The sequence below is a fragment of the Spea bombifrons genome, chromosome 1, assembly GCF_027358695.1.
Source record: "Spea bombifrons isolate aSpeBom1 chromosome 1, aSpeBom1.2.pri, whole genome shotgun sequence".
Lineage (NCBI taxonomy): Eukaryota > Metazoa > Chordata > Amphibia > Anura > Pelobatidae > Spea > Spea bombifrons.
Window position 1 is genome coordinate 159214038 of NC_071087.1, and position 144179 is coordinate 159358216.

Consider the following 144179-nt stretch of genomic DNA (forward strand, 5'->3'; position numbering starts at 1 on the left):
GACTTTGCTCACCTACCTTGATTCCTGTGCGCTGACTCCTTGGACTCTGCTCACTTACCTTGATTCCTGTGCGTCGACTCCTTGGACTCTGCTCACCTACCTTGATTCCTGTGCGCTGACTCTTTGGACTCTGCTCACTTACCTTGATTCCTGTGCGTCGACTCCTTAGACTCTGCTCACTTACCTTCATTCCTGTGCGTCGGCTCCTTAGACTCTGCTCACTTACCTTCATTCCTGTGCGTCGGCTCCTTAGACTCTGCTCACTTACCTTGATTCCTGTGCGTCGACTCCTTGGACTCTGCTCACCTACCTTGATTCCTGTGCGCTGACTCTTTGGACTCTGCTCACTTACCATGATTCCTGTGCGTCGACTCCTTAGACTCTGCTCACTTACCTTAATTCCTGTGCGTCGACTCATTAGACTCTGCTCACCTACCTTGATTCCTGTGCGCTGACTCCTTGGACTCTGCTCACTTACCTTGATTCCTGTGCGTCAACTGCTTGGGGTCTGTTCACCAGAGCCGCCGACTCCTTGGACTCTGCTAACCTACCTTGATTCCTGTGCGCTGACTCCTGCTCACCTACCTTGATTCCTGTGCGCTGACTCCTTGGACTCTACTCACTTACCTTGATTCCTGTGCGTCGACTCTTTGGACTCTGCTCACCTACCTTGATTCCTATGCGCTGACTCCTTGGACTCTGCTCACTTACCTTGATTCCTGTGCGTCGACTGCTTGGGGTCTGTGCACCAGACCCGCCCACTCCTTGGACTCTGCTCACCTACCTTGATTCATGTGCGCAGAATCCTTGGACTCTGCTCACTTACCTTGATTTCTGTGCGCTGACTCCTTGGACTCTGCTCACTTACCTTGATTCCTGTGCGTCGACTGCTTAGGGTCTGTGGACCAGACCCGCCGACTCCTTGGACTCTGCTCACCTACCTTGATTCCTGTGCGCTGACTCCTTGGACTCTGCTCACTTACCTTGATTCCTGTGCGTCGACTGCTTGGGGTCTGTGCACCAGACCAGCCGACTCCTTGCACCCTGCTCACCTACCTTGATTCATGTGCGCTGAATCCTTGGACTCTGTTCACTTACCTTGACTCCTGTGCGTCGACTCCTTGGACTCTGCTCACTTACCTTGATTCCTGTGCGTCGACTCATTGGACTCTGCTTACCTACCTTGATTCCTGTGCGCTGAATCCTTGTACTCTGCTCACTTACCTTGATTCCTGTGCGCTGAATCCTTGGACTTTGCTCACTTACCTTGATTCCTGTGCGTCGACTCCTTGGACTCTGGTCACCTACCTTGATTCCTGTGCGCTGACTCCTTGGACTCTGGTCACTTACCTTGATTCCTGTGCGTCGACTCCTTAGACTCTGCTCATTTACCTTGATTCCTGTGCGTCGACTCCTTGGACTCTGCTCACCTACCTTGATTCCTGTGCGCTGACTCTTTGGACTCTGCTCACTTACCTTGATTCCTGTGCGTCGACTCCTTAGACTCTGTTCACTTACCTTAATTCCTATGTGTCGACTCCTTAGACTCTGCTCACTTACCTTCATTCCTGTGCGTCGACTGCTTGGGGTCTGTGCACCAGACCCGCCCACTCCTTGGACTCTGCTCACCTACCTTGATTCATGTGCGCAGAATCCTTGGACTCTGCTCACTTACCTTGATTCCTGTGCGCTGACTCCTTGGACTCTGCTCACTTACCTTGATTCCTGTGCGTCGACTCCTTTGAGTCAGCTCACTTACCTTAATTCCTGTGCGTCGACTCCTTACACTCTGCTCACTTACCTTGATTCCTGTGCGTCGACTCCTTTGAGTCTGCTCACTTACCTTAATTCCTGTGCGTCGACTCCTTAGACTCTGCTCACTTACCTTGATTCCTGTGCGTCGACTCCTTGGATTCTGCTCACCTACCTTGATTTCTGTGCGCTGACTCCTTGGACTCTGCTCACTTACCTTGATTCCTGTGCGTCGACTGCTTGGGGTCTGTTCACCAGACCCGCCGACTCCTTGGACTCTGCTAACCTACCTTGATTCCTGTGCGCTGACTCCTTGGACTCCGCTCACTTACCTTGATTCCTGTGCGTCGACTCCTTGGACTCTGCTCACCTACCTTGATTCGTGTGCGCTGACTCCTTGGACTCTGCTCACTTACCTTGATTCCTGTGCGTCGACTGCTTGGGGTCTGTGCACCAGACCTGCCAACTCCTTGGACTCTGCTCACCTACCTTGATTTCTGTGCGCTGACTCCTTGGACTCTGCTCACTTACCTTGATTCCTGTGCGTCGACTGTTTGGGGTCTGTGCACCAGACCCGCCGACTCCTTGGACTCTGCTCACCTACCTTGATTCATGTGCGCTGAATGCTTGGACTCTGCTCACTTACGTTGATTCCTGTGTGCTGACTCCTTGGACTCTGCTCACTTACCTTGATTCCTGTGAGTCGACTCCTTGGACTCTGCTCACCTACCTTGATTCCTGTGCGCTGACTCCTTGGACTCTGCTCACTTACCTTGATTCTTGTGTGCTGACTGCTTAGACTCTGCTCACTTACCTTGATTCCTGTGCGTCGACTCCTTAGACTCTGCTCACTTACCTTGATTCCTGTGCGTCAACTGCTTGGGGTCTGTGCACCAGACCCGCCGACTCCTTGGACTCTGCTCACCTACCGTGATTCATGTGCGCTGAATCCTTGGACTCTGCTCACTTACCTTGATTCCTGTGCGTCGACTCCTTGTACTCTGCTCACTTACCTTGATTCCTGTGCGTCGACTCCTTGGACTCTGCTCACTTACCTTGATTCCTGTGCGCTGAATCCTTGTACTCTGCTCACTTACCTTGATTCCTGTGCGCTGAATCCTTGGACTCTGCTCACTTACCTTGATTCCTGTGCGTCAACTCCTTGGACACTGCTCACCTACCTTGATTCCTGTGCGCTTACTCCTTGGTCTCTACTCACTTACCTTGATTCCTGAGCGTCGACTCCTTGGACTCTGCTCACCTACCTTGATTCCTATGCGCCAGACCCATCGACTATTTGGACTCTGCTCACTTACCTTGATTCCTGTGCGCTGACTCCTTGGACTCTGCTCACTTACCTTGATTCCTGTGCGTCGACTCCTTTGAGTCTGCTCACTTACCTTAATTCCTGTGCGTCGACTCCTTAGACTCTGCTCACTTACCTTGATTCCTGTGCGTCGACTCCTTTGAGTCTGCTCACTTACCTTGATTCCTGTGCGTCGACTGCTTGGGGTCTGTGCACCAGACCCGCCGACTCCTTGGACCCTGCTCACCTACCTTGATTCATGTGCGCTGAATCCTTGGACTCTGCTCACTTACCTTGATTCCTGTGCGTCGACTCCTTGGACTCTGCTCACTTACCTTGATTCCTGTGCGCTGACTCATTGGACTCTGCTCACCTACCTTGATTCCTGTGCGCTGAATCCTTGTACTCTGCTCACTTACCTTGATTCCTGTGCGCTGAATCCTTGGACTCTGCTCACTTACCTTGATTCCTGTGCGTCGACTCCTTGGACTCTGCTCACCTACCTTGATTCCTGTGCGCTGACTCCTTGGACTCTGCTCACTTACCTTGATTCTTGTGTGCTGACTGCTTAGACTCTGCTCACTTACCTTGATTCCTGTGCGTCGACTCCTTAGACTCTGCTCACTTACCTTGATTCCTGTGCGTCAACTGCTTGGGGTCTGTGCACCAGACCCGCCGACTCCTTGGACTCTGCTCACCTACCGTGATTCATGTGCGCTGAATCCTTGGACTCTGCTCACTTACCTTGATTCCTGTGCGTCGACTCCTTGTACTCTGCTCACTTACCTTGATTCCTGTGCGTCGACTCCTTGGACTCTGCTCACTTACCTTGATTGCTGTGCGCTGAATCCTTGTACTCTGCTCACTTACCTTGATTCCTGTGCGCTGAATCCTTGGACTCTGCTCACTTACCTTGATTCCTGTGTGCTGAATCCTTGGACTCTGCTCACTTACCTTGATTCCTGTGCGTCACCTCCATGGACACTACTCACCTACCTTGATTCCTGTGCGCTGACTCCTTGGTCTCTACTCACTTACCTTGATTCCTGTGCGTCGACTCCTTGGACTCTGCTCACCTACCTTGATTCCTATGCGCCAGACCCATCGACTATTTGGACTCTGCTCACCTACCTTGATTCCTGTGCGCTGAATCCTTGGACTCTGCTCACCTACCTTCATTCCTGTGCGCTGACTCCTTGGACTCTGCTCACTTACCTTGATTCCTGTGTGCTGACTCCTTGGACTCTGCTCACTTACCTTGATTCCTGTGCGTCGACTCCTTTGAGTCTACTCACTTACCTTATTTCTTGTGCGTCGACTCCTTAGACTCTGCTCACTTACCTTGATTCCTGTGCGTCGACTCCTTGGACTCTGCTCACCTACCTTGATTCCTGTGCGCTGACTCCTTGGACTCTGCTCACTTACCTTGATTCCTGTGCGTCGACTGCTTGGAGTCTGTTCACCAGACCCGCCGACTCCTTGGACTCTGCTAACCTACCTTGATTCCTGTGCGCTGACTCCTTGGACTCCGCTCACTTACCTTGATTCCTGTGCGTCGACTCCTTGGAATCTGCTCACCTACCTTGATTCCTGTGCGCTGACTCCTTGGAGTCTGCTCACTTACCTTGATTCCTGTGCGTCGACTGCTTGGGGTCTGTGCGCCAGACCCGCCGACTCCTTGGACCCTGCTCACCTACCTTGATTCATGTGCGCTGAATCCTTGGACTCTGCTCACTTACCTTGATTCCTGTGCGTCGACTCCTTGGACTCTGCTCACTTACCTTGATTCCTGTGCGTCGACTCATTGGACTCTGCTCACCTACCTTGATTCCTGTGCGCTGAATCCTTGTACTCTGCTCACTTACCTTGATTCCTGTGCGCTGAATCCTTGGACTCTGCTCATTTACCTTGATTCTGTGCGTCGACTCCTTGGACTCTGCTCACCTACCTTGATTCCTGTGCGCTGACTCCTTGGACTCTGCTCACTTACCTTGATTCTTGTGTGCTGACTCCTTAGACTCTGCTCACTTACCTTGATTCCTGTGCGTCGACTCCTTGGACTCTGCTCACCTACCTTGATTCCTGTGCGCTGACTCTTTGGACTCTGCTCACTTACCTTGATTCCTGTGCGTCGACTCCTTAGACTCTATTCACTTACCTTAATTCCTGTGTGTCGACTCCTTAGACTCTGCTCATTTACCTTGATTCCTGTGCGTCGACTCCTTGGACTCTGCTCACCTACCTTGATTCCTGTGCGCTGACTCCTTGGACTCTGCTCACTTACCTTGATTCCTGTGCGTCGACTCCTTAGACTCTGCTCTCTTACCTTGATTCCTGTGCGTCGACTGCTTGGGGTCTGTGCACCAGACCCGCCGACTCCTTCGACTCTGCTCACCTAACGTGATTCATGTGCGCTGAATCCTTGGACTCTGCTCACTTACCTTGATTCCTGTGCGTCGACTCCTTGTACTCTGCTCACGTACCTTGATTCCTGTGCGCTGAATCCTTGGACTCTGCTCACTTACCTTGATTCCTGTGCATCAACTCCTTGGACTCTGCTCACCTACCTTGATTCCTGTGCGTCGACTCCTTGGACTCTGCTCACCTACCTTGATTCCTATGCGCCAGACCCACAGACTATTTGGACTCTGCTCACCTACCTTGATTCCTATGTGCTGAATCCTTGGACTCTGCTCACTTACCTTGATTCCTGTGCGTCGACTCCTTGGATTCTGCTCACCTACCTTGATTCCTGTACGCTGAATCCTTGTACGCTGCTCACTAACTTTGATTCCTGTGCGTCGACTCCTTGGACTCTGCTCACCTACCTTGATTCCTGTGCACCGACTCCTTGGACTCTGCTCACCTACCTTGATTCCTATGAGCTGAATCCTTGTTCTCTGCTCACTTGCCTTGATTCCTGTGCGCTGACTCCTTGGACTTTGCTCACTTACCTTGATTCCTGTGCGTCAACTCCTTAGACTCTGCTCACTTACGTTAATTCCTGTGCGTAGACTCTGCTCACTTACCTTGATTCCTGTGCGTCGACTCCTTGGACTCTGCTCACCTACCTTGATTCCTGTACGCTGACTCTTTGGACTCTACTCACTGACCTTAATTCCTGTGCGTCGACTGCTTAGGGTGTGTGCACCAGACCCGCCGACTCCTTGGACTCTGCTCACCTACCTTGATTCATGTGCGCTGAATCCTTGGACTCTGCTCACTTACCTTGATTCCTGTGCGCTGACTCCTTGGACTTTGCTCACTTACCTTGATTCCTGTGCGTCGACTCCTTAGACTCTGCTCACTTACCTTAATTCCTGTGCGTCGACTCCTTAGACTCTGCTCACTTACCTTGATTCCTGTGCGTTGACTGCTTGGGGTCTGTGCACCAGTCCCGCCGACTCCTTGGACTCTGCTCACCTACCTTGATTTCTGTGAGCTGACTCTTTGGACTCTACTCACTTACCTTGATTCCTGTGCTTCGACTGCTTAGGGTCTGTGCACCAGACCCGCCGACTCCTTGGACTCTGCTCACCTACCTTGATTCATGTGCGCTGAATCCTTGGACTCTGCTCACTTACCTTGATTCCTGTGCGCTGACTCCTTGGACTCTTCTCACTTGCCTTGATTCCTGTGCGTCGACTTCTTGGGGTCTGTGCACCAGACCCGCCGACTCCTTGGACTCTGCTCACCTACCGTGATTCATGTGCGCTGAATCCTTAGACTCTGCTCACTTACCTTGATTCCTGTGCGTCGACTCCTTGTACTCTGCTCACTTACCTTGATTCCTGTGCGCTGACTCCTTGGACTCTGCTCACTTACCTTGATTCCTGTGCTTCGACTCCTTAGACTCTGCTCTCCTACCTTGATTCCTGTACATCGACTGCTTTGGGTCTGTGGACCAGACCCGCCGACTCCTTGGACTCTGCTCACCTACCTTGATTCCTGTGCGCTGAATGCTTGGACTCTGCTCACTTACCTTGATTCCTGTGCGTCGACTCCTTGGACTCTGCTCACCTACCTTGACTCCTGTGCGCTGACTCCTTGGACTCTGCTCACTTACCTTGATTCCTGTGCGCCGACTCCTTGGACTCTGCTCACTTACCTTGATTCCTGTGCACCGACTCCTTGGACTCTGCTCACCTATCTTGATTCCTGTGCGCTGACTCCTTGGACTCTGCTAACTTACATTGATTCCTGTGCGCCGACTCATTGGACTCTGCTCACCTACCTTGATTCCTGTGCACCATACCCGCGACTCCTTGGACTCTCCTCACCTACCTTGATTCCTGTGCGCTGTCTCCTTGGACTCTGCTCGCCTATCTTGATTCCTGTGCGCTGACTCCTTAGACTCTGCTCACTTACCTTGATTCCTGTGCGCCGATTCCTTGGACTCTGCTCACTTACCTTGATTCTTGTGCGCCGACTCCTTGGACTCTACTCACTTACCTTGATTCCTGTACGCCGACTCCTTGGACTCTGCTCACTTACATTAATTCCTGTGCGTCGATTCCTTGGACTCTGCTCACTTACCTTGATTCCTGTGCACCGACTCCTTGGACTCTACTCACTTACCTTGATTCGTGTACGCCGACTCCTTGGACTCTGCTCACTTACATTAATTCCTGTGCGTCGATTCCTTGGACTCTGCTTACCTACCTTGATTCCTGTGAGCCAGACCCGCCAACTCTTTGGACTCTGCTTACCTACTTTCATTCCTGTGTGCCAGACCCGCCGACTCTTATTTATATAGCGCCATAATATTCCACAGCACTGTGCAATGTGTTTTATCATTATTTTTATAGCGCCAACATACTCCACAGTGCTGTACAATGTGTGTTGTTATTATTGATTTATATAGCACCATCATATACCGCCAAACTGTACAATGTGTTATTATTATTGTTGATTTTTATAGCGCCATCATATTCTGCAGCGCTGTACATTGTGTCTTATTATATAATGGATTTTAGGAACAACAGTTTCATATTTCATAATCAGTTTTTTATGAGATTTAGGATTGTTTTTTCTCCATATTGTCAGTTTTCTTCTTTTGTGATTAATTAGTCTGAATTAATAACAGTTTTAATAAACAAGGGATTTCAGCTGTTACCAAACCTAAGCAGTGTTTGTGCTTCTAGTGAAATACAGAAAATAATAAATGAAAACTAATAATACATTGAAATCTGCCCATGAAACGGAATTCATAGTCATTCATGGTCACTGTTGGCAAACCAGAAACCAGAATTGTGACATCATCGGTGTCTGTGACATCATAGGTCTCTGCGACATCATTGGTGTCTGTGACATCATCGGTCTCTGTGACATCATCGGAATGTGCCTATAAAGCTGCAAGCCGCTCCTCTTTCCCTTTAGTGCAGTTGGGCGCTCGACACTTCAAGGTGCTATTCCATAGCGAACTTAAAGTGTTGCTACCAACGATTTCAAACGGTTATGGAGAAGAAAAGCAAATCTAGCCCTGTGCAGGATTGCTGCCTTCTTTCTGGACTTCGGTGGAGTTTAAAGAGATGCTGCCCCAGAAAACTGAGAACATTCTGCAAAAGAGTAAGATCAGCTTTCACAAACGCTGTAAGGCGGACGAGGAGGAGAGATGAAAGCACGCAGCACTTGGCCAGTAGAGTCATACTCAAAAGAAAGAGAGAGAGTAGCAGTTCAGAGGAAGAAAGATCCAGAGAAAGGAAGAGGAGGAGAGTAACTGCTGATGACAGAGATGATGGCATCAAAGATCTGGGGCAGCAGGGGGGACAAAAAGGACGCGAACACCTGAAGCAACGCATGCTGGTGAAGGGAAAGTTTCCCATCAAAAGATGCAGGAGTCAGGAGGAGAGTATTGTTCCTGCTAAAAGATTTAGGAACCTTCTCCCCATGACAGTCTCCGGCTTCACCTTCCATTCCATGCTGGGACAAGGAGCCTTTGGAAAGGTTGTTTTAGCTTCTGTCCCTACCAGGGACTCCCCGGTAGCGGTTAAGGTCATCAAAAAGAAGGCCATGAAGACTGAATACATAATAAGAGAGAGGAGGATTCTGGAGGTGGCTCGGAACAGCCCATTCCTGTGCCATGGATACGCAGCCTTCCAAACACAGAGATGCGCAGTCCTTCTCATGGAGTATATGGCTGGAGGGAGCCTCGAGTCATATCTGCGGAGGTTGGGCTCCTTCACCGAGACCGCCTCTGCCTTTTATGCAGCAGAAATGGTGTGCGGCATCCAGTTCCTCCACTCCCGGGGAATAATACATCGCGACTTGAAGCCAAGTAACGTCTTGCTTGATGGAGAGGCCCATGTAAAGCTCTGCGATTTTGGGTGTGTTGCAGAAAATATTTTCGGGACCGCACAGACCACAGGAATTTGCGGCACATTTGCCTACATGGCCCCAGAAGTACATCTCAAGCAAGCATATGGCGTTGCGGTGGACTGGTGGTCCTTCGGGGTGATGCTCTTCCGCATGCTGAACGGAGATTACCCTTTCTTTGCCGGCGATTGCAGGAGGACACATTTCCTTCATATCGTGCATGGCAACCCCCGCTATACCAAAAAGCTGAGCAAGAAAGGTCTGGACATCTTAAAGCATCTCCTGAAGAAGGACCCTCAGCGTCGCCTCGGGGTGAAAGGAGACATCAGACGGCATTCGTTCTTTCAAAGCATCAAGTGGGACGACATAGAGAGCCGACGTGCAACTCCCCCGTACCGGCTGGAAGTAAGATCAGATTTCCACCAGAAGAACCTCCGCAATATTCCGTCAATTCTGCGGACCCCGGAGGACATTTCCTCTTCATCCAGTAAAAAGAACCTGTCTGGCTTTACCTTTGTAACCCCAGACTGGATGAATTGAAGGATGGACAGTGCCCCGGCCAAGTGACTCCCAAACTCTTGTTTCCAAAGACAATCCCAATAAATGAAGGAAACAAAACACACTTTTGGTTTTTGTATCTTCAATTCTCGCTCTGGATGGCTGTAAGTGGGTGTGACCTCACAATACAGTCTCTGCCTTTGTGACATCATACACCGTGACACCTTTCATATACTCTGAAACACGGAGTATAACAAATAAAACTAAATTTCAAACATGTACTTTTGGCACCTCGCAATTAACACAATCCGGCCGATACTTCGGCCAGCTGACCAGCTCCGACACTCCAGAAAAAAAGGCCCCCAAAAAGGCCCCCAAAAAAGGCCAATACAAAATCTGCCCCAAAACAACCAATTCCGAGGCCAGAATAAATATTAGTACCCCCCATGTCCGAGTCAGAAAATACCCCACAAATAAATAAATGCCCACAGTAACCCTTTCATTTCCAGCAACACAGCCACATCCTATGAGCTGGATTATCAATTATTAGATGGAGAAGACAAGTGACCTCTAGAGACCTGTCGCTATAATTACCATTTATTTACACATTATTACTACTTATATAGAGCCACCATATTCCGCCGTGCTGTACAATGTCTGTTAATATTATCATTTATATAGCGCCACCATATTCCGCAGCGTTTTACAATGTGTGTTATTATTATTATTGATTTATATAGTGCCACAATATTCCGTAGCGTTGTGCAGTGTGTTATTATTTATATATATCGCCATCATATTCCGCAGCGCTGTACAATGTGTGTTATTATTATTGATTTATATAGCGCTATCATACTCCGCTGTAAAATGTATTTTATTATTATTTATACATCGCCACCATACTCCATAGCGCTGTACAATGTAAATAACACCTGATCCTCTAGATCTCTATATATTACTGTATAGATTAAATAAACAAAACAAAGCAAACCTAACTGCGGACTTATCTAACAGAAAAATCTGGCAATGCTCATTTAATACACAGAGTTAACAAAACTGACATTTTCTAAAAGCAAGTGTTGCTATAAAGGGAATAAGGTCAATAAATTAATCAGAAATAAAATTAAAAAAAGAAAACAGCAAATAGGTTAATCACTAAAATTATAGATACTGATAAAAAAAAGTTATGAACCCTGATAAAATCGGCCTACGTTTTAATTTTTTTTAGCAAACTCTGTACAATCTCCTATCAATACTTCACCGAGGAATATTTTAAAGATAAAAGATCAAAAGTAACTAATGAACAGATACTAAATATCAAGATTTATACAGCAGTATTAGCAGATGGAATGAAAATTATAATTCAGTCGTTGATTCATTCAGACCAAGTAGGTTTCAGTGAATAATAGAAGAAGAGTAATAGACACATTAGACTTTAGCCTTTGACAGAATCAGATGGGATCTCCTCTTAAAATCTCTGGAAACCTTTGGATTTAATGCTAGAATGATAGACGCTATCAAGGCTTTATATACTATCCCTACTGCTAGAGTAACGGGATCAGGTTTCTCCTCATCACCGCTCTTATATTTTCTCTCATTGGGACCCTTGGCCATCTCGAATAGAGAAAACCCTAGCATCAAATGCTTCACTACTGCACACGGGGAGCCTTTATGCCGATGATATACTAATCGCCAAGGGAAATCTGGAGAACCCGGTATAAGAAATAGTGAAAGCTATAGACGAATACGCCATATATTCAGAATACAAGCTCCATTTAGAAAAACATCCCAAACCACGTGAAATGCAACTTGATAAACAAACTTTTCACCCGGGCTAAAGATGACATTAAACACCTAGGAATACATATCTTAAATAAGTGCTGGAAGATAACTTCCTACCACAACTCCAACAAACAAATAAAAATCTAAAAGAGTGGAAAACGCTGGAGATTAACTGGTGAGGAAGAATAAATTCTATTAAAGACAATATTCTCTCAAAATTGACATATCTTATTCAGATGATCCCACGTTCCTAAACCCTGATTAAAACTATTACAAACAGCATTCTCTAAATGTATTTTATTGGGTAGAAAAGCGTGATATAAAATATTAGAATGCTAGCAGGTTGGTCCATGTTCTCATTACCCAAAAATACAAACTAGAGACGTGACAGATGGCCCCATAAATAGCTGGATATCGCTAGTATTAAAAATGTACTCACTTTGTATGGCGGCCTGATAAAACGAATGCCTCTTTGATGCTGTTTTCAGTTGTTTAGGGTTTTCGGCATCCGCTACGCTCTTCCTCTGTATGTCTCCGTGTTTGAGGCGGTGCGTGTTATTGGTGTGATTGTTAATATTTCTGTTTTGCCTAAAGATCAGTAATACATGTATTAGAGAGCTACATATATGTTTTCTCTGGAAGATGAATAGTGTATGTGTGTTACAGAGAGCTGTGGATATGTTGGGCTCTCGCCGTGTCTGTGTGCAGGAGCGTCTGTGTGTCAGAACTATGACATCACAAGACATCGCTGTTCCATCTCTCATTTCCAGGGGGAAGATCATGCTGCTGCCGGATATAACCGGTTTCTTTTTTAACTGTACTTTGAATTTGTGTTAAACACACGAGTCAGAACCCAAATTTTAAGGACAATATAGAGATGAGGAAAAGTTAATACTATAGATTGTCTGCAATTCCTGTACATATACCAGGGAGCCGGTCCGTGTATATAATACAAAGCAGAGAGGGGCACAGGGACGGGTTCTGGCCTAGGCACAGGCCTCCACAGTTTCCTTGCATCCTTTAACCCCTTCAGGACCGGCATTGGCAAACTGCGTCTTCCCTTGAAGACAACAGTTTTTTTGAAAATATTTAAATTCCGTGCTCGTGAGCTAAGCGATCACTTGCACGGAATTGAGGGGGAGTGGCTGCTACGGATCGCTGGGGACACTCAGCTGGGCTGGGGGGTCATCGATGACGTACCTGGTACGTCCCGGTCTGCCGGTGACCTTTGATCCGGAAGTACCAGGTACGTCCCGGTCTTGAAGGGGTTAAAAGGCCTGCAGGAGTACTGGATCTTCCAAAACTCACGTGCTCTGTGCAAAAAAATTGCAATCGTGCAAAAAAAAAAAGCTATATATAAAAGTGCTCCCCAAGGAAGCCCCAGCCCTTAGGCTAGTGCGCTTAACCGCACACACCACCATCGTGCGCAGTGCTGCGTCTAGGACCAAAGAATGGGGACAAATTGCAACCTTGGGGCTTCATGCTAAACCAGCCCTCTAAGGCCAGACGAACCAGCTTTGCCTCTCATACGTACTCACTTAATCTTAGGGGCCGTTATGGTTAATGGGGTCTTTAGCGTTAATTTTAGGGGCCGTTGTTGTTAATTGGGAGTTTAGGGTTAATTTAGGGGCAGTTATGGTTAATGGGGTCTTTATGGTTAATTTAGGGCCGTTATGGTTGATGGGGTATCAAGGGTTAATTTAGGGGCAGTTACGGTTGATGGGGTGTTTAGGGTTAAATTAGGGGCAGTTATGTTTAATGGGGTCTTTAAGGTTAATTTAGGGGCAGTTATGGTTGATGGGGTGAAGGGTTAATTCAGGGACAGTTATGGTTAATGCGGTCTTTAGTGTTAATTTAGGGGTAACTATGGTTAACGGGGTCTTTAGGGTTAATTTAAACCTGAGGACTGAGGGTTAATTTAATTAATTTAATAAAGTTAACTTAAGGTGCAGTTAGAGATAAAGGGGGGCAAACTAAGAGGAATCTAAATCCTGGGGGGCAGTGAAGATTATTAATCTCTAAATCTACGAGTCATCGTTCCTCTGTGAATCAATGAGCTGTAACCTGATCCCAGAGTCTGTGTCTGAGTGCTGTGCTGATGACTCACTCTAGGATCCGCTTACAACTGCATGATTCACTGAACTGTTACAAATGAATCGTTCAGTCTACTGAACCGATTCATCCGGATTACTGAAAAGAATCGGATCACAAGAACGATTTGTTCATGATCCGGACATCACTATGCGGAGGCACAGGGCTAGCGGAGTCACGTGATCTCGGTGACGCAGCGGTCTGCAGCGACGTGGAGTGATGGCGGCGTAGTGGATGTGACAGGAGATTCCCCAACACTGGTGAGTGGAGGAAACGGGAGGAAACGGCACAGAAAGCATATGATGCAAGTGACCGGAGGGGACAAGTAGAGAGACCGTTCAGGTGGCAGGGAGAACGCGGGCAGTGAGGGTGTTGGCGTGACGGGGAGAGCGCGGGCAGTGTGAGTGTTGGGGTGACAGAGAGAGGAGGCGGGCAGTGAGAGTGTTGGGGCGACAGAGAGAGGAGGCGGGCAGTGAGAGTGTTGGGGTGACAGAGAGAGGGGGCGGGCAGTGAGAGTGTTGGGGGTGACAGGGAGGGCAGTGAAAGGGTGGGGGGACAGGGAGGGCAGTGAGAGTGTTGGGGTGACAGAGAGAGGGCGGGCAGTGAGAGTGTTGGGGTGACAGAGAGAGGGGTCGGGCAGTGAGAGTGTTGGGGTGACAGGGAGAGGGCGGGCAGTGAGAGTGTTGGGGAGACAGGTAGGGGGCGGGCAGTGAGAGTGGTGGGGTGACAGAGAGAGGGGGCGGGCAGTGAGAGTGGTGGGGTGACAGAGAGAGGGGGCGGGCAGTGAGAGTGGTGGGGTGACAGGTAGGGGGCGGGCAGTGAGAGTGGTGGGGTGACAGGTAGGGGGCGGGCAGTGAGAGTGTTGGGGAGACAGGGAGAGGGCGGGCAGTGAGAGTGTTGGGGCGACAGGTGAGACATGCAGGTTCTGCAGAGACTCCCTGTAATGCCGTCACCTCCGGTCAGATCTGTCTCTTGCGGAGACCTCGCTGTGACTCTCCTGTGAGATGCAGCCAGACTTGGAGTTTATTTTGGGGGTCATATGACGCCAGCAGGGGAAATGTGTGGGTTCAGCCGGCAGCGGGTGGGTTTATGGGGGCTCAATGACTGTGTGCACTGCGTGTATGGTGGGCGTTAATCACACTTTATGGAAGTAGATTTTAATTATTTTCTTTAAGTTTTGCGGGTTTAAAATCTGCGCGTCAGCCGTGGCCCTAAACAACACTTTTATGTACAGATTGGAGCCTCGGCTAACTGATTGTTTACAATATGACTCTCGAAAGGTGGTTTTATTATCATTACTACTAATGAAATGATCCATTCAACAGGAATGTTTCATCGGTTGCTATGGTGATAGGAGGACTTTTTAAGCTTTGCACCCAAAGACCCCAGGAACGTGATGGTCTTGGCTAACATTTTGTATCGGCAGGCTACCTTTTATATGCTTCTTTTTTAATATCAGTGGGTGAATCTGTTTTTGGGGTGGGGGGGGGACACATACAAGATCTGCCCGGGTGCCCCCCTGCTTATCACTAAATCTTTTTTCGGGTGCTTTAGATGCATTATCTGCGCTAATCATTCAATGAGAGGTTCGCAGAAAACCAATAATGATGTAGATTTGTGTTCTTGATCCTTCCCATTAAAGGCGACTCATGAGTTTTTGGGAAGGCTGCTTTGTGAGAATATCGTATCTCGAATATATTAACGTTTGCATTTGTTTACCTGCCAGTCTGCGGACCCTCATTTCAAATCTAACCTGGATCTGAGTGTTTAGTGTTTTTATTTTATGAGGAATGTTACTGATGGTGATCGGTGAGATAATCCCGCGTTGAGAATTGTCCTGTCTCTCATTTGCCGGACTTTGAATTTACTTATTGATTTATTTCCTTTATTCAAAGCCGAATGTATTATAGAGACACGCAGATCTTGTGTTCTTAAATATTGGGCATGCTGACCCTTTCACCCCTCTGGAGGCAGCGTTTGGGAGATAAGCTATCACCGGCCCTACCGGTCCGCACTCTTCTAAACTCACCTCCACATACTGACAGTACGGTCAGCCTCGTTTACCTGACCTGAGCTGGGGCTGGATAATTATGTCTCTTTGCGATGGCTAGGCGTCCGTGTTCAAGGCAGCGAAGTGGATATATTGGATGTGGTCGGGGTGGCGGGTAGAGGCACCACGTCCACTCGAGACGAGGCCCGAAGCAGATTAGCTGGGACAGGCGGGAGATGGTTGTGTTTCTGTCACGATGTAACTGTAGAAACCTTAATAAGAAAGTGCAGGTTTAGAAATATTGTTCCTAGTGCTTCTGAATGCCCAAACTCTTCCCAGAAAAAAAAAAAGCCAAAGTTTGCCTCTCTCATAATTTTTCAGGGAACATTTAATTATCATGTGACAACTGTCATGTGCCACAAAACAGGCGCTGATATATTGTTGCTATAATAACAACTTGAAAGGTTTCCTATGTGCTTAGTGACCCTAGGACGTTCTATTACATCCTATAAAACCGGCCCTAGATGACCAAGGGTGTAATAGTACGCGCTGATGTTCTCCCTGCAGGTACACCGGAGTCATTCGACAGCCCGGGGTCTCCTCTGTCAGCAGCGGCACGCGGTGTAACTGCTCGGCACTCAGTTGTTGTGATCTCTGGTTTTTAAGAATGTTTTTATTTGGTGGCGTATTTGGGAAATATAAAATAGGCATGTGGCTCAGCTTTCTCTAATGCTCCCCATATTTAGATCACCAATGTAAAGGAACACTTATTGTGATTTTGTGTTTGATAAATAGGGTGGATCTCTTCTTATCTGAAATTCCTGTTTTATTTGCTCACTGGTATAGAAACACCTTTACGTTAAGTCTGATCCTAGTGATGTAACATGATGTAAGCACGTTCATTGTGTCATTCTGCGGTGTCTTCACTGTAATGTAAAGTATTAGATCCATTCCCATATACAGTTCTGCTCGTCAAAATAAATATTGACCTATAAGATGATGAATATTAATAACAATAATTTGTATCCTTCAATAACATTTTTATCATAGAGTTTTGTTCAAACCCTTTTAAGGGGTCATTTTAATGGCCTTGATACCCCCCACTATAGAATAATACATATATTAATCCTCTGCGAGTACCTTAATGTGCATTCTTCCAAAACAGGGAAAACCTGACACAGTAACTGCAGCTCTGTTGCTGCAGCTGCCCTCCTCCTTGGTCTAATGATTCTTACCACTCATCGGCTACTTGAAGCAACCAAATAATTGCAGGAAACACGTGGCCTCTCCTCCTACATCTATAACCTGCCACAAAGTTTGCATTTCCGATTCTTCCACGATCGTCCCTTTAAGTGTTTGACCGTCGCTCGCCTGCTCAGTATATAATCTCTCGGTTATCGGTTACTCCCGCAGAGCTGACAGGTAGGTGCCTGCAGCTTGTAGGAGAGTGAGGAGCGCTTCGGTAAGAGATTTATAACATGTAAGCCCGTAGGCTTACGCCCTGTGGCGGGTGTTTGGCCCCCGGGCCCATGTTCAGTACAGTGTAGATTGTTACACTTGATTTTTGCTGCAGTAATGCAAGCCAGTCCCGAACCCTTTGAATTAATGATGATTCAGTCCCAGCGTCTCAGGTGGTTGTTTCCGTTGGTTTTTAGTAGCAACCCAAATCTTCCATTTTCCGTCTTTATAAATGTTGCCCTTTTTTAGTTCTTTGCCCGCGAGGCTTTACTTTCCTTGTTCCTTTCAATGCATGTTCTGGGGTTGATGTCAGCGTGACCCAGTCCTGCTAGCAAGGAGGTGCGTCTGCAGGGGCCGGTGGCTCGCTGCGTGCCGAGTTTGGACAGGCTGTTTGCGTTGTCACTTGAGTGTGAAGTCAGTGACACCAACATGAGGTCATAGCTACAGAATAACTTAACTATAGGAGCTCCGTGTCTCAGAAGGGCAGGGTAAGAGTTGCTGGGTGTCGTTTTTAGAGATCCCCCCCCCAGCTGTTTTTTATGGACCCATCACAGGTTTATCCAGAGAGCGCCAGAGTCCAGACTTATGGGTTTATTCACTAAAGGGAGAGCTTGCAGGAGAGTTGTGGTTGTGGTTTCAGGTCCTACTTCATTCTAAGCTAACCCAAGTGACCACCTTGCCAATTGAACTATTCATTGTACATGGCTGAGCTGTCCCTTTACAATTGAGAAACCTGTCCGTGTGAGCCTTTTTATAGTAAATAGTGAGATAAGTGGGTTAAAACCAAAACTTTTTTGCTAAAAAAATAAAAAAAAAACAGTGAGTGTTAATAATGTCGTAAAAATGGGACAGATTCTGGCTTTTGTAGGGACTGCCGGGGAGCTAAAGAAATCCTCCCATTGATTTTTATTTGGGTATGGACTGCGTATTACCGAGTGTTTTATACATTCATCATTGATGATGCTCTTTGGCACTGTAGCAATTTATTAAATGTAAATCCCAGGCTATAGAATCGTCTGACTTTTAGACTCGAGATGTCGGTGACTCCGTAGGTGCAGAAGTACGTTTACGCGAAGGGTGACCATCAAAGCGTTTACATCCTGGAATCTTTCTTTATTGCATCTTAACACGTCACCCAACAAATACCGCGCATGTTTATTGAGGCGTGGAGGACTGCAGCCCATTCTCCGTGCATTCAATTCATTATTAATAGGAAGCAGAGGTAGGATTGTTTTATCAGTCTGTGGGCCAAAAAAGGAACAATACGTGGATGGTGTATTTTATTTGATGAATATCACCCCATGCAGCCCCACCAGCAAAGAATGCGTATGAAATGACTTCGTAAGTAATTTAAAATCTGTTCTGTAGCGGGAAGTACATTTAAAAAATGGGCTCGGCTTTAGGAGAAGCTGCAGCCCCCTCAGTTGTGCGAGTTTTGGCTGCTTGGAGCAGTCAGTCCGACGGCTGAAATGAATGTGAGTGCGTTCCACGTGTGGTCATGGATATAGACTCCAGGATCTCTTGCGTAAGCCATGAACGGAGCTGGTTGGCGGCGACTATATTGCGCATGAGCCACGGGAATCAGGAGATGTGTACGGCCGGCCAGTGAGCTGTGGGACAGGGAAAGAGGGCAAATGCTTTGGGTGCGTGTGGGGGGTGCTGATAATCCCTCCAGGGGCTTCCATGTCTGCATGATATCCATGGCACTGCCAGGCGGCATTATCAGTGGATCGTATTATCTGGTATTGAAGCTTCTCTGTTCCTTGTCTGTTATCAGGTTTTATCTTCAGGGAGTCGCTCCGTGTAAATACATTTAACGCTAAAAGCAAAAGGCATCGTTCTTTTAAAAACCGTTCCTGCTAATATTTGACTGACTTCAGAGCCGCCACCAACTGGCATTTATAGTCGGCGCTACTATATACATGGCAGTTGTTTAACCCTTTGAGTACTGCTGGGGTAATGCTCTGCTCGGTCCTCTGGTACTCATTGAGTTAAATGCTACCTTACAGGCATCCTCGTGTTGGTGTCATGAAGCAAAGGCCTCAGGCTGGTATTATTCTTGTCTTTTATTTATAAAGCGCCAACAACGGTATTCACAGTGCTTTGAACCGGCGGCTATTGTTTTGTGAACGGATTTTCTATTTTCCATTTATTTTTAATCTAATCGATTCACTTAAAGGAGAAACAAACCCGGGCGCTGCGTGCAGTCATAGCCCCTCCCCCTGGGCGCTGCGTGCAGTCATAGCCCCTCCCCCTGGGCGCTGCGTGCAGTCATAGCCCCTCCCCCGGGTGCTGCGTGCAGTCATAGCCCCTCCCCTGGGCGCTGCGTGCAGTCATAGCCCCTCCCCCGGGCGCTGCGTGCAGTCACAGCCCCTCCCCCCGGGCGCTGCGTGCAGTCACAGCCCCTCCCCCCCGGGCGCTGCGTGCAGTCACAGCCCCTCCCCCCGGGCGCTGCGTGCAGTCACAGCCCCTCCCCCCCGGGCGCTGCGTGCAGTCACAGCCCCTCCCCCCCGGGCGCTGCGTGCAGTCACAGCCCCTCCCCCCGGGCGCTGCGTGCAGTCACAGCCCCTCCCCCCAGGCGCTGCGTGCAGTTATAGCCCCTCCCCCTGGGCACTGCATAGCCCCTGCATAGCATTACATGCTTAAACACCACAGTAAGCTGATGCTTTATGGCAATGCTAATGAAATTTGTTCCTTTAATTTTTTCTTTACAGTGTCTGGCGGGGTGATTAAGACTGAGACATTCTTTTGTTTACCACAGGCTTGTAGGATGAGGAGTCGGGGTGTTTAGTAGATTGGGGCTCAGATAACAGATTGAGATACAAATGGCTGAAATGAAGCTGTCTGAAAACATATTATGCAAAGAAACGAACTGTAACATTTTTTTTAGCTGATTGTTGCTTCTTTTCTTTTCTCTTCTCCCTGGTCTCCCGCGTTCTCTGGGCTTTTCGCTGGCAGAGTCCCATTCAGCGAGAAATAGACTTTCAAACCCCTCGGATCATGGGTGCAAACAGCAGTACGATCGGCGAGCTCTCCGACAACGAGTACTTACAGAAGCTGTGTGGACCCGAGGCTATTTCTGAGAATGACCCCTTCTGGAACCAGCTTCTCTCTTTCACGCTTTGCACCCCAACAAGCAGGTAAGAAAAATCTTTTTTTTCTCTGTATATTACGTATATTAAGTCATTATATGTTTGTGTCAGATGTTTTATTTTTTTTAAACTTTTTGCAATAACAGTTTGACAGGTTTTTTTTTTTTTTTGCAAGCTTTGCTTCTATTTAAAGCTTTTATTCTGTCAGCTAAATACAGCAATCATGGTCTAATCTTGCTGCATTTGGCAAATAATTCAATACCCTGTGGTGTGGTATTATAACCCATTTAGCCATGTTTATTGTATATAATCAAATGCAGATGCTGATTATAAATGTACACTTATTCATTTTTAAATACAATTCATATGCTTATTAAAAAAGAGAACAGCTACATTTACTGAGAGGGCTGTGTATAAGTGGAACAGACCCCCAGCAGAAGTGGTAGAGGGTAATATAGAGAGGGGATTTAAACATGCATGGGATGGGTATATGGATCCTGAATCTAAGATGAGACCAATAACTGGTTTGAGTCTTCATGGCAGGAAAATGGGTAGAGTAGGCCGACCAAAAGGATCTTGTTGTTTCTTCTCTGTTATCCGGATGCACACTATCTACAATTTGCTTATAAAGTAAAAAATAAAGCTGAAATACAGTAATGTGCTGCTGTAACCAATGTTTAATCTACAGGAGATGTTCCCTATTAAGTATACATTAAACTCTGCGGAGTGATACGGGGGCTAAAACGCACCCTAACGGCCGTTATTGGAGAATGTTTATGGGTTATGCTTCGCACTTGGAAGTGTCTCTATTAGCGAACTGAATTATTTAAGCATTTGGACAGCATTCACTCGGTGCCTCACGCCCTCTGCATTTCATTGTTAAAACCAATTTCTTTAGAGGGTAAAGGATAAAATACCCGTCAGTTGCTTATATATTCATTCCAGTAACAGGGGTACACAGCTTCCGGCCTCGAGGAGCGCAACCAGGCCAGGAATTTAATGTATCTTCGCCTGAAAATAAGTGGTTTAAATGGAGACTTCTGCCATCATATGCTCTTTAATACACATAAAATCTGAGTGGTCCCTTTAAACCAGGCCTCTACAAACCCCGGGCAGCAGCTCCCATGGTGACGAGAAACCACTTCCTGGATCCCGGGGCTTTTGCAGGGCTGCCGTCGTGAATCCGTTGTAGCCACTCCAGCAGGAAAGCATGGTGTGTTGGATATGCGATGGCAGTAGATAGGCAGATGAGGGGCGGGGTAGTGTACGTGAGAGTGTGTGTACTGTAGTGTCAGGGCCATTGGAACACAGGAGTGATGGGAGTGATAAAGGGCCATTGGAAGACAGGAGTGATGGGAGTGATAAAGGGCCATTGGAACACAGGAGTAATGGGAGTGATAAAGGGCCATTGGAACACAGGAGTGATGGGAGTGATAAAGGGCCGTTGGAACACAGGAGTGATGGGAGTGATAAAGGGCCATTGGAAGACAGGAGTGATGGGAGTGATAAAGGGCCATTAGAACACAGGAGTAATGGGAGTGATAAAGGGCCGTTGGAACACAGGAGTGATGGAAGTGATAAAGGGCCGTTGGAACACAGAGGTGATGGGAGTGATTAACCCCGTCTGTGCTGGATTTCTGATCCATTTCATGTTATTTTAATGAAAAAAAACTGCTTTGTTTCAAAAACAAGGAACCACCTAAGTGACCCTAAACTTTTGAACACTCTCTCTCTCTCTCACTCTCTCTCTCACACACTATATCATATGTGTCAGCCGGTGCTTACTTATCGGGACTTTAATGCATAAATCCCTAACATTCCTCTGCATTATAAAGGGCCAGCGTACATGATGATCTTTGTCTCTCAGTGTTTGAGCTTTGAGTGTTTGTCTCTCAGTGTTTGAGCTCCTGCTCCACGTCTGGATGTGACCCGTGCATTTGCTTGTATGATACACTAGGTGGCGCTCCTATACAGTAAATAAGCCTCGGAGGCAGCGGCGCTCTGCTTTCCGCTCAGTTAAACGCTCCTTTCAGTCATTGACCTGTTCTGTTCAGATAAGAGGAAGGTTCACCGTCATGCAGCGTTTATTGCCTGGGTTTGTAACATTGTAACTGTGTGTCTGCAATCAGAAAGAAAAAAAAAAAAAAAAGCTTTATTTCCAGCGCAGTATCATGAGACGGGGCACTTGGCTTCCGCACACCCTGTGTCATTGACCTGATAACTGGGATTATGAGAATGCTCATTGCTGTCCCATCCTCTTCAGACATAAAACTATGTAATGGTATTTCCATCCCGTAAAAACAGCGTGGCTTCCTGTGCAACTCCCATAACTCTTAGCCTACCTGTGGATCGATATATTAGCCCAGCTTGTTCTATGTTATTGGATGTCATGGATTTCTCCCAGGGAACATTTGATGTAAAAATATACTGTCGCAGGGTGATTAAATTCTGATTCTTCATTCACTTTGTACATCAGAGGAAAAGCAGCGCCTTATACAGAACGTATTCCATGAATTGGATCACCGTGGTCATGGAATTTCTATGTTTTGTTTCTCCTAATCTTTGGAGAAAATCACCATTTACGGTGATTCACGAGGTCTATAAAGTTTTTCCGGTTATTTTCTAATTTCCGTGGCTCATCACAACAATCTGCCTTAAAGTCGCCTCCCAAGATCCTAGAAAATCCAAAGATAAAGATTTTTTTTTTCTGGATTCTATAATATTGTCCGTGGGAAGAAGTACTGAGCCGGCTACACAGGAACACGTCGGATACCTGACAGAATGCACCTTTTATTCATTCATAAAAAGAAGTTGTTGCATGTTTAGTTTCCAGCTAAATAATTACTCTTATACCTGGGAACTTTCTAAATGAGCGCACCCTTAGGCTATTTTAGGGTTAATATTTTATGTAAAGTCTCGTCCTGTGGGTTACTCAAATGGCTCTAATATCGGCCCTCAGGGAAACCTTGACTTGTCGTCATTTAAAAGATGCGCTTAATTCAAGCAGAGATCTCAACCACAACATACTGGGGGCAAAAGCCCCAACTGGGAGTCTTATATATGATCACAGAGAATAGGAATGCGTCGACCGTGTGACCCCGGAGAATCTGCCCTCTTCACCCTGAGACTGGGGCAACAAGCCTGAGACGCCGTGTCAAACCTCGAGTTCTCGGGTACGATGACGCTGATCACCCTTTCTCCAACTAGTGTCTGCACCGCCAATGGCCCGCCCAAAGGCATATGTACCCGACACTAACCCAGCGTGATCGGTGTTACCATAAAGGTCAGCAACTTGCCGGGAAGCGATTCTGTAACCTGAACCCATGCCTTGTAACTGTGTTCTGTGGCAGATGCTTAATCCTCTCACTGCCGGAGTTGACCGTGCGTGTAACACGCGTGTTACAGGTCAGCCGTATATCTCCCGTAACATTTCCTATTGTGGAGAGCAGTTGTGTTCCGATGAAGTGAACTCTGTGTCAAGAGCGGGGTGTTTAGGGGATAAACCAACACATTCTTGAACCGTGGCCTACGAGCGATCAGCTAAAAGGACTTTTCTTCCTGAAAGCGTTCCGGTGTTTGCCTTCCCGCCGGCGTGTTTATGAACAGTGTGAAGCCTTTCTGGAGCGCCTCTGCGGTTAGATGCTGGGATTCGCATAATCGCATTTAATATTCGCTTCCCATCTTTACCTTCATTCACTCTTTTACTTCCTTCCTCCATTAATGAAGCGGCTTTTCCTGCCGGCTTTGCGGTCGAAGCTAAACCAATACGTGGAGCCGGCCCTCTTGGTCAGGTGCCACTCCATGAATCTTGACGGATGGCGCTTGGGACCTTCGCCGGCCTCGTGGTTAATGGGGTCTTCATAACAGGCTAATTGTGCGGGCGAGTTCACTTCTGCTCGCACGGCGATTCAGCCAGCATTTCCCGGGGAGCCGTGGCTTCCGTGTAAAGATCGCTTGTCTTTTTCTGTAACACTTGGAGACGCGCATTAATTGGGCAATTTCTGCCAATTCTACCGGGAACTGTCATAATGCACCAAAACACGAGGCTGGGGGCCGACTCCGGAAACATTCACAACGTGAGACCCCGTGATCGTCACGCCAAACCACATACACTGAGTACATTCAGTATCCGGCTACAGTTACATTACGGTTGCTGATTAGCAGGCTGAAGTTTACTAAGCAATAAATATTTATTTTTTATTTTTTGAGGGGCAGAGGACACAATTTTACCCTACCGTTCAAAAGTTTGGGGTTTTTGAAAGTAAAGCAAATTTTGTCCATTAAAATAACATGAAATGGATGAGAAATCCAGCACAGACAGGGTTAATGTTGTAAATGACTATTGTAGCTGGACACGGCTGATTTTTAACAGAATCTCTTCATAGGCGTACAGAGGCCTTTATCACTCCCATCACTCCTGTGTCCCAATGGCCCTTTATCACTCCCATCACTCCTGTGTTCCAATGGCCCTTTATCACTCCCATCACTCCTGTGTTCCAATGGCCCTTTATCACTCCCATCACTCCTGTGTCCCAATGGCCCTTTATCACTCCCATCACTCCTGTGTTCCAGTGGCCCTTTATCACTCCCATCACTCCTGTGTTCCAGTGGCCCTTTATCACTCCCATGTGAGATTTTTCAGTATCTTTCTTAGATAATGCAGAATGCCCCCCCTATTTTTTACCCCTTTGCGAGCCACCCAGCTATTTTCTGTGCTGGGATTGTAGTCTCGGCGACCGCCGCGGGTAGGGGGGTCTTATTGTGGACATGCGCAAAAAGTGATCTCGTTGATTTCAGCTACTCCCTAAGCCAAGTACATTTTTCATTATTTTATTTTAAATAGGGGGGCCTCCTGGGACAGCAAAGCGCCCCTTTAAAGACTTTTACACATAAGAACAAAACCGCCTGAGCTGTGATTTTTTTTTAAAATATATTTATTATATTATAATTATTGTACAGCTTTGCGGAATATAATGGCACTATATAATTCAAGAAAAAAGACAATTAACTCCCGTTATGCTCAGCCGGCTTTCAAGTCTCCAGTTTTTCTTCCAAAACTCTTATCACCTTTAGCCACTTCGAGCTCCAATATTCTCCCTCAGCGATTCTTCTCCTTATTTTGGCTTCTATGCTGCCTGTAACTGAGATTTTTGAGATTAAGGACTGGTTCTCCCCATTTAAAGTTTATTATTTTTTTTTCTGGACATCCGTTCCCTGATTTCTGTTTAATTTCCATAGAGAATTCGCTGTAGAGAGCTAATTGGCCACGGACTCCAAAGTGTGACATCTCAGGGTTCCGGATATCTCTGTGTTTTGTTACATTTCTGGACATTTGCTTTTAATTATAGATTTATGCACAGCCAGGATTCGAAGACCACCTTGGAGATAAAAATTGAGATTTCCAAGAAACATCCCGGAGAGCAAGTTTTAGACAACTGGAAGTGAAGAGACTGAAATAAAAAGAATCTGTTGAAGTGACCAAAAAGGATTATGGCTTTTAGGGGGTTCAGAAAAACCGGTCAGATAGAATAATGGATTGCAGAGCTGGCAATCGCTTCTCATCCACTGCTTCCTCCCTCGCATCTCTAGGCCTTCCCAATTCCACCCTGCTGTCAAGGTGCCTAAAAAACGCTTCCCGTCTCGGCCCCTGACCTCCACACACGCGCGCACACACACTCACTCAGCCCCTGACCTCCACACTCACTCGGCCCCTGACCTCCACACACAGCCACACTCACTCGGCCCCTGACCTCCACACACAGCCACACTCACTCGGCCCCTGACCTCCACACACAGCCACACTCACTCGGCCCCTGACCTCCACACACAGCCACACTCACTCGGCCCCTGACCTCCACAAACACACACACTCACTCGGCCCCTGACCTCCACAAACACACACTCACTCGGCCCCTGACCTCCACACACACACACACAGCCACACTCGGCCCCTGACCGCCACACACACGGCCTCTGACCTACACACACACACTGGGCCCCTGACACACACACATGGCCTCTGACCTACACACACACACACACACACACACTGGGCCCCTGACCTCCACACACACACACACTTGGCCCCTGACCTCCACACACACGCTATCTCTTCCTTCCGGACATGCTTTTGGCTTTATCTCCAAAGTTGTTGGCCGAGTTTCCAACCTTCTATTCTTTTTTTTTTTATTTATGATTTTATGACATCCCAGCTACTCAGACTTTTCACTTTTTTCGTGTTGTGGTTAGAAAGCGGAACGTGCGGGAAACTCGTCTGTGAAAGGTTAGGGCAGTATTTACAATCGGAGACTTTTTACAGAAGATCGGTGGATTAGCCGTCGATCCTAAACTGAATGTATTCTGAAGGACGGGCAGTAAAAACATACCCCCTATTAATAAGCCTCTTCCCGGCACCCCCTCAACAACTTCTTACTCCCCAAGATGAGTGGACACTCAATACTCTGTCCTGCCGCCGGGTGACTCACGATGAGGGTCCTAGATCTGAAGACTGGGGGTTACTCCTCGGGATGTTTGCGTTCAGTGAATCTAGTGGACGGTGGACGTCACTATTACCTGCTTGTGGAATGGGTCTAAGAACTGCCAAACAGGGAGTTGTTACAATCTGTAGAACTAATGTACCCTTTTCTTATTCCGGGGGCTTGCCCGGTACCCCAGACTGTTACGCGGTGAATCGCTTACCGTCCGGCTCTTCTCTTTTTTTCAGTGCCGATTCGAAAGCCCTGGAGGAGGCCACCATTTCCATCTGCAAAACCCTACGTAAGTCCTTTGTTTTTATCTGATTGAAAGCTACCCAAGGTATAGTGATTAAAGGGACAGTCCCGTCGTGTAACCCTTTGTGTACCAGGCGTTGTGAGACATTTCCCCCCTAGGAGGCTCGAATTCACCAGCGGCCTCTGCTTAGCTGCCAAAAAGTTTGGATACGATAGATTAGCACTGGCTCCTTCTTGTGTTGTTTTAGATTGCTAGCTCCTGTCCTAGTTTCTTTTTTTTATTTATGGACTATGGTGATATCCAAAAGGGTCACGATGGTGAATAAAAAGTTTCTTTCTCTTTTCTTCCCTTGTTATGCAGTTCAGAATAATCCACGGACGGGTAACCTGGGAGCGTTAATCAGAGTCTTCCTCTGCCGAACCAAAGAGCTGAAGATCTCCGCCGAATGCCAGAAGTAAGCAGACTCTTCATTCGTGCGTTTAACGTCCCTGCCATGTCTGTGTATAAAACACATGATGGCCGTCTCGTCTGGATCCAGACGCCTGTTACTCATTACCCAGCATGCCTCGCAGCGGGCAGAAATTGCTTGGAATCGGGAAATAGCGATGGAATTGCTTGCCGTAAATCCAACGTGGCGTTCTTGGCACGTGACACGGCTCTCTATTAAATCAGCAAGAATCGTATATTTCTGGGTTCGTCTTCATTACTGGTGGGCTTTACCCCATCGTTGTGTAGTTTAGTATCTTTATCTCAGACATGCGTTTTATCAGAGCGTGGGGTGTCAGACCTGACGCGGTTTAGAATTTCTCAGACTTCTAAAGAAGCAATTGTTGTATGTTAATGAATTCGGGTTTCGGTATTCATTCACGCACGCAGGGACTCCCGCTTCATTCAGGTGCCGTATGCCTATCCCATGCATGTTTAATACCCTCACTGTATTACCCTCTACCACGTCTGCTGGGAGGCTGTTCCACTTATCGACCACCCTCTCAGCAATTTCAAGTAATTTTAAGCTTAGCTCCACGTAGCAAGTAGGCCTAGTTCTTGCTCGCAGCGAGGGATGTCTGCTTAACGATCATACAATTGGGGGTTATTTTGAATACTAACACATATTTGCCTCTCTCTCTTCCTTGCAGTCAGATCTTCATCTGGCAGGCTCACAATGCGCTGTTTATAATCTGCTGCCTGCTCAAAGTATTCATCGGCCACATGCCTGAGCAGGAGCTGCTACTCCACTTCTCGTATCGGGAGAGAGAGCCGGGATCATACGGTGAGCGGAGAACGGCGTCTGCATGCGCAGCTCGAACACTTACAGGTCTCCCGTAATCCGCTGTGTCGGTGTCCAGGAGTGTGAGTCTGGCTTCCCTGAGTGGGGATGGGAAGGAATCCGTCTTCTGGATATTGTCTGTTTGTCCCGCGTGGTGCCTTCGCTTTCTGTGCGTGTCTCGTACCATCGGTGCAGCGTGGGGTCGCTATGCATGTCCTTGTGAGGGACGTTATTTACAAAAAAATTTATAGCGCCCTCGTATTCCGTAGCTCTGTACAATGGGTCATGAAATAGTTGCGTTTTTTTTTTGTTTTTTGTTTTTTTAGCCCTTGGGTGAAAAATACTACTTTTCATCACTTTTCAGATACGGATAAACTCAGCGGTTGTAAACGTGTAATTTTATAGCTTGTCAAAGGATTAAAATTAAAGGGATAGTTTTGTCTCCCATAAAGCCCCGCGCACAGGAACACGTCAATATGCCTACATTAAACCTGCAGGGGACAATAAACCCCACTTACCTTTAGGAGAAGCTGCAGCCCAGCAGCCTAATTATTTTTGCCCCAACCCTGACAGCTTGACACAGCTAATCACGGGGGGGGGGGCATTCTCTGCACATTTGTGCCGGGGTCACATTAGACTTCGGAAGTCCATGCAAGCCAGTGCTGGAACTGGCTAGCAGTGAGTATACTGTGCATGCGCAAACAGCTCAAGCCTCTCCTGCAAGCCTGAATGCTGGGGGCAGACTGGGAGATTCTGTTATATTCCTCCAACTGTCTGCCGAGTTCAGCCGACAAGTCAGTGGAGCTTCTTTCAGTTCATTAAATACCACAAGTTCTCTGCTTCCATAACTTACCCCGGGTTGTGTCATGTCCTTTCTAGTTTGTTAGCGATGCCCGTGACCCGAGATATTTATTTTTTTGGAGGTATAATACAAGATTAAATAGTTTGCATATCACACCTGATTGAAAAAAATGTACGTTAAACATGCAGTTCAAGAGAAAAGACAAAAAAAGTCGGTAACAAAAATCACCAACAAAATAACCCCGTGCCCTGAGTCTGAGTGGTGAGTGGCGTTCTTTCAGAGCGAGTAACTCGGGATGTGCTTTCTTTTATTGTAAATAATAGGAATACGTTGGCAAAGATCGTTTGTAAAATCGAGCAAAGATTGGAAACAAAAACCCAGCTTTATACATCAGGTTTGGGCGCGATGCACGCCTTTTACTTCAAAGCTGAAATCGAACGATCACATTCAGAGTAGTGTGTGTGTGTATATACCGTGTATATATATATGTATGTATGTATACACACACACACGCTTGCAGGGTCATGTGATGTTGGATACCGTGACCCCGTGTAGCCCCCCCCCCGCTCGGAGGAAAGCCACCCCTATATAGGTTGGTTTGTGTGTCCAGCAGGAGAGCCCTCGGCCGGTGATTCTCTGTCGAGTTCTCAAGCCCCATAACCAGGGGAGAATTTATTAAACACGGCGTTCCGTTTCAATACGGAGATTCACCAAACCAGCAGCGTTACACGCCGGGCCTCTACCTGACGAATGGCTTCAGCGTGCCGGTTCTAGTTCTATCAGACTCTGTGAATGTAGGGACTGTAAGGAGCGCTGTGGAAGTTGTCAGCTCTATATAAATAATTGATGATAATCGTGCCCACTCGCCTTGAATGCTTTAGAACCCCCCCCCCAATCATGGCACAAACCGGCTCCTCCGTATCCTCGGCTCGTTTTCTGCACAGCGCTGTTATAAAGAACGCCGGCCGAGTGGGGTCTTTTTTTCCTCTTTTCATTGAAGAATTCCAAGCTTTGGAAAGCCCTTCGGATTCATCCTGATGTTTTCCTTGCCTCCCGGCCGCTCTCTTAATTGCTCTCCGGTTTTGACAGCAGAAAAATGCGGATCCGGCTACAGAGGAAGCTTCTAAAATCTCAGCGAAGAATCCCCCGGCTCCCAGCCGCAAAAATATTCTGCAGAATAAATAGAGAGATGGCACTCGAGGCGAAGCTCGCATACAAGAGATCAACAACTAACCGGAAAAAGAAAAAATAATAAAACATATATATATATATACTGCGGGAGTGACATATATAATATATCTCTCTCTCTCTCTCTCTCTCTCTCTCTCTCTCTATATATATATATATATATATATATATATATATATATATATATATATATATATATCTTGCATAGGAAAACATACAGGATTGGCTTATATTGCATGGTGTTTGAATAGTCTGTTGGTTTCAGTGAAATTGTTGTCGGTCTCCCATGGTAATACCTGCCGCTAAATGCAAAAATTCACATATAAACACAGAATCTGCCGGCAGATCGGCCCCATTCGGCCCCCCGTGTAGTCGCCGTTTTTTCTGCTGTAAAGACTCAAACCTTAATCAGTCGTTGGTCTTGTCTTAGATTCAGGAGCCGTATGTCTATCCCATGCATGTTTACATCCCTCGCTGTAATACCCTCTACCGCTTCTGCTGGGAGGCTGTTCGTTTGATCTACCACTCAAAAAAAAAAAGAAGTTTGTCGGGGCCTGAGCTGGCCCCGTGTAATGCATAGTTAAAGAGGCCGTTTGATAAATGCCCGCGCATGTACAGACTCATAAACTAATAACCCGGCGTTACTCAGTACTTCGGCTTCACTAACGCGTTGCTTTGTTACAGATTCGGACACAGAAGACCTGTTTGAAGAATTCCTTTTTGGTCTCATCCACCTGATCGTCGAAGTGCCCCTTCTGTAAGTACCCCCAAACCTAACTCATAAACGAATGTTCCAAGCTTGTGATCGGCTGCCATGGAATACGGTTGGAGTTTCCCTTTCTTAACGGAATCGCCGTAAACCGTGGTGGCGATTTAATCGCAGGATGGCAGGGATCACGGCTGTCCAGCTGGGTGCCGGGAAAGACCGCTCGATGTTAGATATATCGCTACGTGAAATAGGAAAGATGCCCTTTTTATTCCGATTTATCATTGAGATGGGCTTGGAGGTAACCTGGGATCTTTTAATGGGATTGTAACGTGAATTCCATAAGGTGGGAGAGCGTGTGCGAGCCGTGAAGGTAGCCCCGGCAGGCCGCGGAGGGGTTAATGAGTAAACCTTTGTATTTACGCGGCTCCTCTCCGGTGCTTACGCTGGGGCTTTTCTATATGTTATTGACGGATGGCCCATCGCTTGCTTTCTAAATTCCACGTTAAGTTCCACGGGATCCTTTTTAGCCGGAATCCCACCGCTTTGGTGATTCAGTTTCTGCGTTCTCATTAGAAAGTTCCGTTAGTGGAACGATGCATGTTAGTTAATTAGTTAATTATTTACTCGTTGCTGTCACCATAGTACTCAGTGCTTTAAACTTTCTGCCTGACCCCACATGGAGACATAGCGCTAAATTATGTTACAACGTAATAAAGCAAATAAAAGGTGAACAAAATCAGATACCTGACTGAGCCTTCTTACAAGAATGGATAAAGAAAACATGATTGTTACACAGAATGCCATTGGAAACATAGAATCTGCCGGCAGATCGGCCCCATGGTCTCGTCTTTCAGGAGCCGTATGCCGATACCATGCATGTTTATTACCCTCTACCACTTCTGCTGGGAAGCTTGTTCACTTATCTACCACCCTCTTAAAGCTGCATTTCGTCTTATTGAGCTGGATGACTCAGGATGGCGAATCTGCAGAACAAGTGATCTGTATAATAGAGCCCCGGCCTCCCTGCCCCCCACGTGCTCCCTGCCACGTATCTATCTATTACTTTCGTCTGGAGGTCCAACGTGTTGGTGAATAGGAAACTTTAAAGATTATTGGCTTTGCCGCACGTTCTACGAACACAAGACCTGATGTGCAAGGGAACCGCTTCATCGGAGAACCGATAATCCTAATAACAGCAGAACTGTTCTGATGATACAATTTATAGATTATGGAATTCCGGTCCCCATCATCCTCAGCCGTAGGCACGCATTATGCGTGTTGTAGGTCCATGGGAAGGCCGCCCGTTGCCTGATCTGCTGGGATGTTAAAGAACAGCAGCCGTTAACTGAATGTAGGGACAGTGCAATCTGTAACATCATGTTTGATGCCATTGAACATGCGCAATCTCCCCCCCCCCCGCTGCTGTATAAGATATAGGTAACTGGCGGGGGCTTTTACGCCGCACGGTTTAGTTTACGGTCACATTAAAGAAGCTGTCACTCAAACATTACATAAGCAGAAAGAACATTATAATCTCTTCCTAACGTGACATCACCACGGAGACGGGAGTTCTGCCTATTCATTATCGCTCATGCGCTTATGGTGATTAGAACGGGAGGGCCCGCTCTGTAAATACCGCGTAGGTGACACTGTAATAACTTTGTGCATAACTGTGCAGTGATGTGTGTGCTTTGGGTAGAAACCCGAGAGATTTCTCCCCGAATGCCTGCGCGATAAGCATTAGTCAGATTTACTGCTTGCCTTGCGATGAATCCATAAAAGCATTAATTATCTCTAGAAGAGCAGTAAACATATCGGCGGCGGCGGCATTCCCCGGCTGCCTCCGTGCTCCGGATAGTCTGACGTCTCTGTGCTCGGAGCGCTGGGAGAACGAGACAGACTGTCGGGCTCTGCCGAGAACCTCCCGACGGCCAACAGATAAGAGAGAACCAGCCCAAAGCATGTATTACATTACTGCGAGTCCCTCCGAGACCGCGGCTACGAGTGCTCACGTACACGGTGTCCTCCTATTCCGCACACGAGACCTCTCTCTCGCCCTCTCTGGGGCTGCTGTCCGGGGCCGCATCGCGCATGTCTTCTGCGGGCTTCCCGTTAGTCTGTCTCATTGTGTTCCCGCAAACCTCAGATCTCAACAGGTGGCTTCCTCGCTGTGTTAGCACTCCAACTCTCATGATGCTAAGCTAATACTCACAGCATTTCATAAATGCCAACTGTCCCGAGCTACAGAGCGTGAAGGGTGACTTGCCTCCCTTTGAAAGTCGATGGAGGATTCCACTCGGTGAAAGGAGAGCTGGTAACTCAGTCCTTACCTGGAACCCAGGCCAAAGGGTGCCATGATTTGGGTTATGAACCCGGTCTGTGCCAAAAATGTTTCTTTTGATACCGGAAATATCTCCTGAATTATCGGCTTTAGTGAATATTTCCTATTCGGGAGAACCTGATCCCCCGGCGGGTCTCATAACTGTTCACCAACCACCCGGAGCCTCATGCTCGGCTCTGTGCGACTCGGGGGGCTGCGGTTTAAGTTACCCGCGCCGGTTTCATTGTAAAAACAGCATTTTTGGGGGGTTTCTTTCCCGCACGGATTTGGCCGGAACGCCTTTGGATGGATTCCAGCCCAGATATTTTTGCCGCCAACATTTTTTGTTTTCCTTTTAATCTATCAACCGATGTGACAGAAAAGTACAACTTTCCAAGGAGTTCCAAACCCGAGCCGGGAATGGAAGTGCGAAAAGCTTGACAGTCCTGATTTATAGCGTGATGGGACGGCACCCCCCAGCCCCAAAATACCCCCCCCCCAGAACCCGCATGCCTCTCGCCTGAGACATCTTGGAGCGAGTCCAGCTCTGTTATTCCCTTATTCTCTATCTAACCGTTTTTATACTAAAATGACGGTTGTTCCGAATAACCCGACACCTTTCAGTTTTTATGCATTGATCGCGGCGGGAAAAGCATTAATTGACCGCTGCTTCGTGCCCCCCCTCCTCCCCCCGATCATTGATACTTTTTAAACCCGTTCTTGTGATCATTAATCCCATGGGATAAAAAAACTGTTATTTTATCTATTTTCTGCCTTCTGGTTTAAAAAAAAAGAAAAAAGTTGGCAAAATGTTTCATTTCCTGGAATGTTGACGTTTATTGGAATTTTCGTTTATGGCGGATCTTTGATGAACGCTTTGAACCGCTTATTATGGGAAGGTGAAGAGGAGCGGCTCGCGGGAGCAGTTTATTTAATTTTTTATATACGAAGACTATTTTTTTGGTTCTAAAGAACAAAATCGGAAGAGAGCAGCCAATAAACCGAAGTATTAACCCCTTCCAGAGCTGTGGCTGTTTTTTTCTACTCTTTTTGCCCTCGTTTCCCTCCTTTGTGGTCTTTCTGTTGATCGTACCGTCGGATTCATTATTCTTTGCGCTCTACCTTGGCTTCTCTGTCCAAGGATATTTCACGCCCGCCGGGGCCGTTAGACGTCTGTCCTGAAGGATCGCTTATAGATCTCGGACGGATATTGGACATAAGTACGACCTCCCCAGCCCGGTAATTGGCGGACATTGCAGGGGCTTATTAGAGATGATGCTACCTGTAGCTGAAGATATGAGCGTAGCGGAAACACCGGCCCCCGAGCACCCGGCTCGCTTGGCCCGCAAACGTATTCGTGGCAGATGGCTGTAGTTACATGGAACGTGCACCCAGTGCTGTGTGTAGTAGACGGTTCTTGCGGATGCATTGAGTGTTAGTAAATCGTTGTCTCTCTTGGGGATGAGTGCTTTGTATTCTCTCGGCGGGTTGCTGCTGTCGCTGGTGATATTGACCCGTTCATCCCATTGTGTCGGCGACGTCGGGTCAAAGTACTAGGAAGTGGTTGGTGGTTTATATCCTGCATCCGACTGCCGCCTATTGTGTATCCGACAACGCATGCGGTTTCCAGGCAGCAGCTGACTTGTTGACACGTCGCCAATAAAACCGCGATCTTTCTGCCTTCAGCCGTGAACTTCCTTCCCCTTCGCGCGCCGGGCGCTTGCTTCACATAATCTTACAGAATAGGGTTTTTCACGCTTTCTAGTTTAGTTTGTTTTAATTCTCGGTAAATCCATCATGTTCTCTCTAAAACTGGAGGGTCAGCGTGGTAGTTTTACTTTACTGAGAGGGTGGTGGATAAGTGGAACAGCCTCCCAGTAGAGATGGTAGAGATTAATACAGTGAGGGGGATTTAAACCTCTCTCTCTCATCTATGTATCATCTGTTTCTATCTATCTATATTGTGCTATTTGTGTGTGTGTGTAATATATATATTATATACTGTGTTTAATGTGTATATATATATATATCTGCACACATATACAGTTTTGATCGGATCAGCGTTTAACCCTTCCACGTCACAGAAAAACATCCCGTTAATGACAATTGACAGGCCAGGCACGTCATGCGGTCAAAAGAGACCAAGGATATCGAGGCGTTCAGCAGCACCTAAAAGATATTTTGGGTCGCTGCGTGAACGCTTAATTAATGTTACAGAACACATATTACGGTGTCTCCGAGTAACCCTTTAAATTCTCAGTAAATTTATATCCTGTGTGCGAAAAATCACCCCAAAAATGTTATATACCCTGGGTTGCCTTCTTTTTAAAAATACTTACATGTGATCAGGGATTCATGACGGGTACCGGTGTTACAATTTTTTGAAGAAGAACATGGTTTTAAAATAGCAAAATAGCAACACGCTGGATATTTCTAAACCTAAGACGCACAGAAAAGAGCCAGTTTCTTCGTCAATTTTTCACCATATTTTATTTTTTTTTTTATAGTAAATTATACGATACGATCAAAATTCTTGTCCTGAAAAAACCCCTCATAATGTGTGTGGATACAGTAAACGCGAGAGGAGAAAATTACAGCTAAGCAGAAACGTTAAGACGTTAAGTCATGAAGGGGTTAAAAAGGGAAATCCGTAAAAAAGCTGCCCATAAGGGCCGTCCGTCTCCTTAGATCCCGTATTCCATAGATTATTTATTTATTTATTATGCGTTTGAATGTTTTAGCAATCGGTTACCGCATTAGAAACACGAAAGGGCAGCGAATGCCGCGGACAACGCCGGGACCCCCGCGTGGAATGGGCGGGCGCTTTGGGGTAGAATCAGGCTTTCTGCTTTCCAATGTGTGCAGCGCGATCACTTTAAATTCAAAGTGCCACGGCAGCTTCACTCATTAACCTATGGAATGCCAGACAGTTGGGTGAAACCATTTTTGTTGTAAAATCCAATGCATAGATGCAGGAATTAAATTTGCATACCTCCCAACGGTCCTGGTTATCGTGGGGCAGTCCTGCTGTGCAGCTACCACACCGCCATTTATTAAAAAGATTTTAATGCGTAAACGCGCGTTCCTGATCATTCCAAAAGCCTGTATTAGAGAGTTAAATCCCAAAGCTGCAGCGGGTGCGCCCCGTGTCGGTATACAGCGGAGTGATCGGCGCGGGGGGATAGAACGTTTACTTGGGATGATTTGAGGGCGATGTGTTTTTTGGAGAGAGCGTGCCGGAGATCACAGCCGCTCGGTCGCTGCGCTGCGATCACCGGATGCTTCGACCCGCTTTGCACGTTATTCTCCATGCCGGCTGCGGCTCTGTTATGTAGTACGCACACTCCCCCGAGTGCCAGGGTACTAAAGACGGGCAGTAATCCCTAAATATATTTCTTGGTGTTCAGGAGGGTGAGAGGCTTGGATGTAATGTTTTTGTTATTTAACTGGCAGGGTGGTAGATAAGTGGAACCGCCTCCCATCAGGAAGCTTCCTGTGCCCTCCTTGCCTCGTTTATGTAAATTAAATTAAGTGATGGTGCTATATAAAACAATAAATAATAATAGAGAGTAATACATGGGAGTGGACAGATATATATGATATAATATAGTGTGTATACTGTATGTAATATGATGGCTAGAGATTTGCACAGATGGAGACGCTTTATTTCCTGTGACGTACAGGAAGTGCCGGGCAGCGTCTTGTATCTTCATTGTCTGTTTTCTTTTCAGCGATATCACGTACAGCATCCTGCTAGAAGCCGTGACCATGCTGCTCGTGTTCCTGTCCCATCAGCTCTTCCGCAAGGACATCATCCACGAGAGCGCCATCCACAAGCTCCTCATGCACGGCCGCTGGTACGTCGCCCGATCCGCGCGTTCCCCGGAGGATCCCACGGCTCGGTCACCGCTGTGACTTTATCATTGTTCTTCTCTGAGATTCTGTTTAGTTCTCGGTGATGGGATAGAGGAGTAGCGTCTATCTCCCCTTTGGCTCTCCCCTTTGCCAAATCACTCTCCGTTTTATTTTTATATATTTATATTTCATATAATTTGTAATAAAAAAAAAAAAAAATTATGCCCTAAAAATGTTTTTTTTATATTGTAATTCTTCCAAAATGTATTTGGTTAATAACTATTCCCCTTAATGTTTTACTTCCTAGTAATTATCGCACCGGTTTATTGTATATTGAGATGGTTTATTCTACACGTGGCTCCGATTAGTATATGTAATTGCTGGACGTGGATGTTGCGCATGCATGGACCACACGTACATTTACTTTCCTGAGTCCGTGATCTTAAAAGCTAATTTCTTTTATTATTTTGTCTTCTGGGCAGCGTTCCTTACACGAGCAGACTGGTGAAGACCTTGCTGTATAATTTCATTAGACAGGAGAAGAGTCCGCCGCCGGGGTCTCATGTCTTCCAGCAGCAGTCTGATGGAGGGGGTCTGCTTTACGGCTTCGCCTCTGGTGTGGCAAGTAAGTACCCCCGTACGGCATACGCAGTCCTGATCAGGCATCGCAGCCCGCGAGAGCAACACCACGGCTGCAACGGAGTATAATTCAATTCATTAAAGACACAGCCTGCTAAATATAACAATTTTATACTTAAATACAGCATTAGAGACATAATTCCTACAACTTCTGAGTATCCAGACCATCCTCAGAAGTAAACCATGGAAATTGTTGGTTCATACATTTTTTTTTCTGGGAATGCTTAATTGCCATGTGACACAAGAGAGTGTGCTGGTAGGGTGCTACCATGGAAACGGAAAATGGCTTCTTAAAAGCTTGTTTTATGTGAATAAACCTTCAGAAGGGAAGAATCAGATAAAGAGATAGAAATTATCTCCAATTACCCCCAAATAATCCACCCTTTCGACAGAGAGGATCCCCGACAGACTCGCTGCGATCAGTTATATATTTTCAAATTAGCAGAGATGAAACGGACCCGAGGCAGAGTCCCCAGATAAATGCATCATCGGGGTCACCCTTATGTCGCGTGATTCCTGTGGATATATTATCTGAATTCCAGCCCGAGTTTGTAACCCTAATTCACAGGTTCTCCCATATCCCAGCTACAACCGTATCCGATTATCAGGAGTCATTATTACCCTTCCGTGCAAAAGTTTGGGGTCCTTGTTTTTGAAAGTAAAGCAAATTTTGTCCATTAAAATAACATGAAATGGATGAGAAATCTAGCGTAGACGGGGTTAATGTTGTGAATGACTATTGTAGCTGGAAATTATGATTTTTAATGGAATCTCTTCATAGGCCCACAGAGGCTCTTTATCACTCCCATCAGTCCTGTGTTCCAATGGCCCTTTATCACTCCCATCACTCCTGTGTTCCAATGGCCCTTTATCACTCCCATCACTCCTGTGTTCCAATGGCCCTTTATCACTCCCATCACTCCTGTGTTCCAACGGCCCTTTATCACTCCCATCACTCCTGTGTTCCAATGGCCCTTTATCACTCCCATCACTCCTGTGTTCCGATGGCCCTTTATCACTCCCATCACTCCTGGGTTCCAGTGGCCCTTTATCACTCCCATCACTCCTGTGTCCCAATGGCCCTTTATCACTCCCATCACTCCTGTGTTCCGATGGCCCTTTATCACTCCCATCACTCCTGTGTTCCGATGGCCCTTTATCACTCCCATCACTTCTGGGTTCCAGTGGCACGTTGAGTTTGCTGATTTAAGTTTAAAAGGCTAATTGATGGTTAGGAACCCTTTTGGAATTATGTCCGCCTGTCTCTGTTTTAAGGAATATGAGTAATGTGAATAACTCTTGCGTCCGCAGGCGCGGTATTACTAGTTTAGGTGCGATTGCCGTTGTTACTTTGGTTCTGCGCCAATTAACACACCAGCGCAGCTTATCACTTTATCGTATCTCCTTCCTCTTGGAGCTCGTCCCGACCACAATCGTGTTCTTTGATAAAATGTGAGACTAACAGAGATTGCCAAGATAAAAAAAAAGAAATATTATTTTTATTGACTTGTATATTCCGTAGCGCCGTACAAGGGGTTAACGGGACGTAAAAATCTGGATTTACAGAAACAAAAGTTGAGGAGAGCCCTGCTCAAAAGAGCTTACAATCTAGAAGGCAATAGAATGCACATGCTTAGTCCAGCCATGTGTATTTCTGTGCTATTTTGTTGCTTATATTACCTAGGAGCGGTTAAAGCACCAAATGCGAGTATTTTTTTTATGCGGTCCTGAGATTTACGTTGAAGTTTTAATTGTTTCGGCCCTTCACCAAGCGCTGGGAATACGTGGCGGCCGGCGGCTGTCCTCACGGAGGCAGCAGAGGACCAGGATTAATCCAGAGCTTCATAGACTTCCCCGAAGCCAGCGTCTCAGCCTACTTTGTTTTTTATTTGCGAGCCTCGCTCGTTAATCATATATAATAAGTAAGGGTTAATCAGCAAAGCCATCTTTTAAAATAACAAATGAGCCAGGCTTTTGGTTTATGCAGCGATCGCGACGGACCGTTTTCGCAATAGCGTTTGCGGGAAAGCCCCGTGCTGTTTCGATTGGGGATTCTTTATAGCACAGGAGACGTGATCTGTGGGCGAGCTCGCCCCGTTAGTCACGGCCCTGATACAGACCGCGGGAGACGGCTCGGCAAAGCGCGCGAGTTCTGCCGGAAAAACATCAGCAGATCAGCAGATACTGCGCCCATGACGTCTCAAATCTTTTGCTCTCCGTTCTCTTTGCAGGAGACGGCGCCTCGGGGACTCTGAACCGAGTCTCGGCAAATGCTCTTCTGTTCCCTCGTAGTGCACATCAACTGTAAGCTCTTGTGGCGAGAACGCCCCAGTCTTCAGTGCAAAATTGACGCACCGGTGTCTGAGTTTGCACCTTCTGAAGTTTTGTTGCAATACATGATGACTATAGCAGCGTCGTGTAATGCGGCAGAGCTATGGATATGGTCCCGGGGGCAGAAGTTGTAGTTGCGGACATAGGGAATTGTGTATGGCCCTTGCAATCGCCTGGCCGAGGATGATGAGAGCCAGAGCTCAACAAAAGCTTATGAGAGGTTTTAGAGGCTATACAGAGCTTTGTGAACGCGAACACAAAACGTGGCCCAACAATATTTTCACAGCGCTTTCCTCCTGTAATTATACTAAAGCTTTTACAACACATGCCCTTATGCTGTATTGATGATTAAAGTATAGAGGCTTAAAGGGTTAAAATTGCGCTTTAAAGGTGCTGTCCCATCTACTCTGCTGAATCTAACCTTTGTAATCATCGTTCCTAAAGGAATCCCCTTCCCTTTCTCGAATAATCACATTTTCCTTATTTTATATTTTTTTCTGCCAGGACCATTTGTCACGTGACACAAGGCTCTGATACGTTGTTACTATAGAAATTGGGGGGGGGGGTAATCTTAAAGGTTTCTGGTTTTTGACTGATTAAACCTTAAGCGAAATAAAATGTCAGATCTGCCGAGGGCTTGGTAAACTGGGGACAGGCAATTTGTTTTTTTTCTTCTAAGTGGAACAGCACCTTTAGAACGCGGTGACGCTTTAAGGCACGACTTTCTTTAGAAGCCTCAAAGTCCTCACACTTACATCAGGCTTGACTGAAGACGAGGAGACTTGGTGCGGTTTTACTTTGTCGTCCAAAGCCCGGACAGGAAGGCACGAACGATGTATCTCTGAATCCGCCACGATGCAACTCGAGAACGGGTTTGAAACTTTCATAAACGGGACTTTTAGTTTCATGGTTGGGCAGAAGGAACAGATTGCCCACCGAGCGCATCTTGATTTCATCGTCACATGTCTGGTGGAAGCGATGCTTTGATCATAACGCTGATTTATGTTTTCTGTCTACCAAAAGATCTCCGAGAAACCATTAGCCGTCCTCTTAATGCGGCGAGCTTTTTTTTTTTTTTTTCTTCCTCCATGAGGAATTTATTTCAGAACACGGATGAAAAAGTCAGGAACGCATTGTTTGGTAGCGTTTTGAGGGCCGCTCACCCAATTACTTGTGATCTTTGCCGTTTTTATTGTTTCGTGTGTCGGCTGTTTCGAATTGTGGCCGGCGTTCCTCCCATTCATCTCCTCCGGTGTCCTTTAACTCGTCTCCTGCCCCGAGGACGTCCTAGCCCCGTGTGTCTAGCTCAGACGCCGTAATGGGTTAATGGCTGCGGGCTGGTTTCTAGACTGGGGTGACTGGGAATGGCGTGTCAACCTGTTAATAGGGGATGCTAAAGCACCAGACCAGTTCAAAAGGCAGCAGACTTCATATTGATTTATATTGGGCTTTCGCTGGGCTTTCGTTGGGTAAGGAAGTTATTTAATTACCATATTTTTGATCGTTGGAATCCTTGGGTTTAGAACTTCCGGCAGCTCTTGTTCCCCGACGAATGCTAAGCGTCCTCTGAATGAGACCCCCGAGGGCTCGCTTTCAGAAATATTTGTACGGTTACTTTGCCCTCGGAGTTAAATAAAATGTCATAAGTTGACTCAATGGGGCAAAAACATTTGTCTGTGTGAAGATGGAATCTTATTTTAGAGTGAGAGTAACTTCTTTTTTCTTTGTGTTGATCCGCGCGTGCATTAGACTGTAAGCTCTTCAGATCACTTCCTTTCCTGATGTATTCATACCGCTCCTACCCCTCACGATAACGTCCGGCTGCTGTCTTCATTATGCGACGGCACCTCGTAATAAACTGCAGAGTTTGCTCCGTTGGCAGTAAATAAATACAAATATACATAACCCTGGGCCGCTAACGCTCGGATCCTCACGGCCTTTGTGCCCTTTATTTTGGCAGCGGCTCCTCGCCGCAGATCACCGGTGCCTCGGCCCCCCTATCTAGTTCATCCGTATGAACATCCGGCACCCGTGAACCAGCCAACAAAAAAAGAGGCTTATACGCGGCCGTAGATTGATGCCCCTGACCTGCGGGCTTTGGGGCTATTGAACCCCCCCGGCTGCCGGCCGGGCAGCAGTTATTTAGACGTTGGACACGAAGGAATAAGCAGATTAATAACTTTAGAATGTGAAGCTAAAAGAGCTCGGTTGTGCATTTATCCGCCAGGTCAATGCCTTTCAGACCCGGCGGTGTTTTATATGCAGTGTTGTGCTAATAGGGGGCAGTTATAAAATATACAATAATTTATGGTTCCCAACAGGCAGTGTGTGTATTTTTCACCAGAAAATGCAATTACTTATAAAGAGCTGTCTATTCTAGAAAGCAGTCAGTGAATCCTTTCATAAGCAGAGGCCGAGCGATCTCTTACTCCTCCGGGCGCTCTGAGATACGTAGAACGGACATCGACATCCAGCTGAATTCTGCCGCTCTGTTACCCGTTGCTATGCGGTTGCTATATAGTTTTATTGTGCTGAAGGTGGAAAGAATGTATCCTTATGATCTGGATGGGGATAATGGTAGTTTTTGTACCTTTTTTTTTTTTTTACCTTTTTATAGCTTAATTACATTAAGTGATTTGGGGAAAAATGATTAACTGGCATAGTATGAAAAAGAGTACTTCGGGGGGAAAAAGGACGGTTATTTTTCAGTGAGGTTAAGGAAGAAAAGGTAATGCTGCGTGTTCTTGTTGTGTAGACTCTAGTGCATTGCGTAACGTTAATCTAGATGTTCTAGACTGGTCTGGACTTGGATACAAGGCGAATCGTGAACAAAATGTCACCCACAAGCTCCTCTGTTGTTCCGACGGCCACCGGTTGGAAAAAAATTCTAATTTCTAAAAGTCACGCAGAATGCAATGGAATCTCAGATTCTGTATTTATCGGCCGTATGGGTTATTAATTTGCTGTGTATCCTTCCAAAAGATTCTCTAACTTGAGATCAGCAGGAAGGTTTAAAGGGACACTTCAGCCATCATATGCATTTTAAATGTATGTGGTGTCCCCCTTGTAAATACACACCTTGCGAATCTTCCCCATACACATTTACCCCTTTACTGGATCCCCAGCTATGTGCAGTGCAATAGATGTGTTCGGCGAGGATGTTTAAGTACTCATAACGTGCTTTAATATGGTGAGGCTGCCGGGGAAAGTGAACTGTCCCTTTAATGAATTCAAGCGATTAATACATGGTTACCGACATAGCAACGCTCATAAAACCCAGATTACTCGCCTCGTGTAATAATTCTTGCCCTTTAACAATTACATAATATACCCTGAGAATGAAAGCGGGGGGCAGTAACAGCCGTCAGCGTCTCCAATGTCGTCATAACTCTGATTTCAGATCTATTGTTGGAATTGTATTTTTTTAAATTTTATTAAAAGGGTTTAACTCTCTCCCCTCTGAACTTCCGATGGTTAAATCGGCCCAGGCAGCAGCAGAACGCTGTGGTCCGCTCCGGGTTTTCCCATCGTAATGCAGATCTCTGCCGGTAACCCACGGCTCAACACACATCGCAATCTGGAACGGATCAGGCCGCCCTGTCCGATCCCCCTCGTAATACAACCATTTCTGGATCCTTTTCAAATCCGGAGTGGGAGCGTTCCCGATTTGGATTATAGATTGCGCAGGGACGCGGTGCGTGGCGTTTTTGAATAATGTTGTGCCATCGGGGGAAAAAAAATGGGCAGTATCTTAAATAAACATCGCCAAAGCGTTCCTCATTTCAGCTTGACGGGACTTAAACAGACCCAGATGCAGGGACTATAAGCACAGCTATCAAAGGAGCTCCGATCCCGCGCATGATAAATAGGTGGAGGGTTACAGCTGGCAGTAAGGACTTGGATTCAGTGCAGACATAGAGGTCAGAAGCTCAGATGCAATGTAAGGAAGTTTAACTTTACTGGGAGGGTAGTAGATAAAGGAAGCAACCTCCCAGCAGAAGTAAATAGAGCAAGGTGATTTAAACATGCATGGGACAGGGATAGGGCTCCCGAGTCAAAGACGAGACCAACGACTGATTAAGGTTCGGGTCTCTACAGCAGGAAAAACGAGCAGACTAGATGGGGGCCGAAAGGGGCCGACTGGAGGATTAATGGTTTGATCGTTTTAGAGACCTAATAACTAAAAGCGCACAAAGTCTCCTGTGATCTGTAACTCGTCCGGCCGACATTTGCCCCCTCAGTCCTACAGTCAGTCCGGGTCTTGGTCCTGCGGCTAGCCCTCTATTTATTTACAGAAGACGGTCAGTATATCCCTGCATCGGGAAGCAAAGGGTTAATCTTATGGACATTCAAAAATAATACGTCTCTATTCCTCCAGCTCTTAAAATAAGAATAAAAAAAAAAAAAAGACTAAGCTTTTCATAAATTAATCTCCTTTTATATCTCCAGAGCAGAGTGTTTATGTTGGAGGAGCTCGCTCATTATACGTCTCGACTCATCTATGGGGAGGAAAAAAAAAAAGCGGTTACAGGAGGTAAAAGCGACAATCGGAGCGAATGAAGGGAGACGGGAGATTTGGGAATGTTTCCAATGAGTCAGGAAGCCGCTATCCCGAGACTCGGAGACTGGAGACTCGGTCTAGTCACTCTGGTGCCACCGATGCCCAGAGGTCGGTCACAAGACTCGCTCTGTCATTTCCCTACAGAGCAGCTACACACGGCTCCTCGCGCAGGCACGCCGGACCAGAAAGCCCATTCTTTTCCGGCTCATGAGGCTCAGCATTGCCTCGTTCCTCCCGCGGACAGTAAACACACTCATCATTGATAAACTGGAAATCTAACGTGAGAATACGGCTCTTGTTTCGGCCTCTCATAGATCAACAAGCGTGCATGGCATCCCCGCACGTCCAGAGTAAATATAAACGCTTAGTTACAATATTCCCAGCAGATATAGCACATTTCTAACGAGTAGAATCGGCGCTATTCAATGAGCCCCGGCACTAACGGCGCTTTATTTTATTGATGATCTGTTATGCGTCCTCATGCAATTATTATATATATATATATATAATATATATAATTTTATTTTTTTCTTGCTGTTTATTGAGCTACCATCCCAGTAACAAAGACTTTGTGATGAAACTGAAGCATTCTCTGACCATTATCTGAAACAAAAGTGCCAAAGTTGACTAAAGGAACATCACTAATGATACCGTTAGAGTGCAGAAGACTTATTGCAACATAATAATAATACTCATTAATAAAAATACAAAGGCGCGCGTTTAAGTGATTTCTGGTAGATAATCGCTAATCCTTCTGTCTGCAGAAGCGTTGGAATCTCTCATCTTCCTAGTTGGAAGACCCCAGCAAGCTTCTCCTGCACGGTGGCCGAGCTGGCCCTGCTCAATGCATAGTTAAATTGCTAGATTAAATCACAAATATACTTTATACCCCCATGCTAAATAGACTTTTATATCTCTGAGTTCAGGAACCAGTAAAACCAACACTCAAATCGCAATTGGCCGGGAGGGCAATTAGGTGGGCCTGATGAGTTATAACATATCCCTACAGAGGTTGCAGCTCCTTAAATTACCTCCCAGTGACTGAGGTCCTCGTTGTGCTTCTGGGAACCAGTGGCAGGGGCAAGGGTACTTGGAAATGGTGTCAAGCAGTGAAGACCCGGTATAAACCATTCATTGTATACTGATAAATTGATTAAAACTCATCAAAAGTGAAAATATTCCACCCGATCGCCGTGATGTAATAATGCATTATATTCCGATGACCGATGTCATCATGGTTTTCTTTCATTTAAAGAAGCTGTTAGTGGCGGAGCGGCCCCACTACACAGCCTAAAGGGGATCCGGGGTGAGTGCTGTCGGTGGCAGGTGAGGCTCTGGTGAACGTCGGCACAAAGTCCACTCAACACCCGCCGAGGTCTTCAACGCGGCACCTTCCTGTCGTCTGTAACGGGTCTGTTTCAAATACCTACTCATCCCAGGGGCATCAAGCAGCCCGTAAAACAATCCCATATCTCCCCCGGCCGACGTTGCCGTGAATTAGATTACAGGAGCTCCTCTTGAACCGTCGCCGGATGTTCCAGCTCACCAGCCATAGATGGTTTTCGGTGCTGGATTCAGTTATGGCCTCGCCTGGGGTGTGACGGTTTCCCTTTCAATGTGATATCACTGGGGCTCTTGGCAATTTCTATACATATATTTAGTATTTAGAGAAGTTTTGTTTAGGTCAGCACAGACGGTGCATGCACCGTGTTTATTGCTTCCCAGTAAGACCAGTCAAATCTTCATCCTTGAAGAGTATACCAGGATGTCCTAACGAGGGATATACTGGGGCAGGTAACGTGTTCAGAACATGCGCGTTTAAACTCGAAGGAACTATAGAATATAAAGTGAGTGGAGAAGAAGAGGGCTTGAGAACCGTCCGTGTGAGAAGCGATCTGTGGTGCAGGGTGGGCTTGAGTGGAGTCCAAAGCCTGTCCTAAAGCTGGGGCCTGGCATGGATCGGAGTTCGAGTGTCGGCTGAGCCTTTATATCGTTCTACTTTGTGGTCTTCATCACTATGTGCCACTTGGATTAATGTCCTCGTTGTAACGGATACAGCACGAGATCCTTGATTGTGGCAGTCCTGAGGATATTAGGAATTGTAGTCAACAAATGCAGGAAAGGCTGTGGTTACCTTTCCCTGTAGAATATCGTGTGTTCCCCGAACCGGTGTGATCATCCCACTTCACACGCATGTTTTCCTGCGCTCTAGAGGAGATGTGCTTTTCCCACGCTGAGAAAACACGGAAAGCGAGTGGATTGCAAATCACCATGAGAAATCAAGAGGGGCTTAAGCTTTTTCCTACCACAGGCGAATAAACACTTCCGTGATACTTCGCTTTACTTTGGCTTCTTGTTCTGTGGAAATCTTAACGTTTTTACCTCTGTACTTTAACACAGAAAGTGCATTCATTATATAAAAAAAATATATATATAAAAAAATAAAGCATTTGCTCCCTTTTTCTCCTTCGTTGCCGGGTTGTTGCGTTTCCGGTGCGTTTATCGGTATCAGAGAAGCCAGTATTTGGATCTGTAAAGAAGCAGCAGACGTAATTACCCCCAAATTACCATCTACTATCATATACTACGCCGGACCCCCACGCTCCAAATAGCCGGAATAAATATCTTCTTCTTAAATCTACTCGATTCCTCCACGTTGCCATAAACCGATTGATCCGTACATAGCCTGTGTACCACATTGTGCGCTTTTAGTACATCGCGGCTTTTCCGTGGTATCATTTATTATACGTTTCTAGCTTTATCTCTTACCTGTGCTGTATTATTTCTACTCCCATATATCGCCTTATTGAGAAATGCAGCGGTTGCGTATGTTATTTATAGCATTTTTATCAATTCTTTTTCCAGAGTAAACTTTAGAAATGTAGAAAAAGCGGTAACCCCGATGTACAGAACACAGACGAGAAGAGGCAACGAGGGAGCCCCTCAATTAAAAGAGAAAAGACCCCTCCTCCCACCACAAGGCCTTAAGGAGGATCCCGCTATTGCCGCCACCTGGCTCTTGTGCCTCGCGGTCTCTCTTTGTTATTGTAGCGGCCGTCCCCGTAGTCGCCGGTTGGGCACCTTTTACCCGTCAATGGGTTAGCCGCTGGAGAGGGGGGCAGAGAAGTACGCCGGCGCCATTCTTACTCCCCTTACACAGAACGCGGGTCCCGTCTTGGGACTCTTCCGCGCCACGTTTATCTCTTCCACGTCGTTGGATGTTTCTTTGTTATTCTCTCATGTCGAAACTCCCTGTTAACTGCCAGAGACAAGTAAATATTGTTCTGTTTTTTTAGCCGTCCGAAGCACTGGCAGCTCCCGGGCCGTTTGGACGCAGATCAGGTTTAGAAATATCCTTTTTTTTTTTTTTTTTTTTGGAAACATAAAAAGATCTTAGTTTAATTCACGTAAACAAGTTCTCGTGTTTCGCTGTGAACTGGCGGGCTTCGCCGAGCGTCAATTAGGTTCTTGGGATTTTAGGATTCATTAAACGACACCCCAGATTTCTTCGCAAAGCCCGTCGGATGTTTTCATTTGGCAGAAGATACTTTTCGGAATAAGTATTTTATTGAGAATTCGTGAGATAATTAAAAGCTGCCCGTGGTAAATCGCTTTGCTTGTGTTGGGTTGAGGTTGAAGAATGTTAAACTCTGCTTGGGGGGATATTCCGATATCGCGTTTCCCAACCGCTAAATGTTTAAAACCCTGCTGCGATCGATACATCTGTACCCTTAGGGAGAAGCTGCTGCTGCTACAGAGCTGCAGCTTCCCACCTCGGCCGTATTCTGATGATTCTCCTCACTGACTGGCTGGTTGAAGCAGAAAAGTGCGCCCATTTAAATCTAAGGGAGCTCTTAACACAAACGCCCGGCTCGTTTCTTGGCCGCCTTGTGATAAAACAATTACGATTTGGAAACGAAATCAAAGATCTCGGTGAATGCAGTGAGGAAAAAGAAAAGAAACGTTATAACTGGGAATAAAGGCTTTCCGTGGCGTCGCGGAACACACGGGCCGGTAAGCTCAGCTCTTCGTGACCTCACCGGCTTCGTTCTACAGCTGATTTTGGGTGGAATTGGCTTCGGTTTGGGGGCAGGATTTTTTAACGTGAGTTTTTAGCAATTCTTTTAAGTATATTTGAATATGAACGTTGAGTACCCTTTTTTGTGCCATATTTTTACTGGACTCATCATTTGTTCCTTATCTACTCTTCCCCCACAGCAGCCACGCTTGTATAAATATTACATATGCTATAGTATATAGGGACTAGGAAAGGTGAGCTAAAAGAAGATGGGCGTTAGGGGGTTAACGCGTAGGTTTGTAGGCATCCCTAAAGAAGTGGGTCTTGAGGGGGGGGACCGGGGGGCCGTTCCAGAGGATGGGGCAGCCCTGGAGAAGTCTTACAAGCGTGCACGAGAGGTAGCAATCCGAGGAGAGGATAGACGGAGGTGAGCGGAGAGACCGGCTAGGAGTGAGTGAGGAGATGTGATGGGAGTATTTTAGTTCCCTGACTTCACTGTGCCTTGTAACGGGCTGACTGCATTAACCATACATTATACAGGGCTGGCTGGCCGTGCTTCCTGAAGGAGAAGCCCAATAGCCTTGGCTCATCATAACGCAGAATGCGGTCAGGGCTTAAAACATCAATCTCTCTCTTCAAACCGCCTTCAGCATAGTTTATTGAATCGGCGTCTCGCCGTGTTACCCGGAGGGGCATCTCTGCGCAGATACACTGAATATTTGGGCCCTTTTCCTAAACGGTGATCTCTTTGGGAAACCTCCTGTAGAAGCCGTAAAGCGGGGCTTAAGCCGAAACATAGACAGATTACATAGATGGGTGTCAAGAAACCAGAAAAAAAGCGAATTTACTATGCCAGAATAACGCCATCACGGCCCCTTTCCTCGCGCGTGGAAATGAAACTTGAATTCAGTCTACCTCCTCCCCTGGTTATAGGATCAGCCGCGTTCATCTGTTCCTCACATTTGCCGCTGAAGGATTTTTATCACCGTTAATATTAAAGTTTGCCATTTGTTTGCAGCAATAATTCCCCCAACTGCGCGGCTTTACACTTTATAAATAATCTCTCTAGCAGACGCGTATCCAAACCCTCCCGGAGTTAGTTCATGCCTGAAAGTTTGGCGCGCCCAGCCTCATCTCGCAAACCTTTCAGAAGTGCGAAAACGGGGCCGTTTTGGCAAGATTAGAAAGCGAAAAAAAACAAAAGAGGCGTCTCGTCCAACGAGAAATAGCGAGGATCTCCGTGATCTCACGCGGGTCACAGCTTCGGGGAGAAAGGAAAATGGAATTTGTTTCGTGGAGCTCGCGGCACACGATGTGGCAGACGCAGCAAAACTCCACCCTGGAAACTTCATTTCGCTTCCAAACTTCAGACAGCTCTGCTGTGGCCCAGCGGGGGGGACAGTGCTGGGGGGGTCACCGCAAGAGGCACAGATAGAAAATCCAATTTTATATTATTTAAATAAAAAAAATGTTTATTTTGTCCGAGACGAGATTGGCTGTCCGGCCTCCAGTGCGACGTTGGTGTTAGATTCTGCACGTCCTAGACCGTGGAAGCAATTTCCAACGGAGCCTCCGATGTCCTTTATAATCATAGGTGCCCATGCGCATACCCCTTATCATACTATCATACCAAGTCACACAGGGAACAGTAAGACTGGGGGGCTTATAAGGGGAGAAATAAGTCCGCGTTCATACATGAAACGTGATTGTTGCCTGTAAATGATGATGACGGAAGCCGCCATTGTTACCGGAGCCCCCCACGAGCTGCAGAGACCTGCCATGCTCTGTTATAATAGTTACGATGTATCTGTTCGAATAGCTGTGGAAAAGATATTCAGCAAACCTAAAAATAGCCCTCGCTAGACATCTCGCGCTGTAAACGCGACCCCCCGCTACAGAATACAAAAAAAAATGGCGATTGACGTCGAGGAAAATGAGGAGGGGAGGGCCGAGACGCGTACCGTCTTCCAAAAATAAATACTTTTAGTTTAACGTCTAAATCTCTGCCGTCGTTTTTATTTAAAGGGAAATGATTAAGTCTTTAAGTGTATAGTAGAAAGCAGATGTCTCTACGTCTTTTCTTTTGTTAGCCCAATTAAAGCCACCTACAGCTAATAGACCCCTATGTTTGCTTAATCCTTGTGCCCGGTGCAGTTCCCGTGTATTCTTCATGTACACACGTATGTTCTGATTGCACACTTGTTTGCCGCTTTCGAAAGTATTAACGTTCACTGTCTCGTCTCCAGGTGGTCTGTGGACTGTTCTGACGTTAGGAGGAGTGGGCAGTAAACAAGCCCCCCAACAGGAGCAGTCCTCGCTGCTCGCCAACCAGAGCCTGCTGCTGCTGCTGGCCCTCGCCAATATGACGGATGCCCCCGACTGGCCCAATCCCTTCCGGCAAGCAATCACATCCTTCAAGAACACGCAAGGTATGTGCGCGCGAGAAGCTGGGTCTATCGCAGGTACCGGCGGGGGATGACATTTGGCTCCGTAGCTGGTTTAGGACAATGTGACACTTCTCTTCTAACCCGATCGGCGCCGTGCCTTATCGCCGCGGGTCACCTGTCTGTCCGCAGCGTCTCATCCAGTTACATCTCCCTCCGGCAGCACGTAGCGACAACCTGTTTTTTGTCTCTCAGACAGCTCTGTTATGCCCACTCCAAGCCCGCACTCGTTCCAGATCAACTTCAACAGCCTGTATACGGCTCTGTGCGAGCAGCAGACGTCGGATCAGGCCACCCTGCTCCTCTACACGTTACTGCATCAGAACGGCAACATGCGGACGTACGTCTTGGCTCGCACCGACATAGAAAACCTTGTAAGTGTCCGAGACCGTGGGTGTTGGGATTCTATTTAAGTTTAACAAGCATGTTGCCGGTTCGTCCGAGAGAAACCGAAATGTCCCTAGGAATTCTGGCGTAGGTCAAGGTCGCTTCAGGGTCACCCTGAAGATCTAGTTGAATGCGTTTTATTATTCCATGAGCTTATGCTGAAATCTAGAACCAAGGATATGATGAGAACCTTGAAGAAAAATGTAATATTAAAAAAATATATATTTAAAGGTGACCCTTTTATATATATGTTTAGTGTGCATGTGATGTCAGGGTGTAGCACCTTCGTCCTCGGCCCTTTTGAGCTCTCGTTTGCGTCATAAGCATCATCGACGTTAACATCACGTGACAACTTATGACATCATTCTGCTCGCGACCAATCAGGAAGCGTCACGTGCAGTTTTGCTAAAGTATGAGGTTTCCATCGTAAAAATTAGAAAACCAATCTCAAGTGTATAAATTTTAGGTCTTGTAAGAACGTCAATGTATTTAAACCTAGAGAATAGACCCCAGCAGGTCTGTCATTTTATGCTTTCCTCCGAAGGGTTAATAAAAGCAATATAGTTGTACCAGGACTTTTGAATAAAACCTTTATTGGCTTCATTTATTAGATTAGATTGCAGGCATTCAGGGCAGGAAGATGAGAGCGATGTAGCCTCCAAAGCTTGCAATCTAATGCAGTTTAGTCGGCCGTCTGCAGCAGATTTGCTTATAAAACTAGCATTTGAGATGTTGATTAGTTTCCTCTGTGTCATGTGACGATTTGGTGATGTAATCGCTTGTACGAGGTGACTTTAATTCATTAGATTATAATATATATAAATATATAATATATATTGCCCGTGGCGCATGCACTAACCAATACCGCGCGGTTCGCAGGTGTTGCCGATACTGGAGATTCTGTATCGCGTCGAGGAGCGGAATTCCCACCACGTTTACATGGCCCTCATCATCCTCCTCATCCTCACGGAAGACGACGGCTTTAATCGCTCCATTCATGAAGTGGTGAGAACATTTTCTCTGCTTTGGGGTGAAATAATAATGTAGACCGTGACAATCTTTACTTAATTCATTGCAAAAGCGACCGTGGTCTGGGCTTTGCTGAATGAAAGCCAGATAGAAAAGAACATAAGAAAACAAAAATTTTTAAAATCTAATACTTTTCAATCATTTTCTTCCCAAAGAGCATTTTAAAAAGAATTAACAATTCCTGGTCAGGGCTTTGAGTGTAAAATACCATTTCTGAATCGTAGGGTGTCAGCGAGGTCACCTGACCCGGGAAAGGTGTATTGGGGTCTCCGGGGTCCCTAAACGCGGCATTTAAAGAGTAGCAAAGCTTAATTCATTTCGAGGACTGCGTTCTGGAGCTCAGACAAAGGGGTAACGCAGCTGAGTGCACCGGGGGGGGGGCTGGGATTAAATCTTGGTGAAACTTTGGCGACTCGGAGACCGATCGGATAGATCTGCTTAAAAGGGAACCGTGACGGAGCGCAGCGCTGATTATCATCCATCGCTTGGGTTATTATTTGGGGTTAATGCACGGTTTCTGAGGTTATCCAGGGTTATATTTTCCAGCTCTGATTTCCACCAATGGTAAAGCCGGGGGGGGTATTTTATGCAAATATCTGTTCACTTCCCACGATCCCCTGCTGCAGATCGCGTTGGAATCCTATTCCTAGCCCAAGGAGGAGAAATGTTAGAGGCCATAATCTAAAACTAGAGGGTTGGAGGCTTAGATGAAATGTAAGGAAGTTTTACTTTACTTAGAGGGGGTAGACAAGTGGAACGGCCTCCCAGCAGAAGTGGTAGAGGGTATTAATACAGTGAGGGTATTAAACATGCATGGGATAGACATACGGCTCCTGAATCTAAGACGAGACCAACGACTGATTGAGGTCTGAGTCTTTACAGCAGGAGAAGCCGGCAAACTAGATGGGGCGTCAAATTCTATGTTTCTGTAGATTTTTCATTGTTATTGGGCACAGCCAGTCAGGGGTAATCTAACTTTGTCAATAGTAACTTTGTTAATAACTATTTACCAAAACTCGGGCATTTCTGGGTTTTTCATGATAAATGACTCGTCTCGACCTCTGTTGTTCAGTTAGTCGGCAAGTCGCCGAGCTTCTTTCTTCATTTCTGTAAGTAAGTAATGGGTTAAAGTGGAGAACGCAAAAATTGTTTAAATGATCTGCTACAAACCAAACCATTTTTTTCCAAATATACAAAGACAAAAAGTAGCAAAATGCAGACATCCCTGTAATATTCTGCTCATTGTTTGGCCGACCCGAGGTGACCCCTTCCCCGCGTGCAGCTATACAGAGAGCTTTGAGTAATGGAAGCGGGGCTGGGAGAAATTAAACAAAAGCCCATAAAGATGGCATTTCTGTTTATCCAAAAAGTGCCAGGGTGAGATTTCTGTAGAATTCGCAGCTTCCATTACCACCTAAACGGTGTGCAGCAGCCTCCGCGTTCCCTCCGCACGGCCCCTACCTAGAATGTTACTTTTATATATATATATATTATTATTATTTTTATATACATATATATATATATATATATATATATATATATATCGGTATAAATTCTCACCTGGCATCTCCCGACCTCTGCTCGCCTATCCGCTCGGTGTGTGAAGGTTTTAATGCCCAAGATAATGGCCGGCTAAGCGAATTCACCCCACTCTGTGCAAGTTATGATATAGCGCCATCATATTCTGCTGCGCTGTACAATGGGGAAAGGAGGGCCCCGCTCAAAGAGCTTACAATCCAGGAGCAATGTCTTCTTGGTAGCATCCTTCACGGAAAGGACAATAATGCACGTCGGGTGACATCCGTGATCTTAAACACGAAATTCTGTATAAATAAAACATTGAGCATTCGGAGCGCATGTTTAATAAGTGATCAGAACAAAAAGGAAACACAAGCAAAAACAAGCTTATGACCCCCCCAGAGCAAACCTGGCTTTATGAAAGGGTTCATTATTTAGTTAATAGCCACCTACCGGTAGCGTGTTGTATGCGGAGACAGTTGGCCCTTCAGGTGTAGAGCGCGTCCTAATGAGATATGAAGAGAAATGGAAAAAACCCTAAATAACCCCGGTTTCTATTGTTTTTTTTCCACAGATACTGAAGAATATCACTTGGTACTCGGAACGGGTGCTGACCGAGATCTCTCTGGGAAGTCTGCTGATATTAGTGGTGATCAGAACCATCCAGTACAACATGACGCGGACGCGGGTACGGACGCGGCGATCTAATAGCAGAGCAATAAAAAGGCTGGATGTTTAGAGACATATATATATATATATATATATATACACACATATATACATGTGTGTGTGTATACACTCAACTTTCTGTGCAATTATTTGGATACATAATACATTTCAAAAGTCACTTAGATATTTCCTTGTTTTTAAAAGAAAAAAAAGTTTTGTCCATTAAAATAACAGAAATCCAGGGCAGACAGGGTTAATGTTGTAAATGGCTATTGTAGCTGGAAACGCCTGATTTTTTAATGGAATAACTCTATGGGCGGACAGAGGCGCTTTATCACTCCCATCACTCCTGTGTTCCAATGGCCCTTTGTCACTCCCATCACTCCTGTGTTCCAATGGCCCTTTATCACTCCCATCACTCCTGTGTTTCAAGGCCCTTTATCACTCCCATCACTCCTGTGTTTCAAGGCCCTTTATCACTCCCATCACTCCTGTGTTTCAAGGCATGTAGGAGTGATGGTGATGATCGTTCGAAAACCCTTTTGCGGTTATGTTACGAGAAATGTCCTTGTTTTCGGTGGTATATAAACACGCCGGAGGCCTTCACGTCTATATTTCTGTTGCATCATTGAACTGTTTATATCAGGGAGGCTTCAGGAGTAACGAAGACGAGACCTTCTAATTCTGATTGGAATTTCTGCCAAATAAACTAAATCATTCCTTTAAAAAAAAAAAAATTAAAAAAAAGTCACGCCTGAGCCTTTAAGGATTATTTACAGCAGGATTTTGTGAATTGTTCTCTTCCTGAAGAACATTTTTGGGGTTTTATGGCCCTTATTATCTGTTTTTTTCCATACCATACGGCCCCCGCTATTTACCGAGCGGCACGCGGCTGCCGAGTTGACACGGAACTCCCAGAAAAATGCTTTTCGTTGACGTGCTGAATATTCCGGAATGACTGGCGTGTTTTGGAACCTCGGGTTTCTGATCCCCCATGAAGCCAGCGCTCGGGGCCAGTAAACGGCTGGAATCCATGCTCGGTGACATCAGCTTTCTTCGCGTATTTAATTAAATCTGAAATCCTCTGTACCCATTTCCAGATTTCAGATCGAATGCCGCAAATGAAAATTAATTGTAATAACTCATGTTACAGAACGAACCACATTACCTAATGCGGCGGCTAAGCCAGCGCGGGATCAACTACTCTCTGCGGGGTCATTTCAAGATCGCAGTACAAACCCAGCCCGGGGGCCGCTCTAAATAACCTCTCTATTACACCGTACAGCATAGGAACGTGCGGCCCGGTACAAATAACCCTAATTGTTTGCAGCCAGAAGAATCGTTACTTGTCAGGGTTTTGGTTAAAATGGAATTGTTTATATATATATACACACAAAACATTGGAAAAAACATTACGTAGCCACGTCGGCTTGTTATAAAATGCATTCCAAATGGCAGTAGTCTTTTTTTTATTTATTTATTTATTTATTTTTTTAACAGTGTATATATATAAAAAAAAAGTTACGTTTCAGTGCCGCAAGTTATGTTCAATGATGCAGTGTAGGTGGCGCAGCCTCCCGGCAGAAGTGGTAGCGATATTACTTTGAGGAAATGTAAACATGCCTGGGGTAGGCGTATGGCTTCTCAGTCATGTGATCACGCTGATGTTTAAAGCACGATGGGCGTTAGAAGCAATAATGCTGCGATTCTTTAAAAGAGAACAGCTCATCGGGAACATTCCATTGGTTACCTTGGCGACTGCACTCGTTTTACCACTTTGCACCAAAACTGATCTTTACACGTAACCCCCAGTACCTAAAGCTTGATCTCCCCGATTGGCTGCTCATAAAAATAGTCGGAAATATTTTTTTTAGTGGATTATTGAATAAATATTAGAATAAAATGTCTCGTTTCTTCCTTTACGCAGGACAAGTACCTTCACACAAACTGCTTGGCCGCTCTGGCGAACATGTCTGCGCAGTTTCGCTCGCTTCATCAGTACGCCGCCCAGAGGATTATCAGGTAAACGGCGCGTGCGAGTATACCGTCAGCTTCCATCATACGTGCCGCGCAATATAACCCCATCTATAACCCGCGTGCCTTTCCGCTGCCGTCTCTGCATCCATCTCACGTGTTTTCCCTGGTAGTGTATTATTACAGATGGCTTTCTCTCAATAGGAGGACCTGTCCCTGGGGGCCTTTCATGGTCTTACAGTTCCTGACTTTTGCCTTATAACACTCAGTGATAGTACTGTATGTGGGGGGGGGGCACATTTAATTTAATATTACATTAATCTACCCAGAGAGAAAGCAGAGAGAGAGTAGATTTGCCCCTAAAGGCTGCAGCAGGGATCCCTTCTGGGAGACCCGGCAGTCCGCGCAGGACCTACGTACATGGCGGCAAATAAACCCACTTACCGTGACTACACATAGACTTTCTCCCCGAGGCTCTTTAAATCAAGGCGCGTTTTACTGTGTTTATTCGACCTTTCCGTGAACGTCTCCTAAAAAATGCAGGAGAAAACCGCGTATGAATGAAATTTACGGTGTTTAGGCGACAGTGCAATGTTTTGGCCTGGCTGTGATTTCCGAAGGGGCCGTGTGAAAACGAGCCAAGCGAACATCCAATTCTCATATCTGTAGAACATTCTTGGAATTTTGGGGGGTTTGACTTTCCTGTAATGAATCCGCCTGAACATTAAAGTATTCTTAAAGGGACACCCCAGCCATCATGTGCCACCTTAAAGCTTATGATAACTGCATGGTGCCTTTCAATGTATGTGCCGTTACTTCTTAATTTGACCCTAAAGATGTAGTTGTCGCAGAGTCTTCCCCTCTAGCTCGACTTCCCCGTCCGTCTGTTTGCGGCCACTCGCCCCGCGTCGGTAACAGACGGCGTTATGGAGGCGTGGAAGGGGCCGTTATGAATGACTCTGTCTGACTGCTCGAGCGGGAGGGAGATGAACGGCGGCGTGTGCACAATGGAAAAAAACGGATCGGAGCTCTGAGAAAATCCACGCCGGCTGCGGGCGATACAAACAGATCATAAGCGTCATTGCATTCTTTCCTACACGCTTTACTCTAGCGCGTATTTACTCTAGCGCAGGGGCGTCCAACCTGCGGCCCTCCTGCTGCTGCAGGACTACATCTCCCAGACTCCTCAGCCAGTCCCTTAGCTGAAAGAGCATTATGAGAGATGTGGTCCTGCAGCAGCTGGAGGGTCACAAGTTGGACCCCCCTACTCTAGCGCGTATTTACTCTAGCGTGTAGTTAACCATTACTTGTACCGGTCACCGGAGAGCAGAAAATATTTCACCCACGCGATTCCGGCACGGCGACCCCTCACCATAAACGCTTCCTCTGGCACCTCTAATATATAATGTGCTAGTACCTGCCTGTGTACCTGTTACATACCTTTGTTAGTTTTCACAATATGTATGTTTGCGTTATTATCACACGTATGACGTTAGTGTGTGTAAGTACGTATGTGATAAGGGAGGCGTAGCAGTAGTTATTTTCCACGTCGCTGGCAGGAGCTGGGATTGTGTCTAGAAATTGTATAGATCGGCAGCGTTGGAGCAGAGATGCGTTACCTGACGTGTCGGCCATCGAATGGTACCCTGTACTGTGTGTTTAGATCATGCGCTCGCTCTCTTGTGCGCTCTCTGTCTCTCTCTTGTGCGCTCGCTCTCTGTCTCTCTCTTGTGCGCTCGCTCTCTGTCTCTCTCTTGCGCGCTCCTCTGTTGGGGCGACATATATGGGGGGTCTTCTATTGAACATCCACTTGACGTGTTGTGGCTCTCAGTTCTTGTGCTCCGGAATCTTCTTACACCTCGGGAAGAGAACCGCGTCTTGTTTTGTCTACAGAATCATCATGTTTTCTGAGTCAGATACTCGAGCCGGGAGTCTTCAGAAGGAATCGTTTACTGCGTCGCAGCATAAATATTGTGTGTTTTCGCTTGTTTTCTTCGAATGAAGTCTCCTATTCAGTTTGCGACGTTCTCACCCAAACTCACCTCTATCTATTATTATGGATTTAAGTTTAAGGAACACTTCGGGAACGAGTGTTCTGCTCAGAGCCTGGTAGATTTAGAATCGTTGCTGAGAACAAGAATGAACTTGGCAAATCCAAACACTTCCCTGTAGATCCCTCAACATTAAAACACAGAGACAGAGGATCGGCCCCATTCGGCCCCTGTCTAGTCCAGCTGTTTCTCCCACTGTAAAGACTCGTCTTAGAGTCAGGAGCCATATGCGTATCCCATTCACTGTATTAATCTCTGCCACTTCTGCTGGGAGGCTGTTCCGTTTATTTACCACTCTCTCAGTAAAGTAAATTTCTTTGCATTCTATCCAAGCCAGTACCCCAATCCAATCAAATAGTGAGAGGAGGACCCCGTAGTTCGTTTTAAGCCCCTCCAAATCCTCTGTGCAATCGGCAGCTTTAGCTGAGCAGTGGAGCCAGCAGTGAAAGCGTTAACGCTGACCCTCAGCACATTACTTCCCACGAGACGCTGTCTGTCTGTCTGTCTGATGAATGAAGCCGTATCTGTACATGCGGGTCGTCTGCATATTTGGCATGTTTTCTATGAAATACAGATAATGGCGACATGATAAGATTTTTGTTACGCAGAGAAGAAACAAACCCCATGAGAAACCATTCGGGGGCCAAAGCCCAGGGCGCGTTTACCCGCAGTCCACCCGGCGTGGGACCGCAACTCTTATCATCCTAAACCAGTAATGGTACATGATGATCTGCATCATAACATCGGGACGGGAACCCAGGAATGATCTACTCTGAGGTTCATATATATAAAGCGTAGATTTTAATCCATGCTAAACATGAACTTAATAGTCACTAAATACAATGAACAGGGGCATTACCTACCCAGAAAACTGCCCGCAGGCACCCCTGTGAGATCCCCCTGCCCGGGGCAGGATCCGTATTTATATACATATTTTGTTTTTTTCACTTAGTTCAGTTTGTTTGCTGTGATCCACCTCTTCTTATTGTATCTGTTGGTGTCTTTCGGGGGGGGGGGGGCGCTGTGTTCTTCCTAAAATATCATGGTCTCGGAGATGACCCCTCCGGGCAGTCACTTCCCCCTTTGGCTCAGTCTCCTGTGGTCGGAGACGTCACGCTGTAGCCGCACATTGCTACCAGCAGAGGGAGACACTGATTGTCTCAAGTACCTTCTGAAGACAATGAAGGGATATTCCCGGTCCCTCCGCGGCGTCCGTCCCCGGGGGCCAGTCTGGGCCTGACAGTCTCTTCCATGGAAACGCTTTGGATGGATTAGTGCCTGTAATTACCTGGCCTGCGTGCCTGCTCACTTATCTCATCTCTTCTGAAGGGTCTTCCTTTGAAATCAGGGTATTTAAATCTCTGTTAAATGCCAGCAGATTAATACTTGTCTCTCTCCCCTTCTCTCCTCTCTCCCCCGATCTCCCTCTAGCTCCCCCTCTCTCTCTACACTCGCGCTCCCCCTCTCTCTCTACACTCGCGCTCCCCCTTTCTCTCTACACTCGCGCTCCCCCTTTCTCTCTACACTCGCGCTCCCCCTCTCTCTCTCTACACTCGCGCTCCCCCTCTCTCTCTACACTCGCGCTCCCCCTCTCTCTCTCTACACTCGCGCTCCCCCTCTCTCTCTACACTCGCGCTCCCCCTCTCTCTCTACACTCGCGCTCCCCCTCTCTCTCTACACTCGCGCTCTCCCTCTCTCTACACTCGCGCTCCCCCTCTCTCTCTACACTCGCGCTCCCCCTCTCTCTCTCTACACTCGCGCTCCCCCTCTCTCTCTACACTCGCGCTCCCTCTCTCTCTACACTTGCCCTCCCTCTCCCTCTCTCTCTACACTCGCCCTCCCTCTCTCCCTCTCTCTACACTCGTGCTCCCTCTCTCTACACTCGTGCTCCCTCTCCCTCTCTCTACACTCGCGCTCCCTCTCCCTCTCTCTACACTCGCGCTCCCTCTCCCTCTCTCTACACTCGCGCTCCCTCTCTCTACACTCGCGCTCCCTCTCTCTCTACACTCGCGCTCCCTCTCTCTCTACACTCGCGCTCCCCCTCTCTCTCTACACTCGCGCTCCCCCTCTCTCTCTACACTCGCGCTCCCCCTCTCTCTCTACACTCGCGCTCCCCCTCTCTCTCTACACTCGCGCTCCCCCTCTCTCTCTACACTTGCCCTCCCTCTCTCTCTCTCTACACTCGCCCTCCCTCTCTCTACACTCGCGCTCCCTCTCTCTACACTCGCGCTCCCTCTCTCTACACTCGCGCTCCCTCTCTCTACACTCGCGCTCCCTCTCTCTACACTCGCGCTCCCTCTCTCTACACTCGCGCTCCCTCTCTCTACACTCGCGCTCCCTCTCCCTCTCTCTACACTCGCGCTCCCTCTCTCTCTCTCTACATTTGCGCTCCCTCCCTCTCTCTCTCTCTACACTTGCACTCCCTCCCTTTTTTCCTGCTGAAATTATTAATGTAAAGATCCAATCAGTAGGATTGCCATGGGGAGAGTCTTGACCTTGAAAGAGTTAAAGCCGTTGCGACCACGTTTTATGCGGAGGCCACTGTAGACAAAAAAGAAACCTTTATTATACGGCAGGGGGCACGGCGCCGGTCCTCGAGGGCCACGAACAGGCCAGGAATCGTGTATCGCTGCCTGGAAACTAGTATTTTAATGAATTTTTAATGAAGATGTCTGTGTTTAGAGCTGGGATATCCAGAAACGGTGGCCTGGCTGTGGCCCCAAGAAACCTTTAAATACTTAAAGGGATTCAACAAAGAGGGAAATTCATTTCAGAGCAGAAGAAATGTAAGAACAAGAGACCAAAAACTAAAACTATATAGAGGTTTAAATGGAATGTAAGGAACTTTACTGAGAGGTGGCAGACGGGGGGGCATTAATTCTTTAAAAGGAAGTCCCCTTGCATTCCGCCTTAACTTCTCAGCGGCCTTTTCTGGAGGGCCCGGGGCTCTGTGTGCCGCTGCTCACGGCCTCTCGCTCCTGAAAGCAGTCGGCATTGTGCTCGGGATAAAAGCTTCTCCGCTCCTCTGCCGCCGTATCGATGATCATGGCATTATTTTTGCCGCCTTGCCTCGGAATGTTATTGTTTTGGTGATTTTACTCCGGAAGAGCGAGTGGCGCTCATTGAATCTGTGAACACGCCATGCGGACATGCTTGGAAATATTTCTAAGGGTCGTGTTCCTTCTTGCTGCCAGTTCTATGTAATATGTACTTTTTCATTTATTTACTTTGTTTTGAAAATAAGGAACTCGTTCTCCCCCCAAAATAAAAGACCCAACATAATCTTCCAGAAAAGTAAATTGGACAGTCGCAGAGCTTCTTCCGGATAGTTGCAGAGAATCCGCGCAGGGGCCGGTGTGTGGTACGGACGGCCGCGTTTTCCCTTATTTCTGGCCAGTGTTACTCGGAGTCTTTTGTTGCATTCCAGCCCGGATCCATATTAATCTCTTTAACTCCGCGTATCCCCGCAGGCCCATCGGCAGTGACGGGGATTACAGACCTCGGATAGGTTCTGCGGAGTGAGATTGATAAACCCTCAACGCTTTCCCTGCAGTCTGTTACTATGTTACAGCAACACAATTATCATTCTTAAAGGGGCCGTACAGCAGGAAATATTTCCCTTTGGGCCTTTTAGATCCCATGAACAAAAATTCTCATTAAATATAAACCCCCAGAGCTGTATACAGCAATAACCCCACCAGCGCTGTATACAGCAATAACCCCCCCTTCAGTGCTGTATGCAGCGATAACCCCCCCAGCGCTGTATACAGCAATAACCCCCCCTCAGTGCTGTATACAGCAATAACCCCCCCAGTGCTGTATACAGCAATAACCCCCCCTCAGTGCTGTATGCAGCAATAACCCCCCCCTCAGTGCTGTATACCGTAATATAACCCCCCCAGCATTGTATACAGTAATATAACCCCCTCCAGCGTTGTATACAGTAATATAACCCCCCCCAGCGTTGTATACAGTAATATAACCCCCCCAGTGTTGTATACAGTAATATAACCCCCCCAGCGTTGTATACAGTAATATAAACCCCCCCCCAGCGTTGTATACAGTAATATAGGTCGGAGTTGACAAATAACTAGTTGCGTTCCAGAATACTCCCTTTATCCGCTGCCCTGGAGGCCGCCGTTGTTGTCAGTCAGTTGTTGATATTTTGAGTGACTCCTCGCACAGCACCACAGGGTTAATTCTTTATGGCGATGCTAACCAAGTCCTATAATGGTGCTGAAAAGTCATCCAGATCCTGAGAACAGGAAGTTAAGATGACCGCTCCCGGGGTATACACATAAATTATGTTTTAATATATATTACCTATTAAATATATATATTAAATGTAGCTGCATTTCACTGGTTTATTTGTTGTACCGAAATGCACCGGGTAGGATTTAGAGGCACGTTAAAGCCTTTCCTCATCGAACCTCACCTGGAAGAACCGATCCGTTCTCTGATCGCTGTAAGACAATGCGAGGAGGGCCTAATCTGTCTCGTAGATCGGGGTCGAGTAACAGATCTGGAACCCGTGAGCAAAGCAGCCTTTACTTTATTTGTTTTAACAAAAATTAAGATTAACATTATTTTGAAACAGAAGCTATACAGCACCATTAAAGGCTTTTTATAATGTGATAGCGAGAAGTAGAATCTTCCGCTAATCTCGCTAGTGTAAACGCTCGGCATGTTTGTATTAAGTGGAGTTTAAATATTTGGAATATAAGGTTTCCGTCTGCTTTAAACAGATCCCTGCAGCGCTCCTCGCATTCCTGATCGTTCCCCGGTTACAGGCCAGGACACCAAGGTGCGAAGCGGCCTGACGTTTACTGCCCCCAACGGCCCCGCTAAAGAAAATAAGTCAATAAAAGCACTCATGTGAAATAGAGGCTGCAGCTCTGGAGCTGCAACTGCCTTCCTCCTGCTCTATGGTCACAGGAAAGTGTTCCCAATGAAATCAATGACCCCCGCTCAGTGTTCACCAAGCCAGCGCGAGGAGATAAAGTTGGCTGAAAACTTCTCCTGTGCGGAAAATAGCTGGGGGTAGCTGGGGGGGGGGCAGAGAAAGGGGCAAATGCATATGGAGGGCAGAATTCCCCAACGCAGTTGCAAGGAAATTTAAAGGGCCCTCCCTGCTGTTATATCCATTCAATTTGATGGCAGGAGTGTCTCTTTAATATTGAGGAACTCGGTGCATGCACGATAATTACAAAGTGTTGCAAGATCAATGAAAATCTTTATAAATAAATGGTGTGTGGGGGGGTTAAAGTGGGGGCATTTTACAGCCTCCCAGTTATGGATTTCCGTGAGGTTTTCAGTTTGGGCAGAAGGAACGGTTCACTCCGTTTTCTCTGGAAAGCCGGTGAATGTTGGCAGCGAAGGAGATTTATAGAAACCAGTGAAATTCCATTTTATTTTTACAGCTCCTCTTTAGTTTATCAGACGAGCCGCCCCCCCCCCCTTTTTTTTTCTTCAGCTCCTTAGATTTTATTTTTCATGAAGTAGGCATCAAATTCTGCGAAATACATATCAAGTAGTTTGAGAATTTTCCATTTATTTTGTTTTATATATATAAAAATATTAATATTGTGTTTGTAAATATCTTATCTGGTTGTATTGTGGCTTTGTAGCCATCTAGTTAGTAGCCACCGACGCATGGGACAGACATACGGCTCTTCTAAGACGAGACCAACGACTGATTAAGGGGGCCGATCTGCCGGCAGCTTCTATATTTCTAGTTCCTCTGTTGGTTAAAGGGTTAAAGCAGAGATTTTATGTCTTGAATTTTTTCCTTCTTCATAAACACGAAGTAAGCGGTCCTCGGCAGCGCCCGCTGGTCTTGTGGATAGAGACGCGGCGGCCGGCTGTCTTATCTCCTGTCTATTTAAAACTGGATGATATTAAATGAAAGCTAAGGGACCGGCATACAGCACGCGGCGCTCGCTGCCATGATCTCCTCCTCCTTTAAGAATGGATTAAAACAAAGCACTCGGAGGCCTGATACACGTAAGAATGAAAAGGCAGACGTCTGTTGGCAGCATTAGTGTAAGCGTCAGACGCCCGCTGCCCCAGCTGTGCCCTCTGAAATCCCATAAGCTGATCCGGCGGCTCTCTATCGTAAGATGGCACTGTCTGCCGCGGGTCACGTGCCAGGCAAGAGGGTGATCCTGGGTGACGGCGAGCGAACGCCGTGCACTCCTCGGCTGAACAGTGTTTAGAGGATACAAGACGTCAGGGCAGCGTTCCATGGAAACTTTGAGTTCGTTCGCATTCATTCATTTGCCTTTGAAGTTAGAATGAAACGTTCCGGTCTTTTCTTTTGTCACTCAGGTGGCTTAAAGGGACACATAGGATAGCTGAGAGCTCACTTTGAATGTACGTGGTCTCCCCCTAAATGCATTGATCCCTTTTGCAGAATTCCCTCATGCATTTGCCCCTTTGCCTTTGGAATCGCGAATCAGTGCAATGTTTCTCAAAAGCCTTTAGGTGTGGTTGAAGATGCAGCGCGTGATTCGTGAACTGGCTGATTAGAGAATATAATGTGCAAAAATAATTGATTGGAAACAAAAACTTGGCTGCTGAGCCGGCTTGCGATGTTTAAAGTTACAGTCGAGCCGTTTAGTACCTCTAATGTTATTAATAATAATAATAAAAGCAAGCTGCAAACAGGGGCTTTGAGTGTTTACTTTACTTAAAGGAACAGCCCCCCCCCTTTTTCTTTTATGAATGCTATCTGTCATTAGGAGCACAGAAACCGGACCTAGCGCATGCACAACATGAAAAGCTGCCTGTGACTACCCCTTTTTAGAGTTCATTAATGAGTCAGGAACTCGGAACCCATCTTTTGCTTGTCTGCCCGAGATCTGGGAAGTCATTGACTCGACTTCTTGGTGGACGTAGAGTTCAGAGTAGAATAGCAGAAGTCCGTATGAATCGGGGTGCGGGGCTGCGCGGGATCCTCTTTGCGATAGACGGTAATTCGGTGGTGAGACGCGTTTCACAAAACATTTCCCCATTCTGTCACATGCTGTCTGCGGCCGTCTCTCTGTCTGCTTTCTGTTTGGTGTCTCTTGGCTCTTCGCCAGCGTCTTACAGCTATGATTGTTGCCGAGATTCATGTCCGTTACAGAATTCTTCATTAGACCTGTCGCCGGAAAAAGTGTTACTCACTAGAGTCCTGTTGCGTTAACAGATTTCTTGTGTTCTTCAGAATTAGAGAAACTTTTTCATGATTCATTTCATCTTAACTCAGAAGTCCTAGTTATCATAGTTAGACCCAACACACCACATACGGCATCCACTATATATATATATATATATATATATATATATATATATGTGTGTATCTATAATAGCTGCGTGAGCATGTATATAGTCGGTGAAATAATTTAAAATCAAACACAATAACAACCACAAATAAAAGGAGAAGATAGCCCTGCTCTTACAAGGTGAGAAGATGTAATAGAAAAATTACGGTGAGAGGCTTTGATATGGAACAGCCTTCTGGCAGAGGTATATAACCCCCTCCAGCGCTTTATATAGTAATATAACCCCCCTCCAGCGCTTTATATAGTAATATAACCCCCCTCCAGCGCTGTATACAGTAATATAGCCCCCCTCCAGCGCTGTATATAGTAATATAATCCCCCTCCAGCGCTGTATATAGTAATATAATCCCCCCAGTGCTGTATACAGTAATATAACCCCTAGCGCTGTATACAGTAATATAACCCCCAGCGCTGTATATAGTAATATAACCCCCAGCGCTGTATATACCGTGTTTCCCCGATAGTAAGACACCCCCGATAGTAAGACGTATCGGGGGTTTCAGAGGGGTCGGCTAATATAAGCCGTACCCCGAAAGTAAGACATATGTCTTACTTTCGGGGAAACACGGGGGATTTGCCGGGTCCGCCACTCTAAGGGGCCGGGAAGTCCCCACCAGGGCCGGCCTTAGGGGTCTGCGGCCGCACAGGATTTAAATTAAAACATCGGGGTTTTTTTTTAACTTTATTTAACATCCTCCATGTTAAATAAAGTTTTTTTAACTTTATTTAACATGGAGGATGTTAAATAAAGTTGAAAAAAACCCCCGATGTTTTTATTTAAACCCTGTGCGGCCGCAGACCCCTAAGGCCGGCCCTGGTGGGGGCTTCCCGGCCTCTTAGAGCAGGGCGCCACACTCCAGGGGGCGCGGCGGGGGGGCGGTCCGCACCGGGTGCCGCTCATCAGGGGCTGCCAACTTGCGGCACCCGGCACTCCTCCAGAGACGGACAGTAATGTCCGCCGCTGGAGGAGCAGGCTCGCAAGGGAGCGGTATCGGAGGTCTTTAACAGACCTCCGGCTCCCTTGAGTGATTTTAAGCCGGGTTCAACCCGGCTTAAAATCACTCAAGGGAGCCGGAGGTCTGTTAATGACCTCCGATACCGCTCCCTTGTGATCTGCGCGGCAACAGCTGTTGTGCGCCGGGGTTTCTTGTCAGATCCCGGCGCACAACACTGAAGCCGCGCCCACCGCTGTCCGTGCCCTCTGAACCAGGAAGAAGACAGAACTGAAGAAGAGGAGCGAAGAGGAGGAAAAGAAGCTGAAAGAAGAAAGGAAAGGTAGGAAAGCATTAAGTGAGAGTGGATTGGTGTATATGTGTGTGTGGATTGGTGTATGTGTGTGTGGATTGGTGTATATGTGTGTGGATTGGTGTATATGTGTGTGGATTGGTATATGTGTGTGGATTAGTGTATATGTGTGTGGATTTGTGTATACGTGTGTGGATTTGTGTATATGTGTGTGGATTTGTGTATACGTGTGGATTGGTGTATATGTGTGTGGATTGGTATACGTGTGGATTGGTAGGTGTGTTGATTGGTAAGTGTGTGAGAGTGATGGGTGTTATGCTGTACCATTTCCAATGTCTTTTTCATGATCTAATTATGCTCTAAAAGTACATCATAACTCCCATCACTCTCAATTTTTTCCCAATATAAGACATACCCCGAAAGTAAGACATAGTGGGGCTTTTAGGGATAAAAAGAAAGTAAGACACTGTCTTACTTTCGGGGAAACACGGTAGTAATATAACCCCCAGCGCTGTATATAGTAATATAACCCCCCTCCAGCGCTGTATATAGTAATATAACCCCCCTCCAGCGCTGTATATAGTAATATAACCCCCCTCCAGAGCTGTATATAGTAATATAACCCCCCTCCAGCACTGTATATAGTAATATAACCCTCCTCCAGCGCTGTATATAGTAATATAACCCCCCTCCAGCGCTGTATATAGTAGTATAACCCCCTTCCAGCGCTGTATATAGTAATATAACCCCCAGTGCTGTATACAGTAATATAACCCCCAGCGCTGTATATAGTAATATAACCCCCCTCCAGCGCTGTATATAGTAATATAACCCCCCTCTAGCGCTGTATACAGTAATATAACCCCCCCTCCAGCGCTGTATATAGTAATATAACCCCCCTCTAGCGCTGTATACAGTAATATAACCCCCCTCCAGCGCTGTATGCAGTAATATAACCCAACATCCCAGCTCTGTAATAACCCCCCCCCCACAGCGCTGTATACAGAAACCTGGTTTTATCTCATTTTGCTCCAATAAACTCCCTTTATCTGCAGACCTGGAGGTGCCGTTGCTGTCAGTCATGTGATATTTTCGGTGACTTTCCCGGCTCAAAAACCACACTGAGCTGATACTTTATGGCGATGCTAATGGAGTCCGTTCCTCCATAGACTTTCATTAGTCAGAGTGCCTAGCTCTGTGATTAAGACTGAGGCATTCTATTGTTCCCCACAGGCAGTATGATAAGGAATTGGGGGGTTTAGTAGATTGGAGATCAGATAACAGAGCGAGAATCATACAAATGGCTGCAACTGCCTAAAAATATTATGGGGCAAAAACTAGGACTGTTTGAAAAAAAGAAAATGACAAAATATGTTAACCTTTTTTTGTTGTTATACTAAGAATGAAACACTTGGTGGAAGTTCCCATGAGGAGAGCCGGTTCACCAACACGGAAACTTTTCAACATTCACAAAGTGCCGTCAGGTGAACGGGTTGGAAGTGACGAGTTTAGCAAACTCATTAAGCATAGTAATTAAAACCGAAGAGGCACGCAGAGCAAATCTCAGGGACCTCAGAGCCAAAACTCATAATATTTACCCCAGGACTTAAGCTCCTGTGGCATATAACGCCGGGCGATACGCAGCCGTGCCAGACGGCATCTCTTCTTGACTTTGAATAATCATTCCTTGTTCACAGATGGCCGCCATTTTTTTTTTGCTGACCAGGTCATTCCCTGCGTGGAGCGGCGCCCGTCACCTACCGCTTCACACCATGGACAGAATCATTTCACGTTACATTTCACTAAATCTGTTTCTGATGTTTTCTTCTTCTGCGATTTAGTCAGAATGCCAGCTTTTATTCAAAACTTGGAATGTAGAGTGCTCGTCTTTCTCAAAGATGGCTGAACCATTCCAATTAGCTGGGCATGTTATTCTAGAACATTCTGTTGGGAAGCCACACTTTCTGCCTCTCAGCAGCGCTTTTATTTCATGCGAGTGCTGGACGCTCTGTCCGTAGAATGCTTTGGTTGGGTGAATTGAACGCCTTGCCTAAATTTCAAGTAGGGACACCTTGGGGATTATACATAAGACGCGACCATCTGTAAAATGGCTTTATCACCATAGCAACACCACCTCAAGCCCTTCTCGCTATAGAACCTGCAAATAGTTGAGATGTGCATGTCTGATCGTTGCGGTATAGCCTGTAAGGTACCGGATCCCAAGTGTGGAATACCTTTTAGAATCGGTCCATCCATGGGGGCCAGCCAACTGCTCACACCCACGTACATGTATGTTGCAATCCCATATATAAAGGGACATTGAATAATAAAAGACCCCTCATATGTGCGGTGATGCTTTTGACATCTGTTTCTGGTAATGTCCCTCCGCGTTCCACCTCAGCGGGGAGACAACACCCAGAACCGGTGGAAATTCAGACAGAACCACGGAAATCCAAATGGTTCCCCCAGGAGCCTTGTAGGAGGTACGCTGAGCTGGAGGAGCCTCTCTTATGTGGGGTATCTGCTCTGTGATTGGTCACACGCCCCGTTAGTCATCCAATCACCTGCCTTCAGTCTACTTTTTAAGCGATGATGTCTAATATTCCGTGTCTTCACCGGACTATAAGAAGTAGATATTTAGGGGTGAAAAAAGAACAGTCCGGCTTCATGGGTTTGGAGTCGTTTTATGAGTCTCTTTTCCACAATAATCCTGTGTCCCAGAGAGCCCGGTGTGTATCGCTTTACAACCCACACAGTGTTTTTAAATGTAACTCTTCGTTCCCAAAAGAAATCTTAACTAAACAAACCCATAAATATGACATGTTTGGGGTAATGTCCTGGGCATTGCGCATGTTTCACGATTAGCTGTGCAGAAAGAAACTGGAAAAACACATCAGCTCGAGGCTCACAAAGTCTGATTTATTGTCCCGGAATCACCGAAGGCCGCTCTTCTCGAGACGGGGTTTTCAGATTAGTTAAGCCGTGCGAGGTTACCGGGTTCCTGGTAGGTTTCATGTGAATTGTGACTCATTTCATGCACAGTTGTTTGGGGTGGAAATAGTCCAAACCGCACTCATCCTCTGATTTCAGCTCCTGCCAGAATAGACAAGAGCTTCATCCGCCGCTACTAACCAGCAGGCTTTATGCCGATGCGCGTTTCCATTATCTGCTCAAAAAACCCAACAACTCACAATCCGGATCTCAAAATCTCTGAGGTTTTGTACAAAGATCGCCGTCTAACGTTGTTTTGTTTAAGTCTACTTTGTCCTTTTTTTTTATATCCATTAATCTGTGCGGTTTGTGCGGACGGGTCGCTGTAGAGTTCTGTATTAAACCACCCCTTGAGGAAAAACACGGAACCGCAGGAAAGTAACATCTCGGGAGACATCCCTAGCTAACCGGCCCAAAATATATTGCCTTGATATAATATATAGTAGAGGAACATATAAGGGATCCAGTTATTTTGTAAATGCTTCGATCATATAGGCAGCCCGGTGGTTATATGTGGAATTCCAAGAAAATAAAATCTTTTGGTGCCCAATTGTCTTCAATCCCGATTATCCCAGAGGGTTAATTCCGGTGTGGAGGAGAATACATTAGGTCATTTTTAAGTAAAATTCTTATTCACCATCATCAGCAAACCTTATACTTTATTTACACCATCGTCCTCATGCCATGGGCACGGTTTTGTTCTCAAATCACTCTATTCTAATACGTGTGTACCTTCTAGTGGCCAATATAAAGTGTAGAGGAAGCGGAAGGACCTCAGAGGTCTCCTCATCACCTTGCTTCCTTTCATAAACCATCATTGTTTCCATGCAGAACCCTTCTGCCCTTTTGAACCCTTCCCATAACCCCCTGTCCTTCTCATTCTCACGCTTACATTAATGTATCCCACAAAATACCCGCACCGTTACCTCCCATTCATGCCATTGCCATTCGGTTCAGTGAGCCAGGGACCCACAAAATGGCAGCCGCATCTCAGAAGTAGCCTGCCCTATAGGACGGTGCCTGCTCAGGAAGGGCATGGCCGGTTGATGACATGTGGCTGCTATTTTATATTTTCACCCCCCTTTTAACATATCGTACATGTACACCACCCGGGCAGGGCCAGGATTGTCAGGTCTGCCCCCTGGCCAACTGGAGGCAGAAGCCGCTGGTGCGCATTGATGTTGTTGGGGCATTTCACTTGGTTTACCCTCCTGTGTATCCGATCAGTCACACCTTCCATTCCATGGCGTCCCTAGCGCTTCCCTTCCCGCCACCGTTCTTTATGTCCCAACTGTTTTTGTTGCAGTTACTTTCCTCCCTCTGTTTATTCCCCCCCATTCTTGTTACAACGAAACACTCAGAGATTTCTCTCGTTATCAGGTGCGTCCTGGAAAAATATGATTGTCGTGATGTAGTACAGGGGGCATTCGCAGCCCCCTCTATGCATTAGGTCGGTTCTCAGCGGTTGACTCCAGTGGGAATGATAGGAGCGTCTGCGGTGTGTCCCTGCGGTGTGTGTCCCTGCGTTGTATGTCTGCGGTGTGTCCCTGCGTTGTATGTCTGCGGTGTGTCCCTGCGTTGTATGTCTGCGGTGTGTCCCTGCGTTGTATGTCTGTGGTGTGTCCCTGTGTTGTATGTCTGCGGTGTGCGTCTGCGGTGTGTGTCGCTGCGTTGTATGTCTGCGGTGTGCGTCTGCGGTGTGTCACGGTACACTATATCTGTGGGAACCGTGTCGCTTTATCTGGAATAAACCACTGCCGCGCACGCTCGGGATTTCCACTTTCCCACATGTAGCGATTACACGTTATCTGCCGGCCGGCTGAGATCACGTTCTTCGGGGGACGGTGTCTTGTCATTAACCCTCTAAGTCCTATTTAATAAGTTGGCCCTGCAATCGGTTTTCACCCCCCCAGTCTGTAAAAAGGTTATTGCGCGCAGGCAGCGATACAGCCGTAGATACCTGAACACGGCACGCGTGTTATAATATCGTATATTCTCTTTAGCAATAAATATGGCCGACTCCAGAAGTCGTATAGAAGCTGTATATTTACTAAACATTCTGATGTGCCCCTAGCATTATATCATGGCGTTTCACGACCCCTGCCCTGTGCATTCTGGGGGCTTTTGGTTATTATATATGTTATATATGTCCTTATATTTATATATTATATATAGTGTGATTATAGCCGTCTCTTAAACTTTTTCATGCTTTATTCATATCTTGCGAGCGGAGCTTTATTTATTCTTCTAGTTCCGATCTGATTTCCTGATTCTGTTCTTTCATCGTTTTTAGTGATTTTTTTGGTGACAGGATTAGTGAAATTAGTTTCTAATCTTTCGAGCTCCCTAATGTATCGGCTCGTCTCAGTGTGTCGGTTCTGGTTTCTTCGGACTCTTTGGATGTAGGGACTGTAAGAAGCGCTGCGGGACTTGTTGGTGCTATATAAAAAAAAATAGGTAATAATTAGTTGTGATGTACAATTTATCCTGAACACATACCCTTTTTATTATAATTTGAGTAATTTGGTGCATTTATTAATAATCTAACATAATAAATAATCTTTCACATTTTACTATACATTTCTCTGCTCATAATATTGAAACATTTTACATATAATACGCAATGATAATAATTATAATCGTAACTGTAACCCCCCCAACCCCCTCCGATTCTCCATCTCTGCCAGCCAGGCATGGAATGGATCACGGTGCAGAAAGGTTATTCTCAAGTGCATAGCGCGATAAAACACCTTAACCCATTGTGTGCCAGGAGGATGTGCCACGCACGGTGCGCCCCGTTGGACCTGTAAATGGTTAATGCATTTTAAAGGGTTAAAACGCAGAACATCTTTGTTAAAATTTCTTAAAGGCAAATCTCCCTTTTTTTCTCTCTCTCTGTCTCTCTCCTCCTCTCCCTTCTCCTTGTCTTTCAGTTATGCCTGCCGCCACTTGCGGAGATATTTATATGTCCTGGACAAACTCTATTTCCCTCCTTCCCGCTGCTCCACGCTGCAGCATTTCTTCTCGGCGCTCAGTGACAATGGAGAGGAGTTCTTGTCTCTAACTTGCTCGCACGTACTCCGATCCTATGCATCCAGGTTATTAACCCCCTGCTGTCTGTGCATGCTGCATGGTCCCGTGTACACGTGCTTGTCGGTGGGTGTTGCTTGCTTATAACGAGGGGCTATACCGGGGCAACGCGGGGGGCTGTATGTACGCCGACGTACAGATACGCCGTTCCCCACATAGGTGGTTTGTGTGCATTATTGAGTACGGATGGCACCCTTGAGTGACTTTTACATCGGGGACTGACCCCCAAACCTCTACATTGTACCCGGTGATCCCAGACTGTAGGGGTCTTTGCAGCCTCTGCCACCGCAGTCACCACACTGCATGATGTGTTTGTACCGCATGTTTCACGATCATGTATGTAGTATGTAAATGCCCGGAGCTACACGCTCGCTGGTGTTGGCCCTGATCTCTGTGACCTATATATATAGGTTTCTATTGTGTCACATGGTGTCATGTGTGTTGTCCGTCATGTAACGTGTCATCACATTAGAATTGGGAAAAACAAGATGATCAACCTAAATAGCATTCAAATAACAAGAATTATTCAGCAGGAGATCTTGGCTTAAACCCCATCGGTCAGGAGTTAAGGTTTGCGAAGGAACGCGAGGGTTTTACCGGATCGGCCGGTGAGCTCCCTGCATTCCCCCCCGAGCCGCATTATGGATGCCTGGGATTGTAAATGGTGCTCAACGTACATTAAATTAGAAAAAGGGGGATTACGTGCGGTCCTTACAACTACCCTCCTTACCTGTTACCTCTTAGTGGGGTTAAGGGCAGTGGGGGATATGGGGCTAAGGTGGGCGCCCATCCTAGGTGTTCTGCAGACAGACTCCACAAGGGGACGGAGGGTCATATAATAACGGCAGGAGATGCGTTCTCTGCTTACGCTTACCCCTGGGGGGGCATCGGTACGGATTATACATCATGCAGGGGACTGCCCTGTCCTGCATGCAGCTATCAGGAATGTTGTACTCCAATAGTGTGCCATTGATCACACCCGCATATCTCCCAACTGTCCCGGTTTACACTGGACAATCCTGATCTTTGGGTGCTGCCCCACTGTCCCACTTTTCTAGATGGTGGGGATTGTGGACCAGTTGGGGAGATCCTCTGACCGGCCCAGGGAGCTGTAACATCAATGGAGGTCTGTACGCGGTAAGACCCCCATTGCAGCTCCATGTTACTGCCTTTTGTTGTGTTTCCAGCTGACTCCTTGGTTAAGATGGGCAGTTAGCCACTCCTCTGGCCCTGCCCACTTACACAGATGCCCTGCCCACTTCTGACACCAGCCCCTCCCCACCTATTGCCACGCATCCCAACAAAGGTGTCCCCATTTGGATACCAGAAATGTTGAGCCATGATGTGAGTAATGGGATGGACTCCATGACTAGATTGGGAACGATGGCCGCGGTCTGTTTCTGATGCGTAGAAATAACGCTGGCTTTTCAATGTCTCAATCAAGAATCTGTACCCCTTAAATAAAATGTTACATTGCTACCCCCTGCCCCCCCACCTCCCCCCAGCTACGGATGGTTTAAAAGCCCGTTCACGCTTTATTAACGTGCGGATTGTTAATAGGGAATGAGTTAATCGATTCGGTACCAGTACAGCCGAGAGGGGAAATGGCATGACAAGAAACAATGGAAAAATTCCAGCCTGACAATAGTGGAAACGCAGCTTAGCGGGGGATGCAGCCGCCGAAGACCACACAGCAAACAGTAAGTGAAACCATCTTCATAGCCGAAGACGGGGAAAACACTGCCGTCCCGGCCAGAGAATCGCGCTTAATTTGTGTGAAAGGCTTTATTATATGAAGATATCCCCCAAAGGATCAGCCGTAGGTGGGATTCAAAATTCACAGGAAACTGGATGAAAAGAAAGAGAGGAATCTTTGGACTTTTCTGCCGGAGTCTTCCAAGAAAACCAAAAGCAACAAATTTAGAGCAAACCGCAAGGAAATCCCACAAGAGCCAGACGCGCAAATGGGATTTTGAATTCCTCTCGCAAAAAAAAGCGTTTTGGAAGCGGCTCCTCGCGTTCTCACAGAAATAATGACTGGAGACGCCCAGGCAGGCGATCAAACCGGACCGGAACCCGGAGGACGTTCATTCTGTTCTAACGGAGCGCGGGAGGTGCCCCCGTAAACACGTCAAAAACCCCCAAAAGTTCCAGAGCCGCTCATACAAAGTCCTCGATGTATGTTCAGTGCCGTCCCGGCTTAACACATTCCATGCATGATTAAATCCCCTCACTCTGCCGATAGGAGGCGGTTCTATTTATCTACTACCCTCTCCGTAAAGTGAGAAATATATTAAACATATTGTATAATGCGTATATACACGCATTCCACTGGCCAGGCGTCGTTTATCTTCTTGACGTTAAGGCTTTCTTGGGTCGTAATAGACGGTTGGAAAACGGCAGTCTGTTCCGGGTTCTTCATGGAATCCTTTCGCTATTCGTAGACCCCGGGTATAATTATCACGTCATTCAAAGCGGTGGGTGCAGAGGAGGCCTCTTCGTGGCCGGATTGCTGGCCGCAGAACGCGAGGGCCGGTGGGTTTTTAGGGGCCGTCGGCCCGCCATGTCCAGCCAGAGAACACGGTGACCATTATTTAACTGGTTCTCCCATTCTGTCTGGTACCGGGAGCCGACATCTGCAAGGGAAGCGTCTTGAAGGTCTCCCGCCATCCCGCCACTCGGAAAAGTTCATCCAGCGCTCACCCCGTCATGTCAGGAGACGCGATTAATAAGACTTTTTGAGCTAGCAAAATGTAAGAATGTTAGAATTCTGCACCGATACTATTTTTTATCCACTATTTATAAAAAAAGTAGTTATTTTGCGGAATCCTGGACTATAGCGGCGTGTTTATGTGTAAGGGGGGATTCCGTGCATTAAAGACCCCCCCCAGGCATTAGTGAAGCCAGCGGTATTCGCTTTAAAATAGGTATAGGTGATACTGAATGCGACTTTTACCTCCTAAAGTAATTCTTCTTGGCAAATAGTAAATATAATTTCTTCAGAAGAACCCACAGTATATTTTTTGCATTTAAATGGCACAGAAACCGAAACGATCGTTTTAATAAAAGCTTCTTCTCCGCTGATTGAGTGGATATAATAAACTTTACGAATCTATTTTTGGGTTTGTTTGATCGTTAATTTATCTCCTCGAATTTGGAACGACGGCTTTTCAGCTGGAACAAAGGGTAACTTGAAATTAAAAAGAACTCCCGACTGTTTTCCACCGTTCCTGGTAGGACAGATTTGGCGCGTCTATTGTCAACACACTTGTAAACAGCTATAAAAAGGCTTTAGGAGACACAGACCACATGAGCACGAGAAGTGGTGAGAAATCCAATTTAAACACGGCTCGGATGTTCTCGTCGCCGCAGAAACGCGTGTTAAGCAGTTAAAACCCGTTTCCCCAAAGCTTAGGCGTCCCAAACAGATACCGAGCATCGGGATAACCTCCCAATTATTCCATGAGTGATGAGTGTCGAGTTCTGGTAGCCGAGTTACTCATCGAGAACATTGGGTTCTTCGCAGGTCGCCGTACTTTTTGGTGACTCAGCGCTGGTTTTCGCAGAGATGAAAGGACTTGTGTGGTCTCGAGTGTTCCGAAAGCATCTGTGTTTCATTTGAAATTTAGACAAATAAGAGGCTGTACTAAAAATAAGAGCCCTAAGAGGGCGAGGAGATTGTAAAGCCCTCGGCTGGAGAGGGAATCTGCCGTGGGTCCTCTCGTTAGAAGCCATGTTATTGTTACAGATGTAACGCAATAACCGCCGATGGAATTAATGAGTGATCACCCTAGTGGTGAGTCTGTGAACTGCAATTCAATCGTCATCTGCCCTCATTCCTTAAAGGAACAGTCATGACTTTTTTTTTGGGGGTGGGGGTTAAAGGCTCCTAAGCACAGCATCGTGCCATAGTGCCAGACGAACATATGTTCCCCAAAGATATTCTAGCGTACTAATAACACGGGGTGCGGCAATCCGTGGCTTAATAATTCCACGCATGTTGTGTGTTGGGCTTTATGCAATCCATCTGCAGAATACTAAATACTTTGAATTTAAATTTCAGAGCAGGGGGGGAAAAAATGTCTACTTTCCTTTGTGGAAAGAAGGGTGGTTTTCATGAAAACTTGAAGACAATGCAGATTCATTGGAAGGCACGAGCTTTATTTCATGTCACGGTGGAAGATGTGGAACGTTTCGCCCCAAAACTCAAATGAATCATTCTGCCAGCCAAAAAACTTACTGGCAGCCCGGTAACGTTCAGGGCAGATGAGGATTTCTTACTGATTAAAAAAATATATACTAAATGCTTGCATTTGTTAAAGAGAGAGTCATGCGCAACCAAACTGGCTCAAATCCTTCTCGTGTTTTTAATAAATAAAACCTTTTCCTGCTATTACTCGGGCAGTGTTGGGTGCTGCCTGCCCTGGGATGTACCTTTTGTGGGCAGAATAGGCCACGATTGGGTGGGACGAACATTTAGCCCTCAGCCACTTACCTTATGTAGCTTAAAGGGGATCTCCCACCAATTTTATTATTATTTCTAGTAAAAGATTAAAAACAAGTTTTTTGTTTGTTTTTTTCAAAATAATCTGCTGTTTTCTTTTTCAAATTTTTGCCCCATAAAATGTTTTCAGGCAGCTGCATATGAGCCATTTGTATGATTCTCGCTCTGTTATCTGACCCCCAATCTACTAAACCCCCCGACTCCTTATCATACTGCCTGTTGGGGAACAATAGAATGGCTTAGTCTTAATCACCCAGTTGGACACTCTGACTAATGAAAGCCTATGGAGGAACAGACTTAATAAAGAATCAGCTCAGTGTGGTTTTTGAGCCGGGATGTATATCGCCATCATATTCCGCAGCGCTGTATAAAGGGTAAGCGGGCCGTAACAGTTACTGCACCAAATAAAGATTTGGATTTACAGAGACAACGGCTGGCGAGGGCTGCGCTCAAAAGAGCTTACAATCTAGAAGCGTGACTGTTGCAGTTTCTTATGAGATGCTTATGTTGGCCCATAAGCTCCTGTCTGAAAAAGACTCATTTGCCCCATTTATGACTTAACCCCTCGGCTGAATAACACGTGTGCGTTTGTTTGTGGCGTTTTGTCCTACATGTAATTCATAGCACCCATCTCCAGCCAGAGTAATCTGTCTGACCTAGTTAGATTCAGACATATTATGTGGATAAATTGTTCCCAAATAATCTGATTTAAATGCTTTGACTGAATATAGAACAGAAACACGATGGAACTTATTGCCTTTCCATAGACACCCGAAAAGCCTACAGCCCACAGGGTAACCGACATCGGGGCTGTATGGCGGGGTGGCCCTGCAGCCGCCTGATGATATAAGTGCGGCTGATGGCGTGGCACACGCTAAGTTTATTTGCGCATTCTGGCGTGTCACATGGCCAGACCAACATAGCCCATCCCTGGCACCTCAGCTGACATAGGCCGTAAGTCCCATCATGCCCAGACGACCAATTCAGCAGTCTCTGATTATATGCTTTCATGACTCCTAAAACTGTCCGCTTGGCACCTAAATTCTGCGTAGTGTGGTCGGCTCTCTCCGCAGCGTTCATCCTGATCCAAAAACAGCTTGAACGCATTGTGCTTACACGGTCCAAAACTAAGCACTCAAATTCTATCATCCTGCGTATTCCTCGTGTAGAATGGGAAACTCGTATTAACATTTATTTTAGACATTACGGTTCTCTGGATCCTTATCCCTTATTATAAAAAGTACAGCGCGATCCAACGAGTCATTCAGTTGGGAAACATATATTGTCTACGTGGCTTTTACTGGAGGCGCAGACCATACCAAGTTCCCGAATACTAGTAATTTGGCCAAAGCTTTGAGTTGACCGCAGAGCCGTCGCGTGATACCCAAAGTTTTTAAGTGACAGCCGATCTTCCTCACCATTGACCTGAGTTGAGCATTCAGCATCTGCCAGCCATGGTTAGTGTCTCACCAGGATTCACCTTCTTCGATTCAATGTGCCATCTAGACGTCAACACGGTCATCATGAGAAGACGTCGCCAATGGCGATAGAACTTTCCAAACGCTTGTCACATGTAAATATTGCTGCTGTGGTTTAGGAGACTGATACTTAAACGGGTTTCGGTCAGCACCTGAGTAAACCCTTACTTTGTATGCGCTTTAGGGGAATTGTCTTGATGGAACCAGGTCTTGCCGTTGGGCTGGAAGAAGATCCATTGTTGGCTGTGGTTCATAAACCAGTTTCCTGAACTTCCCAAAACCTTACGAATCTTTTCACGTGAGCCAAGGTGGATCGTTCGGCGTAACATTCAGCTAGAAAGATCTCCCTGCCCGTTGGTCCAGAGGACCTGCTTTTGCTTGGGGTGGTTGAAGTAGACGTTTCAGAACTGATGAGTGAAACTTGAGCGTATTTAAGCTCTTACTTGTAATATTTTTAGAAGGAAAAAAAAAAATCATGTTTTGTCGGTGAACGTTTGAGATCGGAAACTCTTTTCTAAAGTGATTTCTGCACAGCCAGTAAGTACTACATGCAGCTCTCCTCCAAGAAGTGAACGCTTTATCCGCCGTTCTTCATGTTTGATCAGAGATGCTCTGTGCTTCTTTTTAATCTCCGCGTCAAGGAATCATTTTCCTTGGTATCTTCACACTACTGATCGGTCATTCCAGTCGCTTTTTAATTGCCTATCCAGCAGCCTCTGTAATGCTCTCATTAAGAGTACCCTTGTATAGTTCGGCCATCAGATCCCCCCCCCCCCGACCCGGAAGTCCGCGTTTTCTCGGAGCTCGGAATGTTTGCAGGGTTAGAATGTATCACCGGGTTCTATGCACGTCGCTGACTAATTCCAAGAAGGTCTGAGCTTACCCTGCTTAACGTGTAGTTCAATCGGTGAGGATTTAAGAATGCCTTATACAGGGCTCTTACCCAAGCTGTTCTTGGAGCCGAAGCTTCTCCCGCCAACTCCCTCTTTGGCCAACAAAATCCCAACTTATCTCTGTGGCTAAATGCCAGCCCTTCCCGGTTCTCCATAACCCCTTCCAGTTGGGCTTGAAGGATGTGGGAGTCCGGCTTGTAAATCCAGCCCCAATTCTGATTATGGCAAAATGAATATTTTTTTCTTATTTTTATGAATGACTTTGAAGTCCGTATAGGCTCTTTGATTCTCCCCTTGTCTTTTATTTACCGTTCCATTTGCGCGATAACGAAACATCTCCGTGTAATAAAACTGTGGAGCGTTTTGTCTCGATGGGTTTGCTTGTCTATCAGCCCTTTTTATAATGGCTATTAAATCACGAAGACCTCCAAACACAAGCGCCGGAGAAAACACGAGAGATTCGTAGCATTAAAAATCAAAATAACGTTCGTTTTTGACGTGAGGGCCTGAAACCTTCCCCATCCGAGCTGCCACCAGATAACTGGAAGGGGGGGGGGGCAAGTTTAAAAATAAATCTCCGCTCGCCGGGCCTGCGTGTGTGCAAAGTTTTTATAAATATTTTGTCTGTGTGGCTAAGAGTATTTAGTTCCAGGAATTTTCCACACTAGTTTTCTCGTCGTTCTGGTTTTATTAGGAAATCCTGTTTATGGTGCTGAACGAATACAACCTCCTTTATTTGAAATAGATTAATGTCGAGCCGCCAGCAGATTCCCAAAGGCTAAAGGCTCGCTTTCGCCGAGCAAAGACATTTCATCTGTATGGGAGTCTAACCTGTAGCCCCATCACCTATGTATTTATATCTATATTCATTCTATGCGCATTTCATCTGGAGGAGAGACCTCTGAGGTTCTGGAAGCTTACGAGGCAGGATTTTTTTTTATGTTGGTCCAATAAAAGGTATCACCTTGGACTAAAGACGTAATCATATGCTGGACCTGTACAAGCCGTGTGTGTGTGCCTTATCCTGACCTGCCTGCCGTAGGTTAACGTGGCATTAAGGTTACATATAGAGGCTGCTGAAGGGGTAGAGCGGCCCAAAGAGGGGCTTCGGGTGAGGAAAGAGGGGCAGAGGGACTTGGCTGGTTGGAGAGATCCTCTTTTCTTCCATGAATGGATGTCTTTGCTGTTGCAGCTCCTATCTGGCCACCTTGGAATACTCTGAAGCTGTTAGGTGGCTCTATGAGTGTAGTGGGTGGGAGATGATGCCCCAAAAGTGCCCCTTCCGGGTCACGCCATGCCTGCTCCCGTGCTCTAACCTCCCCCAACAGCTTTGTCCCGATTTGGACCGCTATGCTGTTGAGGCGGTGTGGCGTCAGCATAAGAACACTTTTCACATATCAGAAAATGTTTTATACGTTCTCCCAGCTGCTCGTACCGGAAGTGCCGCCCAACATTCACCAAACTCATGCCAGGTTTCATACTGTTGACGTCAGTACATGTAATGTGGACATGAATGAGAAAGATGTTGTCATGTGCGCTCTATAGGGAGATAGCATCATCATTTTGTGTGTTAAACGTGTGTGTGTGTGTGTGTATATATGTGTGTATAATATAGAAGGTAATACAGTGAGGGGATTAAACATGCATGGGGTAGACATACGGCTTCTGAATCTAAGACGAGACCAACGACTGATTAAGGTTTGAGTCTTTACAGCAGGAGAAACGGCGACTAGACGGGGGCCGAATGGGGCCGATCTGCCGCCAAATTCAATGTTACACGGAGAGATGGGAAACTTTATTCTATGCACAGAATTATTAATATCGGAGGGCAGTGATGCGTGCGAAATGCTTTGATATGATATGATATCTAGACTGCTTCCTTGTTGATGTCTGTCTTAAGTGATTTTGTATTTCCTTTCCAGTTTGTTTTCCTTGCTGTCCAAAAAACACAACAAAGTCCTGGAGCAAGCCACGCAGTCTCTGCGAGGGTCCCTGGGCTCAGACGAGACCCCACTTCCTGACTACGTGAGTATCAAACCCTAAGCCCCAGCGTGAGAACCTCCCGGCACCGCGGAGGCCACAGTCTGCCGGCTGACAGCAGATCAGACTCTTAGAATGACTTCACATCTTCAATGTGGTTTCAGAAAGAGACAGACGAGAAAGCACACAAACCACTAGTGACGCTCGCTGCAAGCGGCATCGTAATTCGGGCTCTTTCCCTCGCTTTTGGTTATAATTACGCTTTTAGATAGATGGGAGATGCATTCTTCTATTACCCCACGCTTAGCGGCGTCTTGTATATTATTGCATGTGCACCGTGTATCTTGGCATCGATGTACCCTCAGCGGGCTCCAACGTTTGTTATTCCGTTAGATAAACTGCCGCTGCGTGCGCGCGATCACCAGCCTTCACAGTTTTACAAATGGCCAGTAAACGAGTCACCCATTGGAACTCCAGCCTCGGCAAAAGATTGCCCCCGACGGCTGCCCCAAACCCGTAGAATCTTAATATTATTTATTATTTTATATAGCGCTGACATCAAAGTTTGCATTTATTGCTCGCTTTAGGCAGCAGATGAAGTGATGACCGATTAGGTTTTTACCCTCTTCTAGTGCAAGATACAAAAATATTAAAAAATATAGTTTTTTGTGAATTACGATTACGGCTCAATTAAAGCGTAAACCGAATACCTTAGCGTATTCCCTTAGCGGGTTACATTGTAACAGTTTAGAAGCTTTAATGTTTTTTAGTTGCAAGGATACAATTGTCTACTGATCAAAGTTCCTCTAAACCCGTTTCTCTGGAGCGAGCTGCTGCTGCGCGCATGGTTTTAATTTTTATTTTAAAATATTAAAAAAAACAATGTAACATCAAATCAAACGGATACGCCACGATGCACGGTGTTATTGCACATATAATAACATTCCACAGCTGTCTCAGCGCACAATGATATTTCTCACATTGACAGACTATCCCGTGATCGCCTGCATACGTCTCCTGCCCTGTATAGTGTATAGTTAATATGTCGGGACCTTTCGAGTCACATGATTAAAGGCGTAACATACAGCCAGTCTTTCATAATCCAGATTTAAAATATTGCATGTCTCCTGCAAACATTCAGTCTTGTGAGGAAAAAAAAAAGCCCCGCTTATCGCTCCAGAATGAAAGCTTCTATTCTCCAAACAAAAAAAGGAGGATGAGCAGAATAGAGCTTTTCCAGGAAATGCACGGCCGTGTCAGAATTCCAAATGGCAGTTAATAAAACATCAGTATAATGTCCCCGACACCCCCTATAGAAGATTGCATGTTAAAGTACTCTGAGAGTAACCCATACCCTCTGTAAGTACCTTAATGTGTATTCTTCCAAAACGAAAATAAAAATAGAGCGCGTACCTAACACGGAAGAGGCAGCCCTGCTGCAGCAGCTGCCCTCCTCCTCCAACGCGATCTGACGATTCTTGCCACTGAAAAGCGACCAATCGGTGTCAAGAAAGGCACCACGCAGCTATCATACGCGTTAAAGTTTATGTTATGTCTGGAGTGCCCCTTTAAATTGGAACTTTCTCATTAATGTTACGACACCCAAGAAGAGCTCATCCGTCCGGCTGAGGATCCAGCGCGTGGGATTCGGGGCGCAACACGTAACGAGAGCCTGATCCCGTGTTTTTGAGGACGGCTCTCGGATACTCCGCGTCCCTAGTGGGATATATGAGGGCCACTCCTAAGGTCCCCCTTTGATTCTTTACTTAATTGAGCTGTCAAATAAAAAGCAGCTGTCTTTCCCTACCTCTAACTCCTAAGAGGAAACCCCCGTGGCCCCTCGTTCGGCATCTGGAAATGATCGGACTTTTAAAACCAAGCTAAGAAGAAAAAGCCAATGTTTGTTTTATGTGGGATGAAATGGTTTTATTGAATGCCCTTTAATTCGTGTATGAAGAAGGGTTATTAAAAAGCAGTATTACAAAGGGACGGTCATACAAAGGCCTTTTTTCCCCTCTTTCTTCCCCTTTTTTGCTCGTATCGGATTACGTCCGATGAGAAAGAGAGATAGAAAAGTCTTCACGCACAGCATTCCTGTTCCAGCCTCAAAAATAAAGCCCCCCCCACCCCGCCCCGCAAGCCAAAACAGATACTGTTACAGAAAATTGCCAATCAACGTAAATTGAATTTTTAAAGCATTATTACTATGATGGAAACGTACAGATAGGTTCCAAACGCACGCGGTCCTGCCAACCCGCTTCCGATCTCAAGCGTCCGTGTCAACGGGTCCGAAACAAACCACTCCGAGTTCCGGAAAGTCCTTCATCGCTTTTAATACAGAGCGGCGCTCAATAACCTCCGCTCCTGCGTTCTTTATTTTAACGCCCGGACAGAACACTCGATAGTGAATGTTAGAGCAAAACGACACGCAGACAATCTAATTGCCATCTCTGTGTGGACTTACACATAAATCTTCAAGGAATTGCGGCTTCGGTTTGTCTAAAGCCTTTGTGCTTCTCTGGCGTCATGGATCCAAACGTCCCTATCCGCATTAACAGAATGTTTGGACTCTAAATACTGAGAATTGGTTCCCCGTCATCATTTCTATGCATCATTTTTTAGTAGAGATTAATAGATTTCCAGTTAACCATTATTACAAGGCCCTTGGGGATTGTGCCTCGGGGTAAGCCATTGGCCGTGCCTCGGGGTAAGCCATTGGCCGTGCCTCGGGGTAAGCCATTGGCCGTGTCTCGGAGTAAGCCATTGTCCGTTCCTCGGGGTAAGCCATTGGCCGTGCCTCGGGGTAAGCCATTGGCCGTGCCTCGGGGTAAGCCATTGGCCGTGCCTCGGGGTAAGCCATTGGCCGTGCCTCGGGGTAAAGCCATTGGCCGTGCCTCGGGGTAAAGCCATTGGCCGTGCCTCGGGGTAAAGCCATTGGCCGTGCCTCGGGGTAAAGCCATTGGCCGTTCCTCGGGGTAAGCCATTGGCCGTGCCTCGGGGTAAGCCATTGGCCGTGCCTCGGGCTAAATCCATTGGCCGTGCCTCGGGGTAAGCCATTGGCCCTGCCTCGGGGTAAGCCATTGGCCCTGCCTCGGGGTAAGCCATTGGCCGTGCCTGGGGGTAAGCCATTGGCCGTGCCTGGGGGTAAGCCATTGGCCGTGCCTGGGGGTAAGCCAGTGGCCGTGCCTCGGGGTAAGCCATTGGCCGTGCCTCGGGGTAAGCCATTGGCCGTGCCTCGGGGTAGGCCATTGGCCGTTCCTCGGGGTAAGCCATTGGCCGTGCCGTGGGGTAAGCCAGTGACTGTGTCTCGAGTTCAAGCCATGCCATAGGAATCATAGAATATTAGACGTGGCGCAGGGAAGGCCTTTGTCTTTGCTCTGGGGAAAGGACGTTTCTGAAATATACTTTTGTGCCACAAATTCTGAATGAAGCAAAATGAAGACGCGATTATAGATTTATTTCTGGGAAGGGTTCGGCCGTTCGCTATTACTGGGTTTCTAATGCTGTATTCGGTTACGTTCGGCAGGGTGTTCGCAGCGGTATTTTAAACTGTGCTGACTGCAGACTCCACGCTCTTTATTAATAGAGATTTACCCTTCCAAAATACTTTGTGAAGTGCTGTGAGTGTTTTACTCTGAGCATCATGGGAGTTGTAGTCCTTTGTAAGGAGGGGGTCAGGGGACAGGCAGCAGGGGGCAGAAGAGGACTTCAGGACAGGTTAGTTTTTCCCATTTTGGCTCAACTTCCCTGAAAGTAGAAGCTGCAGCTGCCCCCCCCCCCATTTACTGTCCAACTATTTTTGCAACTGATTGGCTTCAAGCAGCTGATCCATTTCAAGGAAATGCTCCTGTTAAAATAAATGGCAGCACTTTCTACATAGGCGCACGGGGATCTCAGAAGCCCCACACAGTCGCACGGGGGTCTCAGCAGTCCCACACAGTCGCACGGGGGTCTCAGCAGTCCCACACAGTCGCACGGGGGTCTCAGAAGCCCCACACCTGGAGCTTTGCTTGAGCCGGCTCCGGTGGTGACCCTCTGTGAGTATATCGTGTGCCGGGACATATATCCGGCCAACCGCATCCTCTGCACGCTCTTATCTCCTGTGGGTGGGAAAAGGGGCAACTGGATATCGCAGAATCCCCCCAAGCGTTTGCAAGGGGGGCACCAGAGAAATGTAAAGGGACCTGGCAGCTATCCTATGCATTAAAGTGCTTATGATGGCCGGAGTGTCCCCTGAAGCGACGTCATTAATGCGCCTCTTCTTCAATGTAATTTCTCCAAAATAATCCCACTGGTCGGCAAACGGGAAGCCCCCCCCCCTCGCTGAAGAATGAACCCGCTGATGTATGTGAAACATTGTGAGCGGGTCGGTTCCGCTTTCCTTCTGGGCTCCGCTATTGTGCTGGTCGTTGCCGCTAATCTGATGCGGGAGAGAAATGTCCCACAAAGCTCTTTTCATTATCAGCCGACCCCCCCGGAGCCCACTTAGCCCCCTAGCACTGGAGAGAGAGTCTGTGCAAACAGACATCATGTTTAACCTGTCATTTGTCTTGGTTAAAAGGAAAAGGGGTGAAAAACCCCCCCATCTGTCACTTAGTAAACATATCGCTGTCCTCAGTCTGGTTCATTACCAAACAAGACTTTCCATTTACAAAAGGAACACAAACAACTTAACCCATCGGTGGGGAAGACAGAAGCATGCGCGTGCGCGTCCCCCCCAGCCTGAAATGCTAGCTGGGTTTGAAAGGGAAGCGCTCGGCGGTTTAATGCGTTTTCCCACACGGTTCTGTCCTTGTTACGCATCAAAGGAAGCGTTCTGGAGTCTCGGGTTACGCCGTCCGGGGAATGTGCTGCCCGGGCTGTCTGAAAACCCACGGCTGAACTTCAAAAAAAGAAGTCCTGTTTTTTCTCCGGTATAATTTTTCTGACTGCATTTTTTTTTGTTCCGTTCTTGAACTTTTATATGTTTTTCAGCTTTCATGTTCTCCAATAAAAGTGACTCTGTGTTTCTTACGCAAGCACAATTTCAAGGAAGAGGCGGCTGTGATGCTAATTCAGTGAAATTCAGATCTGGGCTCAACCCCGCTGGCTCAAAGACGTTTTTTGGTACATAGTTTTTCCTGCCCATTTTCTTCCCTGCTGTAAAGACTCAAACCTTAATCAGTCGTTGGTCTCGTCTTAGATTCAGGAGCCGTATGGCGATCCCATGCATGTTTAATACCCTCACTGTATTAACCTCTACCACTTCTGCTGGGAGACTGTTCCACTTTCCCACCAGTGATGCTAATGTGAGGTTTTGTTGCAGAACCATCAGTGTTTTAACTGGAGATCCACTGGGTTGTCCACTATACTTTGCCCCCGGAAGAGTATTATTCCTGGGGTAAAGATAATCAGGAAAGGCTGGTTGGATTTGTACCGTTTGCTACCACTGGGGGGCAATAAAGTTCTCTCCAGCCAACAAGATTGACCTGTCTGGACACGGCTCGTACCGGCTTTAGCTGATAAAGTGTCTGATACTGTACAAATGGAAAGCCGTAATCCTGGAATTAACAGAGCCAGACCATATTTTTATCTCCAATGAGATTTGTATCGTGTTGCGTAATTTTACAATCGGGCACGTCGTCTGGGCCCCCGAAACAGTCTCCCCATTTCTCTGATCTGAATGATAATGCCCTTGTTAACTAATGGGGTATATATGGAGAACATTTAATCCCCCTGCTTCCCGATTTGCAGAATTACAGAGACAGGCACGGCGAGGAAGTCGTCTGAGAGCACTTAATTGTGGACTTTATTATCAATGAATTCTCCAGCCACAAACACATGAATAAGAATTACGAGCTGGAAGGAGATAAGAAACCCACCAGTCAGTTTATCTGAAATTGATATATAAGAGTCTGCGCCAATCACTTGGACAAGGTGCTTCTGCAGGACCCTATAACCCGCCCCCGAGGATCCCCAGCCGGCCTGTTCTATTATCGCGTTCACGCCACGGCTGCCCCTCTGCACCAGTTGTGGACGGGAAAAGCAGCGTCCGGCCCTTAAAGCTATAGACCGGGATCACAGCCCCCTGCTCCTCAAACATCGCAAATTCTGTCAAAATAAATAGTGATATTTTGGATTTAAACTGTTACCCTGTACGGCCGTATATTGCTAACCCCCCCCTGCTGTCATTGTACCCCGGTGTTGGCGAGTCCTATCTAATGTCGACGTGATGGAGAGAACAATGATGCAGCGAATAGAGAGACGAAGAGGAAATATTCATATGTGAAATAAATATGGCCGTCCTCCAAGATGAAAGCTTTAAAAAGTGCAGAAGAAAAACAAAACCCCGCACCGATACGAGGACATTCATCGCAGAAGCCTTGAGAGAGGTCTGCGTGGGTTAGAGACGTGCGTCTGTGTACAGCCTCGGTCGAGCGCAGGCAGGAACGTACTCCGGCCCAGGGTGGCGGATCCGGGGGGTGGTAGTCCCCCCTGCAGCAAAACTGGAAGACAGATCAACCGCTTGGGCGATCTGCCCCTGCTCTGCTCCATGGATCGGTTACAAGGGGGATCTCGGATCTCCCCAACCAGCCCAGAATGCATTACAGGGCACCGAGCAGCGGGGCCGTGCCCGAGGAAAATAATAGGGCAACCAAATGTAGCAAAGTGTCACGTGTCCATGCAGAAAAACGCGTAAGGTTACATAGGCTTTAGAGACATCCGAGGTCTCTTTCACAGATAAAGAGGAGACCTCTGAGGTCCCAAAGCTCATGAACTTGAACCGAAGACTCCATTTTTCTCTGGGGCTAAAACAGAGATACCCATCGGGGTCCACACAAAACATTAAAACATTAACCTCCCGGAAACAGCAGCCTCCAGGAAGCAGCGTTACAAACTTTCGGACAATGCGTTCTTTTTCTTCACAAACTGATTAAACGCCCCAAATAAAGATGTGTTTTTCTGGTGGAATTTCGGCCCCGGCCCCCTTTGACGCTCCTGCGTCTTTTAGCAGCCCGTGGGTTTGTGTCGCGAGGAAGTCCGGCAGCGCCACGTTTATCAGTGTGAGACGCGTAATCTGGGGTCCGAGGGAAACGGCCCCTGAATTCCGAGCGGCCGCGTTTAATCTGCATGTTGTGTCCCGGGGCCCGAGCGGTCTCTGTAAACGCTGTCAGCGCCGGAGCGTCTGTCTCTGCCTCCTTTCCTGTTTGTGCTCCGAAGAGTCGCTCTCAGATACACTCGCAGTATGATAGATTACACGATGGCTACGGGCCGCAATTACACAGAGGCAAAAAGGTTACGGGCCCAGCGCCGAAATAATGGCCCCCGCGGCCCCCCCAGTCCTCTAACTAGTTCGGTGTAACTAGTTTGGGGATCGCTCGCTTGTGTATTATTCTTCCAGGTTTCTGGCTGCCTCTGGGTATATCTCAAATAATATGCACTACTGATGAAAAGTTTGGGGTCACTTAGAAAATGCCCTTGTTTTTGAATGAAAAGTACATTTTGTCCATTAAAATAACATGAAATGGATCAGAAGGGGTTAATGCTGTGAATGACTATTGTAGCTGGAAATTTGCCATTTTTATGCATTTTGTATTTTTGTCTTTTGCATTTCATTTAAAATGTAGTTCTTGTTAATAAACCCCTCTGACAGTACTTTATAGAATTGTAGTAAAGCCTCATTTATATGTTCGGATTTTCCCAGTTTGGGGCTCTTTGGTTTATTTAATGATAAATGTCGCTTTCATCGGCAGCTTTGGTGTCCCCATACCGCGAATCCTTGTTGTATCTCTTAAAATACCGATACTCAGGTTTTAGGGGCATAAATCACCTGAATGACTGAAAATGGCCGGCTACCCTGTGAGTGGTGAGGACGTGCCACTCCTGGGGGTCTCTGCTCTGTTTGCTTTGTAGACAGCGGCGGGCAGTCACTGCGCTCTCGTTTATCGAAAGGTTTTTAGTCTCTCTGCGTTGACTCGTTTGAAGCCAAAGGTTTTGAATGACGGCTCGGAAAAGGGTCCAGGTCGGCCGAGAGATGTACGTTAACCCCAGGGGGGCAAAAGAGTTGCCCTCACCCTCTTGCATTCATGGGGTAAAAGTCGTTAATACAAATGTTGGCCGTGGTGTGGCAGCGGTGGTGGCCCCCTGTGGATCTCCACCACGTATGCCAGCTCTGAGATGATGGACGTGATGATCCTTCATCAGCCGGAAGGCCGGACGTGGAGGGTCCGGGCACCTGGGGGATAATTGCAACACGACACAAAAGCAGCCATTGATTGGCCATTGCCATAGTCGGTGGAAAAAGCTGCTTTAACCGTTAGCGGATAGAATAAAATGACAAATCCGCGCAGGTTTATTTGCTTTACATTCGAATCGTGTTTCAGTGGAACAGAACCTTTATAAAACGTGAATTAGACGCGTTGGGAGCGACATACATGATCCCTGGCAGAACCCCGTTTCTTAGCGGTCCGTTCGTAGCTTTGATGTGAATGAAACGCGGGCGACGCTTCGCCATTTCGGGAAACTCCCCCACGTGGGGGGTAAAAACCAGATTTAAACGGTTTTAATTTATTTAGAAGCGGCTTTACTGTAAATTCTTCATAAAAATAAGGCGGAAGCTTACATCATACGTCTGTAATTTGTTAAATGGTCGTAATTGCGATGCCCGTGCTTGCCGGCTCCCGATGACACCGCCGCTCGGATTACGGCTCGTTTCTGAGTAATAGGGAAGGGCGCTTTCATCCAGACACCGATAACATTTAATGAAATTCCTTTAAATGACCCGCGGATGGTTCCCAGACCGGCCGAGCTATTCCTGTTCACCCGCATAACTCTCATCCATCATGTTTTCCAAAACCCGCATTTTACAGGCACTAAACTTCCTGGATCTGCATAATTATTCCTCCCCATTATGTTTTCTCTCCCCTGTGTTAACTTGCTGACTGTTGTCGATTGGTTCAGGCAGCTTTTGTATGAGGAGGATCCCCACCGACCTCTCTAATATTTTTTTTTTATATATATTTTTCGGGGGATGGGCAGCACAGGGGGTTTGTGGAGTACGTTTTTACGCAGAGGTGCTGGTGTCAGAAGTGTTTGGTTGATCTCCATGGCTGGTCCGTCTCGCTATAGAAGGCTAAAGCCTTTAAGAGTGCCCACAATACACCGCACTGACCACTGGCACTTGTAGACCTGTGGGGTAACTGTAAGTCTTGGTTCAGGTTAACATAACAACATGGAGTCTGGTTGGCCCCCGATACGCGGGTACGCGGCATCAACTTGCTGATATGAAAGTGGGTCTCGGATCCGCCGCAGGGCGATGCTTCGTGGTTTAAAGAATTCGTGGGTCTGAGGGTTCAGATGGTAAGAAGGAAGATGTCCGAGCAAGCCTCTGGTTTTAGATCATGGCCTCTTGTCCTAACATACGTTATCCCTGCGTTATATATTTCATTCTCACAGTTATCGGCCCAATAAAAAATGTAAATGAGGTGTTCAGGTGAACGAGATTGTGACATTTGGTTTGGGGCAAAACTGGGAAAACCCTGCTTGAATACAGGTGCATTATTTTAGAATGACAAGTCGTGGTTTTCACAAGTACTGTTTGTTACCAGGACCTCGTAAAAGAAGGAATCTTTATGGCCGACTATTAAATGGTTAAAAGGTCAGCTTAGAAATGCTTATGAGAAATTTTAACCTTTTCCATCCTGGACGACCAGCTCGTTATCCAAAGTAGATCCATGGATCCGGGGAGAGGGGATTAATGCTGTGCTTGGGGTTATTGCTAGCGAGCCGGGAAATGTTCTGGAAGCCTCCGCATGCCGTCTCTGGGCAAGCTGTAAGAATGGCAGGAATTCCAGCGGAGAGCGGCCCCTTCCATTCGGCTTCGGACAGCCTGGCAGCCGTGGCGCTGAGGTTCACCAGTGCCGGCACAAAGACCTCTTTGGGATCTGCCCTTAAACCTCTCTTGGGTTCGGCTCTCGCTTAGCTCTCCATCTGGCCCTCAAAGAGGCCTGTCCGTGGTTCATGGTCAGCATCGTATGCATTTCCCCTCTTTAAAGAGATCTTATATATATATATATGAATCTCGGGGAAGGGCAGCCTGTGGCAGAGCCAGCATTACCTCCCCTTCTGCCCTTTCACCCCGAGACACTGAGATTGGGGCAAAAACCGAGGGACTCCAGGTCAAACCTTGAGAGTTCCATGGTGTGGTAGTACAGGCAGAGCTGGGCGACCTGGCGGCACTTCCTTCCGTACAAGCCGGTTAGGTTTAAGACACGAGTGTGCAGAAAAATATTAATCGTATGTACTGTAGTCCTCGGTTAGCTACTAGTTTTTACCCTGGATTATATATATCCCGGCTGCCCCACGCAGAGTTGCTCGGTGTCAATCACCCTTCAGGAGCGGCAGCCATCGAGGTATCTGACGAGAGACCTGGGAACCGGGTAACCCTGACTCCTAAACTACTTAAGGAAAAATGCATGTACAGGTTTTGTTATGAAGGGGTTAAAAACAAAATGACTACTGAGCTTTTATGGGCTACACCTCCTGTCACTCTAAATCTAGTAAACTTTGAACGTATCCACCTAGCTATAATCAAAAATAAAACTGCCCCTCCACCTGTGATAAAGAAATATGATTCTATGCCTGGCACTCAAGGGTTAATAACAAATCTGCATTTTGCTGTTTTTCTTCTGAAGGCTCAGGACCTGAACGTGATCGAAGAAGTGATCAGAATGATGCTGGAGATCATCAACTCCTGCCTGTCCAACTCTCTCCACCACAACCCCAACCTGGTGTACGCTCTGCTGTACAAGCGGGAGCTCTTCGAGCAATTCCGGAGTCACCCCTCGTTTCAGGACATCATGCAGAACATCGACATGGTGAGACGGGCCTTTAGGAGAAGAAGCTAGCCCTTCCTAGATGTTTGGGACCTTCTCAACGGGTTGGCGGAAACTTCTCTCCCTAGAAAAGTACTTGGCTTCGATGATGGTCCATCAATAGGACAAGGTGTGTGCATGCATCCCAGCAGAGGTGGTAGAGGGTAATACAGTGAGGGGGTATTAAACATGCATGGGATAGGCATACGGCTCCTGAATCTAAGACGAGACCAACGACTGATTAAGGTTTCAGTATTTATAGCAGGAAAAAAGAGTGAATAGACAGGGGCCGGATGGGCCTTATATACCCTTACTCTCCATGTGGTGTGATGTTATTGGACAGGCCAAAGGACCAGGGAAGGCTGTGCAGACCACATCAGGTTGCATGTAGTTATGGACCGGCGCATTATAGGTTAAAAGATGCAAAATGATCGGACCTCACAGCCGTATAAAGAGATGTTTGCTGCGCTTTTAATGATTTTCCTTACTCTAGCCCCAAAAATAAGGAGAGCTGAGCCCGTTCTCCAGCGCAGCCTCCGTGTTTTCAGCTCGCCGCATTAACCTTGAACTGAAAAGCGAGGGAAAATCCGTAAGCGCTTGTGTTATTTTTATCTGACGGGGAACCTTGACTTGGGAAAACACTCAGGGGCCCCACACAGAAGCCTTCATGTCCAGAAACCTTAATATTGTCGCCAGCAACGTATTCTGGCCCTCGGCAGCCAGTCGGGGGGGTGGGGGGGACCAAAACCCGGAGGCAGATTGTCCTCTTATACAATCAGGCCCCGTATGTGCCACCGCTCAAGGGGGCCGTTACACAGCCAATATGAAAGCTAACTACCCCCCCCCCGGGGCTGCTGTCCACATCCCCCCCCCCGGGGCTGTTGTGCGCCCTCTAGCCCCCCCTTATTATTAAGCAAACCGTCAGCATGTCTCTCGTTTTGTTGGCCCGGCAGAGGGTTCCCCTAAAGCTGCGCACTCTTAAGATGTTGTGAATCCCCTGCAGACTCCGGCCCCCAGCAAAGGGGTTAAATCCAGAAAACCAACTCTCGTAATTTTCAGCCCGAAAACCGCAGCAGATGCAGGCGGATGGCGGAAACGTTTCGCTAACCTTTTAAGTTTCATCTGGTGGAGACCGAGGCCGGGGACGTCTCTGAGGCATCCCTGTGTCTGCCGCTCAGCAGAGGAAACCCGGCCCGTCTGGCCAGCGTCTTATTTCTCCTTTGAAATGCTACCCGCTGCCCGCTGCAGAACGGCCCGCCGCTGCTGACTTAGCAGTTTATACGGGATGTTACCAGGAGTCACGTGACCGGCGCCTCCACAGCCAGATCCTCGAAATAAAACACGCTGCCTCTGATCTCAGGCTTTTAAATACGGAGTACCAACCCCTCGGCCCCCGTCTGGTCACCCCATTCTCCTGCCGTAAAGACTCGGACCTTAATCAGTCGTTGGTCTCGTCTTAGATTCAGGAGCCGTATGCCGATCCCATGCCTGTTTAATACCCTCACTGTATTACCCTTTACCGCTTCTGCTGGGAGGATGCTTCACATATCTACCACCCTCAAAGTAAAGTAACAAGGGAAATCCTTGTCAGTGGAGGGAACGGTCTGAGTTATATAGTTATGTGCATTAGGATGATCGTTTGATGTAGCGTGGCTGTGAGTGATGTGGATGGTAATGTGGATCTGCTCACCGTTATCTCTGGCGTTCTCTTGTAGGTGATCGGCTTTTTCAGCTCGCGTTTGGAGCAGGCCGGAGCCGACCTGTCAGTGGAGCGAGTCCTGGAAGTCATCAAGCAGGGAGCTTTGGCGTTGCCTAAAGACAGATTGAGAGTAAGTGCTGACAGCCGAGGGCCGTGTCTTCCAGCGCTCCTCGGAGCCCCGCGGCTGCCCGGCGCTCCAAATACCCGGGCGGCCGTTATCGCCGTCCACAATCAGCCTTCCCGGCACGGAGCGATCATGCCACCATTCCGAGCTCCTCCGTGAAATACACACGTTTACAGGCGGTGGGTCCCCGCGGGTCACGTGAACAAAGTGCCTCGCACAACACAGATCGGCCCCATCCGGCCCGTCTAGTCACCCATTTTGGTTGATGTCGTCTTAGATTCAGGAGCCGCGTGTCTAACCCATGCATGTTTAAATTCCCTAGCTGTATTACCCTCTACCACTTCTGCTGAGGGGCTGATCCATTTATCTACCACCCTCTCAGTAAAGTCAAACTTTACTGTAGTTTTGTGTGTGTTACGGACACATTCACGCTGTTTCACAGATGTTATAAATTCAGCACTTTATTTATTATTATTATTAATAATAATAAATATTATTAGTGTTATTATTATTATTTTTAATAATATTTTCAGGTTATTATAAGGTTTGTAAAATTAAGCCCGGTTGCCGGACCCGTCGCGTCCCCGATGGTGCACGTGAATGCCGTCGGCGGTCTCTTTCCACTAATATTTTTGTATTTTGACATCTTTATGGGGGCTTCCTGACCAGCGAAGGCAACTGTCTGCCGCCTGACGTGCCCCGGCGCGTTTAACGGCGAACGCTGTGGTATTCCTGAAAATATTTCTTTGTTCACCGGGTCTGTCTCGGGTTTTATGGGAGGATAACAATTCAGCTTCTAAATTAGACCCTTTTAACCCTTTCAATGATAAGGGACATCATCGCCCCTCGGAGGCACTAAGGCTACCGATAGCTTTCTGTCATACATATCGAACGTTTGCTTAACCCATTTAGGTCCGTCACTCAAGCAGCTGGATATGAAATAGTTAAAGGGGGAGAAATACCCCCCTGGCACCTTAAAATTATTGTAACGGTTGGGGTTAGCTGCGTTCCATCAGGTTCGTATTCTCAGAGTGAACGGGTAGACTGTCGGGGGGGGGATTGGCTTGGGGTCTCGCAGTCCCCCCTATAGCGCGTTTACTGCTATTACATCATAGTTCCAGTAGCCAGCTTTCTGAGTATTCCTACCAGAAATACTCCATATATGAGGATGATGGGCTGGCAGGTTACCGTATAAAATGCAGTATATTGGTAAAAAGTGTCTTTTTCCCAAAAATTTTTGTGGCTCTCAAAATGTTCTCATTAAGGGAGCCGTCGGAGAACCCGGCCATGGCGTGAATGCAGGCAGCTTCCTTAACGTCTTCTGTGTCGGGAGTTGGGGGTTGGGGGAGTTGGGGGTTTCGGGGTTTGCTGTGCGTGCAGCCCAGTCCTAGACGTTAAAGGACCGTGTATATATCCCCCCCCCCCGGGGTATATCTCTGTGACAGCGTTCTCGTTTAAGGTGGATCTGTCGGCTTCCATTTGTCGTCTCGTTCCTTCCTACCGTTAGATGTTTTGTGTTCACAGATTAATACTGACCGCTCCAGGTCTGTCTCGTGCGCTCTTGTTTTGAACTCCTCTTGTGCTCACCCAACTCTTCTTCAGTCAGCCTTTGGGACCCCCAACATGTATGAGATTAAGGGGTTGAGACCGCACTGGTCGGATATTACTGGGGTCTCTCTAAGGTGTCGTGGGCACCGGTGGTACTCAGGGGTTCGGGGATTTGCTGCTTGTCGCGTTCATATGGAAGTTGTCATTAAGCGACATGCTTGGTCTTGGAACAGACCGTGTTTTGCTGGGCGGCCGGCGTCTGCTTCCCGTTGACCTCACCGGGTGACCCAAACGAAGCAGCTGCTACAATTGTATCCTAAGCTGTTACGCAGTACATCATAACGACACGCGAGGACCCCAGGCGGCCGGTGAAAAAACACTGTTAGGAAATGAGTTTTGTCTTTTTTTTTGTTGGTCTGAGAGGACAGAGTCTTTAGCTGATACTTTTTATCGGGCCAATATTTGGGATAAAATGTAGGGCACCACATAAGCCTTCAGGAATCATTCAGTCTGAAAAAGAGACCTCTGAGGTACCAAACTGTGATTTCCACATCTTTTATGTTGCACCAATAACAGTTGCCCCCATCGATTAAAGGCTTCATTGTGCTGGTATAGATAGACATGGAATGTGCGGGTGTTTAAAGGGCCAGTAACGGCATTAGTGAGACGGTAATTATCTGCTACATTGATGCCGTCGTTCTGGGAAAGGAAAGATTCTCCTCCTTGGCTTCCCGGCGTCCGGCGCCGTCGTCTCGTCTCCCTGAAGCTTGTTAAAAGCTCTCACTTCTTTCTTCCCTAAGCTGTCGGGGATGATGTTGAGATCGTGTAGGTGGATGAGTCGGGGGTTAAACCCGTAGACTGTAATTACGGTTAGGAGCTGCACGGTTTCCCGTCTTTTATTAAACCTCGTAAACAAACCAGGACGGTGGCGGCCGCTCCGCTGCCCCAAACAGCCGGCGTGGAACCATAAAGCCTTGGATCCCTCGCTCGGGGATATCCAGGCTGTAACTTCATGAAAACCATGTTTGGAACCAACAATGTACCTGTTGGTGCCATAACCGCTCCTCCTCGTCCTACTTCGGCTTTTACATGGATGGGATTACCAGTAGAAGCTTTAACTCTTTATATGCGTCAAAAAAACAAGGAGCGGCCCTACAACTCAAACAACAGAAGGGTAGAGACGGCAAACGCAGCCTTCCGCAGAGATCCGTGTCCCCGTCTGGGCTCAAATGCTTTAATTCTGACTTCATTATAATAAAGCTGCAGAGTCGGGGATTCGGTGGTGACCCCGTCCTGGAGATACCCCGTCCGCAGAAGCAAAGCCGTAACACGAGGTTAGATGTGAAGGCCACACAATCGACCCAAAAATAATGTTTTCAGCACTAAAATATTTAACTCTGTTTGGCTCAGCAGTTAACGTATATGTCTGCAGATTCCGTGGCGCTGCTGCTTCGCCGGAGAAGAGGGTCCTGCCCTTGTGAGCTTACAATCTATTAAACGTTAGACCTTTGTAAATAGGCTTATCGATGATATCGCGCATGTGTCTGCTTTGGCAGTTCATTAACACAGGCCCGGATACCTCTCTGGAGTACTAACCCCCCCATCCCCCCCCCGCTCCCCTCGGGCAGTTATCTGCCGTCGGGAGGATCAGGAGGCAGCGCCTGGAGCCTCCGACTTATCTCGGGCCGTGAAGAGCAGCGAGCCAGGAGATAACTGCTCTCTGTGTAATAAGTGGGAACGCTGCGCCGGACGCCAGTTATTCGCCGACATCTTTGTTCATTTGTTTTTGTCTCCAAAGAAACTTTCTACCCGGCGCGCGGTAAAAGAAAATCTTTATTTAATGTGCGGAGCTTTTGTGATGCGGAGTTTTTGTTTCAAGCTTTCAAGCTTTGGATAATATTTGATCTTTTTTCATTCTTTTTTTTTCCCATCTGGGTGCGTTTTGATTTGAGGCCACATAAAAAACAACTTGCTGTTTTGCTTTGTAGTTATAAAAAGGTCTGAATGTTTGTACTGCAGCTTTCCCAGGTTGGCTTGTGGCAACCTTATTGAAAATAAGGTATTATATACACTGATGTTCAAAAGTTTGGGGTCACTCAGCTGGTTTCATGGAAAACACGGACATTTCTGGCTGTAACATAATTACAAAAGGGTTTCCTAACCATCAATTATTCTTTTAAACTTGGATCAGCGAACACAACGTGCCACTGGAACATGGGAGTGATAAAGGGCCATTGGAACACAGGAGTGATGGGAGTGATAAAGGGCCATTGGAACACAGGAGTGATGGGAGTGATAAAGGGCCATTGGAACCCAGGAGTGATGGGAGTGATAAAGGGCCATTGGAACACAGGAGTGATGGGAGTGATAAAGGGCCGTTGGAACCCAGGAGTGATGGGAGTGATAAAGGGCCATTGGAACACAGGAGTGATGGGAGTGATAAAGGGCCATTGGAACACAGGAGTGATGTGAGTGATAAAGGGCCGTTGGAACACAGGAGTGATGGGAGTGATAAAGGGCCTTTGTACGCTTATGAAGAGATTCCATTAAAAATCAGCCGGTTCCAGCTACAATAGTCATTTACAACATTAACCCTGTCTGTGCTTGATTTCTGATCCATTTCATGTACAAAATGTACAAAGAACATGATGCTGTCCATTCAGGTCTGAAGAGAATTTTCACCTAAAACAACCAAAAGGGTTCTTTACAGGAAGAGCAGTAAAGATGTGGAATCCGCTAGCCACAGAAGTTTTACTTTTAAATTGAACAAATGCCTTTAAATATTAGCTATAATATATGAACAGGATTAGTTATACAGGCCGGAGAGTATATAATATATAATATGAGGAATATACAGGGATATAACGGGTTATAAGGACAGGATTAGTTATACGGGATGGAGAGTATATAATATATAATATGAGGAATATACAGGATATAACGGGTTATAAGGACGGGATTAGTTATACGGGGGGGAGAGTATATAATATATAATATGAGGAATATACAGGGATATAACGGGTTATAAGGACGGGATTAGTTATACGGCCGGAGAGTATATAATATATAATATGAGGAATATACAGGGATATAACGGGTTATAAGGACGGGATTAGTTATATAATATGAATAATGTACAAGGAAATAATTGGCTATGGATTGTTGATCCAGTGGGGAATCAGTTATCCATAAAAAGTTATTCTCTCTGAGGGTTTTAAAAGTGGTCTTATCACCATAGCAACCAACGAAATTGTCCAAACAGCAGGAACATTCCATCGGCTGCCATGGTGATAAAACCACTTTCCACCAGAATCCACTCCATGCTCTGATCTTCTTGCATAGTGGGCTTTTAATTCTGCTGCTTATAGCAACCAGAAGCCCTAATTGAGGGGAATTTAAGGGAACAAAAATATATTTTTTAGACCGCTATTTTCTTAACGTCTTATGGAGATTCCTTTGACTTTATGCGAAATGCCAACATGGTTTGTGTGACTCGGCCACTGGTTTCCCCCCTTATGAAATATTGGAATAAATCCCGAGCGTCCAACAGTTTTATTCTTCTTCTTATTCATTCTGCACAGCCCTGTTCCTAACGGCGCTTCTTACACTTATTCCCTTTGCCTCAACGCCATTTTTATGGTAACTTTTTATTCTGAAGCAGGAATTGTCATTAAATTAAAAATGCTGCTCGTGTTGCAGTGTGTCTGGTCTTACGGCCTCGCTAAATGTCCCCATCCATATGTAGCACGTTGGGGACAGCAGTCTTAATTTTACGTCTTCCTCAGAGCGCCTTCAGAGCTATTTAATATAAGACGGGGAGTGAAGGGTGCGAAGGATACTGTACAAGTACATTCATAGCAGCCTTTATATGTTACTAAAGCCGAAACACACGCTTACACCAAAGAGGTCTCCGTGTTCCCGCGGTTCTCCAACAGCTGCCTCGCCGTCTTCCAAATCTATGAAAGGGTCATCCAGCCCTTCTTCCCGGTCCCTGCATTATCCTTGGTCCATCCAGTTGCCTTTCAGAGGCGCTAGATAATCATCTGTCTCCAACGGGAGCTCGGCTCGTACAAGCGTCCCACACCACGCGCCCCGACAGAGTACTTAAGCATGCCGTCTGCCTCCGTAGGAGCAAAACGAGACAGAAGGCTTATTCTCTAACGCCTATTAAAGAAAATGATTTGAAAGTGATAGAATGTGCCGGAGTCCATGCGGAACGCACTCGGTGCCCGGAGTGATCCTTTAATCTCCCGTAAAAGAGTTATTATATGATGTAATGCAATCCTTCTTTCTTGTTTTGTTGATCGCAGTAATAATGTCTAAAGTTTGTGTTCTACCTTCTCTTTAACCTCCAAAAGTATTCCTGTCCAAACCTGCTCACACGTTACAGGTGAGCGTAAGCTCCTGGGGGTGCACTGACATCGTTTTAGGACCAGGAGCCCCTTTTGTGATTGGCTGGCGGGGGTCTCTTATTCACCAGCAAACCATAAAAACAGCAGCCCTTACTTTATAGTTACTAAAAAGTGTGACGTCCCTTCTATTAAGGGTAATGTAACCCCCCCTGACCACCTGTAGCTAAAGAGTATGATAAATAGCTGCTTATTAACAACCCCCGCAGGGTGACTTAAAAATCTACATTCCTCATTATAGGGAAAATGATCACCCGATCCCTGCAGACCATCGCAGATCCTGCCCTCACACCCTCTTCAGAGCTGTGTTTGTGTCTCTGCGCATGAGGTCCCGGCATGCCCCTCCCCCAGGGGTGTGGCCAGAGGAGAATTAATAACTGAAACATTTTAGATTACTTAATAACCGCTTTTTACTTAAAACTGTGAAATGAGCTCATTATGTTATAGAGAAGTGTGATACAAAGTGTCAAGGTGCTTCGGCCAACACAGCAGGATGAACTTGAGCAGCTTCTATTCACTTAAAGTGAGCTTCTTTTCTGAAGAAGAGACCTCTGAGGTCCTGAAAGCGTACGCATCGTCTTTTTCTGAGTCTGCCCAACTAAAAAGCATCAGCTTGCATTTTCCCTTGGGCTATTACTGCAATATATTCTTATTACGCACAGTGTAGCAGCCCATGTTTTCCAAACTCTAGCCCCAGCCTATTTTATCACACGGCCTGAAAGGATGGGGCGTCTTTGTGGAACATTTTTTGTATATATTTTTACGACAAGTGCCCTGTTTTTTTGCACAGAATACATATGGATTTTGAATTTGGATTTTTTTTTATAAATATGAGAAGTACTGCAGCACAGACCATCGGATTTGACAAAAGACACCAAAAAATCCATGTTGGAGCCGGGCCCCCCTGGAAAGGTCCCAGCTTTTCTGGTGAAGAGGGGAAATAGGTAGATCTTTTGAATTGACGATTTTAGTGGTCCCAACCCTTGCGGAGAAGAACCAAGAAGATCCGGTCCCCCTCCAGGCTTCCCGGGCAGGAAAGGGACTTACTGGCCTATTTGTGGCCCTCAAAGACCCCCAAGTTACATCATAACACATAGTTACTGTTATCATTAGCATAATAGCACTTTGAAGCTTCTGTTCCACCTACTTTGCTGAGTTTAACACTTTTGTAACAAAACATCATTCCCAATACTCTCCCATCATGCCCAATACTGTCCCATCATGCCCAGTACTGTCCCATCATGCCCAGTACTGTCCCATCATGCCCAGTACTGTCCCATCATGCCCGCAGCCTCCCCAGACAATTCATTATTCATGAAGATTAGCTTCAATCATTATTTTTGCTGGGATAACCTAATTGTCATGTGACACAAAGGCTGAACTGATAGGTTGTTGCCCTAGAAACTGATATAAAAGAACACCTTTGTGTGGAATCAACTCTTCAGGGATATAATGTATATCCTAACGTTTATTTGGTGAACATTCTAGAGAGTACGATGAATATTTAGTCTTGCCAGAGAGTGTAATGCTTTGCTTAGTGGCACTGCACCTTTAACACGGATGATTCCCCCCCCCTTGTTCCCTGAATCTTGTAATTAATAATCTGTGAACTTTATAGAAATCACCGGCACCAGACTGGATTGAGCGTCCTATTCATCGGCCTAAGGTCTGTTGTCTTTGGACCGCCATCAGTTACACGGCGGAGACGCGTTTTGAAGCTCCCGTTGGCAGCGCCGCGAGCAGGAAAATCATTTCTGAATGTTACGGCGGCGCACGTTATCAGGGCGACCGGACATCTCTCAGCGATGGCTGAAGGGAAACCGGGGATTAGCATATTTTCAGGTCCTGTGAAGTTAATTAGCAAGCTTTTTGGATTCCATTTTTTGGGGGGTATTTGTTTCACAAAATGGTCTCAAAACCCACGGTCCTTCCTAGAAATAGGGATTTTTTGGGGTTTAGATGCATCTCGGCATCTACTCTGTTCACCGCAACCCATTGTACTGCACTGCGAAATATGGTGGTATCTATCCAACTGGCACATGGTCTGCAGTACCTGAAAACTGGGACTGTCCTGTAAAAAAACAGGACTTTTGGCAGGTATACCATTGGAGAACGGTGGAATTTAATGATGTTAAATTTTAACACACAGGAGCGAGTCTTCTTGTGTCTGTTACTCTGTGTGTGTGTGTGTATATGTGTGTATATATGTGTATATATGTGTATATGTGTGTGTGTGTATATATGTGTGTGTGTGTGTATATATATGTGTATATGTGTGTATATGTGTGTGTGTGTATATATGTGTGTGTGTGTGTATATATATGTGTATATATGTGTATATGTGTGTGTGTGTATATATGTGTGTGTGTGTGTATATATATGTGTATATGTGTGTGTATGTGTGTGTGTGTGTGTATATGTGTGTATATATGTATATATGTGTGTGTATATGTGTATATGTGTGTGTGTGTGTGTGTGTATATATATGTGTGTGTGTGTGTGTGTGTATATATATGTGTATATGTGTGTGTGTGTGTGTATATATATGTGTGTGTGTGTATATGTGTGTGTGTGTATATGTGTATATGTGTGTATATATGTGTATGTGTGTGTATATATGTGTGTGTGTGTGTGTGTACATATGTGTGTATATATAATATTACCACTTGTTTTGTGATTGGTTGAGTGGGTCCGTCCGCCGAGCACTCTATGGGCTATAATAACCAGGAGACTGTAAAATGTTCCTGTTCTGCCCCCACCATGCTATTTGGGGTGGGTTAGCGAGAGGTTAAGGGCTGGAGGATGAACACTTGGATGTTCTTTTCAGGCTGTAGCACTGAGATGCGTCTCGGCTGAAATTACCTAAACCCATCGAGAAAAGGTCAGTTTGATTGTTTTTGGTTTTTCAGAGTGGTTTTTTTTTCTTAACCATCTTGCAGAAGCTCACTGGGATCCGATCTTCCGTGGCATGCGCTAAAGGGAACGCGGAGTCCGTAACCAAAGCACCCTGGGACCATTTATATGCAAACTGGCCCGTTTGTGGCCCTTGCCACCAGTGAGCTTCTCCTGCAGGAAGAGCTTGGCTGGCCCTGTATAATGTATAGTAATATCAGGGGGGTTCGTTCAGTGCCCTCTCCTATTGAACCATACATTATCCAGGGCCAGCTCAGCCCTCCCTCCTGGAGAAACCTACCAGTGGTGGGCCTTCATAATGATGTTTAGTAAATAAGCCCCATTTTGTATGGGTAACGTGGCGAGAGAGCCCGTATTAGTAAGAGTTTAATACATAACGTTAGCAAGCGGCTCCGGGGGGGTTCAGTAAATATTTTTGGGGGCAGTTGGAAATGTGACACGGAAATGGTTAGGTATACATTACCCCCACGTTACCCCCACCACGGGGTAGTCTGGATACAAAGAGAAATGAAAGCCTTTATGTGCGTGCGCCGGACTTATTGATGGATATTTTGGGACGGCGTGTACATGAGTGACGGTTCACGATAAGGGATATAAAACAGAGCGCAGAAACAATGCATACCGGATCTCTAAATCCGTCATCGCGCCTCCACGTCTTTATCCGCGATCGGCTGGGTTACTGGAACGCCGGCGCACCTGACGGGTCTGCGCTCCGCGGGCTCCTCCATGATTACTCAGGTGCTGGAATGAATGCAGCAGCCGACCCGCCTGTCAACCCTCAAAAATACACGGCTGCCTGTCACGTTTCTGTGGTCTGCATGACAGACACGATAACTTAAAAAAGGTGACCCTCTGGCTCTGCGTGCGGACCCTCGACCACCAACGCTGTATACACCTGAGACTAGTACTAGTACTTAAAGGGGAACAACCCAACAAGTATCAGGATAAATATACGGTTTCAAATATATCGCGCTGTTTCCGCTTTAAAACTATTGTCATTTTTGCCCCATAATATAATGTTTTCAGGCAGCTGCATATCAGCCATTTGTATGATTCTCACTCTGTTATCTGAGCCCCAATCTACTAAACCCCCCGACTCCTTATACCGCCTGTGGGGGACAATAGAACGGCTCAGTCTTAATCACCCAGTCGGACACTCTGATTAATGTGTCTGTAGAGGAATGGACTTCATTAGCATTGCCATAATGCATCAGCTTAGTGTGGTGTAGTGTGGAGCTGAAGTCACCCAAAATATCACATGACTGTATACAGCGCTTGGGGGTGGGGTTATATTACTGTAAACAGCGCTGGGGGGTTGTATTACTGTATACAGCGCTGGGGGTTATATTACTGTATACAGTGCTGGGGGGTTATATTGCTGTACACAGCGCTGGGGGTTATATTACTGTATACAGTGCTGGGGGTTATATTACTGTATACAGTGCTGGGGGTTATATTACTGTATACAGCGCTGGGGGTTATATTACTGTATACAGCGCTGGGGTTATATTACTGTATACAGCGCTGGGGGTTATATTACTGTATACAGCACTGGGGGTTATATTACTGTATACAGGGGTGGGGGGGTTATATTACTGTATACAGCGCTGGCGGGGGTTATATTATTGTATACAGCGCTGGGGGTTATATTACTGTATACAGCGCTGGGGGTTATATTACTGTATACAGCACTGGGGGGGGTTTTGTATTTTTCGCTTATTAAATCTCACACCTGCATGCAGTCAGATGAGTACAGAGTGACAGCTCTGCTTCCTTTAAGGCTTAAAAATACATCCTAAATTATGACCCCCCCAGACCTACCAGAACCAGACCTGTTCTCAGACTTTTCCCCGCGTCTGGGCCGTGCGTTTCGGGGCCGGGGAGCGGTGGGAATCCTGGTGTCCGTTTCATGTGACCTTGAACAAGTTACTTTATCTGCCGCAACCTCGGGAACCAAAATTAGATCGGAACCTCTTCAGGTCAGACTCCCGGGGGCCCGGGCTCTGTGTGATTCACACGCAACGCGCTCTCAGAAGGAAGCTTTCCATTAAAAGACGGCTCGTTGCCGGCTGTCTCTTCACACAGAACGCAGGCACCGGCGGCACGGCCGATCTTTTCATGTCTGCCCCGTTTCGTGCCAGGTTTCGGGGTCCCTGCCCAGCAATCTTTATCACCATGGTTCTGTCTGATTTGCTGAATTTTTCAGTTTTATCACTAAATACGACAGTAAAAACTTGACTCCTAGACCTTTCCGAGATATAATTCTTCAATCGTAAAATTTTGCTGGGAACCCGTAATTGCCGTGTGACTCCAAAGCAGGCCCTGATTGGTTGTTGACACAGAGACTGAAAAAAAGGCTTCTTAACCTTCTGATTAACTACCGTATTTGCTCGATTATAAGACGAGGTTTTTTCAGAGCAAAAGCTCTGAAAAATATCCCTCGTCTTCTAATCAGACCTCAAATAGAGGTCTGATTAGGAGACTAAGATCCAGATCCCCCGCACCGCTGCAGGGGACCTGGATCCTCCTGTCTCACCCCCCCCCCATAATACACACACTTACCGGTGCTTCCTGCTGTGTTGCCGGGGCAGCGGGTTGACGTCTACGCGATTCGCGGCTGCAGCGGAAGGAGACGTCAACCCGCTGCCCCGGCAATACAGCAGGAAATTGGAAGCACCGGTAAGTAAGTGTGTGTGTGCGTGTGTGTGTGTGTGTGTGTGTGTGCGTGTGTGTGTGTGTGTTAAATGGGGGCATAGGGCATTTCTGGAATGCCTTATTCCCCTATATGCCACTCTGGCACTTAGGGGGTTAAAAGGCATATTATGGGGCAGAGTGGCATATAGGGAGGTATAAGGCATTTCAGGAGGCAGAGTGGCGTTAAGGGGGCATTTAATAGAGCACTCTGCCTCCTGAAATGCCTTATACCTCCCATATGCCACTCTGCCCCATAATATGCCTTTTAACCCCCTAAATGCCAGAATGGGATATAGGGGAATAAGGCATTTCTGGAGGCAGAGTGGCACATAGGGGGTCAAAAGGCATACCATGGGGCACAGTGGCATATAGAGGGTTAAAAGGCATATCATGGGCCACAGTGCCATATTGGTGTGGCAAGCCTGGGGGCAGATGTGCATAACTGGGGGACAGGTTGGAAAATACAAGGAAATAAAAACAAAAAAAATATTTTTCTCAATCATAGCTTTTATTAAAAAAAAGAGTTTACATGAATTAACATTTACTGGTAAAACTTTTTTCCTTTGTGGTCGTCTTATATTCAGGCTTTTTCTTTTTTTCCTAAGTTAATATTCAGATTTTGGGGGGTCGTCTTATAATCAGGGTCGTCTTATAATCGAGCAAATACGGTATTTGGATCTGCTGAGGCTTAGACAATGCAAACCCTAAAATACATTAGTTTCATGTAAAACCGCGTTGTACAGGACTACGGTATCTGTTGGCGCTATACATACAGTAATAATGCATTCTCTTGGAGCTGCGGCCGGTCCGCTGAGAGCGTTTTTTAGGTTCCAATGGGGGCCGTTCAGCTCACGTACGCCGTCGTACTTTTTATTGTCATTGCACAGGATTCTCTGCGTTGTTTTGTATATATAAACACACAATATACGCTTTTTGTTTCCCTCGCTTTTGCTCTATTTATTTATTTATTTTATATATTTATTTTTGTTAAAGAATGCAACAATTGTGAGATATTTCGTGGAATAGGAACCTATCCATCGGAAGCAAATACTTGGCGTCTCCGGCTTGTCGTTTGATCAGCGTTTGCATCTAATTCTAACCGAAAAGTCAATCCCCCCCCCCCCCCCCCCCCCGTCCGCACGTTTGTTTTTCTAAATATTATTAGTGGGGCGATTACGCTATCAGCACGGTAACCCCTTCCTGTCCTGGAAGCCGTCACAGAGGAATGCTGGCGTTTCCTGCGGTGAAGGGGTCCTGCGTGTTTATAAAGTGCTATCACGCCGAGCCCCGGCGAGCTGTAAATGAGGTCTGGCAGCTTCCAGTGTTTGCTCCGTGCTATTTGGCCGCGGCTCTGATAAGCAACAGACTGGCTGGCTCCTTCGAGGAGTCTCTCCGCGGCGTCTGAGCCCTCCACAGCTCCCAAACCCTCCCAGATCCCTCCGTGGACCCTTCATGTATCAGGAAATGAAATTGGTTACAAAGTTTCTCAGGTTGCCAAACCTCGCTGACGAAATCAGGACCGTTACCGCTTTCAGGAGACGCAAGAACTTTTTATTATTATTATTATTAAAAATATTATTTATTTTTAGTGAAAAAAACAGCATTCCAGGTCTAGGTTACCCCCCACGGAAACAAAAGTGCCAAATATGTGCCGTAGCCCAAATCAGTCCATTTCCATTTAATGTTACTCCAAAGGGTTAATATTATCCGATTGAATGCGCAGATACCCTGTGTTGTATATAGTTAAATAGGTTTTTTTGCCCCCGCCTCTTGTTTTTTGCCCCCCTCCTGTCCAGCTTCACTGTGGCTGTGACCTGAGCCGATTTTTGAAAAATATTTACATTTATAGATTTAACTTAAATGAGTCTTTTTTAATCACAAACCCCAGCAAGGCCAGACCTGGGAGATAAAGCAAGCCCTGGAGCTTTAAGGCCAGTGGCAGCCGCCAGCTAGATACACACAGCAGCACTTTGCACTGGCCAGTGATTGGGGGGCTCTGTTAACACTTTCAGCTCCAGAGGGTTGGTGCAGCGCACCCACCTTAATCGTTTCCAATCCGCAATTAGAAGAAATATCTCACCGGTTACCGTGTATTAAGCTGAGAGGACCAAGTGATATATATTTATTTTTTTATTCTTGCTGTTCTGAGTTTGTCCAAAAAGCTCACTTTTTGCATATTTTCGGCCTGCCTGCTGGGACGGGTCACTCGCTGTGTGAAGTTACTGCTCGGAAAAAATGCGCAGACCGGAGTTTAAAGCACAGCCAAGTAACATGTTGTGTTTTTTTTTTTGTTTTTTTGTTTTGTTTTTCTCATTCTGGAAGGTTTTGGCCCAAAGCGTATAACGAGGCGTCCGATCTCTCGCAGAAGTGAATTTACTTCCACGCGCGCAGAAAATATCTCTCGACTTCAGAGCCTTTGCGCTGTATATGGGATACCGAGGGCTCCCTGCAATTAGGGTCTTCATACGTGTCAATCTTTATCACGTGTTTGCGCATGATGCGTTAACTCTTTCTTGGCCGAAATGCAGACTTTTAAATATGTTTGAAGGTTTTGAGCTGAGGCAAAGACTTATTCCTGGTGTTAAAAATGCTACAGCGTGTCCTTCTTCATTAAACATAGGTCATTTTGTTACATTGCTCAACATGAAAAACAGAATAGAAATAGAATTTGATGGTAGATCGGCCCCATTCGGCCCCCGTCTAGTCGCCGTTTCTCCTGCTGTAAAGACTCAAACCTTAATCAGTCGTTGGTCTCGTCTTAGATTCAGGAGCCGTATGTCTATCCCATGCATGTTTAATCCCCTCACTGTATTACCCTCTACCGCTTCTGCTGGGAGGCATGATCTAAGTATCATAAGTATCGAAGTATCATAATATAGCCCAGTTCTTAGCACATCCACCACGCAGAACTCTAATCCCAGTATTCTAGTGGAATATCATCGATAAACCCTCCTTTGAGGGTGGTTTTCCAAAAAGCTTCTTACCCCAACTGGGACATAATGAGTGCATTAAGGTTTGATAGACGGGTTCTGCAGTATCCCCGGCGTATGTCTCAACTTGCCGCTTAAAATATATAGACTTCAATTATTATTTCAAACCCTGACAGCTCGTTCGAAACGTTGTTTACTCCTCTGCCACGACGTAGCCTGCAGCCTCGTTCACATCCTCCGAACCCGCATTTACCACGCACTGCGGATCTGGCCCTGAAAAGGGCGTAGGAGCCCCTACTAAATACCCATCTAATGGCTGCTGGCAGAAGGATTAAGAGCCAAAAGAGGAGAAAAAGTCCATTAAAGTATAAGAGGCAGGTTTACATCCTGTTTTGTCTTTTCAGTTCAGGCCGTACACAGGAAGTGCTCAGGAGAATCAGTGCGAGGCAAAACAGCTTCCCCCAAGTAAACTTCAACGATATCACTTACTGAAATTAATTTAATCAAGAGGCCAACCTGGCTCAGTTTAGTGAAAATGTTGCTGTATCTTCCTTAAGGGGACATTTTATTCACCAATAACGCGTTTTTATTTTTTTATGCACGCTGGAGTCCGTTTTGTGAGGACTTCAATGCATTTTACTGCACACAAATGGGCAGATTATTGCCAGTAAATGACCGCAAGGAAATGGCTTAGATTATTTTTTCTTTTTAACCCTTTCATTCAAGTTCTCTAAAAGAGCCGCAATGTGTTTAGTTATTGTCCCGTGGTTGTAATGGATATATATATATATGTTGCAAAAAATCATATAACTAGTAACATTTATTTGTATGTTTCAAGTGATCCTCTCCTACCCCTTGGAGATCGGAACGCTGAACCTGATCGCGTCACGCATGCTGCAAGGATAATCGCTTACAAGAGCCAGGTATTGGCTTTAAATTAGCGAAATGCGTCTTTATTTGCGACAATACTCCGGCCGTTGTGTCTGACGTCGGTTAAGGTGCCGGCTCTTATTGTCCGACATCCAGCTAGGAACTTTTATGGACGCTTCCCGGCGATCCTGCTTGAAGTAACAAAAACCTTCTTGGCGCGCATTGCCGAGTGCCTAATCATATAAATATTATATACGGGGGGTAGTGGGAGATCCCCCTTACTGGCGCTGTTACAGAGCCTTGTCTTTGTATTAATAGGAGCGGTTTGAATGGAGAACATGTAGGGGTTAATCAGCGGGGGACAGGCTTAAGGCTACCCTGTGCGCGAGACAAGGCCAAGGACCCCGGCCAAGGACCCCGGCGAGGTCTTAGAGCAGCCAGAAAATGGGCAAATGACGCCAAACAGCACATGAAATGATGTTCCAATTTATTAACCCTACACAAACCACAAGACGTTCCTATAAAGCCGTATGGGAGAGACGTGCGAGGCTGTGTGCTGGCGCTGGCCGTTATCACGCTCCCTTCCCGGGGCATTTAGCCGCTGGAGCCAGAGGTCTGAGCGGGGTATTAGTCAGCATGTCCTCAGACAGATAAGGGGCCACTTCCTCGGCTGCTCTGATCACACAGTTAACGCTTGGTGACAGTAAGTCTGTCTCTGTTTTCAGGCAATTCTTATCATTCGCTTTCTCTTTTTATTTACAAGCCTGGCAAACGTTTTAGACGCGCGGCTAAAGCCAAGGAACGGGTTTAACGCTTCCTATTCCTTTAATAACGCCAGTGACTTTATATTATAATCGCTGTTTGCAGGAGGCTCGCTGTTTGCGGTGGGGCTCGCTGTTTGCGGCGGGCGGACTGGCTCTTAATGGCGGACGCACTATTTGCGGCGGGGCTCGCTGTTTGCGGGGGGGGGCTGGTTGTTGTTTGCGATGGGCGCGCTCTTTACAGTGGGCTCACTGTTTGCGGGGGGCTCGTTTGCAGGGGGGACTCGCTGTTTGCGGTGGGCTCGCTGTTTGCAGGGGGGACTCGCTGTTTGCAGCAGACTGTCTGTTTGCGGTGGACTCGCTGTTTGCAGCAGACTGGCTGTTTGCGGGGGGCTCGCTGTTTGCAGCAGACTGGCTGTTTGCAGGGGGCTCGCTGTTTGCAGCAGACTGGCTGTTTGCAGGGGGGGCTCGCTGTTTGCAGCAGACTGTCTGTTTGCGGTGGGCTCGCTGTTTGCAGCAGACTGGCTGTTTGCGGGGGGCTCGCTGTTTGCAGCAGACTGGCTGTTTGCAGGGGGCTCGCTGTTTGCAGCAGACTGGCTGTTTGCGGGGGGCTCGCTGTTTGCGGGGGGCTCGTTGTTTGCAGGGGATACTCGCTGTTTGCAGCAGACTGGCTGTTTGCGGGGGGCTCGTTGTTTGCAGGGGGGACTCGCTGTTTGCAGGGGGGGCTCGTTGTTTGCAGCAGACTGGCTGTTTGCGGTGGGCTCGTTGTTTGCGGGGGGCTCGTTGTTTGCAGGGGGGCTCGCTGTTTGCAGCAGACTGGCTGTTTGCGGTGGGCTCGCTGTTTGCGGGGGGCTCGTTGTTTGCAGGGGGGCTCGCTGTTTGCAGCAGACTGGCTGTTTGCGGTGGGCTCGCTGTTTGCGGGGGGCTCGTTGTTTGCAGGGGGGGCTCGCTGTTTGCAGCAGACTGGCTGTTTGCGGGGGGCTCATTGTTTGCAGCGGACTGGCTGTTTGCGGTGGGCTCGCTCTCGCGTCTGCCACATCTGTTCCAAGGACTTCCTGCGGCTTTTGATAAAGTCACGTGATTGGAACTGCAGACAGTCTGAAAAGTATTTGGATCGTCTCGCTTTTGTACGGCTGCCCAAACCACGACTTTTACTTCTGCTTTTTGCTCACGCAACGTTCTGTCTGCAAGAAGCAAGGAAACGGGGGGTTTCTCCTCTCGTCTCTTCTCTGGGTGGCGAGAAGCTCTCATCGGAGTCCCAGGCGTGACTATTAAAGCGATTCATTCTCTATTTCCCCTTTGAAACCGATCTTACCCAGTGTGACAACGGCCCGGATCCTCTTTCTAAAGGGTCGGGGGGGGGATTCTGCCCCCTTTCCTCTTATCGCTTCTGAAATTAAGACAAAAAGGGAGTCAACCTCAATACCTATGAGATAAGAAGATATTATATGGGGTGATGCATCAAAAGTGATTCTGGGGCTTATCGCCCTAGCAACCGTCTGAGTGGTCCAGTAAACGGAAATATTCTATTGGTTGCTATGGGGCCTTTAAACATCGCACCAGAATAAAACTTAACCCCTAATGTCTATTATATCGTGTAGACTAATGGCGGCAGTGGGTTTGATGCACACCAGTCACACCAGTCACACCAGTCAACAGAAACAAAACCCCCCTTTACATTGTGCCGGGTAGTTTGCTAGCAAATGTATAGATTCCCTCGCTATAATTACAAAGATCTGTTAGAATGGGAAAAGGTCGGACGCTTCCTTTTAATGGACATTATCAATAATCAGCACATTTAAATATATTATATTTTTTTAGAGCTCTTTAACCCTTTCGAACGGAATCCATTCTCATTCCCTTTTTCCCAAATCCTATATTTCACGTTGAATCAACCCATATAAGTACGTTTATAGACGGTCTATAGGTGTTAAATCCCTAGTAAACCACGGGAGCGGCCATCTTTCTGTTGTAAGAATCTGCATGATTATTCCTCCCCATTGAGGTATCTCTCCCCTGTTGTTAGGTTGCTGATTTATGTACAAAAATAAAACAAAAAAAAAGCTGTGACGGCAACACTTCTCCTTTAATGGATATTTATTTATTTATATATATATATGCTATCCGTATAGAGCCCGAGAAGCGGGGCCGGTGTAAATATCAGACAGTGAATGGAAAAAGGAGAGCCGCTGAGCAGAAGGAAAGCGAGCGGCGGGCGAGATACGGTGTCGCTGGATTATTAATGGGGAGCTTCACAGGCCTCGTCGTCCTCCATGTCATCGGGTTGCAGTTTATTATCGGTTCCAGGCCACGTCCTTATAAATAATAAACCGGATGGCGTATTATCCCGCAGCGATTAGCCGAGCGCGTCTTCTATCTAGGGTCGGGTCGCGTGGCAGGTACGGGCGCGCAGGTTGGCACCTCCAGATCCTTGTGCAGCGTCTTCGGCCCCAGAAGTACGGAGAACGGGCCGAGTGTGATGAATACGGGGGCCGTAACTCCCAGTAATAATAGCCACGGGGTTACTGGAGGCGTTTCGGTAACAAAGTTAAAAGGAAAGTTTCTCTTGCTTGTTGTGTTCATCAAGAGTGTTTGCTGCAATGGTGTAGGCATACCTGCCAAGTATCCCTGTATGGAAGGGCCAGTCACTGTAGGGACCCTAATTCCTTTTCCCCTCTTTTAATCTTTAGTCTCAGGGTGAGTATAAGACTCTGTCTAAACTCTCCCCATCGCTGGCGTTTTCTGTACGGTGGACGAGAAGCTGTAGAATGAACTCTTTTTATCAGTTTGGGTGCGTCGTACAGATGTCTGCGGCGATGTATGTATGTATGCATGTATATATATATATATGACCATTTATAATATAAGCCCCCGCTTCCTCCCTTCCCGGTACTCGGCCCTTCACTCCCCCACCACTTCAAGCTGCCCCTCGGGGGGTCTCCTTTCTGGTAACGCATCCCCGGCTTAGCCGGCTGGCACTCGGTTAAAAGACTCTTTCATTCCTCGGCTTCCCTTTCAGATCTGTCTGCGATCAGGAGCTATTAGCCTTTGCTGTTTGACGGCGAGCACGAGGTGAGCTTAAATTCCTGACTGCGGCCGAATCCACATCACTCGGGCTCTGTAACCGTCCCTCCTAATCAAGTGAAAAGTCCATGCGCCGCTCAGGGGCAGATCCTGGGTAAATATTTATAGTAAGAATGTTAAAACCCACAGGCAGAGCGTATACTCAAATGATGAGTATTGATTACTTTTTACCAAGAGCGTGGTAGATCAGTGGATCAGCCTCCCAGCAGAAGCGGTAGAGGGTAATACAGCAAGGGCATTTAAACATGCATGGGATAGGCATACGGCTCCTGAATCGACTGATTAAGGTTTAAATCCTCCAGTAAGCCCATTGTCCCGGCAGGGGGTTTGTCAGCACGGGAGGATTGCGTTCCGTGCTTGTGGGGTAGGTGGGAAGATAATCTAACCTATTAAAGCAATCATCGCACGTGAAACAATTCTGCCTCCTCCACTGAATGCATTTCTTTCATAGCACACAATGGCGTTCCTTATCCCCAGCATCAGCGGCCCTCGCGGACTTCAATAGGTTTCCCCCATTGTTCGTGTTTTCTATTACCTGGACCTCTCGCTCTGATCTGCTAGCATCGGGTGAAGGAAGAGCCGGGCTACGAGACAAAGTCCAAACTCTCAGGATGACCGTCCTGGCCGAACGTCTCGCGTGTGTTTTCCCCTTGCGTGCTGTTTAGTAGTTTGAGTGCCTGGTTTTATCTCATTTCGCCCCAATAAACTCCCTTTATCTGCAGACCTGGAGCCGTCGTCGCTGTCAGTCATCTGATATTTTGGGTGACTTTCCCGGCTCAAACACCACACTGAGCTGATGCTTTATGGCGATGCTAATGAAGTCCCTTCCTCCATAGACTTTCATTGGTCTGAAGTGGTTTGAGACTAAGCCACTCTATTATCGATACTAGTAATAAAAGTATTTGTTGGGAGTTCCCTTTAAAGTTCTTTACACCAAATAAACGTAATGGTGTTTACAATTGAACATAGTAAATATATATAAGAATACACATACATTGGTTCTGGATACTCGTTACATTTACGTCTATTTAGTGTACAGAACTTGAAAATGTTGGGTAAAAAATACAGATTCGCTTTAACTTTGTATTTAAATGAAAAAAAAATTACTTTTTTATTTACATTGGATTATAAACCTAGTTTTATTATTTGTTTATTTTTTCTTATAGAAATTCCCCGAGTTGAAGTTCAAGTACGTGGAAGAAGAGCAGCCGGAGGAGTTTTTCATCCCCTACGTCTGGTCTTTAGTGTATAACTCGGCCGTGGGACTCTACTGGAACCCCCGAGACATCCAGCTCTTCACCATGGACTCCGGCTGACCGAGCGCCCTAGCCCCGTAGATACTGCTGTGCCGGCTTAAACGGCTTCGCCCCTTAGAGGGGTGCGCGACGCGCTGTGCGGCCCTCCACCACTCAGCAGGTTTCACCAAAGGACTCTGGGAATCCTGTGCACTTTTGTGGTTATTCCACCTTTTTGGTGGGAGCCGCGTCCTGGGGGTAAATTCACGTTCCGTGTTCTGTTTTTATTATATATTGCTTGCTTCCGGGTGCATCAGCACCACAAATGATAAAAAAAAAAAAAAATGCCGTCTTCAGTTCTTTTTTTGTTGGTTTTTATGACACGAGACGGAGAATTATATTTTACGTTCCGCAGGAAGAGGTCAATTTTGTTTATTTTGTTTTGTTCTGTAAAACCAATTTTTAAGGTAATATGGGTACCTTGTATTTAGTTTTCACTTGATTTAATAAAGCTGTGACGTTTTCTGATTGCATGGAGAAGAAATAAGCATCTCTAAAAAAACATATTTCCAGTAACAGAAAAAACCTCCATTAATGACACCAAAAATCTTTAAAGACCCGAGTCGTGGAATCCGTATCTCTGGGTCCACTGGGCCGACAGCTACGTGTCAGACTCCAGCCAGTAGCGGAGGGGTTAACGCTTCAGCATTCAAAGACTCAACGTCTATTCAAATAAGGCTGGGCAACTTGGCTGGCTGTGGATGTTGGGAGTTGCAGTTACACAGCAGCCGGTTGCCCCCCGCGGGTGGTGTGATTGCCGAGGCTGCCGCGTGATATTGCCGGCGGACGGTAAATATTATTCTGAGAATTCCGGCTCCCTGACGTTTTGGTTGAAGTGTCTGGAATACTTTATGTAACAATAAAAAAAATCAAACAATGCAGCTTTGATATTGTTGGTTATTCAAATCCAGGGTTAAATGTATCCCATGTGTGTTATAGCAGAGATACCGAGGGGTTAAAGCAAGCGAATTGCAACTCCGCGGCTTCACCATGTTCCAATGCTGTTAAAGGAGACCACGCGGGGGGCAAGTCCTAGTGTGTCTGCCCCGGGTGTCTCTGGATGTGACAGCGTTTTCCAAAACTGATCTTCAAAGTAATTCTTGATAATTCTTCTCCGTTAGATCTCCAACGTTTAATATCATTCCACCCATGAAGATCTGTCTGAAATTCTCCAGGAAAACCCTACAAACGTTTGCCGTCTTCGGATAGGTTATTCTGTTTTCCCGTTCTGTTTAAGTGTCTGTGAAAGATACACAAAGTAAAGAAATGCCGGGCGTCTGTTCTCGGGAAAGCCATTTATTTTGGCAGCTCTTTACAGAGCCGCATAAGTGGGTTGGGGGGGGACTTAGAAATTCCATAAAATCCATAATTGTGTTGATCCAGATGAAAGCAAATAAAACTCGGCTCTGAAGCTCACGCTTGTGCAGAAAAAAAGGAAACGGGACAGTCATAAAAACCCAGGAAGGACTCAACGGTTCACATTAAAACGGATACATACTCGTTCTCGCCATTTTCTTAACCCATATTACATGTGTGCCCATCGTATAGTAACTGTACCCCCCATGGGGAGAGAACTTGACTGCCCTTTAGGTAAGAGTAATAAGAAAATTGCTTAGCCACTGGCCTTTGGCTAACAGAGGGTTAACCAGATCATTTTAGTTTGTAAAGCGGTGTCATATGCAATCATGTCATTATCACATGGGTTAGGTTTACCCAACACAAATATATGTAATAAAGAAATAATCCTTTATATTACACAATTTCGACACGAACATTCTAGACAAACGCTCAGCTGGACCGACGGCCCCCGATGTTCCTCCATTTAGCGGTTCGGAATATTTTGTGAATATGAGCGTCAGCAGAAAGGTTATATTCCGTAAACATACATTATCCTTCGAAATCCTCTACAGTGTTTTATAAATTGCTGTCGATGGGTCATAAAGGTCCTTTTTGGCCATTTCAATCGTTTTTAAGGGAAATAAAGACACCGCAGGTGAATCGATAAATGTATTAAAGATAAAAAATGTGAAATGCGAATGGTGGCAGAAGTGGGATATTTTAGTTTGATTAAACTTTAATATTTAAATTTTTTGTTTGCTAAACTAAGGGGAGTGAGGATTCAGTGGAAATTTGTAAGGTGACACCTATGGAGCAATATAAATCCAGGTAATCGGGGGGGGGGGGATTTATCGGAAGTGTGTTCGGTGAGAAGTACCGGATACGTTGAAGATGGAGTTTTCAGGAGAGCTGCAGGTTCGGCTCGATGATTCACTACAGACCCTTCCGATAAACTCCCCCCAACCCCCCCTGCACCACCTGTATTTATATTGTTCAATAGCTGCCAACTTTCTTGTTTGGGTCACCTTACATTGTAAGTTCTTCCGAGGCTGACTCGTTGCAGTAAAGTGGCTGCGACTTGCGGTAATACAAAGTATCCATTTGTTTGTTTTTTTTGTCACTCGACCGGTTCGTTTATCGTTTTCGTCACGTCCTGGTTAAAGGGGATTAATGAGAAGCCAGCGTGGTCCTGGAGACACTTTCACACCTTTTACACCGGCTCCTGCCATCCCACCGCACGCTGTCCTTACCCGGCTCGGGGTTCCCAAACACTCCATTCATCTAGAAATGCGCCGGGAGATGCTAATGGGGGGGGGGTTATATCCGGATATTAGTCATTTTGGCAGCTAGATTTTTTTCCATTTTTTCCTTTAATTTACATTTAAAGTGATGATTAAAAAAAAAAAAGAAAGAAACCTCCACTAAATGAACTATTTTGTTAATGCTAATTTTTGTTGGACATTTTAAGACATTTAAAAAAAAATAAAAAATAAAAAATGAACATCAATTAGGCAAAGGGTGGTGACACCAAATATTGATTTAATTGATGATTTTTCCCTCACTTTGCATTTTGGATCAATTATAAAAATATTAAATGTCATTTTTGAATGATGTCTTACAATATGCATTCTTTTTTTTGGTAAGGTTTGAGCCGGGCCCTCCTCACCTGTTGTCTCTGTTAGTCAATTTGTTGTGTTACATACTACTTGTTATGTCCTGTCTACCCATTGTACAGCGCTATGGAATTTGATGGCGCTATATAAAACCATAAATAATAATAAGGCTGTCTGGGACATTGATCCGTTCCTTTAGGACGGCAAATAAAAGGCAAATCTCATTTCCGTGTCTTTCTTTTAACCCTTGTTACGTTGGGTCCGGATTTAAAGGGCCAGCCTGCAACGCTATTGTTAAAATACCCCTCAAAGACCAGCCCCCGATAGAATAACATCCCGAGTACGTTGCTCTTGCGTGTTGCTGACGCACTCCGAGCTTCTTACGTTGGCGTCGTTCCCCCCTGGTTCTCTCGTGACGGCCGATCTCATTGACTTCTCTCGCAAGCCTTTTCATTTTAATGATTTTCTCTGCTCAGAATCCCCGCACAACCTTACGAGTCCAGAAAAAAATTAAAATCTTCCAGATCATTTGTGGGATTTCTGCTTCTTCTTTCGTTTTGGCTGAACAAACCTTGAAGGCTTTTATCTTGACAGCTTTTTTTTTTTTTTTTTAGTAATCTCTAATAATACCCCAGAGGGCAGAAAAACGAGTGAAGAGAGGGAGATTTTTTGTTGTTAAGCAGGAGGCTGCTTTTTGTCTTTTCTGAATGTGTCTGATGATTGCGCTGCGTGGAATAGAATGAGCGCTTTTTTTTTTTTTGCATGGAAACTGTATTTTTTTGTATTAAACATTTCCCGTCCCCGTGCGCCTAATTGACCTGGTAGTTGTGGTGCTGTTACACCGTCAGTCGCACTAATCCTTCACAAACCTTCTAGATTGCAGCTAGGAATAAAAGAGGAATAAAAGTATTAGGATTGTAATTGTGTCATAAACTGCATAGAAAAAAAGATGTTATTGTACTAAAGTCCTTCACTCTTCTTGCATTATCTATTCCGTGGTTAAAAAAGAAAAGTCGTGATTCTAGTCTCATGTATCAGACCCGACCAATGGGAATTAGAATCAGCATCGTTTTTTTTCTACGTGATATAAAATCTTACATATAATAGTCATACATGGAAACTCTCCTGGTTTGACCCGGAGTCTCAGAGTGAAGAACTGCTTTCCCAGGTCTCTGGGTCCCTTCTCTCGTTCTCACCGTGTGTGGGGGGGGGGAGTTGTGTTTAGCCACACCCACTACCTGATTGCTCTGTCTGGTGCCAACCCACACAGGGCTAGACCCACCTACACGGTTAGCCCCACCCCCTTCAAAGCCACTCATACAGACCAGGGAGAGCTCAGGGGTAGCCTGCTCCGGGAAGTTTAACCCTTCTTTAGAGTGCTTACAGAGAGCGCTCATAAAATCACTAAGAATGCGTTCTTGGTGAGTGTGCATCCACCGCGACTTGACCGCTAACATGGGGGCCGCTCATGCTGTAACCTATCCACAGCCTTTTCCTCTACAGATCCCTAACCATTAACTGGATTTTCTAACCAGCTCCCCTCCCCCGATTCTTGCTTGGGTTTCCCGCTGAATTAACCCACCAAGATCTCTGACAATATTTTAAAATATTTCTTGTTTCATCTTTATCTAGATATCTGTCCCTTTTTGTCTCAGTCCATAGCTTGGGATAAATAATTCACATTGTGGAAAAACTCCTTTCTATTGACGACTCATGCCCCGGACTAGAGGTTTGTTTAGAGGGGGGAGACACCGTTTGGGTGGGTTTGTTGTTTTTGGCAAAGGAAGGATAAGAAGAAGTGAAAATGAATCTATATCTAAACATATATTGTAAGAATTCAGTGCTGAAATAGTTAAGGGTAAATGGCCCAATGGCAGGTGCAAATTATGATCATGTGCATTGATACATTTGTTGGTACCAAGTAACATATATTGTGAAAGTTACAAAGAACAAAATGAAATACTATTTTGCTTCTTCCTAGAGCATTTTTACTGCGAGGCTGGTAGATAAGTGGAACAGCCTCCCAGCAGAAGTGGTAAAAGGTAATACAGCAAGGGGATTTAAACATGCATGGAATAGACATACGATTCTGGAAGACGAGACCAACGACTGATTAAAGTTTGAGTCTTTAGAACAGGAAACAAATGGCAGACCAGACGGGGGCCGAATGGGGCCGATCTGCTGGCTGATTTTTCCCCGTTGTCTTATTCTTGAGCTTCTCCCACCCGATGCCCGCGTGCCTTTTGCTCTTTGTTTTCAATAAATAATAATAAACAGGCAGTGGACCTCTTTAACTGCGCAATCACAAGACAACAATGCTGAATAGAAAAAGGGGGTAAAATAAGAAGATAAACGAGCGGAATAATTGCTTGTTATTCATTTTTACAAATGCTGGAGGAATTTGTCGGACGGGCGCCTGAATGTATTACTGATAACAATACTTTCTTATGTCCCCGCGCTTTGCCACGGCACCTAAAGTCTCCGCTTATTTCAATCTGATTATTGTTGTCTGGTGTCGGGTATGAATGCTCCGTGTCACACGGACAGGAAAATGAACATGTTTAACCCCGGCAAACACCACAGCCCGGCGGGCAGGAGCCGCGAGCGCTTGTCTGAGCAGCTCGGGAGTCGTTTTTTGGGCACGTTTAAGTAGACATTTTCAATGCAATAACTAATTTTATAAAAAAAAAAAACATTTAATATCAGATAATGGCGTGCGGAAGAAACTTTGTATGACGAATGAACACTTTGTGCATCCACCGTCTGCCTAACAATAGAAAACATATAAATTGTTAATATGCTTCGTTTCTGCTGGTTATCAAAATTGATAATTTCCCCTATAATCCTATATTTATTTATTACAATGGAATACGAGCTTCTGGTGTATCGGCTGCGGGTGTCCCTTCTCTCCTGTAAAGGGGTGACTTGGACGAAGAGATCCTGTAAGCTTGAGACCTTCAGATTCCAGGCCTCGCACAACCAGCGCGTTTTGCCTTTTTTTTTTATTGCTTCCTTGTCTGTCGGTTTCTTCTTATGGATCAACACGCAAACTATTAAGCGCATTACTGGTTGGCTTATAATCACCTGGATGACATGACTACGGACTCCGATAACATGTAGCCAAGCTGGGAAGACAATCAAATAGTCACTATGCGGAGATATGAAAGGATCAACCTTAATCAACCGGTCTTTTTTATGCTCTGAAACTATGTAACGTTCCTGCTGATACGATATAGTAAATGAGCAGAGTAATTTATGGACGATCAGAGTCATCATCATTAAGAGAGGGGTTGTTCCATGCTTTTGAACCCATGGTCACCGGAAGCTTAGTCTCTATCATGTACTGATGCCCTATTATTATAACGCTATTATTATTATTTATTGCTATATATAGCGCCATCATATTCTGTAGCATTGTACAATACAGAGCCAGGGCTGGTGGGTTATCACTTCCAACATTTGAAATGGTAAAAGGAGGACAGATTTGTTATATGCTTAGTGGTTAGAACCTGGGCTGAAGGGAAGGCTTTACCAAGACTTTTTATGTAATTCTATTGATATAACTGTAACTAATTTAGAAAAGTCTCTAATGCATTTAATTTACACAATGAAATATATAAAGCCGTTTCCTGATGTTTCTATACACATTATCGGGGCTTTTAGGGCTGTAGAACCCTGCGATACCCTCATACCCAGCAAACATTCTGAGCGCCTAGAAAAGAGGGGCATCTGGGGAGGAAAGAGGGGCATCAGGGGTTTGGGATCCAAAAGAGGGACTGGCCTAACAAAACAGGAAGACTTGGAGAATATGGGATATTATTATTATTTTTGTACAGCGCTACTGAATATGATGGCGCAATATAAAACAGTTAGTCTTTTTCTACGCCAAAATCAGAAATACAATAACTAAAGATATTCTCTTGCCAAAAAACAGTTCAGCAAACTAAATTTGGTAGCCTAAAACAGCTCTACGTCATGTATTCAACACAAAAAAAGCATTTAATTTAGTATTAAATCCCGTAGTGTGTAAACCCCAGCAATCTATAAACAAAGTGAGAAACTGCAAATAGATCTAGAGACAAATAAAGTGATATTTCTACATTTAACAGGGACATCAAATGGATTTAGGTGAGAAATCTTGATAGCGTCAAGAATGACGTCAAAAATCAAGCCAATGAATGAAAAATCAAGCCGTTGAATGAAAAATCAAGCCAATGAATGAAAAATTAAGCCAATTGAATGAAATACCCCAGGTTCCATTTTACATCAGCATTGTCTTATAGAGCTGTAAGTTTTATATACTGTACCTCACCCTTCCCTGTATTGTCACCATACGCTATACCATTATAATAGTATTTTTTAAAATATTATTTTATCTACAATTTTTTTTTTTTTTAATTATCTACTTTAGTTTTCTACTTGTTCTGTTTTATTGATTATTCCAACTCTGTTTTCCCTTTAATATTTAGAGGAACGTTATAGGCGGGGAAACGGCCAACATCAAAAAGATCTCAATAGATAAATATCATTTATATTATATATAACAGCGCAACTCGATGATAAACATGACATTGTTTACCTCACTAAATCCGTAAAAGAAAATAAAAAAAAAGACATATTTAAATCTGGTTTGTAATCATTAGATATATTTATATGTTCCTTAAAATTCCCAGAATTCATTTAAAAATAAATGTTTTTTTTTTTTTTTTAATTTTACTTGGAAACAAGTGAAGATGTGGTTTCTCCCTCCAGCACGCAGACCCCTTGAATTTAGCCATAAATAGATGCACAGGTCAAGAACTGGAATAACGTGAAAAGCGCAGCCGACCTGGCGCCAGCTCTTCTTTCTGGAGCTGGAACCGAGTGCTTGATATCCCACTTTGGACACTGAGAGTCACTTGTGAAGGACAAAAAAGAACTCGCTTCCTGGCCGACTCGTACAGACAATTCATCTTTATTTAACAGAAGTACCTGCATCTCTCATCTCGTTTCACAAAGAAGCCGAAAGCTAATTATCATCTGGCAGCCAAAACTGGAACGGGCCTGATGGGAACGGGGGGTAATACCGAGGCCGCGCGGCTTCCGAAGCAAGGACGTCCACTTGACTTCTGTATTTGTTTTGTTATTTCACTTTCTGTGAACTGGGGACTTCGGCGACTTTATTTTTTTGTAAGAATATGAGAAAATATAACCAGAAAATTATTTAGATTACAAAAAAAGAGATGTTTGTGCCCTTAAAGGTTGTAGATCGGTATTGTTTAGAAAGAAAAGGCAACCGCGGAAGCGCCTATAGAATTAGGGCCCCTCGTTGTATCTCTTATCAGCTGATATTTGTGGCGAGGTGGGCGATCAGCAATTTGTGTGCAAAGCCTTTATTCCACAGAATTTGCAAAGTAATAAAAATGAATTGTGAGCTATCATCAGGGTGTTAATATCCAAAAAAGACTGAACTACTCTACTCCCGGTCGTCAGTGTGTCCAAAGCTCCTGAATACAAGAATGTGCTTGTATTCAGGAGCTTCAGGCTTATGTCACATGAGTCAGTGCTATTACATGTAACATCATACATGTTACGTAAACGGCCAATAAAACAGGTGGCCAGATCTGCACATAGAATGTCCAGGATGCTCTGATTGCCAATATAGCAATTTTATGAACTCTTACCTTTCTGCGAACAGAACGTACAACTGAACGTTCTACCTCCACCTTCTCTCAAAAGGGTTAAATAAACATCACCCATTAGCCAAAACCAGCAGGAAACCTCTTAGACTGTCTGTTAATGTGTTTCGCTTTCACCCTGATTCTCTCTTACTATGTTCTAGATACAGCTGGCAGAACTTTTAACAGTTTCTGTTCTCTGTATTTCTGTCTGACGTCTCCCAGGTGTAAGTTATCGACTTTAGCCTTTTGTTGGTGGCCTTTTAATAAAGTCATCGGGTCTGAAAGAGACATGAGCATCTTCCCCGCAGCCATTGATTCTATTCTCTCTGGGTTTTTCATGTCATGTTCCACTCTTTCTAACGTTTCATGTTCAGTTCTTACCTTAAAATCACATTCAGAGGTCCTCACTGTAACCCAACCTCGCTTGTCAGATTATGATAGCATTTCTGAGATCATAAGGATCCGTTAATACAATAGACAAAGCCAGATGTACCATGGGTCATGGTGATTTACAAGGCCCATCAGGTTTGGGAGAGGTAGCATTGCATCAATGCTAGAAAACTAGCCAGGTCCCATACACAGAACGTCAAAGGATAGCATGGAATATCACCCAGACCAGCAATGGGAAGACAAAAAAAAATTCGAGAGAAGATAGAAAAAAGTGAGTCAAGCTTTACTTGTTGGGCAGAGTATATGTGACCGTGTAACTTTAATACATGTTCATGGCTTCAATGCTATATTCTTGCTTTATTTTATGTTTTCCTTTCATTTTCCATCTCATGATTCTATTTTTACTTCCATTCTCTCATCTTTTTTTTCATGTTCCTTTTTTATCTATATTTAAATTCAACAGCCTCTCATCTTCTGTTCCTTTTATTTTTTTTATTTTTGTGTGCATTTCAAATAATCAATTTCTAAAGCGTGAAACACTCATATGACATGCCCTTCTTGTCCTTATTCAGTCCAACACTCTGTCCTTCCTTCTGCACGTCATTATCCTTCAAACCATGATACATTTTCCAATTCCAAATAAAACTCTTAACCCATGATCCAAGATAGTTTCAATATTTATACAGCAATTTCATCTCTCCATTCCATATTCAAGTTCCAACTACTTTTCCATTGCTCCATCCCACTGGTTTTTTATTTTATGTTCCTTCTTGTCTTCACTCACTACATTGTCCATCTTCTTTTCAATCGCCCTTTCCATCCATTCTTTCACTCCATGTCCATCTTCTCTTTATATGCCCATTCCTCCCATTCATTCACCCTATGTTCCATCTTCTTGTTAACTCAACATTTATTCTGTTCCTTTACTCCATGTTCCATCTTCTTTTTAGGTGACCATTCTTTCACTCAATGTTCCATCTTATTTTAGTTAACTGTTCCTCCAGTTCCATTAATCCTTATTGCACCTTCTCTTTAGTTGCCCTTTCCTTCCATTCCTACACCCGACTTTCCATCATCTCTTTAGTTGCCCTTTCCTCCAGTTCCTTCACCCTGTATTACATTTTAATAAGTTGACCATTCCTACCGTTCCTTCACACCATGTGCTCTCTCCTCTTTTGTTGATCATTTCACACTCCATGCTCCATCTTCTTTATAGTAGGCCACTCCACCAATTCCTTCACTCTAAGTTCCATCTTCTCTTTTCTTTTTAGCTGACCATTGCACCCATTCCTTTACCACATTTTGCCTTCTCTTCAGTTATCCATTGGATATTCCCCTCTATGTTCCATCTTCTCTTCAATTGCTCATTCTACTCATGCCTCCATCACCCATTTCACTTTCTCTTCAAAGGCTCATCCCCTTCACTTGTTTACTCCATATTCACGTCTCTTGTTCAGTTCTTGTTATTCTCTTTCATCAGTTTTATTATAACTGGGAAGGTGACATACAGGGCACTGAAAAACTAATTAATATTATTCAACTTACAATGTCTATTCTTAGAGGTAAGAGAAGTTTCCTTCTACATCAACAAGAAATACAAATATTTCCTAAGTCAATGTAAATAGGTAATATTTTCAATGGAAAATAATAAGTACCTGGAGAGCAGCCAGATAGGAAACCTCATGCATTTGGAGGGAAACGATTTGTTTCTGAACTTGGATAACCTAAATGTTGTGTATATTATACATATATTGTTTGAAAAGATGTTTTCGCATTTCCGCTTCCTGCGCCACAAGCTTCGCTCGAACTTGACCATTCAGCCGGTTGTTTTGCATAGTGTACTTTGTGCTGGACGTAACACTAGGGCACATTAAAGCCACACAATGCTGGCTGTGATCCACGAGACTAATACGTATTTTGCAGGATCATCAACTGACCGACTGGAGCCACATCAATAATAGCGAGGACAGGAGTTTGTCAACAAGGTTTGCAAGGTAAACCTTGGTTTCATTTGGGCTAAAGTCTGCGACCGTTAGAGATTTCGAAGGACTATGGAACAGATCCTCTGCTTTGACCCGTAGACACCAGTGCCTCACATGGATAGCTCAGCCACCCTTCTGGACCAAGTTGTCGTCGCATTCTTAGTTTCCCAGTCCATATACCAACAGACTTGGTGGCACGAGGTATTGTGATATATAAAGTCAATTACTGGCATCTTCTGTAAGCACCGCGGCCGTATGCACCATTACTCTTCAGTAACAACAGACAGCGGCGCTCTATAATGGATATTTTGTTGGGTCTTATGCTTGTTGTCCATGGTGATGTATCTATTTGTCTCGGCACCGTTAAGCTTTTCATCATTTGTTAGCCGTTTTCCCCGGGATAAAGGTTCTAGAGCTCGGAAATAGAGTGCAGCGGTTGCAAAAGTTTATGGACTAAAATACCCCTAAAGACCCCAGTAATGTGGATATTAATCGTGTCTTGGCTCGAGCAACCCGTGCATTCGACATCCAGACCACAGTGCGTGCTGCGTGTGATACGCACAGAATAAACCCTTTTGCTGCTAAATAGGATTGCGTTTTTAAATTAGTCATGAATCCTGCCTTGATCCCCTGCACTTTGGAAAAGCTTACTCCAAGAAAATGTATAAATCAAATTAAATCTCCCTTTTTTTTCCCCTCCTTAACTGAATCTCCTTGGCTCCATTTCTAGGGAGAATTCCTAACCTTTATATCCACGCATTAAGCAATCGATACTCTGTCCACATTAGAACTGGTTATGGATTTTTTTTTTGTTCCTTTTCTCATAAATCTATATAATGCAAGTACTTGCGCAAATTCAACCAAGAAATACCGTTTCTGTAACCAAGGGTTTGTGAGAATCTTCTAAAGAAGAGTGGGAATCCATTGAGTGGAAACCAGGAAAATGGGCGCTCAATCTATGGTCTACGACCGGCCCTAGGGTTTCTACAGCCCAAGGAGAGTTATGCCTGTGGCCCCTTCTCCATGCGCCTGCTGAGTATCATGGAAAAGGTCCTCATGGTGGCCCCGCTACCAGCTCACCGCCCCAGGAAGGTGTATCCAAGCAAAATCATGTATCTCCACTGTGTAGCAATACCCAAAAACCCCATAATTGTATAATTTACTTATGAGGTCATCATCTATTCCCACCCAGAAAGTCCTGATGCCCATCCCTGGTAGGCTTCTTTTTTTGTCTCAGTCTATGGAGTAGGAGAGGCTTATTTGGAAAGGGTGGTGGGGAAGACCATGAATGATACATGAATGATACAAACGCCTTACTACTGCCGTAAAGCGAGGATGCTCGATTAGAACCATAGCTCCTACAGCGCGTCTGGAATAAAAATGGAGATGATCAGTGGTTTAAATGAAACAACTTTCTGAATATGTTTTAAAAAAGCTGTTACAGCTAACATCGGGTTAAAGCTCCCCGCCATGTTCTATTCACAGGAAAATATAATTAAACTTGTAAAAATAATAGTTTTTGAAAAATAGAAGACTTTCTGGAAATCGGTGACTTTCGGTGAATACTCGGCGGGTTAACAGGGGAAGTTCGCCGTTTTACCGACAGCCTGTTACAGACGCCACTGATAAGCGCGAGGGATGGGAAGACTGTGAGAAATGTTTTTATCTCCTTTTAGTCACAATGCTGGAGAGACTCTCAAGAATTATCGGCTCACCCAAGTATAGTTTTAAAATAAAAGCTGTTAATGCACCGCTCCTAATGAGAAGCCTGATGTAACATCACCGCGGCGATTAGATATTCCACCTCTGGGTTTATGTAATGCTATCGGACAAAGAGAAGAATGAGGAGAACGAGGGGGAGAGAGAGATAAAGGGAGGGAGATAGAGGGAATGGAGCTAAGTGATGAAGTGCCTTGGATGGGGTTTAAAGAAAACATGGACGTTTTGTAAGAAGGGAGGAAGAAGGGCCAGTAACGGATGAACAGCAGGTCACTGGATCCCTGTCCAAGCAGCTGGAATCAGAAGGAACGTGGCGCAGATAGTAAATACAGAGTCCCTAATGAGCCATTGTAGACTTACTGCCGGGTTCAAGCAAGTAGGTGAGACGCACCGTTTTAGATACGTCCCAAGTGTCCTTGTTTTTTTGGGACAGTCTTGATTTTTGGACGCCGGTCAGCCGAGGGAGCAGTAAGATCAGGAGAGACCTCCATTGGAGCTCATTCATGGCCTACGCTCTGAAGCTGAGATCCACCAGGAGGCACGTTGGGTAAGAATGGTAGGTGGTCACGCCTCTGGCCCTACCCACTTTTGCATCTGGCCCTGCCCCTTTCCACCTCTGGCCACGCCCAACCCATGTGTCCCGATTTGGGGGTCGCACGGTCCCTACACATTTTATTATTTCACCTAAACCCAACAGCGCCTTCTCGCTATCATAGAAATAAACAAGGCACAGAAAACATCGCTGTCCTTAAAAAAAGGAATTTTGTTTTTAGAATGTATGAATTTGTCGCGGCTCGGAAAGAAGCGCGGATTCCGTGACGAGCTGAATAGCAGGAGTGATGGCAGAAAATAAAACTGTTTCTTTTTTTTTTAATAGGTGAGCAAATAGTATCTATTTATACGGTTTGGCCGGGGCAGGTGTTTTTAAGAGCCCATTATAATTATAACCATGAAAGAATCTTGTGTGACGCTCAGAATGAAAGATCTTGTTATTAAACTGGCGATATTATTTATCACGCGCCAGCCCAACCGGGACACAGCGTGTCAGCCAATACCACAGATTAACCCAACGCTGACCAAGCCAGCCATGTTTTGGTCAGCTAGGTGTCGGTAGTAGCCGGGGGGGCGCCGAGGCGGCAGGGAGCGAGTGGTTCCAATTGGTCTCTGAAAACATTGCCACTCCACTCCCTGCTGTGTACCCCGTGCATCCACCATGGTGCGGACCTGCATAGTAGAGGGCAAGAGGGGGCACTTGCACCCTTTCCCCATGAAGTTCCCTGGTAACGCCACCCTATCACGCTAGATTGGCCTAATATTTGCCCCCCTTGATTCCATTCACTACACAGAGTGGGTGCCTATGCCCAGCACCAACAGAAAGTGAGAAATCTCCCTACATTAATTATACATTGTACAGGGCCACCTCAGCCCCTCCTGCAGGTGAAGTTGACCCTCCATCACGCATACAGAAGCCAGAAAGCTGAAATGTGAGCCCCTCAGCCTGGATTACGATACGCAGCGCTAATGGTCCATCGGTTTAGGTCTCTGGTGTATTGCACTTTTAAACATGGTGGCCGGGTGCCATTTAAACTGGAGGTGCTTATGACAAACGCATAGTACAGGTTAAAGGCATCTCTGCCCTGTGCACTGCATTTCAAATGATTGTCTGTAAAGGTGAAACACGGTCACCCGACTCTCTAAGGACATTTACTCAGTGTCTGGGCTATTCACTGAGCAGGGCGAGGACGGCCCTTGAACTCGAGGTGCGGATTCAGCCTCCGCTGTTCTCAGGGAATAAAAGCTCGGAGGCGGCCATTGTTCGCATTGTCCTGATAATCCCGGCTTGGCGGCGGCGTGTCCTCCGGCTCTGCTTTCTGCATACATTGTTGTTTGCTGACATGAAAGAAGATAGAACTGGCTGACAACGGGCATTGTCTTCTTCACATGCGAGTGCGAGCTCTTCTGGCCAACTCCCATCATCCATTATATCCTTGGTGAATTGTGAAGCAACTTCCCCCCGGCCCGGTTCCCGGTGCTTCACCCGCCGTGGGACTTCCAAGCCAGTTCTTGGGGCTTTCCGGTTTAGTTGTTTTAGCTCCTCGCTGAGCTGTAACTCCTATGACACTCAGCCAGACTCCATAAATAGGCTATGGCTTAAGCTTGTGGAGCGGCTGGATGTCACCCAAGACCCTACAGAACTATAGAAGACGATATAAGTATGTGAGGACGTCCGCCATCCCCCTCTGGTATCGGACAAAACAAGCGACTTGTCCTTAAAGTCGTACTAACCGTTTCTAGGTGACATCATTTCTGTGGCGAGTGATGTCATAACAAATATTTGTTAATCTGAATTTCACGTCTACGAGAAAGAACTTGGACTTTATTGGCCTGGAATTCCTTCCACATAAACGCAATACATTCACAGCTCTTAGAAAGCAGGAGTCCGGAGCGGCCCTTGTAGGGGCGAGGTGGGAAAGCGGGTTCCTTGGGTGTTTCTGTGGGGGGGTTGTGGTTATTTGTGGGGTAGTGGCTAGTGGCAGGGTGAAGCAACCTTGGTGGTATAGCAGGTTAACCACTTAAACCCCTGGGGCAGTACTGATGTTTACAGAGGGAGTCTCTAGGGAAAGTCAGGCCCGGTATTTCTTTTTGCTGTGTGCCGGAGCGGCCATCTTGCATCCTGCGATGATTCTGATAATAAACCATCTATAGCGCTGCTGGCTTGTGCGCGGGGCTGCTGAATAAACGCGGGCGCGATCCAGGAAGTCGGATACAACTTCCTGCCGCTGCGATCTGCACCGAGGGATCATGGGAAACCCACGAATACGTTAATGAATAGATGACGTAAAACCAGCTTTTCATTCCGTCGCGTTGACGCGCATGCATGGAACGGTTAAACTGGCCGTGTGACTGGCTACAGACATGAATCATCGGCAATCTTCACATTTATTTCACACTGTGGTTTTCCTAGCATTACACATTTTGTGTCTCTCACACAACGAGGTCTGAGCGAGGTCTCGAGCGCTCTCTCAGAAATGTTTATGCAATGGCTGCCTGAGGCCTGGGACTCGGAGTCTGTCACGTCCTGCCTACAGTCATCCATTCTTTTTCCAATATGGCGGTTTTCCCCAGCGTCTCCCAACACCATACCCGGGAACTCTCAGGGTTTGACCCGGAGTCTCAGGCTTGTTGCCCCAGTCTCAGGGTGAAGGGGGGGATTCTCCGGGGTCACACGGTCCGCAGCTGACTCCTTCCTATTCTCCCCCCCCGCTGTGATCATATATAAGACTCCCAGTATGTTATGGTTGATATCCCTGCTTGAATTCAGGTGACTCAATGAAATGTATCTTTAAATAACGACAAGTCAAGGTTTCCATGAGGGCCGGTATTAGAGCCATTTGGTGAACACATTTATCTACATAGAATCTTCACAGTGGGCTATTAAAGGGTTAATATCTTAAGAGTCTCAGGGGCAGCGCATTGAGACAGTCGTCAGGTATGCCCGTCACTTGTGTGATGTTTTCGTGAATGTGGGGTTTCAGGGGCCGGGGCCGTTATACGTGGGGGGCCTCCCAGGGCCAAAGTCCGCTGCCTTGCCTAGAGATTTAATATACTGATTCGGGGCCCCAGGGTGTGTAGTAATTGAGTTACTGATTAGTACATCAGGGTTATTCCCCCCCGGTGTTTTCTGTGCTGATCTTACCCGCTCCTTTTCTATTAAAAATACTCTCAAGACAAAAAAATAAAACCTCAGGAAGTCTGAAGTGTTTGTTAAGCTCTGATTGTGAAACAAATATGTCGATATCTGTATTACCCCTACCACTTCCGCTGGGAAACCATTCCCTGTATTTACTTTCCTTTTTTGGCAAACTTACCCATAAATGATCGACTCTGAATAGAACCCACTGTTTGAACCAATATTTACTGTGAAAAAAAAATAAAGCCCTGTTAAATCACTTAAATATGTAACAATTCTGTCATATTTCCCCTGTATCCGTCAACGTTTGCATATTAATGGCTTCCTGTCATTGGTAACGCCGTTCATCGCCACGTTGATGTTTTATTGTCCTTGTGGAAGTAATATCTCCGGCATTGCACACTAGGGACTATTCACTAAAGGATGAGCGGACTCAGTCTGGCACTTGTTTGGTCCGACGAGCCTGAGTTGGCTTTAATTTTATGAAGTTAGCTCAATTGATTTCAATTGAATCGCCCTGAGCTGTGATGCAAAGTATTGCCCCGTGATCAAGCTGAAAGGGGGGGTTCCAACTCAACAAAAACAACCCAGCCCTTCTTGGTTGGGAGCCACAGCGGGCGAACTTTAATCTCTTCTTCTCGTTAAAGTGACGTTATCGATACATTTAGTTATTAGTTTTAGTTATTTAGTTACTTTTGGTTATTTTTCTATCATTTCCGAGCTGAAATTAGATTCTGCGTAAGGAGAAATATTAGGACATAGCCTAAAACTAGAGGGGCAGAGGCTTAAAAGTAATGTAAAGAGGTTTTGCTTTACTGCGAGGGCGGTAGAGGAATGGAACAGCCTCCCAGGAGAAGTGGTAGAGGCTAATAGAGTGAAGGAATTTAAACATACGTGTCCCGGGGATGCGAACGGCTGACGTAAACATCGATTAACGTTAATGATGAGATCGGAAGGCAGGGAAGAAGGCGTTTTTGGCGCGGGTGATTGGATGAGAACGCAGGGAACTGATGTCAGGGAGTACGTTAGCCGCTGCCATGTACAGAACTGCCAAAAACGCAGAATATTTTTACCCCATTCAATCATATTTAAAAAAATAAACGGCTGAAATCATCTTAGAAAAAGCAAAATTCCCTGCGAGGAGAAACGCAAAGTCCTGCGATGGTTTCTGAAAATTTGGTCTTTTAACAGCCCCATTCGGCCCCCGTCTGGTAGTTTCTCCTACTGTAAAGACTCAAACCTTAATCGGTCGTTGGTCTCGTCTCAGATTGAGCAGCCGTATGTCTATCCCATGCATGTTTAATACCCTCACTGTATTACCCTCTACCACTTCTGCTGGGAGGTGGTTCCACTTATCTATCACCCTCTCAGTAAAGTAAATGTAAGGTGCTTAAATCCCTCAATATTGTCAGTACCTGGATTATTATCTGTTATGATTTAGACTTTGATCATCCGGGGCACTGTGGACCATGTGGATTGTGATAAAGGGTTTCATGATGCCCTGTACCGGGGCAGTTAACTTTCTGTTCCTTTGCAGTTTATTCCGTAGCCTGGGGGATGAAGGTACTTGTTTAATGTAGGGGGGAGGGGGTAGTAAACTCGTATTCAGCAGTCTTTTGCCGGTTCTATCATATCAGGGGAAAGAGCTGCTCGTTCCCTTCTGAATCGGGGCAATAAGATTCAGAGTCCCCCGTGCCAGTGCCGGAAGATACAGGTTTTGATGTTTTGGGGCAATTGTACTGCTTTGGGCAAATAAAGGAGCTGATTTGCCTATAGAGGGGGCAGTAGGCCTGTCCTGGGGGCTCGGAACTTTGATATCATCAGACATTCCATTAGACTGAGCATGTGCCTAATACACCACGTTCGTTAGGAGCCATGTTGTCGAAGGGGAGGGGCTTATGATTAGCCCTACCTATGTTCTCATAAGCCACTCCCACTCCCCTTTGCCCCTCTCACGTTTTTAAAAAAACCCTTTTTAGAGCTCGAGAGGAAGCCAGAAAATGTAGGTGCGCATGGAACTTAACATGCCCCCCCCCCCCCGGGGCAGGTCGCTGCCTCTTACCCCTGTGTTGGGTTAATGAGCTCCCACGTCACTCCGCAATAGTACCGGAAACATTATTAAAACAGGAAAAAAAACGTTTACAGAAATCATTATCCTAAATCATGAATGGAGTTTGTGGCGGAGAAAAGGAAATCCAAACTTTCTTCCAGACAAACGCGGCGGCTTCCTGACGTTTCTTTCTATTTAAGAACCCAACAACAATGAACAACAATGCTCAATGAATTCTCGCAGACGTCGAATAATCACTAATCGTGAGAATTTACTGCCAGCCACGAATTGCGCTATACCCCAAAACGTCACATAGCGCCGGCAGATCCTCCTTAAATGAACAATCCCGTAAACGCGGCTTTCCTGAGATGCTGGCGCCGCACCAGCCGCCCGTCCTGAAAGGACTTGTCTTACGAAGCCACTTCTTACAAGCGGAGAACAAAAGCAGGGAAGCCGGAAATTCCCGCGTCTGCTCATCCCCGCAGCGCGCCCGTCTCCTCATTCTCCTCAAGTCGCAGCATTTTTATCACTGTGATCAAATTCACAATATGTTTTCAAAAATATTGTTTTTAAAAGAAGAAATTCTAGTTTTTGTAAAATCATTTTTTCCGGCAGCTGCATATCGTTATCTGACCCTGATCTACTAGACAAACACCCCGACTCATACTGCCTGTGGGGAACAATAGAATGGCTCAGTCTTAATCACCCAGATGGACATTCTGACTAATAAAAGTCTATGGAGAACAGACTTCATTAGCATTGCCATAAAGCATCAGCTCAGTGTGGTGGGAAATTCACCCAAAATATCACGTGACTGAATAATGTATTTCATAGAAAACCGAATCCTGTAAGTTTGTAACTTTTTTTTTTGCTGTAGGTGACGTTCACTCGCCTTCCCAACTAAACATGGGGTCTATTCCGCCCGAATTAAATACAATAGTGTCCGAGAACGGAAGGATTTCTCTACTGCCGGCTCAGGGTGTTGTGAGTTACCCCTTTTCATTTTAATTTAACTTTACAGTTTTTCCTGCACACCGTTGGCCATTTCAGTCGCCCTCCGATGAACTCTCTCTAGAGTCAATATGTTTCTGGAGATGAGGTCTCCAGAACTCTACCAACCCTGACGGTTTGGGGCATTTTATCCCATATTGGTAATTCTGTTTCTAGCTCAGCCAATAGCGGCGCTGCTATGCTGCGCCACTTCTTTTCAGGAAGGTTCCTGTCTCCCCAAACATTGCGATTGATCGTAGCTGTAAGAAAACATGACACGGTATCTCTTCATCAAAGGATTCAGCCTAATTCACGCAATTTATTACTTCTACCTGGGCCCCGGCCAAAATAATCCGTCAGCCAATAGCATTTGCTTGGAGACGCTCCATAGAAAATATTATTCTTTTGTTCTTGACTCTGATAACAAAGCATCTCAAATTCTCAGACCTCGTACAAATAAAATCAGTCCGCAGATACCTTTCATAAAGTACCCCACCCTCGGGCAATAATCGCACTATTTACAGAAAAGGGGACTTTGTGCCAAGGCAAATTTACATTTAAGATGTCGCTGAATTACAAACGTATTCTCGCTGGGGATGGTTAGCTAATGTTTTTAGTAAAATCTGAGTCATCATGAGCTTAACGCGTTACTTATTTCACGATGAAAGCAAACCTTTTTCAGGCTGGGTATAAAATAATCTATATTAATGATATAAAATATATAATAATACTATAATATAATAATATAAACTATATAATAATATAAAATATATAATAAATAATAATATCAAATATATAGAACTATAATATAATACTATAATATAATAATAAAATATATAATGATATCATAATAATATATATATATATATATAATATAAAATATATAATAATATAATATAATAATACCATAATATAATAATAATATAAAATATATAATAAATAATAATATAAAATATATAGAACTATAATATAATACTATAATATAATAATAAAATATATAATGATATCATAATAATATATATATATATATATATATAATATAAAATATATAATAATATAATATAATAATACCATGATATAATAATAATATAAAATATATAATAATATATAACAATAATAATATAATTAGTATGATCAGTTTAATGGTTAAATAAAGAGGAACTTATTAGTGGGTTGATAAAAAGGGCTTTTTTTTAACACACAAGATTTTGGGATTCTATTCCACAATTTGCCATCAGAATGTTTGAGAAAATCAGGGGGGAAAAAAGGCCAATGCGAAATGATAATTACGCGCAAATTGTAAAAACATTGTTTTCCTAAAAAAACCTTGTGAATCTAGACTGACTAGATCCAAGGGAACGGAAAAACCAGGAGCCAATCCCCTTCTCGGGTGATCCGGCTCCTGGTAGCACCGCTGTTCAAAGGGCCACTTAAAAGGGAGATCATCGATCTTCCCAACCAGCCTATTTACAGTATGGAGGACTTTGGCGAGTCAGCACAGCCTCCAAACTCCATATTTCTGGAATAAGACGTCATCTCCTGGCTCGGAAGAATAAATGATGGCGCAGCTAGTGGCAGTAGTTATCAACACTGAGTATCATGCCTATTAGGTTTAGGCTGAGAGGGTGACAGATAGGTGGAACAGCCTCCCAGCAGATGTGGTAGAGGTTAATACACTGAGGGAATGTAAACACACACGGGATAGGCATACGGCTCCTGAATCTAAGACGAGACCAACGACTGATGAAGGTTTGAGTCTTTACAGCAGGAAAAACAGGCAGACCAGATGGGGGCCGAATGGGGCCGATCTGCTGCCAGGTTCTGTGCTTTTATGTTAGGCAAATCTCACACGTAGCCTCTGCACTTACTAAACAAAGACTTACGGAGCCTTGGAAGATAATAAAATGAGAATGAAAAATGTGCGTGAGAAGTTCTGAAGTGTTCCAGGATATATTAGGCTTCTGCTGATAACCTTGAATCAAGGTCACCCACACTGAAGCGCACTGAAGCACACCCAATCTCCGCGGATTCATTTATTGTTACTAATGTATGGGAAGCACATTTCTCTGCGAAAAGCAGTATATTTAACCTGTTTCCTGCTAACAGGGATCCAGTAAGGGAGGCGAAGGAGGGATACGGCCAAAAATGTACATTATTGAAGCTACTGTATGTTGGGTTTGTGAAAATTCAAAATACTGAGACGACAGAAGATCAAATAAGAGTTATATAGCACCGCCATATTCCACAGCGCTGTACATAATATGAGTTTACAGAAACAAAAGGTAAGGAGGGTCCTGGTCAAAGGAGCTTACAATCTAGAAGACTAGCAAAGGTATAAAAAGCGCAGAAAATGGATTACAAAATCATTTATCTAAATAAAATACATAATAATTCTAAAATAATAAACATTTTAATGATAAAAAAATAATTTCTTTTAAATTCCCGATTACAGAAATAGCTATTAATAGATTCACATAAAAAGTCTCCGTAGGGCCCCGCCCATACCACACCTCCAACCACGCCCCCAACCAACCCTCTTCTGGCCGTTTGTTATAAGGGCCAGGAACAAAATGTGTTCTATAAACATTATATTTAATAACGCAGCACTGGTTCCATGAATGAGCTGTCAGCGCAGACAATGGCATGGCGGCCGGGTGTTTGTACGGATTCCTTAGCCTTTTGCTGGTATCTGTACAAAGAAACCTCAGCAGTCTGACCCTGGCGTGAACTCACACTTTAAGTAGCTGGAAGCAATGTGAGGGCTTTAAGCGCTATTCTGCTTTTGTGTTCTCGGCAACCACCTCCAGGAATTTGCTGGGAAAATAAAACAGACGCGGAGACCGCCGGGCGCTGGATACACAAGGATACAGTATCACCTTAATGTGTGTGTTTGCCTTTATTTACAGGGCAATATATTTGTTCCTCCCCGAAAGAAATTACGAGTTTGGGTTTAAAAAAAAAAAAAAGTATCGGTTTAAAAGTTAACTGACGTTACCGTCCAAAAAAATAAAAATAAATAAAGAGTGAGGATGGGAAACAATAACCTTCCCAGGCGGAAAAGACAATTCGATTTTAAGGTGAAAATATGAGATTTTTGATTGTTTGAAATGTCAGGACCTGGAAAAATACTTAAAAATTAATCATCTTTTTGCAGCCTGCAGTTTAATAACAATGGACCCTAGCCGAGCGTACCTCCCAAGTGTCCTTGTTTAGGAGGGCTAGCCCCATTTTTTTTTGAACTGGGAAAAAAACCCCCCATGTGCCTATATATGATAAACGGGTAATGCGGTAGCAGCAGCCAATCACATGTCTGCTATCTGAATAGTGATGTTTGCTAGGATGCATGGCATTGGCTGCTGCTGCTCCTACATTGTCTTCAATAGGAGTGCTACTGAGCATGTGCAAAAAGTGTACCTAAGTATGCTTCCTGGTTTCAACAGAGGCAGCCAGGGGAGGAGTTATACGGGACAATAACACCAATAACTGAATAATACCGGCACTAATTTGCATGCAGTAGAATGCATGGGTGTCCACTCTTTCTATACACATTATTGGGGCTTTTAGGGCCGTAGAACCCTGCGATACCCTCATACCCAGCAAACATTCTGAGCTCCTTGAAAAGAGGGGCATCAGGGGGAGGAAAAGGAGGGACAGAGGGATTTAGGTCCTATTTAATGTCATTGACTGCTCTGTGAATGTATATATTAAGAGGTCTCGTGGTACTCATGGTTAAGCAGACATATATTTATTTACCTCCTATTTCCCTTCATTCCTTTAATGATATACGTTTTATTTGTTGTTGGTTTTTTTTCATTTTGCACGGAATCTGACGAGACCGAGGACCCGAGGACCGGCGGAGTCAGCTTACAGCAGGAAAAATGGGCAGACTAGACGGGTCATCTGACGTCAGGCTCTGAGATATGATGGTGGAGAGGACTGTGATATTCATCATGAGTCTTTGGCATGTCATCATCGCTGCATCTATGATGTAATGTCTGTTAGTAGTGCCTTCCACGCATATCTGGTGGTGTTAGGAATATTTACACCATAAACATGTCAACGTATAGGGGAGTTGCTATGGAATGTTTTTGATATATAGGGTCAGCAGGGTGAGAATACCTTCGTATTCACTTCTTACATGATTACCCGTTATTTTGCCAATATATGTGTCTATATAACATATTAAAAGATTTATTAATATATATATCACCATCATATTCAGCAGCAATGTACAATGGACAAAAAAGGACATAACGACCACATCTGGGATCTCTCTGGGTTTGACCTGGAGTCTCTGAGTAAAGCCCCACTTCCCTGGGTCTCTGAGTCAGTTTTTCCAAAGCCCAGTCATGTTCTGCCCATTCCCTGCCCACTTTCCACTAATCCCCGCCCAATTACCGCCCACTCAGGCCTACCAGAGGCTAGCCCTGCCCCTACTTGCAGCTAGACCCACCCCTTTGCGAACCCGCACCCCCAGATTTTCCAGGACATGTACACTTTTCACACGTTGCTGAACGGGGCATGCAAAGCGCTGCCCCCTACAGCATGTAAGAGGCATCAGTTCACGGATGGGAATCCGTCGCTTATACATCTCACATACTGCAGGGGGCAGCACTTAACACGTGCCGGTCAGTAACATGTCAAACGTATGCATGTTTTGGAAACCATGGCTGAATGCGCGCAAGTGAGCTTACAATCTATATCGCAAAGAAAAAAACAAACTGTGCAAAAAAAGGATCAAAGCAAAAAGTAACCTTTCCCTCTTCCTTTTGTATATGCGTGTTTACTAGGAGCCTTAGATACGGCCACCAGCTTCCCTAAAGCTTCATCACTGGTAAAAGAACGCGGTAATTATCCTTCCAAACTCGCCGAGAGAGCCCGAGACATTTTCTTCTAATGCCGTAATATGGTAACTTTCCAAGTTTTTTTTTTTTTAAGAGAAAAACAAACACAGCCTCAGGCATAGGTAACTTCTGGTATTCCTGCAGCTGACTTCAATTCCCACAGGGCTGCTGGGACTTGTAGTGTATCCGTGGTGCGGAATTCAAATATCTATTATCAATATGAACCGTAAAAAAACAAACAAAAAAAAAACAACCAAAAATAACATATTTCCCATCATATTTTTTTTTTGTTTTAACTCTTCTTAGAAACCATAAAATAAGCCGTCGTTTCTCTGCCCCGGTTCGTTTCGCTTGTGCAAGAGGAAGTGGCAGAATTTCAATCCAAATAAAACCTTAAAGGTTTGGCCTGCGATGTTACAGGAAAGATTGAATAAAGAAAAATAATAATAATAAAATTAACCTAGTCACCGCCAGAACGGCCGACAATGCATTGCTGTGAAGCCCGCGTTTTGTAGGCTGGCGTCGGCAGCAGACACCTGGTCTACGGTTACCCCTGGCGCCGAGTTATATTATTAGGGTATTATTATTGTTGTGGTTGAAGATAATTGGTTAGTTACCGTTTAATAATAATAATACCCAGAACGTTACTGCATTTTTTTTACCTGGGACCAGGTTTTGATGACGCGGAGGTCGGCTCTTCCCTTAGCAGCCCGGTTGGAGAGAAAGGGGCGAGGGGAATTGGCGGGGGGCAGAATTGGTTCTAAAGTTTAATGTAATAACACAATGGGCTGGAGCTTATATCTCCCAAGTGTCCGTTACGGAGGCGCAGTCCCTCTCTCGGACCCAAATCTCTCTGTCCCTCCTTCTTCGGAGTGCCAGTGACTATGCCTTGGACTGTTGGCCAGGAGCGTCCCCCTGATGCAAAACTGGGGGGGGGGGGCATCATAACGGAAACAGCCAAACATTGGTCCGCTATCTGACACCCTCTTGGGCAACCAGGCCTCCTGCTGTACATCTGCTCAATGGGACGGCCACGAAGGACATTTACACCATAGGACTGATGCGCTGAGATATGACATCATATGACCATACCTGGGAACTCTTCGGGTGAAATAATTTATGGAATTATTGGCAAAATCTTTGTATGCTTTACTTTTTTTACCTATTATTTGTGAGGGCATGTGAGAAATGCAAGGGGTGTGGTTAAATGTTGACTCCACCCATTGCTTCCTAAGCTCTGCCCACTTTAGGCACTCCCCATGCACGATTGCTAATGTTCCAGATAGTCCACGACAGTTACTCACAAAGATCTCAGGGTCTGCACCATTATTCCTCCATGTTACGTTATCTCTCCGCTATTAAGTTGCTGATCGTTGTTGATTGGTTGAGGTGGGGAGAGGAGAAAGCCAGGACTGGAGAGTTATTAGATGTTTTCGTTCGGTCGCCATGTGGCAGATCTCCACTAAATACATTGTACAGCGCTACAGAATAGGATGGCGCTGTATAAAACACTCTTAGATGGAATGTAAGGAAGTTTTAGTTTACTGAGAGGGTGGTGGATGAGCAGAACAGCTTCCCAGCAGAAGTGGTAGAGGGTAATACAGTGAGGGAACTGTGATTTTAATATGTTTGTTTTTTGATGGTAACATTTGCCATGGTGGCAGTTGGTCTGTATTTAGGGGTACATTGGGGTGCGTCTCTGTCCCCGTACGACCCCCCTTTGCCTCTGTGCGTTGTGCTGACGTCTTCCATAAGAAAGGGGGGGGCTGTGTTGCTTTGATGCTTGGAACGTGGAAGGATGTTAAAAATACCAGTTTTTTTTCTATATATGTATAAGAATATTACTACCGATGTTGATGTGTAACCAGAACAGTTGCCTGGATGCAGCCGTGCTAATGCCGTGTTACACGCACAGCCATGAGATCAGCTTGGCACGCACACGGCAGCTCTGACCGCTGGAAATTCCTCCCGCATGCAGGATGTCTCCTATTGCTGGAAATGCTGTCTATTTTGACACATTTTATGCCGGCCAAGGGTTTTTTTTATGATCCGAAGCTTGGCAGCCGCGTAACCTTGATGCTCAAGAAAAATAGTTTTGCGGGGCTGGAAACAGCGGGGGTTCTGTTTCTTCCGTTGCCCTGAATCCTGCCCTCCAAGGACCCCTGAACTGAATTCCCCCCCCCCGAAATACTGAATTGTATTTATTTCATAAATTTAAGGGTCCCATTAGCTTTTAACCTGTCACCGTATCGGAGAACCTCCAAAAAGGGTCAAACCTGAGATTTGTTTATGCATTAACCCTTTAATAGCCCTTGGCAAACATTCTATTATATTGTCTCGCTAATGGTGGCAACCAAATGGTTCCGTGCTTGTATGAACCACGATGGATTTGTCACCTGCTTTCAAGCAGGGATTTCAGCTGTGATATTGCAGGGATGCTGAGAGATCATTAAATCAGAATAGAATACGAAGCAAACCTGGGGACTCTCGGCTCCGGCTGCCCCGGGGTCCCCCTTGCGCGATTCGGGTAGGGGGTAGGAGGTCCTGCTGATGTCGGTGGGTGGCTGGGGGGCGCTCCCGCTGGTTTTTGGAGAAGCAGCGACTCACCCCAGAGTCTCCAGGCGAAACCAGGGTCTCCAGGCATCAGCCCCAGGCTGTCTAATAAGCCCAGTTACCCTGACACCTTGAGAATGGGGTAAAAACCCTGAGAGTCGGGGCATTCCTGAGTATTATTGCAGTGCGGGGGTTGGAGTGAGCAGATGAACTGGGGTAAATTGTGACTGGGGGTAATAGAATGGGGTGTATGGGTTCTTGAGTTGATGTATGATATTTCGGGGGTGTGGGTTTCATGTATGAGGTCATCGCCATAGCTGAGGGTCTTTATGGGGAATCCGTCCGGGGGCTGATATTTTCCATCCGGCAGCCTTTACTGATTTTATTATCTAGACTCCATGATATTGGGGATCAAAAGACTCTTCCCAAGTCATGTCAACGTTTAGCAGAGCTAGGTTAGCCTTTCTTGGTGGCCCTTCACAATGCATAATAAATTCAGCAAATTAATAACAGAAAAAAATACTTTTAAAGCCATAAGGAAATATTTTTTCAGGTCTCCCAAGGTATGGATAATTTGCTGGCAGATCAGCCCCATTCGGCCCTATCTTGTCTGCCCGTTAATCACTCGTTGGTCTCGTCTGAGATTCAGGAGCCGTATGCCCATCCCATGCATGTTTAGATCCCCTTGATAACATCTACTACCTCTACTGGGTGGCTGTTCCACTTATCTACTGTCCTCTCCGTAAATATTTGTTGACGTGTCTATGAACGCAAGGGCAGTAAGGCAGAAATTACACCCCACCGCCTTCTATTAAGGAGCACACGGAATGCTCGATTGCGCCATTAGAATGCTGGAATCACCTCTCATACGTCTTTAAAACCCGTTTCCCGTCGGCAGGATTTATGAATAAAAGTCTCCGGCCGGGAGACTCGTTGTCAATGCTTAAGTTGGAGGAAAATGGAGTTAACGTTCGGGTTGGCGACTGGCGGTTGGGCTCTAAGACGAGTCTATTAGAATTTTATCAGCCTCTCGGCTGTGGATTCAGGTCTGCAGAGATAATCAAGCAAATAAAATCAGGGCTTCTTGTTTGGCGTCAGACAGTCAGATCGATACTGACAAATGTTATTGGATCTAATAAATACTTTGTGTCTATTGATCAGGAACTCTATCATGAATTAATGGATGCTGGCTGAAGCAATAACTACTTGATTCTGGACCAAAGCAATAAGATCTGCCAAAATACATCACGCTAATAATGCTGAAAAGGAAAGGGAAAAACATTGCGGAGCTGGCGTGGAGCGAACGGGGAAAGCGGTCCTCACCTCTCCATTATCAGGACGCGGCTTTATGCATCGGGATTCCTTAAGGAACTCGTCTGCTCGGCTCGTGGCTGAATGGCAGAGAGGAAGGGGGCTTGGGGGGTAAGTATTCCTGATGAGCCTACCTGGCTGTGGCTACTCAAAGCCCCCCCATTGCGGAATTCGCTGACGTTGCGGGTGGTCCCGCTGATGTCATTGACCAGTCCCACCGACATTGCTCTGGTACAATAAGAGGTGCCCATGAGCCTGCGCAGCCTCCATAGCGTAAATAGGCCGATTGAGGAGCTCACAGACCTCCCTTGTAACCTGAGTATTCTGCGGCGGGACAACAGTAGGCTTGACTGCCCAAAAGGGCAATATGCCCCCCCCCCCAGTTTTGTGCCAGGGGACTCTGGATACGTCACTGGTAATGGGGACTATTATCTTGGCATCTCCTCCTCGAGGTCCCTCAATCAAATCTCCTTTATGTGGCTGCGATTATAAACGGCATCGGCCTAGTTTGGTCACATGGATGGTCCGGACGTGTACATGTCTTCTGTACTTTCCAGATTCCGGACCCCCATAT

General features: G+C 46.0%; 1 protein-coding gene across 2 annotated transcripts; it reads left to right on the forward strand.

Annotated features, from left to right (window-relative positions):
- Positions 1-13944: 13944 nt before the first annotated feature.
- On the forward strand, positions 13945-115658 carry DYM (dymeclin). Of its 2 annotated transcripts, XM_053448239.1 has the most exons (18): positions 13945-14004; positions 20163-20332; positions 27009-27061; positions 27377-27470; positions 28153-28286; positions 30958-31030; positions 37034-37159; positions 37640-37782; positions 50953-51135; positions 51346-51524; positions 52417-52542; positions 54659-54772; positions 56681-56775; positions 73273-73437; positions 82227-82329; positions 92958-93140; positions 94853-94966; positions 115336-115658. In XM_053448239.1, the coding sequence occupies exons 2-18, from the start codon at positions 20193-20195 to the stop codon at positions 115483-115485; spliced, it is 2175 nt and encodes a 724-aa protein (XP_053304214.1). In that variant the 5' UTR covers positions 13945-14004; positions 20163-20192; the 3' UTR covers positions 115486-115658. The 2 variants fall into 2 exon arrangements, with proteins under 2 accessions (XP_053304214.1, XP_053304213.1); XM_053448238.1 differs by lacking the exon at positions 73273-73437.
- Positions 115659-144179: the final 28521 nt, after the last annotated feature.

What these genes read in the sequence shown, in the direction of transcription:
- DYM (XM_053448239.1), top strand. Translation starts at nt 20,193, where the DNA reads ATGGGTGCAAACAGCAGTACGATCGGCGAGCTCTCCGACAACGAGTAC. An exon ending in ATCCTTCAAGAACACGCAAG is followed by an intron (nt 51,136 to 51,345) that starts GTATGTGCGCGC and finishes TTTGTCTCTCAG; the next exon opens with ACAGCTCTGTTATGCCCACT. An exon ending in AGACCCCACTTCCTGACTAC is followed by an intron (nt 82,330 to 92,957) that starts GTGAGTATCAAA and finishes TTTCTTCTGAAG; the next exon opens with GCTCAGGACCTGAACGTGAT.